Below are 144179 nucleotides of genomic sequence, written 5' to 3' on the forward strand. Positions count from 1 at the left end.
CTCGAGTGTGAGGTTGTGTTTGTTGTGCTCAAGAAACGATTAGCCGCACATTATAGGTACGAAGCGCGATCGTGAAAACTGAACGGTTTTGGTTTGCTTTAGGGAGGTTTAACGTCCCAAAACGACTCAGGCTATGAGAGACGCTGTAGTGAAGGGCTCCGGGAATTTCGACCACCTGGGTCTCTTTAATGTGCAGTGAAATCGCACAGTACACGGGCCTCTAGAATTTCGCCTCCATCGAAATTCGACCGCCGCGGCCGGAATCGAACCCGCGTCTTTCGGGCCAGCAACCGAGCGCCATAACCACTCAGCCACTGCGGCGGCTGAACGGTTCCGCAATGGGGGCTTCGCATGATTACTGGGCAGTTTATTTTTCTCCCCGATATGTACAGCTGTGAAGTTTGCAATGGAGTTTTTCGGCGAAGGTTTTATCGGCGCACAGTTGTCAACAACACTGTTCTAATTCTACGGTTCGAGTGTCAGTGTTCGCGCAGCGTCGCGTCCGCGCCGTTGACAGATGTCTAGGAACAAAATTCAATGACTCTACCACGCATTTCGATCGTTTGTCTAGTCGGATGGCGCGAATCAAGCATGACCGGCTCGAGAAAATCGCCGGGGAAACATCCTGGTTTCGTTGACCCGCCATGTGGACAGCCTGACTCGCCGCTGGCGACGCTCGAATTTTTTGTGTTTTCGGCAAGTTATCGATCTATTTAACCGTTAAAAGTGCAAGGGGCGGTGTTTTATAGCGATGCAGGCCGAATATGATGAACGGCAAGCATATTTCTCGACCGGCTTCTCCAAAGTCGTCTTCCCGATTTGTTAAAAGGCGCGAATATAGTCCGACGTAACGCAAGCGAGCAAGCAAGCACACGCACGCTGCGTTGCGTTTGTGAAACAGCTCCGTCTGTAGTTCGACGCACTGCAGCGGCCAACGTAACCAGCGGCTGCCAGCCTGCCCCGACGGGCCCGGCGCATATTTTGCTCCTGCTCCAATTGGGCGCCGGCGCCGTCGACCGCGTCGGCCCACAATGCATCACGCGGAGAAAAATGGCGGGTGCCAGTGCGAGCGGCGTGAGTAGGACGAGCTGCCCAAATATTGAAATTGTGCCGGATATTGTTGTGGAACGGTTTATCGAAACCATCAAACAGCACCCTTGTGTATACGACACCAAACGGCTGGATTTCAGAGACCACCAGGGCAAAGAGAACACTTGACAACGGAGGGCGAAGCACCGGTCTCTCCACGGGTGAGTTGTTCCCGTAGAGAGAGCGATCTTTCGCGCTTACATCGAGCGCCTGCGCTTTCGCCGCAAGCGCTCATGACAAACAAGACCTACTAGACCTACTGAACTAGAGACCTGTACACTTGGCGGGGTCCTATGGGATTGCGTGCGCCAACTTTCGTTAACTTTTGGTCGTTGAGGGCGCTTGGTTGACCTGTTTGTTTGTCATGATCATCATCATCGTCTGCTTTTCACAAATTATTTCTCTCCTCTCACTGCCTCTCTCTGCATTAGTCCTCTATTATTATTTGCAAACCTAGTAATAAACGGTGCGAATATGACATTTCTTCAAATCCTAGCGGTGAATATTCTGTTTGCGCGCATGGATGAGTGAGCAATGCCTCCTGAAGGACATGCCTGAATCGTCAGGGGTTTTTCTCAGTGATCTCTACTATGTGGCTGGATGCTACATTCACGCTTTCCGCAGTGGGCGCAAGTGAAGCCACCAAAAGTTCGGAGGAATGTCCCAGAAGTTGGGTGTCTGCTGTGTATTTCAATGCAAAAAGTCGCGTGTTTCGCCCTTCTGTTCTCAGTTTTTCGCTTTGGTTTCGTGTAACGTCTACTCTAATAATAAAGGAATAAGCAAGCTCAACGCGAGAAATGAATGCATTGCTTGGGGAACCCTGTAATTTCAGAGAAACCGAACAAACCAGGCATGCAGGTCTCACCATGTCGCGGCAAAGGGGTATGTGCATTAAACACTATTTTATGATCTGGTTCTTGTCTTACGAGCGTAATGAGGGTAAATAGCGGAATGACGATCAGTCTAGGCCAACTTAGAAACAAATTTTTGTGTAGCAAAGAAAAGGCAATGGCGCGGAAATCCTGACACTCGAACTGCCGCTGTCTCAGTTTCGGTTTGGTGGCGGACGATGTCTCTTGTCATCGACGGCAGCTGATGTTTATCGCTTTAGGGTGTCATTTACCTTCCAGACGTGCTGTTAATCTAACTCAATAGCACAGCCATGTTTCATCTACACAGCGCGAGAGAAACGACTGACAAGAAAGATGAATGCTGCAGCGCATGTGACAAGCGCTGTTAGAAGTCAACAGCACCAAGCATCACGAATAACAGCCCATTCCGGCATAATTTGCTACAGTACGAAACAGTACTTGATGCACTAGCTTCGTCGAAAGAGTAGCACCACATACCTTTTGTACGCACTAATGTGTACCAGCAGAACACCGACGGCACCCCACCAGATTGTGGCCTCGCACCCACTCCGCTTCGGTCTAAACATAATTCTGTAAAATGGTCACTGCAAATTCGGCTGCCTAATGAAGGCTTCCACCTATTCTTTCTTAAATTCATACACCATTGATGGTATAACTTGGGCTTAGAGCGCGACAACGTGCATCGAATCAAAGAGGAGAGTTGGTGACGCAAGCGCAACACAAAGCTGACCACACGAGGCTCCGTACGTACTGTGTGTAGCAACGTTCTGCCGTCTGCTAGTGTCGTCCCATAGCGATGCAATGGATCCTTATTTTTGATACGTCTTTCCCGAGGACTTTGCTGCCCTCCTCATGCAGTTGCCGGCGCAACAGGTAGGCATTGTCATGAAAAAAGACGAGAACGTCGAAAAGACAAGGTTCTAAGTGGAAAACGAAAACTAAAACAGAAAAACCGTGCCGAGGTTTGATTTCATGCACTGCCAAATGCTGACTTCCGGGACATGCTGCGCAACTTCTGGTGGCTTCACTTTCGGGCACCCGATGCGGCATCCAGCCCCCTAGTGGAGATCAGTGGTTTTCTGCCCGCCGTAGAGCGCGCGTTTGCCGTATGGCGGCGCTGCCAGATGACCCCCTAGCAGACGACACGCAGGCAGTGCAGAATTTTTTTTGACTGCCGTTTCAGCAAAAAGTATGCCTTCTGGTGCGCTGTTTCTTAAATTATTTGTGTGGTGTGTTTAGTGTTACCGTATGAGAAGTGACGCGTCGATGACAGCAGTTGCTGGAGGGAGTAGCGAGCGAAAATGCATTGCTGTTGCATTCCGTTTTTCATGTTCAGTCAGCGAAACAATTAAGAAGCCCTGCGTTTCGTTCCATGAAATTCCTGCTGACTTATAACACCGGGAAAGACGACTCAAGACAATTCGAAGAAAGAACTGGCAGCCAAGCACAACGTGAAATTATTCTGCGGTTTGTAGCTTGCATTTCCAGCCAAGGAAATGCTACTGTAGACGGTTTGACTGCCCACCAATACAGGGGTGGACTCTTTTACCCGACGTGAGATGCTCCGAAGAGTGCTACAGCGTTTCAAGAAGTTTGTCAATATCATGCTCAAAGACCGGACGCATCTTCAAAGGCCACTGGACACATGCTTGCTCTACAACTATTGTGAATAAAATCGCGTGTGTGCCTATCCGGACGTGTGAGAATAGGGATAGCGGCCACTGAGAAGCAGTACTGCATATTATGTGCAAGAAGTTAATTAAGCCGTTGCTAACAAACCATGTATGCATTTCACATATAGCAACGGTTTAATTAACTTCTTGCAGATAATATGCAGTAGTGCTTCCCTGTGGCCGCTATCCTTCAGACAAGAACGCAGTTGCGAAGAATTACAAGAAACCTCTTTTGCGAAAATTCTTGAAACTTCAGTAAGAAACGATTTCCGCCGCCTTCATCGCACCGACGCATGCCATTTTTTCTTGTAAGTGCGCACGTGTCTGTGCCTTCAAGCGCAGTTTTTTTTTTTTTAATATTCACAAGTCGCTCGCCATGTCGGATACTCCCCTTGTTCCAGTTGTCATTTCAGCAACGCACGTGCTTGTCGTTTGGAGAAATCCGGTCAGTAAGGCCAGCTGTGTTGCTCCCAAAGTCACTTTGCGCGTGTGCATCACACAGGAACCTAGTGAGCTGTGTTTCTTGCGGAAAGAATTGAGAAGAGGGGCATGGGTTTATTTGAAATTTGTCAACGTTATTCAAGGAGGTACCGTTCGGCGAAAGCTCGTCGGAAAAATGACCAGAAACAGCGCAGGCTGGGCCTTCCAAGATCTGCTTCACCCGGTAGAAATATCCCTCGCAATGCTCTGCAGCAAGATTGTAAGAAACGCGCGCTTCGCAAACATTTAAGGACATTAAATATGAGAGATGTGCCCCCTGCGGGCCAATGACTCCCCAGGCAGGTTACCGCGACGTCTCCGGCTTCCATCTTTTGAGCGCCATGCAGTCCTCCTTTCCCGCGGGTCACCTGGCTACAGTTGAGAGCTCAGATCATTCCGGACATCCTTTTGTCCTTATTCTATCTCATGAATTATTTTCCGTTTTTGTTTGTCCAAAGTAGGTATTTATTTCTTGCCATTGCAAGAGTACAATATAGAACCATACATCATGCAGTGTAAATACTTATTTTGCGGCATTTCTAGCCACTTCAAGCACGTGTTTCGATATGAATGTTTCGAACATGTTCTTTTTGTTGTAAATCGTCGCAAAGTTACTGATTATGCAGCAGACAAAAACCTTAACGGCATGATAGAACGGCGTGCAGAGCACGCTTTCAGATCTCGAAATCGAAACTGATGATCCTCTTTCAGTATTATGTGGAAGTCAGCTCATACTTTTTAAGCATTTGCTGCACACGGAGACCTTCAAAAACATGTTTTTGTCAGTAGAAAAAGCAAATTTGTTGCTCAAAACCCCAAAAAAGGATAAAAGAGCACATAATCGAGAGCCTCACATCACAGTCTCCCAGCCATTGAAACCGAAATTGAGGGTCATCTTTTAGCGACGCCTAGAGGCCAGTCTGCGCAACGTTGGGGTGATCTCGCACAAAGCATCATGGGTTAATGAGTTACTTGGTGCGGGACGGTAGGTTTTTATCAGGAACACAGAGTGGCGTTACTGAGATAACCCATTCTGTACCCACGGCGCGCTCCGCGCGCAGCCGACTTCAGCGTAAAAGTAGTGTGCAAAATCCATAGTAGCAAAAACGCAATAGCACACAACGTAATAAAAGATTTTCTTTTCCGCAATGTTGTGGAAAAACGTTTTAAAACGTTGAAGGGACAACATTTTTTTCAAGAACATATATCTTTTTTAAAATGCGCCTGTTAAGCACGAAATATTGGCTTTTGAGGTCTGCAATGCCTGGCCAATAGGAGAAAAAGCCATCGCTTAATTTGAGCAAAATTTACATTTACATGCTTTTCTGCTCGTTTACGGCGATTTATAGAGAGGATATTGAATGATAGGGCATTCTTGATTATCGAACAACGTTTGTATTTTCATTATTTTTGGCCAAAATTTGTAGTTATGCAGTCGGTAGCTCTCCGCCCCATGATGCTCAGAGCGCCCATGGTGGTACAGGTGGTCTCGAGGAAGCTCCATGCAAACTCCAATATGCGGGGCGCCAGCTTTCCGTCCAGTTAATAGTAACGGTTTCTTCGACTGGTCGCCCCCGTGATCCGGTTAGGATTTGGCAGAGTGGGAGCCGCTCTTGCTCTGAGAGCCTAGCGAGTTTGGTCGAGCCGAATGGTCAGCGAGTTTTTACTGCGGAAGCGCAGGAAGCACATGGAGGACGTAACTTCCGGAACCACGACGCGGCATCGCTGCTGGCGGCTGGGTGTCAACACGCACACAGTCTGCATCGCGGTCCCCGCGTAGCCTGTATCGATCGCTATCCCGGATCTCCGTCCCGCGGGACGCTCATTTTTCGGACATCGCCTAGTGGATAGCACTGTCGTACTCGTCTGAGCTGCTGCTGAAATCGCTGTTGTCATGTGACAGCAACACATACCGCGTTCCTAGCGTAGTTATCCGGCGTCTCTTGGATAGTTTGCCTCACACAGCGTGGCACCCGCAAAACACAACGCAGCAAGGACGCTACATTAACTGCGTGACCGCGTCCAAAGCCTACACTTGATTCTGCCTGCGCGTAGGGGGCGCCGAGGCCTCGCACCAGTTTAGCGAAATGGCGGAAGTGGCTCTGTCACGTGAACTCATCTCGGAGTCGCTCAGACGTTTTTCTCGGAGCGCGTCAGAGCGCTCTGAGCTGGAGGCGAGCGCTCAGAAAGAACCAACCGAATGTAGTCAGAGCGGCCGGTTTCGACCAGCCGAATGTGCGGTCGCCTCTCAGAGCGCTCTGGAGCGTTATGAAGCGACCAGTCGAAGACGCCATAAGAAACTCTATGGGCGTGAGACTTTCTGGCATCTTTGCTAAGGCAATGAATGAATGATGAATACTCAAAACGTAGGCAAATGACAAAACTATTACATCCTTGAAGTAAAATAAGCGACACCATATTGCTCAACAAGTTAAATCTAGCGCTACGCCGCCCGTAGCTGCGCTACCCTAGCGGCAAAAGATACGAACTAGAAGGTGCGCGCAGGATTAGTGCCAAGTGCGCAGGTCTCTAGTTCAGTAGATAGGCATGCTCTTCAGGAGGCATTGGATAGAGATTGCCGCGATGGTGTGCGCGGGGTCTCTCTACCTACCGGAAGATAAGCATGCAGTGAAGTAGGTTCACTACTGTTCTTATTTTAACAGCACGAATTCACTGAAGAGCAGAAACACCATATAATGATTATATCGAGAAGACGGCGTACTTATGGTGATGATGATATGCTAAAACACTGTATGCAATAGCACGGCAAGACAACAAGAGTAAAGTTTTAGACAAAAAGTTGGACTACATAAACTACCGATATGATTTTGTGAGCTGGTCGAGCGTCAGCAAATCATCTGAAAATTTAATCTAACCGAATCCAACCGAATCCAACCTCAATCGCCTCAATCCAACATGGCGACTTCCACGGCAGTGATTCGTGCATTGCAGTGTTGCGGTGGTTCCTGGAGGATGTTAATGGTTTGCGTGGATCTGTTTCTGCAGAGTACGCTGCCACATTTCGCGATGCAACACTTTCTTTACAGGTGACCGTAGATAAGCGTATTTTATTGTTTTGCATTCAGTGCATTGTTTGTGTAGTGCAGCGCCTGCCTTCGGAGCATTTTCACAGAGTGCATACAGCAGTAAACGCATATAGGTATCCGTTCCCTAATGGAACAGGATTTGTGGTAGTGTTATGTCAAAGTCCGAGCAATCTTACGTATCTCGTGAGCTGTAAGCGTCGATGCTTCCTCTCCTGAGCACTGCGAGCTGTCGGGAAGCAACTGCACACTTATTTAGGATTTCTAGCTTTTTGCTATATCCCTGGCTTGTGCGGTCCGTATTCAAGTCGTTTGCCATTGTGTATGGTTTTTTTTGTTACTGATTTCCAGTTTGTTGTTTATTATTGGTTGCGCGCCATCAGTTGTGCTGCCGGCGATTCTCCGAGCTCGGAACTCTTCCCAGGCACGGGATCCTACCCACAGACCTGGATACCTTCACAGCACTCACCAGTGTTCTTTGGTATTTTTTGTTTCCCTTGCCCTTACTTGCATTGCCAGTCGACAAATGTTTGCAGTTTTTAATTGTATGTAGATTTGTTAAATGCGCTACCAATTTTTTTATGATGCTACGCTGTGCTGTCAGGCTTCTTGCTAGTGAAGACATGCTTTTTCCATTCTTTCTCCTGATTTATCCAAGGCAGGCTGGTCGCAATGTTCATTTTAATACCTAAATATTGGTGCAAGGCACCATGATGGGAATTAATGAAAATCTGTGCCTCCTATATTCAAATTTGTGTGCGGTATTTCAGACAGCTAATCTTTTAGTGTGATTATGACATTTATCCTGACTCTTCTCAAAGAATGTATTTGGGTGCAGTACATAAAATCTGTTCATTTCTTTTGTCATGGGCTAGCTCATCGCTTTTTTGTTTACTTATATTTCGTCTAATTTTAGTTTCTAAAGCAGTTGACAATTTCCTCTCTTGCCATTCATGACATTGCTACAGCCACTGACAGTTGTTGCTCTGGATGTATTTATTTGCAGTTGCCAGCTGCCGGCATCTATTGGGCCATGCGTGCTTCCTGCCTTCGGCTGTGTCATCCCTCCTGAGCTGTTCATGGTAGTTATTCTTTTTCAGTGATGCATATCTTACCGGCATTTTTAGAAACTTATTTTCAACATCGGCTTGCAGCTAGGTGTAGGAATGCATGCAAACTCTACATGCACTTCACAGCAGTAGCTCAGCTTATAATTAGAGCAACTGTAGACTTGTACAAAATATAGTCGCTCATGTAGCTCTTGATGCAGCTGCTGTTAACATAAAGGAGTTGAGCCTGCTTCAGGTGCTTTCTTTTTTTATTCAAGAAGTGTGCGATGAGGCATAAGTTGAAAAAGGAAAGGGGGGGAAGGAATGCACGGGATTGAAAGTTAAAAGAAGGAGTGAAGAACCGTTGCGCTGAGGTAGTCGCAGAGGTTGTTAATGAAACGGTTGTCCATTGTCCACTTCACGAAGTCACTTTCGCGGTTCCACCGCAGGCCCACCTCTTTGATGAGACGTTTTCTGATAGCAGCCGTCGTTGGGCACGTCCACAACAAGTGCCGCACAACACATATGTCCGGTGCAGCGCTACAGTGAGGGCACCTGTCAGGTAGTGGCGGATCTTTGACACGCCACCGATGACGGACAGATGGTGTCAGAGCCGCCCCTGACCGAATCCGGCGCACGGATACCTCCTCCTGCCGAGTAAGACTACGGGGGAGAGTGTGCGAACACGGAGGAATTAGAGCGCGTGTTCGCTGGCGCAGAACTTCGGAATCTTGTAATGAATTATCTGCACAAAATATGGCATTCGTTGACTAGACAAACTCTAAAACCTCATCAATGCTCACTCTCTCTGTAGTGAACTTTGTAAACCCTGTTAGTGACCACTTTGTTGCATTTGACCCCTTCACTACAACGTCCATCATAGCCTGAGTCATTTTGGGGTGTTAAAGCCAAATAAACCAAACTAAGCATGTCACCTCAAATGGGAGCCGCGGCTATGGTTCGACTGCAGTGACGCTTTGTAACCGTACGGCAGTGAAACGAGTCTACTACTGGATTCTGGAGATAAGAATACACGAAGGAAGGAAGAAGTACAAGTCCTAACGCAAGTCCCGTAGAATGGCGAAAACGTCATCATGGCCCTAGACGTCAAAGGCGCCTTTGATAATGTAGGCCACGTCGCCATCATGGAGGGACTCAACGCCAACTGCAGAAAGAAGATCCACCATTACACCAGGGCCTTCCTAAGCGACAGGACAGCCACGGTGGGAATCGGGGAGCTCAGAGGAGAAAAAGTCAACACGCCAAACAAGGGCACGCCAAGGCCGGTCATATCACCGGTACTCTTCAACATAGCGACGATAGGGCTAGCAAGAAGACTTGAAAATATTGAGGACATCGGCTGCACAATCTATGCGGACGACATCACGATATGAGCCAACGAGGGAACGCTAGGACAAAAAGAAGCGGCGACGTGTGTGGAAGAGTGTGTGAAAGAAAGAGGACTGGCGTGCTCCACTGAAATGTCGGAGATCCTCAGAATTCAGAGAGGGAAGAAAAACCCGGAGAAGGCAGAAATCCTGCTCGAAGGAAGCCACATTCCGGAGAGGGAACAGGCCAGAATCCTAAGAATGTTGATCCAAACAAACAGGCGATGCGGATTCGCATTCAACCGGCTTAAGCTGGCTGCGACACAAGTGGCAAGAATGATAACCAGAGTATCGCAAAGACGTATCATAAAAGAAAGCGACACTGATACTCGTAAGAAGTTTGATCATAAGTAGGGTGACCTACTCCCTCCCATACTTCCAAACAATTCAAGGGGAAGGCGTATAAAACGTCCCTTCATCTGCAGATGCATACAGCAAACGAGAAGTTACTAGCACTGGGCATTCACAATACATTCGAAGAGCTTGAAGAGGCACAGCTAGAGACGCAAAAGGAAGGGCTAGTGCAAACAAGAAGCGGCACAAGAATCCAAGAAAAGTTCGGATACAACTTGGAAAAAATGCTAGAAAAGGAAGCAGACATCCCCGACAACATTTGAGCCACTATCAAAGTCTGCTCGCTCCTCAAAAACATGGACCCAAACCTACACCCGGCTACGAGAAAGGCGAGAAAAAAATACATAGAAGAGAAACTGGCGGTCAAAGAAAATACAGTATATGTGGACGCGTCCAGATATAGATAGTCAAGCCAACAGAACAACTGCAACGAAATTAGAATGTGTGGTTTAGATCGTTTTCATTCTTGGTTCAGTTGAGTAGATTGTTTTGTATTTTTAGGTGTGCACTTTGCCATGAGACTAAATGGTATAAATATGGGTATCTTCGCCTAATAAGCGTTCTTTCGTCTACCATTCGACCAGTCAGCTTTGTCTCCCTCCCTTATCGGGCTTAGGCCCCCACCACGCTTTTTTTCTTCGATAAAAGTTATTCGCTTTCTCCGTCTACAAAGAGGAGACAAAGAACTGAGCCGGAGCATGAGGTGAGCAAGCGAAAAGGTACTAGTGGAACACGGCAGCGTTTCGATGGAGGCCACCGCGACGGTCGTGTACTGACTATGTCTATCGCCCGCTACGTAGGCGACCTCCTGAGGCTTGTCACCGTAGGTGCGTTAGTGAACGGAGTGGTAGCCCCATCACGGTCGCAACTATCCTAGGGACAAACACCGAGACGGCGGAGGAGGTCGCAATAGCACTAGATTGCGTCGGTTCCAAAGCTAAATACGTCATAAGCGACAGCAAAGCTGCAGTCCAAAATTTTAGTAGAGAAAGAGTCTCTCCCCTCGCCGCCAAAATTTTAAGACAAACGACATTGAATAGATCAATATAATCTGGACCCCCGCGCACGAATCTGTCCGTGGCAACGAGGCGGCCCACGAGGTAGCTCGAGATCTCTACCACCGAGCTGCACAAGACGGGCCACCGTTCGCAGATCACGGGAGAGAAGGGAGACTAATCTCCTGTCAGGAAGTTACAGAATATTATAGACAACATCGCAGGTACTTTCCCCCACCTAGCAAAGCACTCAACAATCAACAGGCGGTGGCGTGGAGGCGTCTACAAACAGATGTCTACCCACACCCAATTCTAAGCAAACATATCATTCCAGAAATAAAGGACGATAAATGCAAGAAGTGCGGGGCGAGAGGGACCGTCGACCACATAATATGGGAGTGTAGCCAATCCCCAGGCAGGGCAAAGAACATTATTAGTAGAGACGCCTGGGAGACCTTGCTCCGGAGCACGGACCCTGAGCTCCAGCTCACCGCCGTCCTACTGGCTGAAGAGGCCGCCGGGATACAAGAGGTCCCGGCCAGCATCTGACGCGACGACCCCATGCGGCTGGATCTCTCCTGATCTTCCTCCCTCAACTGAGGGTATGGGACAGGGGGGGGGGGGTGGAAGGTCTGGATGAGGTGCTCTCATTCTGTTGGACAATAAAGGTTTTTTCACTCACTCACTCACTCGATGGAGGCCAAACACTAAGGCGCGCGTGTGCTGTGCATTGTCAGTGCATGTTGGGGATCCCCAGGGGGTCGAAATTACTCCGGAGCCCTCTACTACGCTATCTCTTTCTTCCTTTATTATTTCACTCCCTCTTTTATCCCTTCCCTTATGGCTTGGTTCAGGTGTCCACCTATATGTGAGAGACATACTGCGCCATTTCCTTTCCCCCCCCCCAAAAAAAAACAATTTTCAGAAACCAATTTCCCTTCCTTTCCTTGTTATGGCGCTCGACTATTGATTCTGAGTTCCCGGGTTCGAACCCGACCGCGGCGGCTGCATTTTTATGGAGGAAAAACGCTAAGGCGCCCGTGTGTTGTGCGATGTCAGCGCACGTTAAAGATCCCCAGGGTGTTGAAATTATTCCGGAGCCCTCCACTACGGCACCTCTCTCTTCCTTTCTACTTTCACTCCCTCCTTTATCCCTTACCTTACGGCGCGGCTCAGGTGTCCAACGATAAATGAGACATATACTGCGCCATTTACTTTCCCCCAAAACCAATTATTATTATTATTATTATTATTATTATTATTATTATTATTCATTGCGCTCCCGTCGGGCGCTATCTGTTGGGGCAGTGGCGTACATTGCGAGGCAGAGGACGAGTAATAATTGGTTTTTTGGGGAAAGGAAACGGCGCAGTATCTGTCTCGTATATCGTTGGACACCTGAACCGCGCCGTAAGTGAAGGAATAAAAAAGGGAGTGAAAGAAGAAAAGAAGAGAGAGGTGCCGTAGTGGAGGGCTCCGGAATAATTTCTACCACCTGAGGATCTTTAACCTGCACTGACATCGCACAGCACACGGGCGCCATAGAGGAGGAGGGCTTATCGTTCACGGGGAGGAGGAGGGATTTTAACGCGACAGCGTTAAGGAGCTCGTGTCGCAAAAAAGCTGGTGTCGGCGGCGTCGGCCGTAAGCGAAAAAATGGCAGTGGCTTAGCTAGGCTATGCCAGGATATATGTAGCGAAAGCAAGTGTGAAACTCCCCGGTTAGCATTGTTCACATGTTCCACAACGTATGAAGCACAGGCATAAACGTTCAGTATGACCAGTAGGTCCATGTTTGATTTCAGCACCGAGGCTATCCAAGGATTGAAGGGGCCGCGTCACTCTTATGCCTGTTCTCTAGGCTAACGGCACGTTGTTTCTTGAGCCCTCCGCTGAAGTCTCTTGGTCGCATTCCATCGTTCATCACGGGCCGTCTTCAGTGAAGCAGGACTCAGGTCTCTCCTCCGGCTGCTATCGCTGCTGCTAGCGGTCGAGACACCGGACGTTAAACGTGCCTGTCTCGCGGCGGCATATTCACGGTGGCGTTTAGCCAGTCGTTCGGCGCGCTGTTCTGCTTCCTGGGCGATTCGTTTCCTATTTATCTCGTTCCGCTGTCGATTCCAGGCCTCCTCCAGCTTATCAGAATTGTCGCTGTCCATACTGTCGCCTCAACTGTGGTTGCTGCGCACGCCAGCTCTCCTTTTTAATCCTGTGACATCTTATCACACATGCGAAGCAGCTGTCGAAGCGAGCGCAACGACGAGGAACGCGGTGTCACGTCGTGCCAGATGGCGCGGCGAGCGCGCGAAGCACATTAACCTTCCGCGGCGAGGCGCGCGTTGTGACGTCACGTGCCACCATGGAGTACCGCCACGGCGAAATCGCGAATTTGCGGCCAATAAAGCTTTCACGTTAAAATTCTAAGACTAATTAGTCTAATTAGCGATGGCATCATGTGAGTGTGACGTCATACCAGGTCACGTGACAGCGATGTAATGTGCCATCAAACCTAGTCACGTGACGACGCTGTAATATGACATCACACCTACTCACGTGACGATATAATTTCTCGTCATACCAGGCCCCCATCCACCCCCTTCCACCCCATTTCAAGACCAATATGGATCCCACATTAATACACATGCTCGCATGACGCATTACAGCGAGTGCCCAAAACCCGGTCGACATTAATGACATTCGGATTGTCCAGCAGGTAAACGCGCTAGTTCTCATGTACGACATACTGCAAAGATCATGCAACGACACATGCCTTTGACTCTCGAGATGATGGCGATGATAATGATGCTAGCAATGTATCCATATGGAGCCCGTGGAAGTCTGATATACCGCTACCAAATTAAAAGTTGCCAGAATATTGATTAAATATTGTATATTACCCAACAGTCGAAGACAATTATTGTGCGGTAAAATAGGAATACCTGCAGCTAATAATTAAGGATGATGATGTTGATGCTCCTGGGAGGTCAAGACCCCCCCCCCTTTCCGCCACTTCCCTCCAGGTGGCGAAGGTAATGGTTTCGCAATCCTGGGAATTCTCTGATGACTCGGTGAACCCGCGGCATTTTGAAAGAAAGGACTAGATTACGTCTTCGAACACTGTGCCAACTATTAAAATCACACGGGCCAAAACAACTGGTCTAGAGTGGGCAGCGTGAAGCGCTCTCTGTAAAGAGCGCCACGGCTCTCCGCTCAAATTTCCCCGCAGCGAAATATTTTTCCGACCCCCCCAAATGGCGCAATGTGAAACAGGTGTAATTTCCTTTGCTTAAAACCAAATTTCATTTCGCTTTCCTTCCCTTACGGCCCGGTTCGGGTGTCCACCGAGATATGTGAGACGCGTCATTTCTTTTCCTTAAAACCAGCTTTGTTTCACTTTCCTTCCCTTACGGGGCTCACACAAGACAGTATATAATATACATGGTTTGCATGTGACGTCACGTCCGGCGGCGCGTGCTGCGGCGGACATGTTGGTGCAGTCTGTGCGGAGTCGGTGGAGTGCGTATCGCACGCGTTTCCTCGCTAGTGGTAACACGTGCAATTTTGTTGCCTTTTGTGTGGCATGCCGCCGCTTCTCAGTAAGCAGCCTTTAGACGCTACCTACCGCTCAGATCTTACGGGGTCGGAGCGCGTTCGGTATGCGGAAAAAGTGCGTCTCTGCGATAATATCGACCCGTTCATGCTGCGGCCGGGAACGGACACAAGCGATGTCGACATATTTCCAGAGATTTGTTACGGTGACATCGTCAATTACCTTGTTTTTTCTGCAAGCTTTCTGACCCTTGAAGAAATGAAGGCGTTTAAGTCCACCGAGGCGCATAATTATTTCACTAGCGGCTGGGTGAAGGGACTGTCGGCAAAACAGCTGCAAGGGGACAAGGTGCTTCTACTTGGAGAGGTAAGCCGCAGTGCATTGATCTTTGTAAGGATGAGAGTAAAGAAATAACGGTTATTAAATCCACAAGTGACTGAGTGTAAGCAATCACTCAGTAAAGTTTTAGAAAGAACTGTTTACAAACTGTCAGACTAGTGATTCATTTCTTCGTATGTACTGAACCTGGACGACTTCAGATTAAATCACGAGTTATTCTATTTTTATGGGCATATGAAAGGAACCGTTGCTGGTTTATCTTAGTTTGGAAACCCAACAAGTTATTGCGCAAAAAAGAAACGGTCATGCGTGGAGAGATTGTTATCGCTCGCTACAGATTTGTCGACCAACAATTTAGGTCTCGCCTGTCGCGTCGCGCACTATGGCCCGCACTAAGTGATCAAGCTCATCGCTGTTGCCGTTTTCGACGGTCCGGTAGCGCGACAAGATCGACAGTGACGTGTGCCTTCGCAGAGATGTGCCCAATGTTAATTTGGATTCGTAGCCTCCACTGTTCCCGACTCCTCAGCCTGACACTCCGCTTGAGCCGCGCGTGTCTGGGTCCGTCGTCTTGCCGCGCGAGCGTGGCGACCGGGATCACCATGTTTTGCGCTGTAGCCGAGCAAAAGCGTAGGGGCCCAGTCCGGGTCCGTCTCCTCCCACAGTTTTGATGGTCTGCCTACAAAATGCAAGAAAAATTTGTTTAAAATGAGATTTTCCGCTATGCTTGTACGTCATGCACCTAAATAAACACTGTGCATATGCAACGGACTTACCTTTTACGAAGTGGGTGCCGCAAACACGTATGCCCGTCCTTTCGGTGTTGAGATCGGCACGTTTTATAGAGCCAGCCACACCTCCCGTCGCTTCGCGCATAAAGCTTTCGTACGGTCACCTTGATGCTCGATGACCTTTGGAAGACGAAAAAAGTTTGTGTTTGTTGATTTCGCCCAACAAGTGCGGTTGGAGCATCCAACAACAGCGCAGATAACCATCGCAACGCCGTCGAAGTACACCGTACGCGCGAATTGCATCAAGTGCACCACGGCCGCTGCGACTGCACCAACATGGCGGAAAAGTATCCCAGGGTTCCCAGCTACGACGTCAGTGCAAGCCATGTATAGCTTCGGTGATATTTACAACTGTATTATTGCTCGTTGTATGCGGAGATATGGAACCAAATCCCGTTCCAAACGACGCGCAAACCATGCAAACAATTTCAGAAAGCCAAATTTAAAATGAATTTGGTAAGCGCGAGTCGGGTCTCCACCGAGATATGTGAGACAGGCGATTTTCCTATCCTTCAAACACTTTATTCCACTTCCCTTCCCATACAGCGCGATTGGGGTGCCCACCGGGATATGTGAGGCTGGCGTAATTTCCTTTCCTTAAAACAAGTTTATTTCGCTTTCCATCTCTTACAGGCGCAGTTCGGGTGTCCACCGAGATATGCGAGACAGGCGTAATTTCCTTTCATTAAATTGTCCAACGGGCCAGGCGTCGCGCCGAACGTGCAGTGGGATTCTGTGGACCCCTTGGCAACGCGAGAGACTTGGACGCCTCCATTGCCGCCCTTGTGTAATTCACTACTCATTGCTGCAGTGTTATTTCTGATTTTTTTGCATTTGATCATGGTTAAGGGTGGCCGCGCGCACCAACGCACGCAGCCCCCACTACCAAAAATTATATGCTCCACCGAAGCGGTGGCAGGGGTCAGCGCGGACGCAGTGCAATGTCCGAGACGCGCCTCGACCTGGAGGTTCCCCCTTCCCGATCGGGGAATCCTCAGCATTGGGTATGCATGCCAGAAATCTGCAAGGCCTGGCGAAGCCCTTCTCTGCGACCGTATAGACGTGACTGCGAATATTGTGTTATGAGTGAATTGTAGATCCAACAACAATGATGTAAAGCGCTAATTTTAAGCATTTTAGCTTTCACTAGTTACTTCGTGCGAGACCTTTACTTAATGTGCTGCTTATTTGCTTTAATTGAGAACTAAGTTGTTTAGTCTTGCCTAAAACTCTTCAATACGTTTTCTTTCTCCCCTTACGGTGCGCAAGCCGTGCTGGAAGAAACTCGAGCTTCAGCACCACAAGTCCCTGCGCGTGTGGCCTACGCCTGCCCAAAAACTCGCAGTGCGCCGGAACGTTGGCCGAGGCAGGAGCGTGGCCACTTGAGCTCCAAGCAACGCGCAGGGCATTGAATCACATCGACCGGCTTCACCGCGCACCGGACGGCAGCTCGCTGCTGCAGCGTATGCGCTCGCACCCGCGCTCACGAATGGGCGCGGCGCTGCTCGAGTATGAGCAATTGACACAAGCCCCCAGCCCCCTACGGCTCCTGCTACGGCCTGCAGCCTCGGAGGTACAGCTAGAGATTGTCGGCATTGCGGGAAAGCGGAGCACACCCCTCTGTGCTGTGCAGCAGCTGGCCAAAGCCGTCATACACGAGGAGCTCCAGGGCCATCTCCTCGTGTACGCCGACGGCTCAGTGGGCCGCGACAGCTGCTCCCTTGCTGCGGCAGCTACCATCCGCGCCCTGCGACTGCACAGCCAGCAACACGCAACCTTCCTGGGCTCCACCACGGCGGAGTTGATGGGTATCCGGGTCGGGCTGGACCTGCTGCTCACCCTCGGACCTCCGCCGCCCAGGAGTGGTCTGCTGTGCGACTCCCACGCCGCCCTCAGCCGCCTGCAATCTAACGGCCGCGGTACCCCACTAGTGCGCGAAATTCGCTCGCACATCAAGCGCCTCGCGCAGAGAGGTTGTGCCGTGCGTCCACAGTGGGTGCCCGGTCACTGCGGCATCGCAGGCAATGAAGAAGCTGACGACCTCGCGACCGCTGCACACCAACTACCTGCCAGCGATCTGCCCCTTGCGCTGGAGGACGTGCGTGCGGCCATCCATGACCATCTCCGAAAGCAGCACCCCGACCCACGCATCGCGGAAGGTGAGCGCATCGACAGTGTCACCGGCTGTCGCGCACTTACACGGTCACAACGTGCAATGATCCTCCGCGCGCGCATTGGCTGCGTGTGGCCCGGGGAACGACGAGTGCGTCACGGAATCGCGACGAGTGATATGTGTGACGGATGCGGTGCAATGGAAACACTAGAACACCTGCTCCTTCACTGTGCCGCGTTCGCCGATGCTCGTCGCGATATGCTCGCGGCCTATAGGGCGCAGGGCATACTACCAGACTCCATCAAGACTCTATTGCGTCCGCAGGGCAGTGCGCGCACTCGTGAGCGAACTTTGGTGAGCCTCTGTGCATTCCCTCGAACACACGGGCTTGACGGCTCGTCTGTTATCCGTCAGGAAGTTACACGCAGTGACCGAACGCCCCACTCCAGTTGTAACCAACACAGTGCAACGAGCGTGTGTGATTTAATTCCTCTAAATGAACTAATCACGCGCACAACCTGGACACATTTCTTATTGTGTAAATAGTTTGTATATATTACTTCTCCCCCTATCCTCTCTTCCTGTCCCCTCACCTCTTTCATTTCATTTCTCCATTCTGCCTGCTATACTTTATTTCCACTGCCCCAGCTCAGGTGCTTCAGTATCGATAGCAGATGCCGGGGCTAACAAAAATCTTTTCCTTCCTTTTTTACTATTATTTTTAATAAAACCACTACCACCTTCTCCCCTTACGGCGCGGTTCGGGTGTCAGCCGAGATGTGAGACAGATGCAGCGCCATTTCCTTTCCCCAAAATAATAATATTAATAATTGGTTTTGGGGGAAAAGAAATGGCACAGTATCTGTCTCGTATATCGTTGGACACCTGAACCGCGCCATAAGGGAAGAGATAAACGAGGGAGTGAAAGAAGAAAGAAGAAAGAGGTGCCGTAGGGGAGGGCTCCAGAATAATTTCGACCACCTGGGGATCTTTGCCGTATTGCATGGCGCTGTCCCCTTGCACGCTGGTCCAGCTGTCGGCATGCAACGAGATGCTGAGCGCAGAACTAATTTTAACGCGATAGCGTTCAGGCGCTCGTGTCGCGGAAAAATGGTACCCATAGCTGCGATAAAAATACTCTTCGAAAATACTGCCATGTATACCAATGTTCCCATGTGTGAAACGGGACAGGGCAAAACAGTACAGCTGAGCGGTGCTCACGGTGTTAGGTTTTCGCTCGCGACGAGAGCAGTGCAAAAGGGGAAGTACAAGTAAAGCGTCTCAGTAATTTAGACTGTCTTATAAAACGGTGTCATATCATATTGCTACCAAAACTAATTACAATAAATGGAGAATGGCACGCTAGCTGTGAATATTTGTGATACTTTTGACGCAACCATTTAGTAGGGTTGTATTGTTCAGCACATGAATTTTCCTAAGATTTCAATTGATTGGCACCAGGCAGTGCCTGATTTTTTCCGGTTTTCCTACCTTGGGAAAAACAGAATAATAATAATAATAATAATAATAATAATAATAATAATAATAATAATAATAATAATAATAATAATAGGTTTTTGGGGAAAGGAAATCGCGCAGTATCTGTCTCACATATCGGCCTACACCTGAACCGTGCCGTAAGAGAAGGGATAAAGGAGGAAGTGTAAGAAGAAAGGAAGAAAGTGGTGCCGTTATGGAGGGCTCCGGCTTTAGCGTTTTTCCTCCATAAAAAACGCAGTCGCCGCGGTCGTATTCGAACCCTGATACTCCGGATCAGTAGATGAACGCTCTAACCACTGGCCACCGCTGCGGGTTCGCATTTGTACCGCTGTCATGGCATTCGCTGGACGGGCGGCTTTTGGAAGCTTACTACGTCCGGGTGATGGCACAAATGGAAGAAAAAAAACGGAGGACGTTTAAGCTTCGCCTTTAAGAGTGGAACGCGACAGCGTGTTGCAGCACTGCCAGGGAGTCCAAGGAACGCTATCGCCCGTTCGGCGCGACGCCTTGCACGTTAGACAAATCGCTCTGCTACCCACCCCGTGAAACGGACGCGCGGAGCGGCAAACCACGTAGAAGCGCTGCCAGGCGCCCTGCCGAAACGCGCCGGACTCAAGTCGTAGTCGTAGTTCGTCGGCACATCGTTCTCGACAAACCCGATGCCACGAACGCCAGCATAGCCTCCGCGCCGAATGAACGGGCAGCAAGCCGCAAGCTTCGTGGTTAACGCGCTTTGGATAATAATAATAATAATAATAATAATAATAATAATAATAATAATAATAATAATAATAATAATAATAATAATAATAATAAAAATAATAATAATAATAATAATAATAGGTTTTGGAGGAAAGGAAATGGCGCAGTATCTGTCTCATATATCTTTGGACACCTGAACCGCACCGTAAGGGAAGGGATAAAGGAGGGAGTGAAAGAAAGGAAGAATAGGTGCCGTAGTGGAGGGCTCCGGAATAATTTCAGTCACCTGGGGATCTTTAACGTGCACTGACATCGCACAGCAAACGGGCGCTTTAGCGTTTTTCCTCCATAAAAACGCAGCCGCCGCGGTCGGGTTCGAACCCGGGAACGCCGGATCAGTAGTCGAGCGCCCTAACCACTGAGCCACCGCGGCGAGGCGCTTTGGATGTGCGCTGCGTTGTTCGCCGCTCACCGCGTGGTTCCTGCGTGCCCGCACGGCCCCACTGCGCCCGAACAAGAGATACGTCACACGCGTGACTTCCTTTCCTTGTAATCAATTTTCATTGCATTTTTCTTTTCCTTACGGTGCGGTTCGGGTGTCCACAGAGATATGTGAGACAGGCCTCACTTCATTTCCTTAAAACCAATTGTCATTTCTTTTTCCGATCCGGAGTTCCCGGGTTTGAACCCGACCACGGCGGCTGGGTTTTTGTGGGGGCAAAACGCTAAGGCGCCCGTGTGCTGTGCGATTTCAGTGCACGTTAAAGATCCTCAGGTGGTCGAAATTATTCCGGAGCCCTCCATTACGGCACCTCTCTTCCTTTCTTCTTTCACTCCCTCCTTTATCCCTTCCCTTACGGTTCGGCTCGGTTCAGGTGTTCAACGATATATGAGACAGATACTGCGCTATTTCCTTTCCCTAAAAACCAATTATTATTATTAAGGCCCCGCGTTCACAATCTCACCGGCATTGGTTGCGAGCTATACAAGGTGTCCAGGCTAACTTTAGCCAAGGGTTAAATATATAAGGTATTTAGGTAGGCCAGGGAAATTACATACACCTACCAACCGGCTTGCGCATCATAGGCAATATTTTGTTTTGCAATTAATTAATCAGCAACTAAGATAATTTTTCTAAATGCGTAAAATATTGCCTTTAGACAGAAAATATGATTAGCAAAGTTGGAGAGCACTTTCAGAAACCCCCATTCCATTTATTTGCGATAAAGAAAGCCTCACGTGTATCTTTTTTTCCGAGCGCCAAAGAAAGCCAGCGAAATACAAAAAAGTCACATGACTAGCGCATTCGCGCGCCACGATTGTGCTGCTCTCAATCCTGGCTTAAGTGAATGAAATCAACTGCAGGCGTGGCGCGACGATCCCATTGCTCCCGGCAGGCCGATATGTCGACGGTGTTTGCATCGTCACGCTTGCAGCCTGGCTCGCGCGGGCGTCACAACTACCGTCGACATATGGAACGAAACGCCAGCTTTTGTTTCGCTGACTGGACATGCAAAACGTAACGCAACAGTACTGCATTTTCGCTCGCTACTCCCTCCAGCAACTTCTGTCATCGACGCGTCACTTGTCATACGGTAACACTAAACACACCACACAAATAATGTAAGAAACAGCGCACCAGAAGGCATACTTTTTGCTGCAACGGCAGTCACAAGAAAATTCTGTGTTGCACGTGTGTCGTCCTGCTAGAGGGTCATCTGACAGCGCCGCATACGGCGGACGCGCGCTCTACGGGCGGGCAGAATAACCTCTGACGCTTCAGGCATGTTCTTCAGGAGGGATTGCTTATTACAGGCGGGCGTCCGCAACACGCGATTCGTCACATTCAGCGCATGCGCGTTTCTTACCGGCAGTGTCATTGCGTGCGCAAGATCAGCGCGCATTTCCTGTTGAGTGTCTAATGGCGACTTATTCTTCGATGGATTTGTATTCTTCTTGTCCCACAGCAATGTTCGTCGGCACAGCACCTACAGAAAATGTGAGTCTTTCACGTCATTTTCGTCTGTTCGACTGCACTGAGAGTCGCCCTCCAGCAGGGATCATAATAGTTTGGTTTGGTTTATGGGGGTTAACGCCCAAAGCGACTCAGGCCATGAGAGACGCCGTAGTGCAGGGCTCCGGAAATTTCGACCACCTGGGGTTCATTAACTGGCACGGGATCAAAATGATTCATTACAGCGATGTTCCGTTTCATGTGGCTTGCTCATCTGCATTGTTCTTTTGATGGAGTTTTTATTTTTATTTTTTCAAGTTTTAAAGGTTGCCTTCGTAAGCACCGTTCGTTGTCGGTGGTAACCACGGTGCGAAGGCATCACTTCGAAATCCATGAACATCGGGAAGCAGATCCTGATTACAGCATAGATCGATTAATCTACTGAGTGTATAGAAAGCCTACACTGTCTAGCTGCAAGTATTTTCAATGGAAACCCCGAAATTAATGTTGAGTTCTTCGTCTCAATAGCTGGCGTCCGTGGGCACGTTTTCTTCACAGCGCACAATATGGCGTCTCATTAGAACGGGCATGCGAGACCCCAGTTCTACAATCCATTCGCATCGACAGAAAAAAACAGCCAAGCGGCCTTAATCCAAGGCGTAATAGAGGGACAAGTAGAAGGACAGGGCCAAGTACATAGTAGTTTTGTGGGGAACCAAAAAAAATCTTTTGTAACATGAATCGCAAGTGTACGACGGCGGCGTCCACTTCCCCGACACGTGGGAATAGCGCAAGGCGGCAGCGGTCAGACGCGAGGCCTAACGGAGCCGAGAGAGTTACACGCTGCGTAGTAGACATGGAAGGTCACCATTCATAAAAAAAAACAGTGACTTTCAATTTTCTTTTTTTCTTCGAGGAAGACTCCAGTTTTCTAGAAATGCCTCAGTACGCGGTTATAACGAAATTGAACATGCAGCCTCCACCGGCGTTCATACTGAAGCCGGGCCGGCCTTGGGTCCCGGTTCTCTTTAGATGGTACCAAAGGTCGCTGTAAGAAGGGTCGCGACTGCCAGCAGAGCACAAAGGTGCACTCCTGATTTATCCCCTCGATGATTAGGATTATGGTGTCAATTATTATGCACTAAAAGCTACTCAGCCACCTGTAACGACGACGAACGCAACTGGCTAGGACGCCCCAGACGAAGAGCTACATTCTGAAGCAGATATGTTCCCTATCGTCACATGTCATCATCGAGCGCCACCGTTTTCAACGCAGATGGCAAGATCAGGGGGGGGGGGGGCGGGGGGAGGGACAATTTCCGAGTATGTTACAGCGCTCTGCGGGACTTGGTGAACGCGTGCTACTATAGCGCGTCTGAAGAGAGGCCTTGCGACCAGTTCATAATGGGACGGGCGTCTGAGAGAGTCTGTGAAAGACTATTGGTACTGGGATGATCAGTGATATTATAGACGGGTGTCCGCATTGCAACGCTGTGTAAACAAATAGTGGCAGGACGATAGGTGGTTTGACGCAGTAGTGCAACTTGAGAGGACATATGCCGCACCGTCCGCATCAGAAGTGCGTCTGGCGACGAGGCAACGGACATAGTCAAGCCAAAAGAACAACTGCAACCAAATTAGTATGTGCGGTTTAGATGTTTTCATTCTTGATCAGTTGAGTGGATTGTTTTGTCTTTTTAGGTGTGCACTTTGTAATTCGCTTATATAGGTTTCATGCGACTAAATGGTATAAAATATGGGTGTCTTCGCCTAATAAGCGTTCTTTCGTCTACCCACTCGACCAGTCAGCTTTGTCTCCCTCCCTTGTAGGGCTTAGGCCCCCACAATTTTTTTCTTCGATAAAAGTTATTCGCTCTCTGCGTCTACAAAGAGGAGACAAACGAGGGAGCCGGAGCATGGGTGAGCAAGGGAAAAGATAGTATTGGAACACGGCAGCGTTTCGATGGAGGCCAAACGCTAAGGCGTGTTTGTGCTGTGCAATGTCAGTGCGTGTTGGGATCCCCAGCTGGTCGGAAATTACTTCCGGAGGCCACCCTCTTTCTTCTTTCACTCCCTGCTTTATTCCTTCTATTACGGCGCGGTTCATGTGCCCGCCGATATATGAGACAGATACTGCGCCATTTCCTTTCCACAAAAAAAACAATTTTTCAAAAATCGATTTTCCTTCCTTTCCCTGCGACCCCGCCGCGGTGGCTCAGTGGTTGGGGCGCTCGACTACTGATCCGGCGTTCCCGGGTTCGAACCCGACCGCGGCGGCCTGCGTTTTTATGGAGGAAAAACGCTAAAAGCGCCCGTTTGCTGTGCGATGTCAGTGCACGTTAAAGATCCCCAGGTGGCTGAAATTATTCCGGAGCCCTCCACTACGGCACCTATTCTTCCTTTCCTTTCACTCCCTCCTTTATCCCTTCCCTTACGGCGCGGTTCAGGTGTCCAAAGATATATGAGACAGATACTGCGCCATTTCCTTTCCTCCAAAACCTATATTAATATTATTATTATTATTATTATTATTATTATTATTATTATTATTATTATTATTATTATTATTATCCAAACGCGCGTTAACCACGAAGCTTGCGGCTTGCTGCCCGTTCATTCGGCGCGGAGGCTATGCTGGCGTTCGTGCATTGGTTTGTCGAGAACGATGTGCCGACCGACACTACGACTACGACTTGAGTCGGCGCGTTTCGGCAGGGCGCCTGGCAGCGCCTCTACGTGGTTGCCGCTCCGCGCGTCCGTTTCACGGGGTGGGTAGCAGAGCGATTTGTCTAACGTGCAAGGCGTCGCGCCGAACGGGCGATGGCGTTCCTTGGACTCCCTGGCAGTGCTGCAACACGCTGTCGCGTTCCACTCTTAAAGGCGAAGCTTAAACGTCCTCCGTTTTTTTCTTCCATTTGTGCCATCACCCGGACGTAGTAAGCTTCCAAAAGCGCCCGTCCAGCGAATGCCATGACAGCGGTACAAATGCGAACCCGCAGCGGTGGCCCAGTGGGTTAGAGCGTTCAGCTACTGATCCGGAGTATCAGGGTTCGAATACGACCGCGGCGACTGCGTTTTATGGAGGAAAAACGCTAAAGCCGGAGCCCTCCATAACGGCACCACTTTCTTCCTTCTTCTTTCACTTCCTCCTTTATCCCTTCTCTTACGGCACGGTTCAGGTGTAGGCCCGATATGTGAGACAGATACTGCGCGATTTCCTTTCCCCCAAAAACCAATTATTATTATTATTATTAATTATTATTATTATTATTATTATTATTATTATTATTATTATATTATTATTATTATTATTATTATCTGTTTTTCCCAAGGTAGGAAAACCGGAAAAAATCAGGCACTGTCTGGTGCCAATCAATTGAAATCCTAGGAAAATTCATGTGCTGAACAATACAACCCTACTAAATGGTTGCGTCAAAAGTATCCACAAATATTCACAGCTAGGAAAAACGCTAAGGCGCCCGTGTGCTGTGCGATGTCCAGTGCACGTTAAAGATCCCCAGGTGGTCGAAGTTATTCCGGAGCCCTCCACTTACGGCACCCTCGTTCCTTCACTCCCTCCTTTATCCCTTCCTCACGGCGCGGTTCAGGTGTCCAACGATATAGGAGACAGATACTGCGCCATTTCCTTTCCTCAAAACCAATTATTATTATTTATTTCCTTGCGCTGCCGTCGCGCGCTATCAGTTGGGGCAGTGGCGTACATTGCGAGGAGGAGTAGTAATAATAATTGTTTTTGGGGGGAAAAGAAAACGGCGCAGTATCTGTCAGTGCATGTTAAGATCCCCAGGTGGTCAAAATTATTCCGGAGCCGCCTCCACTACGGACTTATTTGTTCCTCTCTTCTTTCACTCCCTCCTTTATCCGTTCCCTTACGGCGTGGTTCAGGTGTCCAACGATATACGAGACAGATACTGCGCCATTTCCTTTCCATCAAAAACCTATTATTATTATTATTATTATTATTATTATTATTATTATTATTATTATCTGTCTCGTATATCGTTGGACACCTGAATCGCGCCGCTAGGGAAGAGATCGAGGGAGTGAAAGAAAAGAGAAAGAGGAGAGGTGGCGTAGTGGAGGGGCTCCGGAATAATTTTCGACCACCTGGGGATCTTTAACGTGCACTGACATCGCACAGCACACGGGCGCCTTAGAGGATTTTTCGTTCACGGGGAGGGAGGAGGGATTTTAACGCGATAGCGTTAAGGAGCGCGTGTCGCAGAAAAGCCGGTGTCGTTGGCCGTGAGCGAAAAGATTACTGTGATTAGCCTCAGCTAATTCAGGATATACAAAGCGAAAGATATCGGTGTTCACGATGTTCATTTATTATCGCGCGACCAACGACCGCGCGGCATGTCAGCGTCTTATATACGGGCGAGAAGCAGGGAAGTCTGCGAGATTTCGTGCAAGTGCACAAATTACTCTCATGGGAGCATCATGTGCTACGCTGTTTCTTTCGTGAGGATACATGCTGTGCCGCCTGCCTCTTAGTCGCAAAATAAAAAACAGGTTTTCAACGGGTTCCACATGAATTCAAATTGAATGCAATTGGTTCCTATTGGATAATCCAAATGGACTACAGTAGTCCATTAGTTCCACGTATATGCGTGTTCAGGAAAAAATCTAACCATTTGGAACCAGTCGCATCGGTCCCAACTGGGAACCTAATAAAGCAGCGTCAGAATGCAGTTCTTGCAGGTACTTGCGCTTCTTTCACGGCACATGCAGTATGCACCGGCGAAAGGTCATACTGAAGATAGAAGCGTCAGACGGAGAAAGGACCATCCAGAAGATGCACAAGTTCCTCAATAATGATTTTCACCTATTGTATATATGTACCCCCCCAAAAATTATATATATATATATATATATATATATATATATATATATATATATATATATATATATATATATATATATATATATATATATATATATATATATATATATTACAGCGACAGCTCTCACTATTCCCCGCGTCTGCGCGTTCGTGGTGCTCTGGTGCTCAAACAGCTTTCTTCAAAAGGGGATCGGTAGCAAAGAAAAAAATACAGGATTGCACTTAAAGGGCCGCAGAAAGGGGTGTTTGAGCTTGGCTTTAAAATGCTTGCACAGCGTAGAGTACAGGCCACCGAGCGTCCATGCCGCGTACGAGACCTCAAAAGCGAGCGGGAAATTTACAATACATTTTTAAAAATGACCGCTTTCGCACCTCGCGGCGACGCGCTGTGCCGGGCTTTCACGCGAAAATCTGGCAGACAACGTCACGTCGTGCAAATGACGTCAGCAGTCGGGGGTTATCATTGGTTCACAGCGCCAAATTCTTGCAGACGTCACGCGCTACCGCGGTCGCGGCCACTCCGCGCGCGCCGCAGCCGGCGGAGGTAGGGGAGGGGCCGCGTGCATGCTTTCACATTCACGGCACGCAAGTAGTCCTAAGTGCCCTCCGTATTTTTTCTTGCACTTTTAGCGCATCTTAAAACACAATTTTCCTATAGTATACTTAATCTCCAGCCGAGTCTGCAGCAAGGATATGGTCCACCTACCAGAATTGTAAGAAAAAAAAACAAGTGCTCTGTGCTGTCCCAACTTTACTGCTTTGCTTTTATGGTCGGTTTATTCGGGCAGAGCCGCATAGTTCTGTGTTAAAGAAAAACACATCGGGCAACATGAGATTGTTTCCTATTTCAAGCAGTAGTATTCTGCATGTTTAATTGCAAATATGCGAAGAAAATTTCCTGTCACCTTTGTATAGAACATGTACTTTTCGATGAAGCACAAAGTGTTTTCAAGCGGACATGGTGAATTCGAGCAGCACAGTAACGGTCATAACAATACGGAGCATGCTTCGGCAATAAAACTTTGAGGTTCGTAATACACATGCGACTAAATTCAAAGCACATCTAGGGTGTGCATAGGCACTCCGGGCCAGCAGCAGCAGCAGCACATGTTAAGAGCTGGTGCAGTTAAGAGAGCCATGCTCTTTCAGCAGTCCGAACCTTCGGAGATCGGATCTCAAATTAATTGCGTGCATAGCTGGATAACTACACCATATGACATCACAAAAAAGCGCACAAAAAATCAGTGAAAATGAAACTTAACCGCCAAAAAATCCAATCCATAGCACACACAATCTACCAGATGTCAATCTGAGGCAATCTTTCCGGCATGCCGCGGGCGGCCATGGTAGATGAAGTGCAGGGCAGCCAGCTTTCGTTCTAGTCGATAGTAAGAAACTATGGCTGGCAGCGAGGGGTAGGCAGTAACGTGCACTGTGTTACGCTTAATTAAACATGTCAATTCCATTCATGCCAAGATGTAGCAAAAATAAAGTGTACTAGAAGAGCACAGTTGGCTTACTCCCTGGTCAAGCTTCTGCTAAGCACTATACTAACTATACCCCTGCTAACAATGTGCTGGGCAAATCGCCGAACGTTTCGAGACGAGGTATGTTACAATCGAGTTTTTCAGTGTAGTGAAATTTGCACAACATAATGTTGCGACTGTTGCACCAGTAGCCATGAGTTGAAATGGCACAAAGAAAACGAGTTAATTCTTATGCATCGTAACTTGCGGCCTAAGAACACCACCGGTTATGCCCTAGGCATGGCTCGCAGCCAACCAAGTTATATCCAGTGGATATTCACCAATCCACAAGATATCAATGTCCACATGATGTTCACAAAAGCACATACTACGTCCATATATCTTCAGGCTGACGATAGTGGACGTCCATATAGCATTCATATCATGCCTATATATTGCATTCCTAGACATTCAGAGGATGTTCACCAGATATTCAGCCAGTCTATTTTCAGGTTGGGAGTGGGCTGCTGTCCCATTTATTTTATGCACTGTACAGCTCACAACAAACAAATATGATGCAAAATATGACAAAGAGAGACTGAGCAAAAACCAACAATTGCTCATTACCCAGGACAGGAAACTTCCATCTTTTGTACATAATCTGGGAATCACATTTCAAAGAATGCATGCATAGCAAGAAAAGTACACAATTGTCCCTGATAAATGCGATTTCATAAACATGTCACAAAGTATCATTTTCTTGGTACGCACGTTACCTGAAATGTCATTTCCAGCTCGTGCAAGACAGAATGAACATACATGTGTAATGAAGTTGTTAGTTGGCACCCTATATGAACTTGCATCATACTCATTCTGTTCTAGTAAGCCGTACAATGCTTAAAATAAACAAGTATAATCGAACAGCAGCAGTTCTCGTTTATTCAGAATATTCCACCACATGGGATTACATGGGCAAGGAATATGCATAGGCACAGGCTTCAAGTATGGAAGAACATCAAGGAATACAGTCACTTGTGTTTTGCCCTCAGCCATATTTATTGCCCAGTAGCCATAATGATCAGCATCTGTTGCCACCTATTCTTTTACTCCAGGTCCTAGGAGGCCTGTGAATATAACAGTACACCGTGTTGAACAGTAGTGATGAAGCAGCAGGAAATATGGACAAAAAAATGGGTGCACAAGAATATGCTAAAGTTAATGTTTTGCCCACATGACTTGGGTATCTTTACTGAAAAGTAACAAGAGCAAAAAGCATGCGATAAAAGCCAAGTACACAATTGTGCATCCACCACCTTACAGAGTTAAGACTGAAGTAGCTGTAATGCAAACAGTAGCACAAGTTTATTAGTTTACCCTCTAAGTCAGCTAGAAGCATCAAGGAAAAAAGTGGCACTAGTGAAAAAATAGGTATGGCACAAGAGGAAAGAAAACAGAGACCGTTAGTCAAAAACACAAATATTTCGTTAGGTTTGGAGCAGTTCAAATAAAAAGGAATCCTTAGATAAAAGCAGACCAAAATCCCAACAAAGGTGTTAGTGTACCAAGATCAAATGCGACAGTGTGAATGCTCAACATGAAAAAGAAGACCAAGCCACAGCAAACTGAAACACAAGGACAATAACCAAGAATTTCAAGTACATATATGCAACGGCACTTTTGCAGAGGTTAAAAGAAGTTAGCATGTGCAGTACAATAATGAATAATGTCGGTTGGCGACTACAGTCGGATAAAACTCAAGAATGAAGCGGCAAATGCCGCTCAAAGCAGGCCCTCCATACAGTGGCATCAACAGGTTCTCATCACATGCTGGTCAATCCACTTGCACCAGCTAGCGTGACATCGCAGATGAAAAGGGATTAACCACTGCGTCATGAAAATCGATCCACGCCATTGGCGCCAGATGTACAGTTCACCTCACCCCTATTTTTTGTTTTTTTTCCTTCTCTCCCTGTACATAACCCATTCCACATTGAGACTATGTTTGCTTTCGCGGGGGGAATAATGCCACGTGCCTAGCACGCCGCGCGGCCTCCACACTTAGTCGAAAACAGCGACAAAGCGGTGGTTGGCTCTCGAAGTGCTCTGGCTCTGTGACCTGGACCCTGGCTCTCTAGTTAAAAGCTCTCAGTCTTAGGTTCTCCCCGATGCCTACCTGCACGGCTCCTCAGGTCGTGACTCATATATCACCAAATTTGGTGAGGTATGTTGACTTCGTGAGGGTGGTTAACTGATGCACACAGATATGAAGTGGCAGGTGTGACAAAAGTGCAAAAAGAGCCAGTTGTGGTCTTATGAAAATGACAAGAGGACACCTTATGGCAAAGAGTAAGGGGGGGGATATTAGGGTTTTTTCATGTCCATGGTACTTGCAGTATGCTAAGCAAGCAGGATGACATGCACTGAGCAAGTGTGCACATTCTTGAGGGCATTTATTAGCAGACCAGCCAGAGCCCACATAGAATGAGGATATTGTAGATTAAGTCAGACATAGGTAGGGTACAAATGCTTTTTCGGTTCCATTACAAAAAATGTGTTCTATATGCATCAGCATGCAGCTAGATTTTGATGTTATGTAGTCAATATTAGTTGGACTTATATGAATTTTTTTAAGGTTGTAAAGAAAGAAGTCAAGGCAACTATTCTTAAAATATAATAGAGACAGGGTGAATGGTTATTAGATATGGTCAAAAATTTGTAACAAAAATTAAAGATTATAGAGATATCATTACAGAGTGTTACTGAATTCAGTACAAAGTGATGTAATGTCAGAACTATCAGTTATTTTGCAGTAGATGACACAATAAGCAGCAAAAATAGAACTAGAAACAAAACTGAATGAACTGCTAATACAGGTCAGAAAGAATAAACATGCTAAGGAAGATCCTTGAGGCATGGCCGAAAGTATGGGAACACCATGAGTTGGTTGCATTAGCAGTCACATGACGCGTTGTTAGAAAGGAAATCAGTGATTCTGCAGAAAACCAAGTAGTCAATGTTGAGGTGCCTTAGTATTATTGTATAAACCTGGAGCTAACCTGGATTGTACAAACATGGAGAAATGCCTTGGAGACATCTAAAAACAAAGCTTTTTCCAACCCAGAAGCTATAAATTAAAACATTAGAAATTGTGTCTCATGAAGGTAGCTAAACATAGAGCAGGAACAAAATGACGACGAGACAGGACAAGCGTTTGTCCTGTCTCGCCGTCGTCTTTGTACTCCTGCACTATGGTTCTTTAGTTACAATGTATCAGAACACACCCTAGCCTATTATCTTCTGACTCACTTCTTTCATGAAAGCACTTGTGGAATCAAAGCTGGGACGAGTGGGAAAACAGGTTTTTCATTGCATTTATTTTTCCCTTAATGGCCTGAAGACATTACATAAGAAGGGAGCAAAATGAACATTTTTTAACAAGAACACATCAAAATAGAGAAAGAATAATTGGATAAAGGAAAACAAAGAAACAATAACAATATGCAGCAGTTAAATGATCTTGTGAGCATTGGCGTAAATCCACGCAAATTTCAGGGAGGTACATGGCTGTCCAGCCTCCCCCCACTCTACCTAACAAGTCCTAGATGTGGTTATAGACGGAGCCGCCGCCGTCAGCAGAAGCCCATCTGACCGGAGCCCTATGCAGAGGTGTTGACGAGAGAAGGCTACAAAATTTCCCGTAGTGAAAGGCCATCACCGTCCAGCTACAAACCCTGCATAGTGCCCCATGCGCACGTAAATGCAGCACAGTGTGCCGTAATGTTTAAAGGTGGATGCTTTCCATTTGAGTACAATGGTATCCTCGCTTGTGTTCCTGACTTACGGAAAGCTGACCAATGGAAGACGCTTTGCATTTTTGGACAACCTTTGTGTAACCCATGTGGATGTGGTCCTTAGGGTTGCAGATCCCTCTCTTGGGATCTGGAGAGTGTTCGGACTTTGTAAAGCTGCTAGCCGTGCTCGAAGGGGAACTCTCTCCTTATCTGAAAATGGTATGATTCTATATTCTTCACTGCTACATGAAGTCTCCTCACTATGTAAGTAAAGCTAAGTCCATAACAATGCGCTCACAGTGCGTTAGGACGGAGTGCGCTTACGAGGGGAACAGGTAACACTTGCACTATATAGCCGTTGTGTTCAGAAATTTCACTCCTAAAGAGTTGCCTTATGAGCCACTGAAAAGGATGGCATGCAGTGCTCTTTTAGTAACACAATATTTTTTGGTTGTGCCCAGCTTGGGTAGGCACTCATCGGTGGTATGAACACGATGTAGCGCTTCTTGCTTTCTGCAACTTTTTCACCTGCTGCACAGATGTCTGTTTACTGCTCGTTAATGTATTTCTCTTTTTTTAAGAGTGAAGTTTCATCATGCAAAAGCAAACGGGCCTGCACGGGCAAGACTGAATGAGCGCAGGGCCGGACAGGTCATTGAGATTGATAGCGGTCCGCGGTCGGGTTCGGAATCTGGACCAAAGTAGTGACGAGTAGGTCCAGGCCTGGTCTAGATACTGGCCCATGCAGACCTCTAGCGCCGAGCATAAAGTTATATTCTGTAGCTTCCCTCGCATCTAAAGCCTGCGTTGTGCTATTTAAGCATTCGAGTTCAACAGGTGTGCTATTTCTACATCATTTAACCAGCATCGCTTTCTCGCGCTACAATCACAGCCTCCATGTTCCTCTATTTTTGGCGCATAGGACGCGTGGGCACGAGATAATGGAAGGAAAATTTGCAATTTTCTAATTGGAAGGGAAGTTTTAAAAAACTGCAAGTGACGGCGATAGACATTGCTTAATTTGTTTTACTTATTTTCTTTTTTAAATAAAGATTGCCAGCTGATATGAAGCAGTTTTATGCATGCCGCGAAGGCAAGAAACGTGTCTATCAGCGCTTGTCTCGCGCACTTTTAAAACACTTACCGAGTCCGAACAAAAGAAAGACCCCAAAGAAAGCTTCGAGGGGTTGCGCTGTGCTAACCCTCGAACGCACAGGACTACCCTTTAACATCTCTCAATCACAGACTGACCCCCCCCCCCCCCCTTCGAGCTTTATGCCACTGCTTGTGAGGGGTATACAATGCCAAGTGGAATGCACGGGATCGGAACAAAAACAAAATTTATACATGGAACACTCGAGCAATAAAAGAGCAACACAGTGCAAAATGCATGACATCAAAAAGAAAACTAGTAACAATAAGCTCTGTAAAGTGCCGAGATGAATATGGCGGAAAAGACTGTCCTCATGAAAAATGGTCGTTTAGTTTTTCATAGAATGATTTACGGTCAGTGCATGATGTGATGGTATTTGGCAGGCCATTCCATAGTGCTATCGCGTTCGGAAAAATGATGACTTCAGTGCTAAGGAGTGACAGTTGATGCGTGCAATGCTATGGTCATGGCTTAGGCGGCTAGACGTCCTGTGCGGGGCTTGTAACTTAAGCGAGTTAATGAGGCCAGTGAAACGAGATTGCTTGAATATTTTATGTGTTAAGTGAGGAAGAAAGATGTGGCAGTAGTTGGTGTTTAGCATGTTGTTAATGAAGAAGTTGAAAATATTTGGTGAAAACTATTTGCTTTCCTTAGTTCATGACTATAAGTACCTGAAAATGAAGTATGAAAAACAGGTTCATACTAGATGTTTGTCTTGATGCAGCAGAATGCAGCTGGTGAGTGACAAGATGCATGAGACTGTCGCTTCTCGGAACATGTTCTTCAAAGTACCTGTGAAGGAACAGGAGAGAAGAACGGTCACGCCCAGCTGCATTATACGAGGTTTACAACCAGCAACTCATTTTATACACCATGTAAACCCCTGCTGGGGAACAAAAACAGTAGCAAGAATTTTCACAGCACAACTTTAAGTGTACACACTGCAATAAAATAGAAAATTTCAGCAAAAGTTATAAAAACGATAAGCTGAAAGAAAAATATTCAAGGACCAAATATCTTGAAATGTGCAACAACTGAAATAATAGGAAATTACATGAAATGATAATGGACCAAGTTCACAAAGAGCTTTAAAAGCACAAAGATGGAAAAAACAATGCCGGCTCCCAAAAAGGCAAATTTAAACACAAGAGTATGACTAAGGCAGCCCACTTATTGTTTCAGAGAAGGGCAGCAACGAATGGGGAACTGTTAACAAATTTTACACCAACACAAGATCTGCCAAAACTGTCTTCTCGAGCCACCAGAGACTGGAAAATTCCCACCTTTGTAGTAAGGGTCATAGCATGCCAGGTGGCCGGAATGTGCTACGGAAGGTATTCCATCAAACTGCAGGCTATTACAACAGTTGTTAGAAAGCACAGCTAACTGCCACCGACACTTGGCCTTATAACTCGGCACTGAAGTCCCATGCGTGTAGGTCGCTATTTAGAGTCAGAGAAGTGGCCATTCCCGCGCCACTACTGTAACGTGTCTACGCTTCGGGGACAAATCGAGCTAACTGAACACCAAAGCCAGTCGTGCTAAACACCATGTAGTCCGTGAACCGATAAACCGGCTGGTGAAATCGCCAGCACCAAAATTGCACAATGCCACAAACGATTACCAACCCCTTGTTTGACAGAATAGTGTCGTAAAAACTCGCCACTACCGCTGTTCTCCACGTAGTCCCCCAGTACTTCGCGCAATGCGGGCTCGGGACTTTATGCAACATGCACAAGCTTGCCGCCACAACGAAGAAAATGCGAGCACGCGATACGAAGACGTATACGAAGCGCTAAAAGTAGTGAGCCACTGCACCCACGGCCGGTTTCGAGGGGAGAGCGCGCTTTTCTTCGGAAGAGCGCGCGCGCGCTGCAGTTGAAAGGAATCACGGAAACAGCGCTGCCGTGGTGGCGATAGCGGCGAGTTGACGATGCCCGGGGCTGTTAGGCTGCCCAATGTGAAGAGAGTTCTAATTATGGTTCTGGTTTTGAAATCGCGGCTTTTGTGGCGGCCGGTCTAACTTGAGGAGTTTCTTCAAAATTAGTACTGTACGTGCATTGCATGCATAAAATAAAATGAAACGTGTAATAGCAGACTGCTTAAAATAATTCGTTCCTGAAACCTTAAGACTGCGAAAGCAGGAATCATTAAAATATGTATGCCTTCAAAATAAAAATTCTGGTTCTAGTACGTCCACACATTTCTAAAACATCTAATCTGCAGAAAAACACATCCATGTATGAATATCCTTTACATATCATTTGCATATATTATATCCTTTGCACGAAATCAGCTGCTGGCAAGGCCCGACGACTCCATTGCTCCGGCAGGCCATATGTCGACGGTGGTTTCACAGTCACGATTGCAGACTGGACTGCGTGGGCGTCACAACCATCGTCGAGATATCGGCCTGCCGGAGCAATGGGGTCGTCGCGCCTTGCCAGCAGCTGATTTCGTTCACTCAAGCCAGGGTTGAGAGCAGCACAATCGTGGCGCGCGAATGCGCTAGTCACGTGATTTTTTTTTATTTCGCGGGCATTCTTTGGAGCTCGGAAAAAAGATGCGCGTGAGGCTTTCTTTATCGCAAATAAATGGAATGGGGGTTTCGGAAGGTGCTTTCCAACTTTGCTATTCACTTTTGCTGTCTAAAGTCAATATTCACGCATTTATAAAAATTATCTTAATTGGTAATTAACTAATTGCCTTGCAAAACAAAATATTGCCTACGATGCGCAAGCCGGTTGGTAGGTGTATGTAAGTGGTTTCTCTCGCCTACCTCAAATATCTTTTTTTTAACCCTTGGCTAAAGTTAGCCTGGACACCCTGCATATCAAACACCGCACTCTGCGAGACAGGCTATAAAATGCGATCTATGAATGCGGCAACAAGGTTCGCTCAGTGCTACATTGGCCACACTGAGTCGGATTATAACGCAGACCAAACAGAAAGTTCCAATGTCAGTACCTGAAGAAAACGTTGGAGGACTCCTACGCTGCGCATGAGTTGACGCGATAGCGTATACGTACGCCGTTTGGTGCGTCATCTGATGCGATTCTTTAGGTTTTTTTTGCATGATTCTTTCATTAGGACGACGACATACACCGATACTTAGAACAGCAAACATTGGCTTTCCATTCTGAACAGTTTGGCACCTTTTACCGCATGCATTTTTTCAATTGTTAAATTAACTAATTGATCAATTACACACTAATTTTTGTAATTAACATCATCAAGCATTGTCTTTTCATTATGAGCATTTGACACCTTTGAATCTCTCTTTTTCCATTTTTCATTCCTATAATTAACCAATTAGAATGATATCGTTAACTTGTCATCGCCTACCACACACCAATCAGTCACTGGAACCACAAATTACCGTGGTACGATTTTTTTTACGCAGCCCGCGATTATTTCTGACACGCAGTGCCGACTACTACTACGTACGGCTTTTCGACCGAACGAGCTGTACACGCTATCGCGTAAAAAGGGCACGAAAAAGTGGTGTGCGCCGTGCCGATTTCGAACGGCGGCGGCGTGGCGGCCGTTTCTAGTCGGCGGCGGCTTCGTTGGCGCGGCGCCTGGTAATCATCGGCGGCGTGGAAAGCTAAAATACAAATTTAAAAGGCTATTTTGCTACAGATTTCCTTGCTAAAATGGTTGAAAATTTACGGTTTTTGGTACTAAGGGCTCAGAACACAGAATACAGATGGGTTGAAGGGTGAGAGAAATGCAAAATGCTCTGTAAATCTTTTGTTTTTTAGGCGCCCTATAAAAATATTAGGCACATGTCACAAGCGCGTATGTTGATTGTGTTTATATATTTCTTGCTCCCGAATGTGCAGAACCTTATTGTTTTCTGCGTCGTAGTCGCAGTTAATTGTTTTCTTTTTTGCTATCCTTCGGTTATGCAGGTGTTTTTCCATTGAGAAGAGTCAGTGAATTCGTCTAGAAATGTTAAGCCGACACCGACGCACGGGACAGTAGATATGTTAGTCGTACTTCCACTTGTTCTAAATGAGATTGCGTTCTTATTCTTTACATTATTTTTTACGTAAAAAGAAACAAACCTCCTGTAAGACCAACTTTTGCTTGGTTCGGCCCTTTACCTGACAAGCAATCAGTAGATGTTATAACACATACATTTCCGACTGGACAGTTAGTGAAATAACTTGTTCTGAATATTAATCACCATTTTTTAAAGTAACTGTTCTTATAAGGGCCTTTTCCCGGAATCAAAAGAAATAAAATATTTCTTTTTTTGCAGCAGGTGACCATTTTTGTAGCTGAGATATGTTACGATGCGTTGATGCCGTTTTGGGATATATCACTGAGTCCACCCGCACCCAGAGTGCCCGCGACCCTCAAGTCGTGATTCCGACGTTCCGAAACAGTTGTTCCTTCTTGTTGGTCCATGTTGCGCTTTTGAACAAGTTTCGGAATGCCACGTTGCGTTGTCTGGTGACGATGCGCATGCGTAGACGAGCGGAGAGCAGGGTTGCTTTTGTTTGTTTTGTGTTGATTCATTGCAACACACTTGACATCGTATGATCACTCCTAGACATGATTGCTTAAATCGATGATGTTTACAAGCATGCAATTAACTTCACTGTTCATAACACCTCTGCTTCTTGTTTCTGAATGGCCAACTAGGTTGTACTCCTATACTTTTGTATATTAGTTGCAAGTTTCTGCTCAAAATTAATGTCCTATATTTGTGAAGTACGAGCTCAGGTGGTGCAAATATCAAGGTGTGCGATTGTGTTTGTGTAAATAGTTTGCTGAAGTGTTTTATATTTGAAGCATGCAAGTTGAGAGGTTTGTGTGCTAATGTGCCTAGTAACTGTTCAAAACATGAGCTCAGGTTCTAGTTCCTGAGTAGCCGAATAGGCTGTGTGCTGTTTTGTTGATTTGTTACGTTTCTTTATAAATTAGGGAAATAATATAAATCATGTAAGCCCATGTAGCGCATTTTTCAAGCTGTGCAAATGTGTTTGTGTAAATGTTGAGTATATGATAGGCTGTACTGCTATTTTGTATATTGTTGCAAGTTTCTGCACTGGATAGCTTACTAAAGTGTCTTATATTTGTAAAACATAACTTGAAGGGCATGTGCATTTTGAAGTTATGCTAATATGTTTAGTAACTGTCGACATTATCTGTGCTTCCAGTTCTTGAGCAGATAAATTGGCTGTGTGCTATTTTGTACAATTGTTGCAAGTTTCTGCATAAAATGATTGTCTTCATGTAAATGTGTTTTATTGAGAAAATAGCTGCATGCCAAGATAACGTGGAGTAATACTGTAGTCTGAAGCTTGCTGTAAGGCTAGTTGATTAAGTTATTGACGAAAATAGTGCTATAGAAACAAATGATGACTATTTGTAATGCGCATGCATGTATATAAATCTTTCTAATTGTCAAAGTAACCACGTGCAGTGGCATCTTCAGGTCATGGCAGCTTGCAGAATCTAAATGATAAGAGCAATGGTGCAGAGCTGATGCATATTACATTTAAGGACTTTGGAGTAAGCGGTCCGAAAAGTATGGAAAAACAATGTGTCGTGCAGTGCAGCCTTGTAAGTATTTCTATTGTACAGCAGAGGAGCAATGCTCGGTTGCTGTATATGTGCAGAGAGGTGCTCGGGGAGAGGCCCCTAGTGGGTCTCGCCCCTTACAATAGAAGGCGGAGTCCCTAATTCCGGGACCCCGTTGGTCCTGACCGCTGCGCAGGTCCGCCGAACCAGGGCCTGTTAGGCCGATGGTTCCTGGCAGCCGAACAGAGCCGCCTCTCAGTCCCCTCGGGTAAGGGAAGGGGTGATGAGGGGGAGAGAAGGATTTTGCCCGCATGCCCAAACCATGTGAAAGGTGTTGGCTACCTCCCCACAGAATGAGCAGCGGCCGTCAAAAGAAGAGTCAAAGTGCTTGAGAACCGCCGGGCACAGCAGGGTGTTTGCAAAGAGCCTAAGGAGAGTTTGTTCGCCAGCTTTACCCAGTCCCTTCATAGGAACTGGGTAGCGCCGGTGTTCGGCACGATAGTGCTCAGTAATCTCTTTAAAAGAAAGGATAGGGCTGTTATCTGGCTTAAGGTCCGCCCAAGAAACGCCTGGTGCCCGGTAAGTGAGTGCGCGGCTGCCTCATGGGCAGCTTCGTTACCTGGCATGCCTTGGTGGCCGGGGACCCATATGATTGAGAGATGAGTTGGATCGCAGACGCGAGTGCTCTGGTGAAGAATTTGGCGAGCAAGTGGAGTGACCCGACCGAACTCAAAGTTGCGACAGACTCCGCGAGAGTCTATGAGGATGAATTTAGAGTCAGGATGTGAGGCTGCGAGGGCGATCGCTACCTCCTCCGCATGAATTGAGTTGGGCGCTCGGAACGAGAGGCCGTCCGCCTGTTTTCCCTCGTGTATGACTGCAGCCGTGTACCATTCCCCCCTGGATTGGTAGGGGCCTCCAATGTCGACGTATAAGACGTGTTTCTTTGAGCCATAGTGGCGGTGCTGGGCATCCGCCCGCGCCTGGCACCGGCCATTATGGTCCTCCTTGTCGGAAGGGGTCGAACGTAGAGGGCGCGTCTCCACAGTTCGGGCACTCGAACCCGTTCCATCGTATGGTGGCCATGTCTGACATGTAACCAGTCCAAGAGGCGGCGACCGGACACGGCCTGAGCGAGAGGCGCCTCGCGAAGTTCCCTATAGGTGTTCACCATCGCCAACTGCTCGCGTTGGGGATGACAAGTTGCACGTTGGTGAATACTAAGGAGTCACATTCACTATACGTTCACAGGGGACGCAAACAAGGCCTATAGTAGACTGCGAACCACAGTGGTTGTGCTACAGTGGCTAGAATTCCTATTACAGCCACTGTAGTTGTGCTAGGGCGCGCCATCGCGCCGAGTGAAAACGTCGGCGGCGGAGGCGGCGGCGCGCTGATCAGTTTGCGTCGACGGCGGCGGCACAGCGAGAGCAGTCGGCGGCGCGCCGATGCCCCGGCGCACTCGGTGCACGCGCAGCTAATGTCGATACCCCCCCCTTCATCCCCCTCCCCCCTCCCCTGGTCCCCAAGAGTGACGCCCTAAGGGCCAACATACGTCGGGACCAGTATCCCCCCCCCCCCTTCATGGCAACAGCCACCACTATCACCATGTAGATGTTGAGAGCGCGTGCGTGAAAACCAAGAACGTTGGTGAATACTAAGGAGTCACATTCACTATACGCTCACAGGGGACGCAAACAAGGCCTATAGTAGACTACGAACCTCAGTGGTTGTGAGACGAGCACATGCGATCATTGCGATGATGCAATACGGAATTAAGATATGAAACGGGAAAACGCACGCGCGCGCGTGGCGCACACGATTCATATCCGCGGCAGTCGAGGCACCACGCAGACCGCGCGTGCGACTACGACACGAGAGCTCCCGCGCTGCAACCTGTTACAACTGGACGCTTACAACATGCCACAGCTATAGATGCTGTTGCCGCCGTTGGAATGATAGACCGCTGTGAGAATGAAGCGGCGAGATTAGAAAACAACAATAGTAAAACGGCGAGGGAGAAGGGTGGGCAAGGAAAAGGGAGAGTGAACTAGCGCCCGCAGCATGGATAAATGCGCAACTAGAGCAACTCTTGCATATTTTAAAGGCAATTATGACAAGTTTGCAGACGAAATCGAGCGCAAAAAATTCACTTAGAGGAACACCAAAACAACAGCGCTCTAAAAGCGCCGCTGCTTTAAATAACCTGGAGCGTCTGGGCATGCGCAGTAAAATACTCGCAGCCCTCTTCAGTAGGCCTAGTATTTTTTTAACATGGACTCAGAAGGAAGCTGTGAGAGATCCAGAAACATTTTAATTTATTGCAAAGTTTATTCGTTTAGTGTTGTTGCAAGGTACCTGCAGTCGCGTAGAAGGAAATTTGGGATCCATGGACAGTACGTCCATAATTACTCAAGTTAACAGAGAAGAGGAACAACTAACAAATTTTCCTCCAGATAGAGGTAGGTGCATTGCAATATGGCGCCATCGCGGGCTCGTAGAGAGGGAGGTAGTGTCGCCGCGAAACATCGAACGAGCACAGCGTTCGGACCGCTGCGCCCGGCTGCACACGGGGTCTATGGGCGCGAGCGCATGCGGCCTACGGTACGCGGCCGTGCTTGCGGCGGCGCGTTTCGTTGGGCGGGGTGACTGCCGCCGCCAGCAACTCGGGCCGCTGGGGGGAGCGCTCACGGGGTGGCTGGCGCGTGCCTGCGAAAGGTGGCGCGGTTGCGTGCTTCTTGAAGCCGCTCTTGTTAAGAAAAGCGAACAAGCGATGCGTGTCTGGCCGGCCGCTTTGGAGCACCGGGGCGGCCGGCTGCTGTGCTCGCGTAGAGCCATGTGGTCCTAGTGTCGTAATGCGCCCGCTGGCCCAAGGTAAGCGGCGTGCGCTCGTGTCGGCGTCACTCCGAGCAGTGTTGTGTGGGCGCTCAGGGCGGCGCTGAGCTGCACGGCGCGGCCCAGCAAAGGCAGCAAGGGGGGCGGGGTGCCCACCCCGTCGACGGGCGGCTCGACCTACCCCGGCGGCGGCGCCCGGGGCCAGCCGCCCCGCAAGAGCGCGGCCGCCGGCGGTGAGTCCGGGGCCCCAGGCCAGTGGCAGGGGTCCGCGGCTACTGCGCCCTCCTCCCCCCGGGCAGTGCCCTCCAGCAAGAAGCTCCGGCAGCGCGGCTTCCTCAACACGCTGCTGTGCTGCTTCGGGAGCAATAACCAAGGTGCTAGCAATCCCGTGATTGCCGAGGAGAATGGCCAGTACTAGCCCAAGGTGAGCCCCCCCTTGACTGTGCTCCGCTGGGTGAAGGGTTGCGGGTTAAGGCGCGCTCACATTAGCGGGAAAACGCGCAACGCAGGACGTTTTCCGCGTGCCGCGTCCCGCACAAGCCGGTTTTTCTCCGGCGGACAGCCTCGTTTGCCGTCCCGCAGAGCGATGGCTCCGGTACCTATTTTTCCCGTGCCGCTGACGAGCACAGCCAATGGGCGCCGACCGTGAACCGTGACGTCGGTCCCAGTTCAGTGACCCCGTCGGCAGAGGCGGAGGCTGCGCGCGTCCGGCCGGCCGGCCGGGCACTCGGCGGCTGCTTTGCCAGCACGGACATGCGACTTGAGACGGTGCAGAAGCGACGGTGCAGAAGCAGCGAACAAGCAAGTATAAGTACGATTACCGTAGCCTACAGCTCATCGTTCGAACCAGCCATCCTCGTGACAAAAAGGGCGACGGGAGGAGAGCTAGCAGACGATCAAGACGACGCCGCGAGAAAAGGGCGCGCTTTGTCACGTGACCATCCCCTTCTCTTTCTGCTCGTTCGGGTTTTCCCTCAGCGCCTCCTCTCTCCACATTCCAAGACAACCGCAGCGAGAAAACGCGCGCAGTGTGAGCGTCATTCCGAGGAGCTGCGAGGCAGCGTCGACGTTGACGCTGTGCCGCTGCGGGAAGCTTCCCGCTATTGTGAGCTCGCCTTTATGCAGGTGCTGCAGTAACGGTGTGCTGTTGCAGGCTGTGCCTATTTACAGCGCCCTTGCCGTTTTGCAGCTGCATGTCACAGTGGCATGAACTGAGGTCTCCCAAAACAATTGTTGGGGCCACGACAATGCTGCAGCTAGTGCTTTGCATCCCTGCCCGTTCTACGAAGACGTTTCTCCCTTCCACAGGCGACAGTGAGGCCTGCGGGGAAAGTGTTATATGGCTGACAGTTCATTCTTTCTGGGATTTGCTCCCCACGGTGGAACCACCTGACAGCTTGCTCACATAGGCATGAGAAGGGTTTGGCTGGCATCTGCGCGTCTGCCTAATATGCATTAAATGTATGCAGTGTTTCACGCAAAGAACTGTTGCTTTTCATTACTGACCAATGGAAAGTGGTCCTCTGTGTGAAACTGCTAATTTGTTTGCTGAGAACCTGGTTTCTGCTGATGCATTTTGCATGTTCACATAGTGTCATGAAAATTGAGCGTGAACACGGCAGCGCGTGCCCGCTAGCCTGGTCTCCTACTTGTGTTGATACGTGGCAGCTGTTTTTCGCAACGTGGTGGAAACGGTTATGCCACCTTGCCTGCTTCTGGCAAGCCGAAGGACACACCTCCCTTTCAACTTTGTTTACAAAAGCGGCCGTGTATTGCCACGAGTATTGTTCGAGACTATTGTGCACGCGCTGCCGTGCACTAATAAATTTCATGACTGTACAATTAATTTCCAGATAAAGTTGGAGGGTAAGATTTAGCTCATTCATTGTGTTGCCTGTTGTCACTCAGCAGCTTGAAATCCCTTTATTTGCTCAACTGTCAACCCTGAGGAGAGGCAGTTGTCTGTGGAGTATGATACCTACCCGAGTTTTTAGGTGACCAGCTTCAAATTGAGAGATGAACTGAGCTGGTTGTGTAGTTTTCTCCAAAAGTTTAGGATATTTGCGTGTAGGGTGATCTGCGTCACTGTTACGTTCCGACATGACTCCTGCTATGAAGTCATCCAAAAGTCAGCTCTGCACCATCTTTTTCCTGGGGTTCGTACAAGGTGGGTGGCGGTATTTGCCACAATGCGCCAAGAAGCTTGTTTGCCTCACAATGTGTGGCACATTCTAGTGCTGCACTGTTTACAGTATTTACACAAACTTTTTTTGGTTAACAGACAACGAGCCACCGCACACTGCAATTGTGACACTTCATGTGCATTGTATGTAACCTTGTGATGATGCAAAGACGTCGTGTGGGCACAATTAGCTAGCATCCTTACAGGCAGGAAAGGAAGGCTGCCAATACAGTTGCAATATCAGAGTTCTGGGGCACAAAGTGCACAGCAGTGCGGGCTAGCTTAGGTACAGGTGCACACAAAAGTTTTCGGAACACGAAAATTACATGAAGGCTTAATTTCTGGCCAGCCCAATCATGCAGCTGCGAACTGATAAACGTGTTCCTACACGACCGGAACAATGCATTTTTCAATGCCTGCCTGTGCCTCTACGTAGCAAGAAAATTCAGCTTTTTCGTGACTTCGGCGCTCCGAAAACTTTTGTAGGCACCTGTATGTGTGGTCAGTAAACTCTTGGAACAAACTGTATATGCACTTGCAGCATACGTCGTTCAATACCTTGCCTAGGTTGCAATGCCTATGCATGGCATTGGTATCCAAACTTAAGTCTTCCAAAGGCATACTTTAATGTTCACTTCATGACCCTGCTGAACAATGTTGTTTTTATTGAAGCTCGCCTGTTCATTTTGCCATGGTGAACCCAAGTATAGGCAAACTGGACGTGTTGTGCAAATGTGAGTTCGTTTGTTAGTTTGTGCTGCAATTGCATTTTTTAGTTGAATTCTTGATTCGCTTGTTAATGTATGGAAGGACTATCAGTGCTTCTTACTCAAAGCTATTTCTGTAGTGGTGAAGCTGCTTTGGAACATATCCTATTGATGCTGGTTCATGTCGGCATAGATTGTGCGGAGGCCATAAGACTTAGGGATTAGAGTGGGGTTAGAGTGGTCATCCAACTTGTGGCTGTGACTATACCTTTACACTTGTTCACTTTCTTTTCCTTGCAACATTTAGTGTTGTGCTGGCACAGGGGAATTTGTCTTGTGCTGTCAGTGAAGCCTTTATACAGTTTTCACTGACTACATAGTGGCTGCCATCTTTTGCTCTTGTGCCAGAAAATGCGTTGAAAGCCTGGTCGTTTTGTTGATCTGCTAATCACTAGCCGGTTCCCGCATACGCTGTGGAAGCTAGCCTCATTATCCAAAGATGGCATCCGTGACGTCATGTGAAAACTATCTATAGCACATTGAGGGTTGTGAAATATACTGTGACGAAATGCACCGTGAACTTGCATTTTTATGTGAAGAAGTATGGGCAACAATTTTTTCCTGTGTGCAATGGTGCGATGGGGCTTGGGAATGAAAAAACTCGCAAGATATGGCCTATTATCCTTTAAGTTAATTACTGCACTGTTTTTCACTAAGTGTTGGTTTTGGTTCCTGCTAACTAATATTTGGAGAGAATACACAAAACTATCATTAGTCACTAGTAGAACAGCATCTCATTTGCTGCTTCATTGTCTGCTGCAAGCACTTCAAGCACTTGGGATGCGTGGCTGTTCTGCAATTCATGGTGGATGATGGAGTAGCGAATCCATCTCTGTTCTGTGGGAAACATGACTTGTTGAGGTTCTTTTTATACCCTCTTCTGATGTTGCAGCTCGCGGGAACTGAAAACAAGACCCTGCAAAGGACAGCGCTCTAGTGAACATTTTAAAGCGCAGGGAACATCCTGTGTCCAGTTATGTCATTAAGTTTCATGCACAGTTATCAGCAAAAGCAGAGCCTGAAAACTTGGTATACCTACTCTTTTGAGAAGTGGGCATTCAGTAGAAATGTGTGTGCATCGTGGCTTCTAAATTCCATTGACAGAGTTTGGCGTATATAATCTTGACTGGCATTGGGGCTTGAGAGTACAAGCTGCATACCATGCAGCCAGTAGCTTTTGGTATTGTGGTGTTTTGAAAGGAAAAAATCGATATCTTGAAGTGTTCAGATGCTGTTGTTGCTTAAATGTTTGCTTGTATTGTTGGAAACATAGATGATGAATTTAGAAGGAGGTACAGATCGTATGTTTTCTAGTAGCACTCTTGTGCTTCTGTTCATATTGGTGTTTTTGTCAGTTTTATTTACATGGCTTTAGTGATGTGATGGTGGTTGGAAAAATTCTTGTCTGACAGGAAGTGGTATTCTGTGTTCTGTTCAGCATAGGTTCCCTGCACTGTTTATCTAACACATAGCAAAAATGTTGCTCCTAGATGCCCATTACAGCTTTTTCACTAGCAGAGTTAATGGAAAGCAGCGTATGGAGGTTGGTCAAATGGAGTGGATGTTGAAAGAACTAAATGTGGCAGTGCGAGGCATGAAGCACCTTCTTCCTTCCATTCAGCCTTTGTACAAGATTGGTTCTCAGGCGTTGCATTGGTTGCCCATTTAGCCACACTGAAGCTTCTTTGCTTTCGCATAGCTATCAATGGTGTTGCTGCATTTTGCCCTGGGTCACAAGTCTATGCAGAAAATTCTCCCTGTGGGCTGCAAAAATTTCGTCTTAACATGTTATTAACTAGAAACTATCTCTGTGGCCATTACCTAGGTGAACATTACCAGGCATGCATCCCCAAATGATTTGTAGTTCCACTCGTTCATTTGTAGATGCTCTGTTTATAACCCGACACTTTGGGACAATCACCTATATTTACCCATTGTTGTAGTGGCACATGACAGGCCAAGGGGCAGCAGGGTGCTCCGAGTGACATGGTAAATCTGGCTATTGACTCTCCTTACCATGACATGATTGTTTTATTATAGGTTTCAGTAGCATTTTTTTCTGTAAAAAGTATTGCATTTAAATATTAATGCAGTAAGGGAAAGAAAGCTAGATAAATGCGCTTTTTAGACATATAAGAAAGAGTAACGAATTGTGCTTTAGAACAGAAACTTTTATTTTTCAAAACCAAGTTTTTGGGTAAAGATTGAACAAAACTTGTAAAGACACACTTGTATCTAAAAAATAAAAAGTGGTGATTTTTTTAGATGTGAAAAATGTTTGGTATTCTATTGGCCACTAACTGTGAAGAAATCACACTTCTATCTTGAATACTATTCTCGCTACAAAACAGTTACTGGAAACCATGTAGTTTGGCACTGGAGAGCCTGTGTTCCAGGCTGATTTCCGTCCTTGCTGGCTGATGCCGGAACTGAATTCTGACGAAAAGTCTGGATCTTCAGACTCTCTGCTGCTCGGGGCGTTGATAAAATCAATTGCTAACAAAGCGGAGTCTGATATTTGTGATATTTTAGAGCGTGTGGAGCGCATGCGGAGGCTGCCAAGCGACTTTTACTCTGCCGTGTCTTCTGAGCGTATTAAAAAAATGCTGCCTTGCGGGAAGAAAAGAATGGCATTGAAAATAGTCTTATTTGTCTAATTACAAGCCAAATGACTCAGCATGCCCGTAAGCAATGCGGAAGGCTCCGAAGTCAAGTGGCAAAGTTGTCAGCGGGGAATGAGCGTGGTACTGCGTCTTCGCAGTTCGTTAAAACAACTGCTGACTCGCGGGAAAAAAAAAAAACATCACATAAACTTCGGTTCTTTTGACTACAGGCTAGATTCGCAGTGTGGCAATAAGGAACACGGAAGGTTCCAAAATCAGAGCGAGAAGTCATCATTAGGAGCTAAGGATGCTTAGTGGGCACGGTAGGGAAAGAGTTAAGCATTCTGCATGACTGGCAGTGCAGCATCCTCCAACCTCCCTCTCCATTACATTGGCATAGAAAGTATTGCATTGGAGCAACACGTGTGGCAGGCAGTACTCGTTGAAAGGGAGTATTTCCATAGCGTGACCATGAGCTTTTTCAGCATGACTATATGTATGTACACTTTTACTTGTTGGCATGTAATCTGGAAATGTATGCCTGTTATGTTACAGCTGTTGGGATGCCCAAGCAATGCCTGTGCTCTTTGTGATAATCATGACCTGTTCCTCACAAATTTAGAGATGTTTTCGTGCAGTCATGGATACAATTTTGTGGAATGTGGTAGTGCAGAAAAAAATTAAAGCAAGAATTCATTCTCGGCCTCTGCCTTGCATTTTTCGTGATTGTCTGAAATCTAAGCTTGCCCATTGGTTTGTTGATGCTATGGTGCCCTGATGCATATGCGCCTTATGCCAGCTAGGAAATGAAGAAAGCCAACAGTCACCGAAACTGAGGAAAGTGCAAGGGAGTGTTTTTATCCTTTTAATTTGTGTTCATCAATGGTAGAATAAGAGTGTAATTACTTTATCACTTAATTAAAGATAATTTATTAGAAAGCAGCAGAAAAAATAACCACATGCCTCCGGTGGGATCCGAACCCATCACTTCTGAATTTCAAGTCTGGTGCTCTACCAAATAAGGTATGGCGACAACTGTCCAATCTTCTGCTTTCGGGGGTATCTATGTTGCGCTTAAGCTAACTTTGTGTTCACCGGTGCCGCCCTCGTCCATAGCGGCGAGTGTAGTATGTCCTGTATTATCGCGAGTGTCATGTGTAATGGGACCGAACAGATGGCTGAAGCTGTGCAAGAACCCTCTGATGCTACCTATGACATCAAGACTGCCTGAACCAAGGCCCTCGTTAAGCTGTTAAGTAGACAAGGGTAGGGAATTGAAAGGGCTCATTATGACACACAAATGAAGGGTGCCCAGATTCACCGAAATCAAGGAAGGCATAGGGAAACGCTTGACAACTATAGTCGACGACCGGTTTTTCGGACTCTGTAGGAACCACGAAAACTTCTGAAAAATCGGGCAGTCCGAAAAATCAGATTTAACCAAAAAAAATCACTTTACTATTGCCATTACCCGGGGGGGGCAGTAGTTTTGTGCACATTTTGAAGACCCTCATGACTAAATCTTTTCGCGCATTGCGTACACAGGCGATAGACGGCGACCGCTTTTACAAGCTTGGAATTTGATGGCTGTACTGCCTTCGGCACGTCGCCAGTGAACACACAGCTTGGGACAAAGTCTGAACGTGAAAGTGAACCCGCTGCTGCTGTCATTGTGCTGTGTCCGCAGTACGAATGGCCCGGAACGAAAAGGCGATGGTGAAACGATAACAGCTGCAGCAAGCGCTCGGTTGGTGTTGGCCTTCGTAATTAGGCATGCCAGCTCAAGCCAAAATCGGTATTGCAACCGGTGGTATGCACTCAGCGGTGGCATGCGTATATTCAGAGGCATCATGTCTGCCATCAAAACACCAATTGTTGACTGTTATGATATAAAAGTCGAGGCTGCGGTATGCTTTGCTATGGGTACGCTCATTTTCTTCCACGCTCGTCTCTGTGAAGCCGTACGCCTCCCACGCGCATCTTTGCTACCTCTTCCCGCATTCGGGACGAAAAACTTGGCGTAGATGAGTTCTGTGAACTTTGACTACTAATCAAGGTTAGGCGGCAGACGACGTCCAAGAACAGTACGAATTCGAAACCACGCGGAAGCAATGTGCCGACTCACGGAGACCGTCAGCCCCGCCATTTTAGAGGCTCCCTTTTAGTTTAAACTTCGTTTTGTTGGGAACAAGGTTATACTGTACACATTATATGGCAGCTTGGGCTTTGGTGGTGAGTGCGAACGAAGTCCGAAAAATCGAGCATGTGCAGTGTGTCCGAAATTTTAGGTCCTCTTATACATTGGTGCTATGGGCCATGTCGCGGTGCCGCAAAAAAGTCCGAATTATCAAGCATGTCCGAAAAATTTGGTCCGAATTTTCGGCCATTGACCGTACGTCATTTCGCTCCCCAGACAGTTTCATCGGGCGGCGATATTGCTGTAGGTGGCGGCAGCTTTAGCTATTCGCACAAAGATACGGTACCATATTGCTGCCAGGTGTGGAAGTCTTAGTTAAGATAAAATTTCGGAACAGCAGGATCACGGAAGGACATTTCTTTCCGCTTTTCCTCTCTACACCACCAGCTGATATTAGTTCAAGCTAGTGGTGCATGCACGTACTCTCATGCTTCCACTCTATTAGCAATCTAGCTTGCCTGACTATACGTAAATAAATTGCTTGTAATGAATCCGCTCCCAACAAGTTTTTGTCCACCACTAAACAGGCGAAATACTTTTGGTTAAAAGGACATATCTATAAGGTTTAACTTTCAGCCGAATGTTGGCGTTGAGGGGGGGGATATAAGATGCAGAGATAAGTGCACACGTTTTTTCATGGCAGTTGCATATTGGTCTGTGCTAGTCTTTGTGACAAACCTTTGACGAGAATGTTAGCATTTCTTTTCGCATATAAGTCACTGGAGCCCTGTTGTGACATTCTTGTGGTGCCCCTTTGACAGTTACTTCAGTTGCCTCAAAGCACATCGGCTTTGAGCAGTGCATCTTTTGTTTTAAGCCAGCTTAGGTTTAGTTCTAGCTTTTTTTTCCATAGGTGAAGTTCTGACCACATGAGTAGCAAGTGACATTGTTTTGCTTGAAAAAATGCTTCCTGATGAACAGTGTGCAGGCATGTTCAGCAGTGTGGAAGGTACCAGAACAGAGCACTTCGCATGTGTTAAGTCCAACACATGCAGGATTTCTGGTGGGTGTGGAAGCTTGGTGTGTGCTCTTAGTGGCAGGTATTGCTCCCCAAATGTACATGCAGCTGTAATAAATTGGCGTGTGCTTCAGTGATCAAATTCGTCTTAAAGTTGTGTTAGGAAATGCCACTGGTGTGCTCGCACACAAATAAGAAACTGTTCTTCCTCCCCCTTTCCTCTCCCATGTAACGCGTGAGAAACACTGAAGTGCGCTCTGTATTATTCAGGTCACAACTGTACAGAGTTCATGCATTGTGGATGAGGAGTGGTGCCTTTGTTTTGCATTGGGTGGTGATGCGTGTTGGTGTGCTTTTGGTTTCGAAAAGTGAAGCATACGGGAAGGAAGGCTCATGGGGCACCATGTGCTCTGTATTTGTGTTGTGCACTTAACAGTGTTTCTGATCGTGTGTATCAGGGCTTGGATTGCTGTGCATGAGGCTAGAGGCCTTCAGATAGCGGTGACTTGTCTGGCTGCTGCAGCAGGCGTCCAAGTCTTCACGCCAGCCAGCTCCACCTTGTGGCACATCGACGTCGCCCATCGCCCAGCTGCAGCAAAACCAGGCACCAGCACCCGTGTTGGCTCGAGAGTACGCCGCCCAGGAGTACACCAAGATCAGTAGTAGCAACCTGGTAGCTACCATTGTGCTTGGAAGCCTTCGTTTGAGTCGATAGTCTGCCATTGGTACCGTGTTAAAAGAACCCAGTGTATGCGGCAACATTTTTAAAGGTGTGTCTGCTGCAACACATTTTAACTAATCTATTGTGTGACGAAGGGAGCATGCATTAGTGGGTTACCTGGCAAGGCTGGTTGTATGAACGCTTGCTTCTGCAGATTCAGTAAAAATATATCTTGAGGCAGGTTTATTGAAGCAAAATGTGGTATGCATTACCTGTCACGAGTATATACAGGCTATATCTGCAGAATGTGTGCACCTGCTGGGTTAGTCCTTTTGCTGCCGGCAGTCTTGTGTGGCAGCGCAGGTAGCTACTGAATGAAATATGCACATAGAAGGCCAGTGGTGCTGGCTCGATTGTTGCCGTTTTACCTTCTTGTGGGCAACTTCCTTCAAGGAAATGCTTTGTGTAGTGTTTCTTTAGCTTTGTTTATTCTGGTCATTTTTTGTGTGCCTTGTGTGTGAACTCAGTGGAATAAGTGGGCTTCATAAGTCATACACAGCTCACATTTGTTGTAATGTGCAGTCTGCATCATCCTTGTGCAGAGCACTCCAGCAGTGTGCATCACAAAGTAAAAACAAATTAGAAAGAAGCCATTTGTTTATAGGCTAACTGCTTACAGCCATCTTGCTTGCAGGTCTGTGTGGCTCTGCTTCCATGCAACCACAGGCTGTAAAATCCAAAAACCACAATGAGCTGTAGGAGTTTGTGCTGGGAAGTGCGGCGCACAGGCACTATACACAAGGGTGATGCAGGCTGTACTGGCTCCAAAACACACACATCGCTTTTATTCTATGTCTCGGATTACTTTCTCACTTGAAGCGCTTTGACTGTGAATGCATCAAGATTTTGCTTGTGTGGTGCTCTTGAAAAGTGCAGTGCCTAAACTTGCTGCTCGTAACCAGTGAAGCAAAATGTCTGGATAGCACTTTGATCAATCATGCACTGGTCTTACGGCAGGGATACTTTTGTTTCTTCACTGTACCATGAAGCCCGTGCCTTCTTTAACCTAAAAGATTTTTTTGTTTTGCTTTGCTCGCTGAACTTGACCCGTTGCACTTGCATACTGCAGCCTTTGAATATTTGTGGGTGTGCAGTGAAGTAAGCAGATTTAAATCCATTATTTTCGTCCAGTGTTTCCACATCTCGATTAAGCCTAATAATGTGTGAAGGTGGGGCCTGGGTTTGTTGGGCAATGAACACCTAGCCAAATGTTTGAAGAGCTGAGCTAGTATTGGATAGTGGTCACTACCAACAACTTGTACACAGCTTCAAAGTTAGTGTAATGATCGGTTGCACATCCTTTTCTATATTGCTCTTGCTCGTATGTGAAAGAGCTGTCGGGGGGCTGTTGAACCATATTTACTTTTGTTAGGCCAGTGTAGGGGCATTAGTGTTCCCCCCGGATGGAGCAGCCGCTGTCGGTTCAGATTGTCGCCTCCCACCCTCTGTCCACCTTGACACCTGCTGACCGAGGCTTCAGATGGATGGAGGGGCAGAACTTTCCAAAGTGGAGGTTCTTATGCTAACTCATTTAAAGAAATTGCAGTATTCATCTCAGTGCAGCCATATAGCTGAAAGCTGTACAGCTTTCTCAAGTTATATTGAACTTTGTGTGCTAGAGTGAATATAAGCCAGTTGATTTTTTGTGCGTTGTGGACCGTTACTCCCCTTTGCAATGCCTGATTTCTGGTAGTGTCATTGATTATTAATTGTGAAATGCCACATAAATCTAAACGTCAATGTTATTTAAAGGTCTATTGTTATGAGAGTAAGGAAACAACTGTTATGCCATTTTTATTCAGATGTAGTTGTGTTGTTTTTACAGTGTGGACATTTTTGTTCGTTAATTTGAGAGGCTTCTCTTTTTTGACAGTGTGTTGGAAATTTGAAGCACTGAATATAATGTAAAGGTTGTCAGTTTGTAATTTAGCTTGGCATGCCCAGATTGATCCGAGTGAATGGAATTCATTGTGGCTGTTCATTTAGATAGTGCACACTCTCCAGCTGGAGTCTGTCTGTCTGTAATTTATCCTGGCAATCCCAGATAGATGCTGAGTATATGGATTTCAGTGTGGCTGTTCATTTAGATAGTGTGCACTTGCGAGCTGGATAGTGGCTGGCAGCTCAATCTGACCTTGTGCGAAAGCTGTGTATGGGAAGCCGCCCCGATGGTGCCCTTTCTACCTGGGCCATGCACTGCCATTTTATCTCACTGTGTGTGACGGCTGCACTGTTGAGGCATACTTTTGGCTTCCCTGATTGGGTTTTTGTTTGTACATCATGGTTGACTACAACTTGCTTTATTGTTGCATGCTGTGCGTGTACCACACACCAGTGTTTTGACAAGTAAAGACCAGTAACCAGTCAAATCTACTGAACTGTGCCATGATGGTGTCCCAAATAGTAAAGCTTTGCCTCCATTGTGCACATAGATACACCAGTGCAGCAAGAGGTGCAGCAAAAAAAAGAAGATACTGTACCAAAGTACAGTAAAACCTCGTTGTTCAGACTTAAGGGAATGGAAAAAATGTCCGAAATGTCCCAATGTTGAATTACTGAATGCCCCCCAAAACTGCCAAATGCCATTCGCATGAAAGCGAAATTTATTTGGTGAGAACCAAGGTGATTATTATCACCTTTTAAGATGAAAACTATTTGACAGTGATTTCTCGCAGTTCCGTCAAATGTTTTAGTTCATGCACTCTATCGAGAGTGACGGAAACAGATCAGCTCCACAATGGTAAAGATCGCTGCGCCTTCTCTCAGTGTACAAAACGGTAGCATTGGAACTTCTTCGCATGTGGCGTTGCATGTGAGGGGGCTTTAGCGCACTAACAAACAGCATGTTACGAGTGCAGAGTATTGGTGTGCTGGAAGACGGAAATGCCACGCAGATGAAACTGAGGGAAGCGCGCATTGGTGCTGTCACGGCAAAAAACAAAAAGATCAACAAGGCATCCGTCATACCAGACTGTGTGCGACTATGCGCTCTCGCAGCCTATAGTCGCCCTTTGCCACGAGCTGGCGGTGAATCTCCAAAAATGAAACTATACTGCCGGACTCTCAGCCTGTTGACGGGAACCTGCTGACCGTCAGCACACCTGCCTTTGCGCGCACGCCAGAAGGGGTGGGTGACAATGTAATATGTAGTTTAGGCCCGTGAATGAATATTTGGACGATCGTCTGTCAAGCACGTCATATCTTGACATGACGCCGCTTCGGCAGCAGTCCGAATTAACGTGGTTTTACTGTAGGAAACAGCTTCAGATTGAACAAGGCTGCCTCAGTCACTGTACAGTATATATATATATATATATATATATATATATATATATATATATATATATATATATATATATATATATATATATATATATATATGTGTGTGTGTGTGTGTGTGTGTGTGTGTGTGTGTGTGTGTGTGTGTGTGTGTGTGTGTGTGTGTGTGACTGCTGCTTTTCCACAACACCTGGGCGGGGAGTGACAAGCGGGGAGAGTGCATGTGACGTACCTGTAGGCATGGTTGTGTGCTCTACTAAGCTGCTCGGTTTTGGTTTGGCATGTGTGCATGGCCAGGACCCATTGCATTGAAGTGCCGACGAGAGTTGCATTTTAAAATATTTACATAAAGCTACAAATCTCAAGTTACAATGAGGTGCCAAACTGTAGGTATTAAAAGTTAATATTTAGATTTTAGTTAACCAACTTGGTAGTTAATATGTTTGAGCTTTTTCTGGTGTCTGCCGTTGGTGGCCGCACTGTGCCAAAGAAAATGTTCTTTTAACTCTGAAAACCTGTTAAATACTATTGTTAATTCTTTGGTGGAACACTCTGTAATATAAAAGCATTGGAAGAACCTTGATGCAATTATTAGTGTCTAGCTCATATAATATATATGTTGTCACATGGATACTCTGATAGCACCAACGTGCATTTCTGACTGTTGCTTCTTTTTTTGTTTATGGAATGCTGCACAGACCTTTCAAGTACTTCCGCATGTAGTCACCATGGCTTGCAGTCCCTGCGAAAGTTCTAGTATAGAGAAATACCTGTGCAAAACTATTCGTATTAGGGGAGGACTGCAATTATGCAATCTTCTGCAAACATGCATTTTTGTGTGCTCATTCTGATTGTCATTTAATTTCATGTAAAACAGGTTCTTGTGCTTATGCACTATTTTATGCAAGCCTTTTGGAGAGAGCGTTTCAAAAATTTTGCTGCACGGAACTTGCTGAAATGCATACCACTGGTTTCTCGACATCAAGAAATGCAGTAAGGGTAACGTTATCTCATTGTGCTTATGTAGTCTTACAGGCCTCAAGAGAAGAATTGTGTAAGGGTTTTAAATAGGAAGTTTGTGTAAAGAAAAGTTGAAAATCATAAGCATGATTTCATTTCTGTATGGGATCCGTAGAATTTTGATGAAAGACTGTGTTGCTGCCGCTGCAGGGCAAGTTCTTGTTGCCCCCTGTGCGGTATCAGGACATGCACAAGATCTGCCTCATCATCGACTTAGACGAGACATTGGTCCATAGCTCAATCAAGGTGAGGTCCTCGTGCTTTGTGCTGGCTGTGCCCTGAGTGTGCCCCTTCGCAGCCCATCAGCAATGCCGACTTCGTGGTGCCAGTGGAGACTGGTGGCACAGTACACCAGGTGTATGTCCTGAAGAGGCCTTACGTGGACGAATTTTTGCAGCGAGTCGGCGATGCCTACGAATGTGTCTTATTCACAGCCGGCCTTGCAAAGGTACGGCCTTACACCTATATTCTAGTTGCTAAATGGAGAAGATATTGCCGAGTCCGTGCAGGCAGTATTGTCTGCATTGACACTTGAAGGTCTTGGTGAATGGGGTAAAGGCTGTGTGCTTTGTTACTTAACTACAAAAGTCTTAGGCATGCAAATTAACTGCACAATTTTAGTGATTTAAACATTGTTGCAGGCGTGTGAATGTGAGGTGCCAATATTGCATGAGGAAGAAGTTATTGCAGTTTGACTGCGTCTGGGATAAGGCATTGATTCTGGCAAAATGTGCTATCACAGTGATTAGCCCCCTTAGGGCTTAGGGTCCCTTATGACATGGCTTATGGTAAGCTGCCCGCAGTATGTAATGTCCACCGTGATCCAAATGCCTTTACTTAGGTTTTATCTTTGGCAGAAGCAGTGACGCGATGGCTGCGGAAGTCATGGGATCTTTTTGGCTGCATGTGGTTGTCTTTTCCCCTGCTTTGTTAAATTATCTTTCACTTCAAAAAATTATTAGACTAATAACATCCCAATAATTACCAGTACAGTGACAAAACAAGCTTTCTTCAGAGTGTGTGTGTGTGCGTGTGTGTGTGTGTGTGTGCACACACGCACATAGTATTTTCTGGCCTCTAAGTCGCGCATAAGTGACACCATTGTGTAAGCTCTGAGTATTTGTTCGTTGGAGAAGGTGTTGAAATACACGCGTGTTGGCAGCTGCCATATACAGACTGTCCTCGAGCTCTGAAAAGTGTGCCTTCTTCCTGCAGCCTGTCTTTTTTTGTTGTCTTCATCAACTCGAGCGTTCTTACCGCGCACGAGTCCCAGACAAATTTTTTTCTCACATTGAGCTGTCTCCTTGCTATTCTGTTCCCGTTCTCTAGTGCATATTCACCGGCACGCATTTTGAATTTTGCGTTGTAGCTTCTTCCCCTTGCAGGCGGCGTCATGTTGAGCAAAAACAATGCACGATGTGTGTGAAGTGATACAAATGCAATGCTGAAATCAAAACTTTCAAGAATATGAGTGGACTAGATGCAGTGGTGGTGTGCGCTTTTTGCCTTTGCCACATTCAGTCTGGTTGTTTGCAAGATTGTTTTTCTACCTGTAGGATTAAATTTCGAATGCACAGTTTTAGCATAGCACAATCTGTGCAGGTGCGACCGGGCTGTGCAGAAACGGATCACGGTGCGCTAAAACTCTCTGATAACTTATTATTTTTCTCTTTTACACATCGTTTTTCTTCACTAACATAGTTACTGGGAATGACAAAAGGTGGTCCACGGTGGTGCGTCATTTTTTGTCATATATATCTTGCACCGCCAAAAAATCCAGAAAAAGAAAAGTGGCTTATACACCCAGACAGTGGCATGTATTTATGCGACTCCAAAGTGACCTTGGTCAATCGCAGCACGTCTTGTGACATCGCAGTGAGAGTGTGAGCCATTAGCTCGAACTACTAAGTCTCGTAGTGTCATGATGAATAAACAGCGCAAAAGGAACACGAGGAACGGAAAGGAAACGACGCAGACAAGCGCTTATTGCCATGTTTTATAAAAAGCCGCATTTTGCTTCTAAAAGTGCACGAAAGCAGGCTATTGTTCAAAAATGCCAGGTGCTGTAGGTAGCGAGCTGTTTTTAATCTTTGTCTAATGCTGGTGCAGACCAGTGGCAGCACCAACCAATGCTTTCTAGATTTCAGTGGCATCCAAAAAAGCCTGCTTCAGCATGTTGTGTACTGTCTTCCTATCCTTTCTTCCAGCCTTCGTGGCTGCTCTGCACATGCTCTCTCTCTGCACATGCTCTGCACATGCGCTGAGGAGGAGAGTGCCCCTTAAGTAGCAATGAACAACGGAAAATTAGTGATTAGAGGTTCGTTCTCTTGTCCTTTGCTAGTCAATGCTTCATAGAGGAGCATTTGCCAGCCATGCCAGAAGCGCATGGTGTGATATAAGGCACTGCTTCCCATTAGTGGTGCCATATTGTGAGGAGTAAACGAACAAAGACGTTCAAAGGGTTCCCATTGTGAAGCGAATGATGTGGCTGGCATTGGAATAGAGGTCTTATGCCAACATTCAGATTACATGGGCTTTGCAGGGGTCTTGAGCGGTGTCAGTTTTGCTTTTATGTGTAGTGAAAGATTAATCCAACCTAAATAGAGACTTGCTCAGGTTGGAAAATCGTGCACAGCCAGGTGACCTATCATAATGGCCTTCCCTAGGTGGCGTATCATAGCTATAGCATTCTGCTGCTCAGCATAAGCTTGCAGGTTTGCAGTCTGAGCTTGTCAACTCTGTTTTGTTGCCATTGCCAGTACTATGGTTTGAACTGGGTTGTTGCCAATAGATAGTGTGAATTTCAGCAAACAGGAATGCAATGCAAACAGGAGCCTGCTTGCATTCATTCTGCTTTCCCTTGTGATGCGGTGGCTCAGTGGCTCGGTGACTCGGCTGCTGAGCCGGAAGGCCTGGGTTCAATCCTGGCTGCAGCAGGCACTATTCAATGGAGACGAAAAGCAAAAAGGCGCCTGTGTGCTGTGCAATGTCAGCATGCTTTGAAGAATTCCAGGTGGTCTTAATTAGTCTGGCGTCCTCTACTGCGGTGTCCCTCATAGCTCATGTGTCGCTTCGGGGTGTTAACTCTTTCGCCACCGCGGAAATATGGACGATTTGGAGTGTACTGAAAGTTTTTTTTCACAAGAAGTGACAAACCCAGCGCATATTGGAACACATGAAATTGTTGCTTATTAGTTATTCTGAATAAAACAAAACAGCAGAGTCGTGCGTGCAAAAGTATGTGAATATTGTCGCCGACAAACGTAGGGCGGCACGAAAAAAAAGGGCTTTTGTTAATCCGAAGGCCAGGAACCCAGCAGCGCGCGTTCGAACGGGAACGTCCTCTTCTTCGCTCCCACACGAGCCCAGTCATGGCGGCGCTCGCAGTGTGGCATTGCCCCCCTCCTTTCAAGAGGCATCGCCTCGATGCCTCCGGCAAGGGGAATAAAGAGTATAGAGACACCGAAAGTGCGATGGCGTGTGGCGGCAGCACTGAATGGGAACTCCGGGAGGGGCTAACGGGCGTAATACGGTTTCATGCGGGACACGTGGACGACTTCAGACTTGGGCGGGCGAGAAGACCGGACAACTCCTTGCGGGTACACTTCATAGTTCACATCGCTGAGTTGACGTAGCACCTCGTAGGGACCGAAGTAGCGCCGCAGAAGCTTTTCAGAGCGACCGCGCACACGTATAGGGCTCCATACCCAGACGTGCTCGCCGGGTTGGTAAATCACCTCCCTGTGGCGGAGGTTGTAACGCCGGGCGTCAGTTGTCTGCTGGTGGCGAATGCGTTGTCGAGCAAGGTGGCGAGCGGCTTCTGCATCGCGAACGAATTGGTCAGCGCCTGGGGCAGACGAGGGGGTACAATCCGGGAGCAGCATGGCGTCAAGCATGGTCAGGGCATCTCGGCCATACACCAAACGGAAGGGGGTGAAGCGCGTCGTTTCTTGGAGGGCGGTGTTGTACGCAAACGTGATGTAGGGAAGTATTTCGTCCCAGTTGCGATGGTCAGCGTTGACATACATAGACATCATATCTGTGATGGTCTTGTTCAGCCTCTCAGTAAGTCCATTCGTTTGAGGATGGTAAGCAGTAGTTTTTCTATGACTGGTGCCACTAAGACGGAGGACCTCGTGTGTAAGAGCCGACGTAAACGCGGTTCCCCGGTCAGTTAATACAACCACGGGGGCGCCGTGGCGAAGCACGATGTGGTGAACAAAGAACTGTGCAATTTCAGCCGCGGTGCCACGGGGAAGAGCCTTGGTTTCACAATAGCGGCTTAGGTAGTCCGTGGCAACAACAATATACCGGTTTCCCATGGAGGACACCGGGAATGGGCCCAGTAAGTCCATGCCGACTTGTTGGAATGGGATTTGCGGTGGATCAATTGGCTTCAGAAGGCCGGCCGGTTTTGTCGGTGGTACCTTCCGTCGTTGACAATCACGGCAGGTTCGAACGTAGCGTTGGACGACCGCAGCAAGCCGTGGCCAGTAGTACTTGTGGCGGAGGCGTCCCAATGTTTTGGAAAAACCGAGGTGGCCAGAAGAAATGTCGTCGTGGCATGCAGCGAGAACTTCCTGACGAAGTGCGGTTGGGACAACCAGGAGATACGCAGTTTCGGTCGGGCCGTAGTTTTTCTTGTAGAGGACTCCATCTATTAAGCAATACGACGAAAGTCCGCGAGAGAAGAGTCTGGGCGGAGACGGAGCGGTTCCTTCGAGGTACTCGATTAGAGGCAGCAGTTCGCAGTCGGCCCTCTGGTGGTGGGCAAGGTCGGATGTGGTGACAGCGCCGAGGAAAGCAGAATCGTCGTCGGACTCATCTGGTGGGCACGGAAGAGGAGCTCGGGAGAGACAGTCTGCATCGCTATGTTGCCGACCCGACTTATACACGATGGTGACGTCGAACTCTTGCAACCGAAGGCTCCACCGTGCAAGTCGCCCCGATGGATCTTTGAGGTTCGCAAGCCAGCACAAGGAGTGATGATCGCTGACGACTCGAAACGGGCGGCCGTACAGGTATGGGCGAAATTTTGTGATTGCCCACACAACAGCGAGACACTCCTTTTCCGTTGTGGAATAATTCACTTCGGAACGGGACAAAGTGCGACTTGCGTATGCGATCACGCGTTCCACACCGTATTGCCACTGCACAATCAGTGCACCGAGGCCCACATTGCTGGCATCTGTGTGCAGTTCCGTGTCGGCCTGCTCGTCGAAGTGGGCAAGGATAGGCGTAGATTGGAGGCGGGCCTTAAGCTCTATGAAAGCTTTTTCCTGATCTTGGCCCCAGAAAAAGGGTTCAGAGTCTTTTGTCAGGCGAGTCAGCGGCTCTGCGAGCTTGGAGAAGTTTTGAACGAATCTCCGATAATAGGCGCAAAGCCCCAGGAAACGCCGCAAGCTTCGTTTATCTGTTGGCTGGGGAAATGCAGCAACGGCGGCGGTCTTTTCTGGGTCGGGGCTAACGCCCTGAGCGCTCACAATGTGGCCAAGAAACTTGAGCTCCCGAAATGCGAAGTGGCACTTCTCAGGCTTGAGAGACAGACCCGCAGAACGAATTGCTTCGAAGACGGCACGCAAACGTTTCAGGTGCTCCTCGAACGTGTCGGAGAAAATCACGACGTCGTTGAGATAGACAAGGCAGGACTGCCACTTCAGGTCAGTTAGTACGGTGTCCATCATACGTTGGAACGTCGCAGGGGCTGAACACAAGCCGAAAGGAAGCACCTTAAATTCGTACAGTCCGTCAGGAGTAACGAAGGCGGTCTTTTCTCGGTCACGTTCGTCGACCTCGATTTGCCAATAACCGCTACGAAGGTCGAGTGACGAAAAGTAGGTAGCATGGCGGAGGCGGTCTAATGAGTCATCAATGCGCGGCAGTGGATAGACATCTTTTTTGGTAACGTTATTGAGGCGTCTATAATCTACACAGAACCGTAGGCTGCCGTCCTTCTTTGCGACGAGAACAACAGGTGACGCCCAGGGGCTCGTCGATGGTTGTATGACGTCGTCGTGGAGCATTTCGGCAACTTGGCGGCGGATAGCATCGCGCTCCTTCGACGAAACACGATAAGGACGCTGACATAGCGGTCTCTGGTCACTGTCGACGATAATACGGTGCTTAGTTATTGGCGTCTGGCGAACCTTGGATGTTGATGCAAAACAGTTGCGGAAAGAGTCAATAAGGCTTTCCACGCGGCGTTTCTGATTGGTCAGAAGGTCAGGGTTCACGTCGGTCCTAATGGCTGTTGCAGTGTCCTGTTCGGCTATTTCGGGAGCCGTTGTTGATAAGGCACATTGGCCGGCATGTTCGCCAAGTTCTTCAAAATGGGCAATCACCGTGTTTTTCGTCAAATGTTGGGGTTCACAACTAAGGTTTGTCACTAAGAGCGTGGTACGCGCGTGAACAAGGTCGACAAGGGCGCGAGCAACGCAAACTTGCCGAGACAGTAGCAGCGACATATTCGCTTCGGCAGTGCCCCGAGTACCGGAGCTGGTATCACACTGGACTGTGACAAACTTGCTTGCTCTCGGCGGTATCGTTGTGTGGTCATCAGAGATGCGTAATGGTGCTCTGTGCGGCTCGGGGTCGGTATCAACGGCTCGCTGTGTCGAAAACGATACCAATTGCTCATGCAGGTTGATGACCGCCCCATACTCTTTAAGGAAGTCCATGCCGAGAATCAGTTCTTTAGAGCACTCTCGTAGCACGGCGAAGGAGCCTGTGAAAGTTGCACCGCGGATCTTTATACGGCTGGTGCAGACGCCAACCGGCGTTACCACATGGCAACCAGCTGTGCGTATCTGCGGCCCATGCCAAGGTGTTAGAGCCTTTCTGAGGGTTGCGGCTAGGTTACTACTCATGACAGAAAAGTCGGCTCCGGTATCGACGAGTGCAGATACGTCATAGCCATCGGCGGCAACAAGAATTTCGGCGGCGGAAACAATTGTTTGACAATTTGCCGGCGAGGTTTTTGGTGCCGTCGTCGATGGGGTCGTCGCTGAGGTTGTCGGTGAGGTCGGCGGTGGGATCGTCTTTAAGGTCGGCGGGTGGGGTCGTCGCATAAAATCGTCGGATGGAGGCTGTTCACTGTCTGCGGCAGCGGCGGTCCTACCCCCAGAGGACGCCGTCTTCAGTTTTCCCGGCGTGGGGACGTACCTCTGAACTGGCCAGAGGATGACGGGCGGCCGGGCGAAGAGAACCGCCTTGGGGATGGCGATCGGGACTGGCGTCGCTGCGAGGTCGAAGATTGCACGTTTTCAGCCAAGTACTGTTCGATATCCCGTGGTCTTTCACCGTAGCGTGGTCGAGGTGAGTCAGGTGAAAACCCCCTTAAACCCATCCTGCGGTAGGGGCAGTGGCGGAGGATATGGCCAGGCTCTCCGCAGTGGTAACAGAGCGGCCGATTGTTTGGCGTACGCCAAACGTGCGCTTTGCTCACGGGGGGCCTGAACTCCTGCCGCACGGAGGGTGCTGTTGCGATTGGCTCCTGCAGGTATTGCACAGAAGCGATGGGGGAAAAGGCTCGCATCGCTGGCCCGGGACTTCGTAGCGCCTCGCTGTACGTCATAACGGAGGGCGCCGGGTGTGGAGCTGGGGGTGACTGCCCAACTCGTCGGATTTCTTCGCGGACCACGTCCGTAATGGCAGCGACGCTGACCTGTGGAGCTTCAAAGCGAAGTTTCGCCAGTTCCTCGCGCACCAGGCTTCTTACAAGTTCCCGAAGGTCCTCGGCGGGCAGCGACGTAGGCGTGTACTGGGACTGGGAAGAGGCTGCTACAGTAGCCTGACGTCCGAAGTGGGCGCCCCGTTCCTGTAAAGAGCGCTCGATACCCATTGCCTCCTTGGTGAAGTCGGACACTGTTCGTGGCGGGTCACGGACCAGTCCGGCAAACAGCTGCTCTTTTACGCCACGCATTAAGTGTCGTACCTTCTGGGCTTCGGGCATAGCAGGGTCGGCCCGGTTGAACAGTTGCGTCATGTCCTCGATGAACATCGCGACGCCCTCGTTCGGCTGCTGTGATCTCGAGCGCAGGGCGATTTCCGCTTTCTCTTTTCTTTCGCTGCTGGTAAATGTCGTTAGCAGCTCTCGACGAAAAGCCTCCCAGGTGGTAAAGGAAGCTTCGTGGTTCTCAAACCACGTTTTGGCCGAGTCCTGCAGCGCAAAGTAGACGTTGCGCAGCTTGCGCTCGCCGTCCCACTCATTGAAACTCGCCACTCGGTCAAAGCTGGCCAACCAGTCTTCGACGTCCTCGAACCTGTCCCCGTGGAACGGTGGCGGCGATCGAGGTGCGTGAAGGACAAATGGCGGGGCACTCCCGGAGTGCTGACTTGTCTGGCTAGCCGCGGTGGATGTCATGGCCCTTACCGGCGCTGTCAGTTGGCCGAACTCGGGTTGTAGGCCTCGCAGGCGGCGGCTCGCTTTGTGGACGGGTGTTGTGTCCAAGTGTCGCTGATCAGCGTCAGAGTTGCCCTCGGGGTGAGCGTTCATGGAACGATACCCAGCGGCTCCACCAAAATGTCGCCGACAAACGTAGGGCGGCACGAAAAAAAAAGGGTTTTTGTTAATCCGAAGGCCAGGAACCCAGCAGCGCGCGTTCGAACGGGAACGTCCTCTTCTTCGCTCCCACACGAGCCCAGTCATGCCGCTCGGCCGCATGGCGGCGCTCGCAGTGTGGCAATATTTATTAGTCAAATGTGGCAAAAAAGTATACAGAAAAAACAAAAAATTACCGGCTGCACTAAGCACGAACTTCATTAGAGGAAAACTGGAATATACAAACTGGTTCACATGTTTATAGCTGTCTTTCCTCCAAGTTTCAGCTCTGAGGAAAAATTATTGCACTTTCCACAGCTGGTCAAGTCAGCGGTCGTGACTGTGGTGCCACTGTGAAAAGCAATCACGTGAATATGTGAATCAGAGGTAGACTTGAGAGGTGCTGCACATAACGTTTCATCTTTGTTCATATTTTGTTCCTAATAGTAGAGCTTGCAGTTCCTTTATTTTTCCACTTTTTTTTGGTTGGTGACGAATGGATTCTATGGGAGGATTGGGGGCGTGGACTATTTCTACTTCATCCATACTCTAAGATTTGTTGAATGAGCTGCTTCCTGAAAGCCAGCTGACCAAATTTGGCGTTTTAGGCAAGCTCTGGAACATCAGGATGGATGAACTTTCATTGGTGTCGTTCAAAAGCCAGGACACTTTCCAGGTCTTGCCAATAGATGCAGCCGCCACTGAATCCTCAGTGTCTGTTACGTGCAGAAAAATAACCAAAGCGAAAAACTGATTTTGGAGGAAAAACGCTAAGGCGCCCGTGTGCTGTGCGATGTCAGTGCACGTTAAAGATCCCCAGGTGGTCGAAATTATTCCGGAGCCCTCCGCTACGGCACCTCTCCTTCCTTTCTTCTTTCACTCCCTCCTTTATCCCTTCCCTTACGGCGCGGTCCAGGTGTCCAACGATATATGAGACAGATACTGCGCCATTTCCTTTCCCCGAAAAACCAATTATTATTATTATTATTAAATGTTATTTGATGGCTGAAGACCAGAATAGATGATTTCTGCATTCCAATAGAGATATAGTCGCGGCAGGTCAACAATTCCCATGTGTGTGATGATTCCAATGAACTTTGCCAACGGATTCACCTCTTCCCATGAGCCGTCACGCCTAGCGTATGTTCGCCTGTCCAAAAACTTCATCCAAGCATACTTATTAGTGTTTTCGTACAGTCTTCACCTCCTCCGTGAAGAACATCAAGAAGAAGCCGAGAGGTCGAGCGAATCTCCGAACGCCGCTCCACAGCGATGCGCCGACATAAACAGCTGGCCGTCATCTTGCTTGAAAAATGGGACGCGACCTTGAGCATTTGGCAAACTGTCTTGGCCGTATGTTGTGAAGGCCCGGAAACACCAAAAAATAAACCACTCTCATCAGTTACAAACTGCATGCACTGCAGAAAACAGAGCGAACGAAAACAAAACTTGCATGCGAATACACGCTGAAGTTCCAGGCCCCTGAGACGAAGTCTCGCTGTCGGAATCGGAATCGAACATTTGTACATCGTTGTCTGACTTATCACCGCTGCTTTCATCATAAAAACCGGAACCAACAGCAGCCGAAGCGCTCGGTGTCTGATTTCGTTTTCGAGGAGCTGGCGGCGACGCGGACGCCATGTTCGCCGGCTGACGCTGCTGCGGCCGTTCAAAGTTTCTTTTTTCATGGTGCCCCCTCATGTTCCAAACGAAAAACAAAAGCTGCAATTATGAACTTGGTTCCATAGAAACAACCTAGATGGCACAACGTGCCTGCAAGCGGCGAAATGAATTTTTGGAGGCTTTTTTAAATTGTCGATCAAATTTGCTGGTCGCCTATGGCGCGGTAGAGAAAGAATTAAACTCCACAATTCTGCCCACGAAGACAAACCAAAGGCTATGTGAAATCCCGCACATAGCAAGTCAGAATGCATTCGTGATGGCTGTAGTGTGATTTTTCCTTCTCTCTCTGTTGTACTGCACTGTAAGTCCTGAGCCCAGAGCAGCATTCTGAGCTGTCAAGTAGTGTAGCTGCATAGTTTGTCGTGGTGTGGTTATGCTGAATTTGAAGGAGACCGCAGAATAGTTTCATATATCAATAATCCTATATACAAAAATATGTTGATGTAGCATAAAGAAACCTTAGCAGATTTAATTTCATGCGATCATTACAGGCGATATTGTGAAGTGTAGCAGCCTGACAGACAAAAACTGCACAGACATGTTGAGCACCATGACTGACATCCATGTGAACTGAATGCATGTCTATGTAAAAAAAAGCATGCTGCATCTAAATCAGTTTTGCGTGTCCCATTGTTTCTTCTATTTATTTAGTGCTTGTTTCTTCTTTTTATTTAGGGCTTATTCTGGAAGTGGCCACTAAGTGGACATATCCACTTTGGTCTACGCGTGTTGATTGGAACATGAAACACAGAGGTGATGGCGAGTGAGTCACAGAGATGGGCATCCTCACGAGGGCGAACCCTCATGAGGATTTCACTCGGTGGGGTGAGAGTGAGGGAGGAAGGACGGATGAAAATTCTTGTGGACAAGGGTGAGGAAGGAAAGACATGGTGAGGCGAGGGAGGGCAAAATTCACTATTTGAGGGCGAGGGTGGTGGCCCGAACCGTACTCCGGGCTAACGCTTTTGTCTGTGCTGCCCATTATGAATCCTCATTTAAAAGCGCGACTTCTTAGGGTGAAGATTCCTGGGGAGGGCGTAATTTCTGCACTCTGGAGGTACACCTGGCGAGCATTAATTGCAGGTGCAGCACACCTTCTCCGTCGGCACGATGTACTACACCGCCGAAAAAAGTGCTCTTCTAACTCAAACACCCTATATTTAAAAACTGTGTAAAGTATTCGAAGAAACACCTTGTATAGTGTGCCAGCAAGGGGCCACTGGCCGGGCTGTGCGATTGGCCGCCAGTCCAGCGGGAACCATAGTACCGCAGTCAACATTTTCATTATCAGCCCAGTGTCTGTCGGATGATCAGAGTGTAGAGTAAAACACGTAGAAATTATACCTAGTAAGGCTGTTGAATTTCCGAGTTCTTGGCCTTCTTTGCCGGAATGAAGTCTTTAAAGATTTCACAGAGTTGGCTGCAGCGCAATAAATGCTTTTACGAAATTCCACTGTAAAATCAATCCCTGTTGGCAGCTTTGGTGTGCCGTTTTTCATTCACGCTTTGAGTAGTTCAGTAGAGTCATGTCATTTTTCTTTTTTCTATTTTCTCTGGAATTGCGGTGTAGGAAAGCGGTGCTGCAGTGTGGTAGGTAAAGGTGACCACTGTAGTCTTACCATGAAAACAAAGCAGGAGCTTAATCACCTTGGTCTGAATCATCGCTCACTCGGTCTTGCATTGTACGGCGTGCTAAAAAAGAAAAGTCGTACTGGTTTTTAAATAACAGGATCATCTCTTGGTTTATTTTCTGTTTTTGGTGAGACGTGTGACCACAAAATCGTGCGCCTGATTATATGAACCAAATTTCTAGCAAGCATGGTAGGGAATTCACACCAACCGTTTGGGTAACACGTAGACGTGCAAGCAAAAAAATAACGGGTGGTTTAGCTTGTGGGTTAACCATGAATTATTGTGTGCTAGCACCATTAGTCCTGCTGTGCATGGTTTATCTTCACTTTCTATGTTGTTGCTTGGCCTGAAGATGCTTACTGTAGTTGATATATCATAAGATGTAAATTTGCGTGTTATTACATCATTTTAGACTTGCACTGCGGTGGAACTGGTCATTCTCTATATTCATTGATACCTGGAAGTTCCGATTCCGCTCCTGGAGCAGAGGTGCAGTGGTTAAGCTACGTGACACTGCCCTGTGAAGGCAGGTGCTGCCATCAGTGGGGCTTGTGAGACCTGTGTTGTTCCTGAGTAACCTCTCTCGACTAATCATTTAATTGAACTGCCAGGGTAGGCAGTTTAGTTCCAACCCGTGGGCAGCTTGTGATGACGTCACAATGTCACGTGACCAAAGTGGCCCACGTGCTAGAAGCAGGCTTCAGACAGACAGACAATCACTTTTCGGCGTATTGCAAGTCCTAGAGCACTAAAATGGCAACCACAGGAGTCATTCACTCCAGACTCGGGGAGTTAGTGATTGCTATTATTCAGCCCAAATGCTGCATTTTAGCGAGCCGTTTGATTTTCAAATAGCATCAATAATGTTTTATTTTAAGCGACCGCATTAGAGCCTCACTGCAGCGCAAAGCCGGCACCGCTCCGGGGGAAGAGACTAAAAAAATAAAAAAAATTAAAGCTGCGGGATCGGGATTCGAAGCAGCGACGGCGCTAAAAAATCAGTTCTGCTGGCCGCTGCTTCAGACCTGCTTCAGGTAAAAAGGAAATAAGGCACGACCAGTCATATTGAAACTGCTCAACTTCCGTGAAAAAATGTCAATATCACTATCGAGCCATTAATACAAAAACACCAAAATCAGCTCAAAATCTAAGCACCAAAAAGGCTCAAAACCATTAGCTGAGGATTTTTATAAACGAGTTAAGGAAATGCGGAAATAACTGTGGAAAAGCTCTGAACAAGAGAGGGAAGAGGGCTCCAAGCTTTAAAGCTAATCTCTGATAAGTTAAGCGTTGATAGAAAGAAATCAAACTGGCTCCGTACTAAGAGATCTCAGACCCTGACAATACTAAATGTTAATTGCAGAAGTGTCCTAAACAAGTCAACTGAGTTAGAGGCTCTTTTGCTTTTGTATGACACTGAAATAGCGGTTTTGACAAACTTAGCTTAACAATACAGTGTTTGACAGTGAGTTCGTTACCACTGGCTGCAGTTTGTACCGGAAGGATTGTGATGGTAGAAGTGGTGTTAGCATTCGGTTTAAACCATCCCTGCGACTTTTACCGATGCCTGATGTACCCAATGTAGAGTGCATTTTTTGCACAACGTACTATGGAAACGTTAGATATAATATTGGAGCAATGTACAGACCCCTCAGCTCTACCGTTTCCGTATTAGACGAACTGAAACAATATTTGTGCACAAATGTTAAAACCCGATAATCGTATTATGCTGTCAGGATATTTTAATTTGCCTGAAGTAGACAAATTTTCCAATTAAAAACCATGACCCCCAAGGTGAAGCTATGTTGGATAGTGGTTTTTTCCTTCTACTTATTGCAAATTGTAAAAAAAATACGATATTTCAGGGCAATTCTCAATCAATGCTCGACCTCCTTTTTTTCTGGCGGATCATTGCTGTCAAAACAAGTTGCCAGATAGCAGATGGAATATCGAACCACAAAGCTGTACTGCTCACTACTGGAGATGCTGCTTTAGATAAGAAACCTAAATATTCACCCTATCGAGTCTTTTCTTGAGCTTATCTCGAGATACATTATAAGTATCTTGGACTCTTGATCACTAATGACCTGTCCGACTGCTCGCACAAGAAACCGTAATTCTGCCGATACTTGACTATGCATGCTTTATTTGGGATCCTTTCACTAGAACTTACTCTAACAAGATAGAAATGGATTTGAACGTACGTCAGTGACAGAACCCGTTACTAAAGCGGGCTTGCCAACATTAACGCAAATAAACCGGGTGCCATGACTAAAATTCCTCTTTCAACCTATTAGCGGCCACTATAAGACAGGTCTCACGAAAGTAATTTCTTTTTCATCTGGTTATGCCACTAAGCAACGGCATAGCTGCACAGTAACGCCATTTACTACGCGTAATAACCGTTTAAAGTATTCTTTCCACGAACAGTAATTGAATGGAATGTCCTAACCGATGACCAAGTTTCAAACTCATGTATGCTGACATTTCTTTCCAGTATTTTTTAAAATGTGTTGTCTATGCTTATTTTCCAAATCTTTCAAGCTAGTTATTCCACTTTGTTCTTGTGTTCATTGCCTGCATTATTACGTTGTTTACTTATCTGTATCCCACCCTGCTAAACTCCCCAGTGGGGATTGCAGTAGAAGGAATATATATATATATATATATATATATATATATATATATATATATATATATATATATATATATATATATATATTAAGGAAGCTAACAGTCACCGAAAGCAAGCTGCATAGGGGAATTTTTCTTTTTTTAATTTAATATCTAGTGCCAATGAATTAATTTTTTTTAAAGAAAATTACCTATAAAGCAGCAGAAAAAACAACCATGCCGCCGGTGGGATCCGAACCCACGACCTCCGAATATCGCGTCCGGTGCTCTTACCACTGAGCTACGGCGACGGCTGTCCAATCTGCTGCTTTCGTGGGTGCTTATGTTTTCCGTGTAAGCGAACCTTGAGAGTGTTCACCAGCGCCACCCTCGTCCATAGCGGTGGACGTAGCACGTCCTGTAATACCGCAAGTGTGACGTAGAACGTCATCTAACGGCGAGGGCAGAAACTGGGCGAGAGCCCTCTTATGCTACCTATGGCATCAAGACTGCCAGAACCGAGACCCCCGTTAAGCTATTAGCAGACAAGGTAAATGAAGTGAGGGGCTCGTTTTCACAAACATATTAAGGAAGCTAACAGTCACCGAAAGCAAGCTGCATAGGAGAATTTTTCTTTTTTTTAATTTATTATCTAGTGCCAATGAATTAATTTTTTTAAAGAAAATTACTTATAAAGCAGCAGAAAAAACAACCATGCCGCCGGTGGGATCCGAAGCCGTCGCCGTAGCTCAGTGGTAAGAGCACCGGACGCGATATTCGGAGGTCGTGGGTTCGGATCCCACCGGCGGCATGGTTGTTTTTTCTGCTGCTTTATAAGTAATTTTCTTTAAAAAAAATTAATTCATTGGCACTAGATATTAAATTAAAAAAAAGAAAAATTCCCCTATGCAGCTTGCTTTCGGTGACTGTTAGCTTCCTTAATATGTTTGTGAAAACGAGCCCCTCACTTCATTTACCTTGTCTGCTAATAGCTTAACGGGGGTCTCGGTTCTGGCAGTCTTGATGCCATAGGTAGCATAAGAGGGCTCTCGCACAGTTTCCGCCCTCGCCGTTAGATGACGTTCTACGTCACACTTGCGGTATTACAGGACGTGCTACGTCCACCGCTATGGACGAGGGTGGCGCTGGTGAACACTCTCAAGGTTCGCTTACACGGAAAACATAAGCACCCACGAAAGCAGCAGATTGGACAGCCGTCGCCGTAGCTCAGTGGTAAGAGCACCGGACGCGATATTCGGAGGTCGTGGGTTCGGATCCCACCAGCGGCATGGTTGTTTTTTCTGCTGCTTTATAAGTAATTTTCTTTAAAAGAAATTAATTCATTGGCACTAGATATTAAATTAAAAAAAAGAAAAATTCCCCTATGCAGCTTGCTTTGGGTGACTGTTAGCTTCCTTAATATGTTTGTGAAAACGAGCCCCTCACTTCATTTACCTTGTCTGCTAATAGCTTAACGGGGGTCTCGGTTCTGGCAGTCTTGATGCCATAGGTAGCATAAGAGGGCTCTCGCACAGTTTCCGCCCTCGCCGTTAGATGACGTTCTACGTCACACTTGCGGTATTACAGGACGTGCTACGTCCACCGCTATGGACGAGGGTGGCGCTGGTGAACACTCTCAAGGTTCGCTTACACGGAAAACATAAGCACCCACGAAAGCAGCACATTGGACAGCCGTCGCCGTAGCTCAGTGGTAAGAGCACCGGACGCGATATTCGGAGGTCGTGGGTTCGGATCCCACCGGCGGCATGGTTGTTTTTTCTGCTGCTTTATAAGTAAATTTCTTTAAAAAAAATTAATTCATTGGCACTAGATATTATATTAAAAAAAAGAAAAATTCCCCTATGCAGCTTGCTTTCGGCGACTGTTAGCTTCCTTAATATGTTTGTGAAAACGAGCCCCTCACTTCATTTACCTTGTCTGCTAATATATATATATATATATATATATATATATATATATATATATATATATATATATATATATAGATAACAATGAAATGTTAGAAGTGCAGTGCACATGTATGCATGCAGTACGTGCCAGAAGTAAAGGCAGAGTGATATTTTAGGCTCAACTGTTTCGGTTTTGTCTCGCGTATTAGCTCAAACAGCTCAGACACACGTACATGCACACACGCAACAGTATAAGCATCTAGCCTCTCGTCCAATAGTGCCTTCAGGGCTTGTCTTGTATGTATATTACTCAGTAATATCTCTAAGTTGCAGACTAGAAAATATAACTTGAATTTTAAAATGACTGTTAGTGAGGGTGAGGGAGGGCCGACGATGTGAGGGTGACGGAGGGCTGGATAACTTTTCAAAATGAGGGCGAGGGTGAGGGACAGCTATGAATTCAAAAGTGAGGGTGAGGGAGGAAAAGTAGATATGAAGGCATTTGCCCACCTCTACATGTGACACATTATGACCAGTCTTTCCTGTTGCATCATCTCAGCTGAAGCTGCACTTGCCATTAGATCAATGATTGTAGTTAAAAGTGAATATTAAAAAAAAGTTGCTATAGGTGCAGCAACTGCTTATGATTTATATTAAAGCATTTAAAAGCAGGAACAGGCGGCTATGCTTGATTTAAATTTGGTGGGAGCCTCTACGCGATTGATACGTTCTGATGTTTCCTTTTAAAGCCACACCTATTCTTTAGATATGTATGCTTAGTGGACACTTCCAGAATGCAGCTCCTGATGTCAGGCATGCTTTATTAGTGGTTTCTTTCCAAAATAGTGGCAAAATTATATTTTTATAGCTTACGATTGTAGGCTGTGTCTCTTGGGAAATCTTTTCTTTCCAAAGTTTATTTTCAATTTCCTGTCTCTTGCATCACACATGAACACAGCGCAATCTGCAGAGCAGCTGCTCTTCCTTCAACTACTACAGTCGAGTCCACTTATAACAATATTTAAGTGCCACGAAATTTCCATTGTTATAACCAATAATTGTTTTAAACAGGTTGCACGAAAAAAAGCATAACTGCAAACAGGGATCACGGATGGCAATTGACATGCGAGCTCCGCCGAGGCATCGTTTTGATGGCCTCGAAAGGGGCCTTGTAAAAAATACGAAAAGGTTGGCGCGGCCGCCTCTCAGCTTGAGAAATCTCGAAGACACGCTGGGGTGAAATCGCCACGAGCATCTTGCCATGTACTTATCACTGGCTTGCACTAGAAAACCACATGTACGTAAGCCTTGCTTACCTCACGCGAAGCTTGCAGACCTCCTTCTCCATGGCGCTCTCTTTGAAGCGTTGTATCCAGCCGCCACCTGGCTGGAGGACCACATTGTTAATCAGCAGGGCAAACTGCTTTGCCTTTGTGGCCAGAATCGGCCCGGTGATAGGCAAGTTCTGGGCACAGGCACCAAGAGATCACTCGTAGAGGGCATCCTCCACCGTCTTATAGGCACCTTGTTGAACACGTTTGCGCCCATCGTCAGCCAGCACTTTAACTTCTCAGCGGAGCGGATGACCGTGGGCTGTGATAGTACGTAGTTCTTAACCAAGTCCCACACTTTCTTAGTCTTTGTAGCCATTCACGGTACTGCACTTAGTCTCCAAATCGATAGTTGTGCGCTTTCTTTTCACCATAGCATCGTCCAATAATCAGCGTGTGGATCAGCCATCTTCCGTTTCTGTGGCGATTCAAACGAGAGGGAGAAACCACGTGGCCAGGAACGACGAATCAACTAACACTAACTACCAAATCCGTTGGCAAAACTGCGCAGAATGAGGGGTGAGTGAGCAGATCAGCGCTGTTGGCACTTTGGCGAGGTCCATTTGTGTTTCGGAGGCTGGCTCGGCGTAGAGCTGTGGGCGCAGCCTATTTGTGTCCGGAGGGGCAGAAGGGCAACGGGAGTGAGGTGCGCGAGGCTGGTGATGCGGAGAAAGCAGGAAAACAGGTTCTACTGTGTGAGTGCACGGGGAGGGTGCAGTGGCTGGAATTTTTTTTCTTTTCAAGGATTTCGCATTTCATTACCTTTTGGCACGAGCACTCAGGAGCCAAAGTTCATCGTTATAACCGATAATGCGGCATGGGGGCATTGTAGTAAGCGGGTTATTTTACCATAGAAAACATAAAAATTGGACGAGGCAGCAGCTTTTCATTGTTGTAACCGATATATTGTTAAAACTGGGGTCGTTATAAGTGGGTTCGACTGTACATGAGCATAAATTTCAACTTCCGATACGTGTTTGTGAGTGAAGCTTGTATGTTGCATCTTACTGAGAATCACCGGAATCGCTTTCTGAAATGTCTTTCTTTATCTGTGATGTATTTTCTTTGTCTCATGGGTTCATTTAGAAGTGAGTAATGCACAGTGCTTACAAGTAACATAGAAGACTAAAAATTTGTAGCTTTGCGTTGGAGTCCGATGCAATAAATCGTAGGCAGCATACCTTCCTAGTAGTTGAGCAGCTATAAGTGCCCAATGCTGCTCCTGAGGAACGCCCCGCCCCTTCTTGCTCTTTGGTAACACATTTACAGTGCATTGCTAGGCTATTTATATGCCATTCGCAGGTTCTCTTTTCTGATGTGATTGAAATAAGATGTTTGGAGCCGTGCAGTGACCGGCTGTCTTGCTAGCTTGATATCGCTCACTATGTGCGATGGTTGCTCAACTGACCTCATTCAGCGCATCTTTTGAAGATTGAGGCTGAATTCAGTCTGTGTCTTAGTTGTAGAGTTTAAGTGGCCTTGCCTTACAGTAGATGGCAACAGGTTGGTCAACACAGTTGTAGTATGCGAGAAAAAAGTGCCTATTTCAGCTGTTGCTTCTGAGCAGCACTGGGCATTATTGGGTTAAGGACTGCATTGAGCAGTTGAAATTGAAACCATGTAAAACTGAAGAACAGAAGGTGAGCAGCGCAAGTTGCAGAACGACCTCAAATCTTGGGTGGTACATGTAATGTGGAAAACAGAGAGGTGATGCCCTGGAAAGTAACTTTGCTAGGAGCTAAGAGGTGGCGGCACTGAAGCTCCCCTTGTGACTAATTCGGGCACCCATCATTGGTCTCCCCACTCCGCGGCACGCGGCAAGCCGCTGAAAATGGCTCCTCGCCCCATCCTTTGCGCGCCGGGTTTTGCGGCAAGCAGCTTGCCGCCGCCGGCGTGCTGCGCGTGTTTTGCTTGTCAATGTGTCCGTACCTTAAAGGGAACCACAATGGTGCAGCAGAGAGACTTGGGGAGGTACAATTAGGAAAGTTTTGAGGGAGGGTGGTCATGCAGAAAATTGGAGGTTATTGGGATAAGCCTTTGTCCTGTAGGGAGCGTAACCCGACTGGTGCTGCTTCTTATGTGTGCTTACAGTATGCCGATCCTGTGGCGGACCAACTGGACAAGTGGGGTGTCTTCCGGGCGCGGTTATTCCGGGAGTCATGCGTCTTCCACCAGGGAAAATACGTCAAGGTACAAACCTGTTGGAAATTTTGTGCTTTCTCTACCGTGACTCTCATCGGACAGTGGCTATCCTCTAATGTGGTTTAGTTGGGCATGGGAAGGCGAAATTGGTGGTGGATACTTAGCTTTCTGTATAACCAAGCAATGAATATGGATGTACTATTAGCAAGAAATGAAATTCGAACAATACAGTTCAGCTAAAGACAGCAAAATAAGAAGCTCTTAGCTAGGGGAAGTTTACTACTAGCGGAGGGTAATTTCACTTCGAAGGTTCGAAGACTCTAGCGGAGGGTAATCTCACTTCGAAGGTGCAAAGACTCTTTAACAGAAGTGTTAATCAACCTCGCTTGTATTTGCTCTCCAGGAGCTAATATTTCGGTGTTTTTGTGTTGACGCTTGTTTTATTTTTGTGTTTCATTCATTGCTGATAGTACAAAGAGGGTGGCTTCACCTCCACCACTTAAAGATGTGGTAGCACATGGCTCATGGGTGTCGCTTGTTAACGTGCCAATCTCTCATTCACTTGCTACCATTTCAGAGATGGGTCACTGAAGCAGTCCTCGGGAGGAGAATTTTGTGTTTGTTGCCATGAATGTCAGCGCTAGCAGCAGCTGTGTAAGGATTCAGAGTAGCTCAGTCTTGTTATGGAATGAAATCTTCGTGGTGAGCGGATTCTGACGAGCGAGCTTGTGGTGTCAGCAAGATGAGACAGCAGTGCCAGATTCGACAAGTGCATGCCTGGGGATCTGAAGCTGCTGGATGCAAGAGACTGGCGGACCATGATGATGCCACTTAGGCATCTGAGCATAAAGTCAGCGTCAGCCGAATTGGCCTTGCATGTTCAGTCTGTGATGAACACTCTAGATGCCCCAAATTTTATTGGTAGCTACAGTGCAATTCACTTATAATGAAATTGAAAAAAAAGAAAAAACAAAAAAAACAATCACATCTGGATTCGATTATATCTGGACCGGTGTAAAAAAAAGTAAAAAGAACACACCCATATATTCCCCCATGAATGCAAGTGTTACCCCATGCATGTAGCCACCACAAGTGGCGCTTCTGTCAAGGATGCACAGTGTCTTTGCACCCTGCCAAGCGATCCACCCCTGCCTGAGCACCCTTCAATAGATAAACTCCCCGATATAATTGGCCCACAGTATCTTGGCGCGCTGCCAAACCTGTGCTGCGGACAGCGCAAAAAGGAGGAACTGCAGGTGGAACTTCAAGTCAAGGAAAGCGCAGTCTTGCTTATACTAAAGATTTTTGGTCTGGGGCACTGTTGGGAAAAAAAAGTGCAGTCTCCGAGAGGCTCTGAGCAACAGGTTGTTTTCATCTGAAACAGTGGTTGGTCTTTGGTTTTCCTATCCTCCCCTCAGTCTCACTTTCTTATCCCTTCTCTTAACTTTCCTGTCTCGTGCCCACTTCTTGGCTTTCCTTTCTTTTCCTGGCGGCTAGGGTTAACCCTGTGTGGCTAACTATCCTGTTTTACGCCTTATTTGGTTATGCACTCAAACCTGCATACATTGAAGGGGAGCAGAAAGTTGGGCTAGTTGGTTGAAATGCATACTGAAGAAGTTGGCGCGGAAAAACGAGGACAAGCGAGACAAACAAAGACGAGCGCTGCATACATTGAACTTGCAAAAATATGCATGCGAGTTCGATATAACATATAATTTGATATGAAAGTGGCAGTAAGTTTAACATCGTACAAGCATAGTGAGATGAAAAAAATGAATTTCTTTGATAGCCACTTGTTATGCGCAGATTGTTGAGCAAAATAGCCATGAATTTCTTTTTTCTTCATGTTAATTGCCTCGGAGAGAACACATTTTTAAATGTTTATCAGTGGACTCCGAACAGCTGAGACCGCAGTTTTCTATCGACGCACATTAACGACGAACCATGCTGAGCGCACGGAGCACGTCGAAGCACGGGGGCATACGTTCTTTTAAGTCGTCATCACAATTCGCTTCAGTGGTGTTTTTGTTATCCGCGACGTCTGCAATGATGTCGTTGTCCGGAAGCTGTCCCGCGGTCTCTGTGTCGTCGTCCGTAGAGACGATGTCGCCTGCGGCTGCCCGTCGCAAATAACACCAGCAACAGCTGGTTCCACAAATCGAGACTTGCGACACCTTCATCAAGTTCACCCGACAAAGAATTTGCTTCGTCTTCTCCGGGAGAGCAGAGACCAAAATGCTGGAAGCAGATCTGTATAGTTTCCTTTACATCATTCCACGGCCCACTTAGAACAGATAGGGTGCCTAAGACTTCGATTTTTGGGTCTCTTCTTGTCCTCTGGTTCTGAAGGGGCCGTTCAGTCAGATGTTTCCTAAAACCAACCTTCATCACGTGGATTATCTCCTGGTCCAAGGGTTGAAGCACCAATGTTGCGTTCGGTGGCAGGAAGCGAAGTGCAATGTTGCTTAGCGCTGCAGCGGTGGAAACAGATTCATAGCGACCTTGGCCTGACAAGTCGTCGTTCCAAGGTCTTAGCCATTTGGCGAAAACGTTCGCGGGTTATCCACGCTCTTTGATTGGACCTGTGGGTTGCCAGCACCGGAAGCACATTCTTCAAGCATCGTAGAGACTAGAGACGTGTTTTTTCCGATCACAAGTGGTCAAAACTTCGTTGACCCATCCATGTTGGTGGCGAACAACTTTGGATTTCTTCTCAGCTTGTTCAACTCGCTTGATTATTTCTAGTTTCATGGAAAACGGGAAGTTCTGCTGTTTCGTGGCTGCCATCGCGCATGCACACAGACAACAAAAAACGTGTGAAATTCCCACTGGCACACAATGCACCGAACGTGTGAACTGCATCACAACGCGGGTACAACTGACTCAACGTGCTGAAGACACTTATTCTAGGGCTGTATTCAGAGTTTGTGTCAGAATAAAAAGCGCCACAATCTGTCACAGTGGCCGCACCTGATTGGTCAAAACGCCAGAAGCGGATGTCTGTTCAGATGTCTGTTCATTTGAGATTGTGAGCAGCGGCAGGATGTCACTGCAGTGTGATTGCAGCAGGGAAACGTCCAACGGCTCTTTTGCTCTTTGCCAACAAATGGAACGAGACCAATGCGAGAGAAGAAACATGCAGCCACAAGTTGAGTTGCCCATCGGATTCCACTGTAAAGGGGTAATATAGAAAGTTCTTTATTTGCCCAGTGGACTTCAACAAATAGAAACAATAGCTCAGATACCTTTTTCTGCACGGTAAAGGCCGGAGGTGTACTTAAAGAAGAAAATATTGTACACAACTAAGCATGGCTTTTCAGGGAAAGAAGGCGGCCGCTACAGCCGTCGATCGGCAATGGTGAATACAAGGTAGCTAGCATGTTCGTACAACACTGTGTTTTAGATTTATCTTGAGGGTAAAAGGGAACACAGAGGAAAATTTGTGGCATGCACTCACTCTCTGCAGAATGCGTGCTCCGTGCCGTGTTGAACCAAGATGCCGTGACGAATTGCCACCTGCAACATCGCTGAACATGAGTTGCTGCAGACGGTAATTTACGCTTTTCATTCCTTTATGCAGGCACTCCAAGAACCGCGAGATGCCGCTGATAGGTTTTAAATTTTTCTGCTGCCTATATATAAAAGGGATGAGCTAAAAAAATCTTGCTGTGTTTCTCTTCATAGATGCGTTGGGAGACTTCGCAGACGAAGTTTTCATATGTTCGCCACGGTACGAAGTGCAGGCATGCCCAGACTGACTCCTGATAACTAACTTGCAAGCTAACTCGTGAGCTCAATGCAGAGCCACACCACCGCGGCTGCCGAAAAACCACCTCTGGCATGTAAAATGCGTCGGTGTAGCAGCACGTCGCTGGCGACTGATCATCCGCGCACATGAGTGGTTTCACGCTGCAGACATTACACATGGGCATGATGCAGGTTGCTTAAACAGCTAATAGAGAGTTCTAGAATAGGAAATGCACATTTGCGTGCAGTAAACGCAAGTATTTTGCCGGTCAATATGATTTATGTTACATCATTCAATATACGCAGGCGAGATAACTCCAGTGATAGTGGTGCCATACGGTTTTAATGAAGAGAACAATTTCTACAACAAACCGGTGCTCGTTAGGCCAAGAAGGTACCGAATCGTCCAGCAAAATAAAAAAACAGGCCAAATTTATTGGGCATCCAATTTGTTTAGGCAAGGTAAGATGAAGCGAAAATTCCGTACCCAGTTTATAGCCAGTTCACGGGCCGAAAAACGCAGTAACTCCGAAGATTTCACTCCGAAGCGAGAGGCTGCACTTCAGAGCGCACCGCCATGTTGTCTGTCTTCGAGCATCTGCTGCTGGAAGAGCATACGCTATGTGTCTGACGTCACCGTCAGACCTCTTCGACCCTTTTCGCTGCATCCGAACCACCACATCCGCTTCCGGCATTTCAACCAATCGTGTAGCCGCTACGGCAGATTATGACTCTTTTTATTATGACACAAACTCTGAATATGGACCCTGGTTGGCTGGGTACGCGCCCAGTGCCTACATCACGGAAAATCCACGTCATCATTGGTCTGCGCGTGCTACGTAGCACCAATAGCACCCACAAGTCCATGCAGAAAAGCTAACCTTCGGAGATGTGCTGAGGGAGAGCCAGCTTCTTGAGTCGCCCGGTATTGCCCGAAGTTCGATCTATCGGATGTGACTGCTAATTTTTGGACGATATAGCCATACATTTTGCTATTTGCCTCAGAACACGACAAATCTACACTTTCAGTGTAAACGGGCAAAAATAGTTCACATGATAAACAAATGAGAAAGATTTCTCATTGGATAAATGCTGCCTTTCCATTCGTCTTTCTCTCTCTCTCTCCTAGTGGCTGCTGTTGGAACCGTAGGTGGGCCACTCGCTGCGGCTTCCCGCTTCCACTGCAAGTTTGACAGAGATGCGCAAGCGTCATTTGCTGCCCGTGGGCATACTGTACAGTTAATTTTGCAGCGAAAGCATGCGCAAGGGAATCGCGCTGCATGAGAGTGGACATGTTGCTGATGTTACATCGCAGAGGGATGGTAATGTTTGCCACGGGCGAGCATCGCTGGCCCTTGATAGATGAGCAGCTGATCATAGTATGTCGTCTCTGCTGACAGGCATTTATCCAATGAGAAATCTTTCTCGTTTGTCACGTGAACTATTTTCACCTGTTTACACTGAAAGTGTAGATTTCTCGTGTTTTGAGGCTGTGTCAATGGACTTCTGACTGACACAGGTGCGAGGTTGTGTAAAGGCAGTGATAGTAAAGCTGGGAAGAACTAATGCACTTAATAATTCGCAAGTAAAATTGATCGCCGTTTTTTAGGTGGTAACTACGTATTTGTTGCTGAACTGAGATGAAACAAGCCTCGCTTTCACGTGCGTCACGGTGTTCATCACTTGAAGGAATGCTGACATATTACATTTTATAGCTATGTAGCTTGTTATACTGCAATTAACGTGCAAAAGCTAAATATTCAAATTCTTTACAAGAGAGTAATTTTATTGCGGCTGGTGAATTGTGCGGTCAGCCTGATAAGGCACAGAAATCGACCCTCTGACGAAAGAATTCTTTTCATTTGGTTTGCCGTATGCATATTTGAAGTTTTGCTCGTTACAAGTGCGGAGTGAATGCATGCTCTTTTCGGGGCAAGCCATTGAGATTGTACCAGAAAGGCATATTGCTGAAACGGTGTCCCTACTGACCAGAGCAAACCGTTTTTTCTTAAGTTTGCATTTGAAGGGAGGGTACATTCGCTTCGCATGGCAAGGGGGCTTTCTAGGTGCAGTATCTGTTGTACAGACAAGGTGGTCCAGTCCAGTCCGGTCTATTCCATCTCATGCACAAACATAACAAATAGAGGCCAGCAACATTCCAAGCAGTAACAATGCAAACGAAGGTCTGTAAAGTTAGTGAAATTGAGCATGACACGTAAAACACTTGCAGGGCAGCATGACTAGTATGTGTGTTAGCTACAGGCACCGTAGCTCTGAAGTTCAAGCTTGGACTGCCATGAAGTCGTATTACAAAGTGCTCGCAAGCAATGGAATTTCTCGAGAAAGAGTACAGCGCTCACAAATGCAAGTGCAATAATACAGCCGCTTGAGATCGAGTGGCCGTGGTAATAAACAGTGCAGTCGGCCTGACAGATTATCATCATTTATATAGTGGAGAGCGTCCATCGATAATTTTAAAGCGACAGGCTGCATTTAAGGGTTAAGTATGGAGCGACAGTCAGTGTCACGATAAACGTGGGTACACGGTCTTGTGTGGTGCTTTCTTTTAAGCAGTCACCTGCTTCTCAATGTAGCCAAATCATTGTTAGAAGCATACAGAAAACAGTGAGCCACTCACAACTTGGCTCGGCGTCCCCCATCTCAGCTTCTCACTTCAACTTTTTTTTTCTTTAAAAGCACACATTGAAAGGAGGCCGATGTGTCGCATTTGCAAACAGTGCGCCTGTTTTGCATTTTGCGAGCCTTAATAAGGACACTTCGTGTGAAAACGATCACTGAATGGTGGTTGGGGGACAGAAGTACAAAAACAAAAGTTTGTGCCGGGTTCAGTTTGCACGCTAGAGTGTTTATTTCTGTTTTTCTTGTTAAACAGCCGCGATCTGCTGCTGTTGAGGGAAGGTGTGGAGAAGTAACAAGAGCGTGTTCGTGGGCAGTTTATCAGCTTTTGAGCAACCAGCTGTGCAGAAGTACATTCCTTTATGTCACCGAAAAACAGTGCGCTTACACGGGACAGCGAAAGACACACACACACATCGGTGAGATCATGCACCAACTGGCCCGGCAACTATTCTTGATGCATTCCTTTATGTCACTGAAGGTGTATATGAAAATAGATTTGCGGCTAATCAATACTGAAGATGATGTAAGCTATGAAAACTCAAGCACATCGTAAACGGATGGGGAAAGCTGCACATGCGGCCTGGCCCACCCATGCTCTGCAGGCTTCCTGACAGGTAGCACAGCCATCGTAATGTGCACGGCGTATACATTCATGTTGTAGCTTTACGGTGCTTAGAAATTGATATTAACAATATTTCAGCTGTGGCGGACAAATTTTGATGGAGGAGAAATTTAGAGGCCCATGTACTGTGATATCAGTGAACATTTCTCAGTTGTCATTAGTGCTCAGGTCCAGTAAGCTTTCGGCACTTGTTCATTGCTACCGTATTTACTCAAATGTAACGCGAGTTTTTTTCCACGATTTTTTCCTCTTAAAGTCCACCCTCACGTTATGATCAAATACCGCACTTTGATTGGCCTAACGCAGAGCTGCGGTGCAGCTATTTCAAAGCAATCAGCTTGGTTTCAGTTTCCGCAGTTTTGCGATCTTATGCTGGCAACATGGGTACCATGGAAGCCAAATCCTCATTCATGCAAAGTCAAAGCATTGTTGTTCCGTCATTTTTTGTGTTTGTTGCGGCCTCGCACTGAATGCGTCATCGCGTCGTGTTGTGGCAATGTTCGTTTTAACAGAAAAGTGATCCTGTTAGCTGAAGAGGTTGGGAATGCTGCGGCAGCTCGAAGACTTGTCCTCAACGAGTCAACCATCCGCGGATGGCGGCTGCAGTGGGAGGGGCTTTTTAAATGTGAGCCCGACCACAAAAGATTTAGTGTGCCTCGCCACAGCCATCACATCGAGCTGGAGAAAAAGTGGTGGACTTTATTATCGAGTAGCGCAACCATCTCATGGGGTCAGTGTCGAGCTGATCCATTGGAAAGTTAGAGACGCTGATCGGGAGATGAGAAGTGCGGAGCATCTCATGGGTGGGCCCAAACGTTCATGAAGAGGAATGGGTTCTTTCTGCGGCGAACAACATCGATACGACAGAAGTTACCGGGAGACTTCGATAGCGAAAAGGAGGACTCCGAAAGTGGGGACATGTTTGCCACGATGTCTATTAAAGGTACTTTGTTTTGCATCCTTAAGCTTCGCGTTACATTCGTGGTTTTATTTTTTCCCGCTGGGTAGCTTGTAAAGGCACCCCTCGCATTACATTCGTAGTCGCGTTACATTCGAGTAAATACGGTATATTCAAGATGGCTGCCATTGTTTGCGCCGAAGAAATGAACTACGCGCTGGGTCTTAAGTTCAGTGTTTTGAGACTGGTGATGCAGGTGTGGCGGCTGCAGCAACGTAAAATTTTCAGCTGTTCCACGCGATTTCGTGGTGCAGTTGTTTGCGATGCACGGGATTTCGCGAGACGACAACGGGCTGTGGTTGTTAGTGAAGTACTTGTTTTGGCTGGACGCCGGCGTTAGGATGACGTGCTGTGGAACCGCAGCAGTGACGACGACGGCTGTACTAGTGGGGAAAATGGTGCAAATGTAGATGAGTAGTCCAGTGACTAATACATTTTCGTTGTGGAATGTGCCCACAGGCACGCCGTGCTTTTTTCTTTTCTGACATGCGAAAGGAAGCGGGGGTCGATTTGCGTCTTTGCCGCTAAGGGCCTTGGAGGTGAAGGCGCCCGTCCGGGACCTTTGGAGCCCAAAGATGCAGCCTTCAAGAACCTGCGATCAGCATGCCAAAAAGTAAAAGCGATGAAAAAAAAATAGATGCAGCCAACAATGTTTGAAAACATCTTTAAAAATACGAATGTTGTTTCTGGCTTTGCTTTTTCTATGGGTGTTTATATTTTATGCACAGATTTCAAGACAGTAAAAGTGTTGCATCAACATCGACTGCCCTGGGGGACAAGGCAATACACAAAACCTGCTGTTGCTGATGGGCGTAGCTGTTGCAGTTCTTTTAAGGAAACAATTAGAATAAACAATTGCCTGAGCTCAACGAGTGAATATAATTCCCCATTTTAATTTTAAAACTCGTGTTAGCCGCCTCAAGCAGTGCAGCGGGTGCTAAGCCTCAATGGCTGTTCCACCTTCGGGCTGCACCATGTTGCTGTGTCCCTGCTCCTTTGAGCTTTCGCTCCTTTGGTTTAAAGAGGTGCCTTTGCTGGAAAGGCCTTTAAGAAACGCCATGTGACAGGGGTATTACAATTGTGTAAATACGGCAACTCCTTCCCACCAAGCGAACATATTAAACTTCGCGCTTGGCGCATGGTGGCCTTGGTTGCCTATGTGCCATAAAACCCCAAAAAACACACACATAGTGGTTGTCTGCCGCTGTGTTCTTCAGTGCCAATGGCAAAAAATATAGTAGTAAACCTCCATGATCATTTTTTTCTTGGGGAACCTTAGTATGAGCCTCTCCCAACTTGTAACACTGCAAAACAGTTGGTTGCGGAAAGCATTGTGAAGCAGGAGTTGCATGTGCGGAGATGGCCCTAATTGTGACAGAGGTGGAAGTGAAATTTGCTACATGTGTGAGAAAGCTGCAGAGGCCAAAATTGGCGATGCCGAAAAAGCTGCAGTTGGTAACACTGGGCCATGGTCCTTGGCGTCCTGTATTACTCCGCTGGCCAAACGCAATAGTAAACGAAATCAGCTTTTTAACGTTTGACTATATTAAACAAACCAGGCATCAAAATTCTAGAGCTTATAATTTTTGCCTTGTAATTAGGTTCTTGTTTAGGTAACAGGAAAAGTTTTAACAAGACTACTTTTTGTCATGGAGGAATCTGTGCGGCGGTCCTGAATGTGGGCACATCTTCACTGCAGACATAAAGGGGCTCTCAAAGGGGCGGTATGCCAGGGATGTTAAATTACGCTGCTTCACGAATATTGTCCGGCAAGTATTTGTTTAATGCGCTTTGTAGAAACTGAGTTATCTTTAGTCAAAATTTGAATTTCAGCATGTTCGCGCCTTTCTCTCTCCTCTCGTCACTTTTTTCACACTGGAAGGTCGGCGCTCCTCCACCGGGCCCACTTCTGGCAGCGGAGCTTCCCGACCAGCCGGAGCTACGCGGCTTATTGGCCGCGTCCTTGGTAGCTGCCTGACGTCTCAAAGAATCTAACCAATAGGCATCTCTCACCTTGTCTACGTAGATGCGAGTGACGGAGGAGGGTGCGAGCATGTAAAAGTCGCCGGGAAGGGCTCGCCAAGTTTCGCACGTGATTGTGGGTCTTCTGCTGCGAGTAGAAATGTACTGCTTGGCTCAGGTGTTCATGACAACACAATGCAGTGATTGAGTGAGTTCATGTGTTCTCCTCAGAAGGTGTTTCAGAGCCCCTTTAAAGCGGCTCAGAAACACCTTTCAAGGAGATCACATCAACTCGCTCAATCACTGCATTATGGTGTCACCAACACCTCAGCCAAATAGTACATTTTTACATGCAGCAGAGAACGCATGATCACACGCCTAAGTTGGCGAGCCCTTTTCAGCGACTTTTTCATGCTCGCACCCTCCCCCATTCTCCCCCATTGCACGCTCCTGTGTATACAAGTTCAGAGATGGCTGTTGGTTAGGCTCTTTCAGACGATAGGCAGCTACCATGGCCACGGCCAGTAAGCCGCGTAGCTCCTGCGGGGCAGGAAGGTCTGCTCCAGCGTTGAAGCCGGGTTACGAGTGCTGACATTTCAGCTTGCAAAAACTGACTAGAGGAGAGGGAAAGGGTGTGAAGACGCTGAAATTCATATTCTGACTTCAGATAAGTCAGCTTCTACAAAGCACATTAAAAAAATTCTTGCTTGAGGATATTCATTAAGTGGCATCCTTTACCAGGAACACCGCGCCTTTATTGAGAGCCCCTTTCAGAGGCCCTTAACCCTTTGATGCCGTACATGTATGGGGGCGGTTTTCCGTCCCGCAAGGTCTTAGCCGTACGGGAACAGTTTCAACCCTCCGTTTGAAACTTTGCACCATAATTACGTATGCTCACCGGGAGGTGCTGCCACCTCCTAGGACTTAAAAGAAGAGTGAAATTTGATTGTGCTACCTTCTTGCGGAGATAAACAGAACCGATTTCTAGCTGCAGCATGTCGCGCGGGCTGCGGCAACCCCCTTTCGTTGTTTGGGTTTCACTGCTTGATCGCAGTGGAGGCACGCAATACTTCATCACGCAGGTGATTTTTCGCCATCTGTTTTCACCTTCGACGGCTCACAATCACGGCAGGTTGTGGCCTCTTTGCTCCTGCCAGAAGCATCCGAATTGGATTATTTAAAATTTTTTTATGAAGAATTTGTGTTGCTCATCGTCATAACAAGTACGGTAGTTAAAAAAACAGGCGCATGTCACTCCGGCGCATTGTGGCTAAAAGCCTGGGCAGCCGTGGACCTCCCGGAGCTTTACTGCTTCTAGGTAATAGTGCTGCTTATGGGCCTGGTGTGGACGGACACCCTGTGAGACTATTGGTTGATGGACCCGATGCTGCTGACCCAGTTTTTTTCTGTAAACCGCTTTGTTCTGCTGTACGTCCAGCACTTCAGTTCGATAACAGAGCAATCCGATCGCCTAAGGGCCATCAGAGTTGTCATGGAGGCCATTCAGGAAAAATTTTTGACTTTTCCTTCCATCCCAAAATTTATGCATAGATGAGTGGCTGATGCCTCGGAGAATCCGCCTTTCATTCCGGCAGTACATACCATCCAAAAGACACCGGTTCGGAGTGAAGATGTTCATGATGGTGTGACCTGAAAACTGCATATGTACTAAGGTTTCTAGTTTATACAGGAACAACAGTTAGCCTGGCCAAAAGAAAGCTTGGTTATGCGAGCTCTGTTGTTGCTGACCTTCTACCAGACTTCCTTGAAAAAGGACACTCTCTGTTTGTGGACAATTGGTACACGAGCCCAGTGCTGTTTGAATTTCTGCAGAGCAACAGAACAAATGCATGCGGAACTGTGCGAATCAACAGGAAGGGCCTGCCCTCTTTCAAAAAAACGAAGGAGGGTGAAACAGAAAGCTTCCACACAAACACTCTGTCTGCTTGTCTTGAAATGGTTTAACAAGCACGAGGTCACTCTTTTGACATCAGTGCATGGACTCTAGATGCAAGAATCCGATAAGGTGGACAGAGCGACCAGAGAAAAAGAAAAAAAAGGCCTGCATGTGTACTTGAATATACGAAGAAAATGGCACTCTTCGACAAAGTAGACATGCATCTTAGTTTCAGTGAAAGCACCAGGAAAACTGAAGTGGAACAAGTTGTTTTTTCACCTGCTCAACATGACGTTTATTCTCTGTCGCGTGAGAACTAGCACCCCGATGAAGCTTGATGCGTTTAGAAAGAGTGGACTCAAATATTGGAACAGTACCAGACCCAGATCCAACGAACAAGGCGCAGGAAACGTACTGCAGACAACCCGCTACGACTGTCGGCGCGCCACTTCCCAGAGAGGGTGCCTCAGACCTCTGCCTAAGGCAGCCACACGCAGCGAAGATGCCATGTGTGCCAACACAACTCGTCGCCCCAAGAGGAAAACAGACATGCGTATTATGTGTGCAGACTGCGATAATGCACTATGCGTAGGCCAGTGTTTCAAGGAATACCACACTATGAAATACTATTGAACAGTTTGAAGTTCTGAGTGATGCTGACACTAAAATACTATTCCTGATTTTTTCTTACAATTTCTTCATGGCTTTACGCATTTTGTGCATTCAAAATCTGCAATAAAGTAATTTATTTGACCATCTGGGAAAGCTTTTTAAAATTTGACCCTCAAAGGGATAAAGTTGTATACGACTGTGGACACGACATCAAGGGAGAGGTGCAAAGCGAAAGATGTCTATTGCATACATTCAACAAAACTTCGCTTCTTGCAATCATCTTGAGGTTCATTACACGTGAGGTTTTTTTATTTTTCTGGTGATAATTTACCGTTTTTCAATATTTCTCTGGAGTGATAGTAGTAGTAGACCTTTATTCGGCCATAATTTACAGGCCGAGCATGTCGACTGTCTGGGCGACCGGACGTCACAGTTCTTCCCCTTCAGTGCCAAGCCAGTCGAGCCAGGTGGTGATGGATAGAGAGAGGAGCGGATAGGAACCCGACTGCTGAGCAGCCGGGGCAGTTAGGACAGGAAGCGTCAGATTGGTAGCGATAGAGAAAGAGGCGAGAGGAGGTGATGACAGCATTCATTTGGATTCGCCGAAGAAGGCGAGCCTCCGGCACAGTGCGTGATGGATGAGAGGGAGGGTAGAAGAGCTTGTAGAGGCAGAGCTTGAGATAGACCTCCTTTATGGTGCGGCACAGGGTGAGTCTTCCAAGGGCTTGGGCTAGGGGATCAACGGCGCCCGGTAAAGAGTGTCGTGGGCGAGCTGATGGGCCAGCTTATTGCCGTCAATCCCCGAGTTCCCAGGGACCCAGCGGAGGAAAACGATGGAAGGCTGTGTGTGTGTGAAGGGGGCAGGGTTCGGTTCTGTATGTGGCGGATAGCTGTATAACAGCCTGAATACAGTGTGTACTCAGGGAGAGAGGGAAGGAGGGCAAATGACTGGAGAGCATGCGCAATGGCAAGGACCTCTAGGGACAATGCGTCCAGAGGGCGCAGGTACGGTCGCTGGTGTGGGTTTCAGGTGCAGGGAGGTGGGGATGGTATAGGGCGTAGCCACAGGAACCTCGAGGATCCACGAAAGAGGCATCCCTGTAGGCCACACCCTGAGTATCGAAGACGGGGGAATGGTGCTGCGCGGTCGCGTGACGACAGCCGGCATGCAGGGCGGGGGACATGTTGGTCCGGAGGGGAAGGATATGAAGATTGGGAGCCGGGGTGGGAATAGGAGAGGTTAAGGTGGAGATGGGAATGGGACAGATATCCCCCTGAGCCAATAAGTACTGACCCTGGCGGGTAAGGGAAAGCCGGGCAAGCTGCGAGTCATGGTGGAGAGTGAGAAGAGAACGAAGAGGATGGAAGAGGCCTGTGGCAAAGAGCTTAGCGGTTGAGGTATTGATAGGGAGGTTGAGAGCTGCCTTGTAAAGGTCCACAAGGGCAGTCTCGAACGCTAAGTTGAGTCTGAGTGTAGGAAATATAGGGTACAAAGTACAAGACTTCGTTGAGGGTGAGGACATGGGCAACGCGGCATGCATGGCTCTCGTGGAGACCTGAGCGCCGACTGACCACGCGCCGCAGGAGGTGAGTAAGAGTGGCAGGTGGTGACAGCGTGGTGGAGGGCTTGCATGCTCCTTGCTTCATTCAAAGGGAAGCCACGAACTTTGCACTGGGTGGTGACAGGAATGGGACAGCCAGAAAGTTGGAGAGAGACGAAATGGTTGTGCGAGCGCTGGTATGAGGAGTGGTTGAGAAGAAGCTCAGATTTCTCCTCAGCAGGACAGAGACCGGCGGTGGTGAGAAAAGAGTTGGTTAGATCAAGGCCACGTTGCAGGGTGTCCTGTACGTGACCGGGAGAGCCAGACAAACACCAGAGAGTGATGTCGTCGGCGTAAAAGATGGCTGGCTGGATGGATGGATGGCAAAAGATGGGCTGGCTGGGAGGTGAGAGGGGCCATAGCTAGACTGAAAAGGGAAGGAGAGAGAACAGCACCTTGAGGAGTGCCGCGGGTGAGGCGGTGAGGATCGGACAGATGGGTGTCTACGCGAAAGCGAGCCACTGTGTTAGAGAGAAATGAGCGGATGTAAGAGTACATGCGGGAGGCACAGGCCAGGGAGACGAGTTGAGAAAGGATGTGGTCATGGCACATACCGCCGAAGGCCTTGCGGACATCGACGGTCGCAAGTGCATGAATTTGGGTTGAGGGAGCTGAGAGAAAGGTGTGCTGGATAATCAGGAACATGTTCTGTGCACAGACGCGGCGTTGGAAGCCAATAAGAAAATTGGGGAAGAACTCCCTCTCTTCGAGAAAATTAGAGTGACGAGTCAGGGCCATTCGCTCAAGGGTCTTACCAACGCACGATGTCAGGGAGATTGGGCGGAGGTTAGAGAGAGAGGGAATTTTGCCCAGCTTTGCAATCCTAGAAATGAGAGAGGAGGTCCAGGAGCTCTGCAGGCAGCTGCTGTACCAGCCATCATTGTACGTCTCAAGGAGGAATTCTTTGGTGCGGTCAGGAAGGTCACAAAGTGTGGTGTATGTGATGGCGTCCTCACCGGGAGCCGAGTGAGTAGCATTGGCAGCCAGAGCCGCTTTGAGCTCCCGGAAAGTGAAGGGTGGCCCAGATAGGGGTTAGGTCTGCCCAAGTATGCCTGGCAGGAAGGAGCAAGAGGGGGCGGGAGGTACAAAGAGGCGAGCAGATCAAAAACATCGGAGGGGGTTCCTTAGTGCCAAGGAGGGATTTAAAGAGAGACCATGTGGATCGCGAGCGCCGTGCAGATTCAAGACCCTCACAAAGCACACTCCAACGAGAGTGTTCAAGGGAGGCGCAGTGGGCGGCGATCTCGGCTCGCAGAGCTGTGATCCGAGAGGAAAGTTGGGTATTTTGGGGTTGGGAACGGAAGGAGCGTTGAAGACGTTTATGGCGACGCCATAAACTTAGAAGGTGATGGTCCGGGTTTGGGATTGGGTGACGTTAGTGAACGCGATAGCTACTGGACGTCAGCGCTGCGGAGATGTGCGACGTCCAGTCATCGTAAGATTGAAAGGAGTCGGAAGCGAGATTAGTGCTAAAGGCGTTCCAGTCAATGTGAGTGACCGGATGACATCGAGGGTTGTGGGAAAAAGAGGTGGTAATATGGATGAGAAAGTGGTCACTGAGAAGAGTTACGGCTGTGACCTGCCAGTGAAAGGAAAGTGAGCCCCGAGAGAAGGTGAGGTCGGGTGTCGTGGGGCGCTGCGAGACAGTGCCCGCTCGTGTAGGGAAGTGAGGAGTATTAAGAAGGGTGAGGTGGCGTTCCCGGGCCAGACAGTGGAGGAGGCGGCCGGGTTTGAGGGTTTGGGGGTAGCCCCAGAATGTGTGAGTGCCATTAAAGTCACCACCAAGGAGAAGTTGGGAGGTAGAAGGGAGAGAGTGAAGGAACTCTAATTTCATTGATGATAAGGAGTATAACATTGTATGGGGCGATAATTTTAACATTGATATGTTGTGTAATAATACTATTCAGAACAATTTTGAAATTCTTCTTTCTTCAAATGGCTGCTCAAACATAATAAAAGAACCCACTCACTTTACTTCCAACACGGCAACGTTGCTTGATCTTTTTATTACTAATTTTGATATAGCCCTTATTAAGAGTGGTGTACTCTGGTGTGGCATTAGTGACCACATGGGAATTTATATGTGTAAAGAAAAACATCGTACAAAGAGGCTGTCTGATCAGCCTTATTACCGCCAAATAATCTCTGAGCATAGACTGAACACCTTCAGCAGAGAAGTAGAAAATGAGACATGGCATGAAATTTGTTCAATAATGTGTCCTAATAACGCATACCACATTTTTTTACGCAAGTTTATCGCTCTGTATCAAAATTATTTCCCCCTTACGAAGGTAACAAAACGAAGAAGAATTAGGAAGCCATGGATTTCATCGTCTTTGTTGCATCGCATCAAGGTAAAAAACAAAATTTACTGGAAATTTATCAAAACGAGAGACCCTGATGACTGGACACAGTACAAAGCTTATCGCAACCAATTAAACCGTGATATTAGAACCGCTAAGGACTGTTACTACAGTGACATCTTTGAGAGTATAGGTGGTCGTACGGATCTATTGTGGAAACAGCTTTCCAACATCATTAACCCTTCAAGTATTACCAAAGCTCCTGATATTTTAACAGTTAATGGTGTTGAGATGAGTAGGTTTGACTTGGCTAATGCGTTTAATGATTCCTTGTTTGATAACTTGCGGTCCCAACATAACCCGGAAGCGATCGAATTTCTAGAGACTGACAACTCGCAGAGTGTTTTTCTTACTGCAGTTGACAACGAAGAAGTTCAGCCAATCTTCAGGGAACTACACAATAGCCCACCGCATGATGCGGACGGACTTCAATTTTCTCCTGTTAAGTATGTTATAGACGTTATTTCACCCTCACTGATTCATATCTTTAATCTATGTCTTAACACTGGTGCGTTTCCCACGGAGACGCAAGTTGCTAGAGTACTGCCTGTATTTAAAAAAGGTGGTCGTAATAATATCGCCAACTATAGACCAATATCCCTTCTTCCAGTGTTTTCGAAAAGTCTTGAAAAAGTGGTCGCTAATCGCCTGCACCAATTTTTGGATCGCCACACTATTATTACCCGATCTGAACACGGTTTTCAGAAAGGATTTTATACTGAAACTGCATTGGTGGCCCAAAAAGAATTTATCTTAGAAAACTTTGAAGAAAAAAAGATTACACTTGCGGTTTTCATAGACTTTAAAACAGCCTTCGACAGCATTAGTCATGACACTCTTCTTGCGAAAATTCAGAGATATGGTATCAGGGGCCATGTGCTAGAGCTAATTCGTTCTTATCTTTCGCACAGAAATCAATATGTCGACATCAGTGGATGCTCCTCGCGCATGACTCAAATCAAAACTGGCGTCCAGCAAGGGAGTATCTTAGGTCCACTTCTGTTTAATTTATACATCAATGACATTACCACTATTAATACGAATGCATACTTTATAATATACGCGGACGACACAGGCATATTCTTCAGTGATTACAACCCCGATGATCTCATATCCTTGCAAATAGGACGCTTTCAGCGCTTGTCCACTGGGTAAACTGTAATGCTCTACAGATAAATGTTTCGAAAACGAAAGCAATGTTCTTTCGTACGAAATGAAAAATATTAAGTTTCTCCAGACAACTCTGCTGTGTCTCGAGTAGTATAGAAATTGTTCACACCTTTAAAACATTAGGAATCTGGTTTACGGAAAAACTGCTTTGGGATACACATATTGATCATATATGCCTTAAGGTTGCTCGTGTAGTTGGCGTACTGTCACGTTATCGCCATTTTTTCTCCACCTCAATTAAACTGCTTCTGTTTAAAACCATCTTCATGTTACATTTGCATTACTGCAACCTAGTTTGGGGAGCTGCTACAAAGACCACTCTTCAAAATATTTACCTCCTTCAAAAGAAGGCCTTAAGAATTATTTTTAACCAACCTTACGATTATCCTTCCTCCGCCCTTTTTCACAATAGTAACGTGCCGAGAATATTTAGTCTCTATGATATACGTCTGTCCTTGCGCTACAAACAGGAAACACGGGACAAAATTTCAACAATATCTCAAATTGCTAACCTTGAGCTCCTTGTGCCTACATACCCGCTACGCCGTCTGGGGCACTACACCCTTAACACACCACGAACTAACTATGGGATATAGATGCTTAGATATTATCTTCCCGCACTGCTAAATCGTCTCTTTGATGCAGGCATTCACAATAATAAATGCAGCAATGCTGACCACCTGGCGTTCTTTCACAAATAATTCTCTTTTGTTATGGTTTGTGGTTCTTACGTATACGGTAGAAATATTCAGGCTCGTTGAATGCTTATCGTAACCCGTCAGCACGCCAATATCATGCTGTCTTCATTCATGTATGTTGAAAATTGTTCTTTTATGCGTTGTCAATGTGTTCACGGCTGTGAAATTAAGTGCTATAATCTCTGCGCATATAGAATGTTTAAATAATTCTTTCAGTGCATGCTTTGAATTTTATATATTGCTTGTTCTTTATGTTATATTGCGCGCTTAGTTTGTGTTCCCGCTGTTCGTTCACAGATTGTGAATCATGCCTTAGGTTGATGTATGCCTTTCTTGTTTGCACGTGACCAATGGCGCCACTGTTGCTGGATGTTGTGGACCTCGGGAGCTTGTCAAGCTACGTCTTTTTTTCCCGGGGCCCACTGCTCTCTGTAGCAAGAAATAAATAAACTGAACTGAACTGAACTGAACTTGCCCAGGGCGGAGAATAAAAGAGGTAGTGACAGGGGGGTTGTAGAAAGACAAAAGGACGAGTGAGGTGCGGGAAGAAGGGTGGTAGCTGGATTATATTTTCTTTTCTGATGTGACAACTGCCGTGTGGTGCAAAAGTACTTGAGCTTTACCCATAGTTGAGCTAATACAGGGATTGGCAGAGGGCATTTTGAGCACTGCCCATAGGCGAAGAGGCTTCTATCAATGAACAGTAGTATAAAAGAAAACAAATTATCCAATAACTGACATAAAAAAAATCTAAGTAAATATGTAAGTGTCGGTATATACCCCGTGTTTCAGGAAAGCTTGCCACTAATTTTTAAAAATAGGCTTTTTGAGGTAAAAGGATGGCTTTTTGGGTAAAGTAATACCAGTTTTGACGGGAATCAGAGAGCACATGAATCATGGTCAAATCGCGAATAGTGGCCAAAATTTTTTTTGATAACTTTTTTTAATCTGGTGATGGCTCAGTAGTTATGGCACTCGGCTGCTGACCCGAAAGACTCGGTTTTAGACAGTTCAGACATTTGTGTGCGAACTGCATTATAAAAAATGAAAACCAAAAAAAGTTGCGGTGTAAAATAAAAATTGAAGATTGTATTCTCGCGTAGCATGTATTCAAAATTGGAGTGAATGTTGAACCAGTCTTCTTATACATCTTGTCAAGCCTGCAGGCTTTCTACAAGGTGTAAAAGAGAAAGTCTGTAAGAAAAAAATGTTCTTCAGATATAATGTTGAAATTTTGTTCGTTTAAGTTTGAAAGTTATGCTAACATGCAAAAAAATTTTAACTAAAATTATTCAAAAAATAAAAAGTTGGTGTTGAAAGTTATATCCCCTTTTAAGTAGTAAGCTTGTAAAGTAAAATGTAGTCGTTAACAGTACAACTATACAGATAGGCACTTAGTTGCAATCAGATTTGTTGCCGACCATTAGTGATACTAGCCATGCCTGTTTTTAGACTTCCAAAAAAGCCTAGTCTCTGTGGCTCAGAAAAAATTTTGGCGGTTCCTTACACAATTCGAAAACCAAATTGCATCACTCCGTTGTGCACTTTCCCTGTGAACTTCTCTGCCTCGCGTATGCTGCGGTGCTCCTCGCTGTTCAAGCCACCATTGTTGCTGCTGCTGTCATATGTTGCCAGGACACGCTGAGGAATACTTGTGTTGTTTGCGGATGAAATGTGTGTGGTGAAGAAGTGTTTGCCGTGTTGATTTTGGTCCATTCTCTCCGAATGTATGTTGTAACAGAATCTACTGGAAATGAAGTGTAGTCAGTGACAGAGCTAGGAGGAGCTGCCATCTTCACAGATCAGTATGTTATGGCCGATTATCCGTTAAAACCTGATCCTCTGTAGCGAGGTTGCACAAAAATTATTGGAGGTGGGAATTGCGCGGCATTTAATTTGATATTCGCTTACATGGCTTTGCTTATGTGGTTGAACTGCTGCTTGTATTCCACATTCAATCACTGTTAATCGGCCACAGTGCTGTGTAGATGCATGGTAAACATTGCTGCAAGGTTTACCAGGAACCTACAGCGGAAGAGTTGTGTAGCCTTGCTTTGTGAAGTTGTGAGGAAGCTAGCCACTGTAATGCCATGGCTTTTAGCTCTGTTGCAGTCTTGTTGTGTTAAGTGCACTCCTATTGTATTGCTGCAGGAAAAGAATGTGTAAGTAGCCTTAATGCTTGTAAAATTGTTATTTAGGCATTTACAGATGTTATGTAGAGCAGCTTCAGTTCTTTTTGTTTGCTGGTGTCCCCCTGTGAATGAACTGATTCCTCATGTGCAGGACCTGGGCCGGCTGGGCCGGGACCTGCACCGGGTGGTGATCATCGACAACTCTCCTGCCTCTTACGTCTTCCACCCGGGCAATGCAGTGAGTGGCTTCTCTTGTACAAATGCCATCTTTGGCAAGAATTAGGTATTGGTGATGGCTATGCCTCACATTGTTTGCAAGCATTGCACAGAGGTTGGAAAGATGAGAACATGCTAGCATCGCTGGGTCATAGCACTGTGTGCATTTGTTTAGGTTCATGCTTTGGTTTCAGATATGTGCAGGCGACTTTGTGCCAACACAAATTGCTTAGTGGCTTTGGCATATAGCGCAACGGGTGCACTGAAATAGGTGCACATACAAGTGGCTAATTTTGTTTTCTGGATGCATTTACTTCTCTTCATATCTTCTGAACATGTTTGTAACCACCTTGCATACCTGTTCATACACAGGGATGCAAGGCAGAGAGCTAGGGGAGTTGGTACTGATTCGCACTTGAACGAACAGCACAAAAAGGCATAGAACCAAAAGGCCCACGACGAGTGACGAGTGCTGACTTGCAGCTAGTGTACTGTATTAACTTGGTTCTAACATGCCCTTGATTGTTATGAGCGCCTATTTTTGACGATTGCAATGTGCGTCAGATTTTCATGCTTAAAGAAATGAATCTTCTTACTTTGATTCTCACTTTGAACAACCTTTACTCAATAGCAACCAACCACTGTAATGTCACGAAGAAGTAAACCGGGCTGCCACCTCGCTCGCTTTTCCCCATCTGGCTGGCAAAAACGTCATCACTTATCGTCGCTGTCAATGCCTCCTTGTTGCTCTCAATGGCCCTAAGCATTTCATCCTTGGTGCTTTCCATGACATTTGAACTTTCGCACATCTTGAAGGCCTTTTTGACCATGCCAGATGTGATAGTGCATTTACCAATCCCGTCAAGTCTCATGCAACGCGGCATTCTTCATCTTGTTGGTTGGTGTGAAATGTGTGGCAGCCATCTACAAACCACTCTGTGTAGAGTGTCCAAAACCTCTCCACCGGCTTGTTGAGGCTGATATGCAGCTGCTGCAGCTGTAGTGTCATGTCAGAGTATGGCATCAAGGTCAGTGTTGCATACGTTGAGCGCCCGTCCAGTTCAGGATGAGGTACGTGTCTATCCACCCTTTCTGATTGGTGGGCACAATATCATCGCTTGGGTACACTGTGCCTTTAGGGAGCATCTTGCGTTTGGAAACTAGGAATGGAGGCATGCAGCAAAGCATTACGGTGACACTCATCTTCTCTTCACCAACAGATGAAACGTGCACTTGTTTTGTCCACTTGGTCTCCACAGTTGGGGTGGCTGGCATGTCGAAGTAGAGTGGTGCTTGGTTAGCATTTTCAATTTGCACGAGCTGGTAGCTGTGCTTATGATGCAGACTCGGGACATAACACTGAAAAGCTTTCATATTCTGTTGGCAATTTGTAGCATATTCCCGTTTGCCTTTTGAGTGGAAATCCACACCTTTTCATAAAGTTTAAAATCCAGCACCTTCTGACTTGGAACTCCATCCGCATTAGTCATTTCTGCTGCACCAGCTGCATAGCCCTAACGTTTAATATTTCTGTAGTCACAGACCTGTGGTCTGCTCGCTGTTTCATGAAGTCGGCAAACTCTTCTATTTCTGAGAAGAGGCCCTTCTTTGGCCCGCTGAAACCCTTCATAGTCGACTTGTTGGCGAAAATCCTGTCTCTGTTTCTGCCAGCCACGAACACAAGTTCCAGGAACACCAAGTGCACGTGAGGTGGCCAAATCTGCCTTTTTTGAAAGATGTGGTGCTCTCTGGGGAGTGGCAAAAATACATCTGCTACTGGTTGAAAACAGACACATGTGGGAGACGCAAGTGCGATCAGATTCCACAAAGGGGCATTGTAGTCGGATGTTCTCGGTGCAGAGGCATGCGCCGGTGGTGATCAGTCACGCCAAGTTGGCTGTGTCTGTAGAAACCCATGCGCAGGACGTCCGACACGCCATCTGTCGTTGCTGACCTGAAAGATGCGTGGATTCCGGCCATGGCAGTCTCATTTCGATGGAGGCAAAATTCTAGAGGACCGTGTGCTGTGCGATGTCAGTGCACATTAAAGAACCCCAGGTGGTCGAAACTTCCGGAGTACCCCACTGCGGCATCCCTCATAATACGAGTCGCTTTGGGACGTTAAACCCCATAAACCATAAACCAAGTGAAGCAAAAAATAGGGGTGTGCTAATTTTGACATCCTCAAATATGAATCAGACACAAGTATGAAGAAAAAAATGCCTTCGAATATTGAATATCTGTTCTGTATGAATAAAATTTCAGGAAAAAGTAAATGGGCAAATGTTGTCCTTCACTTTTTACATAGTGTATTGTCTTTGCAATCGAAATGAACACAACTAAACTGGCTCAGCACCATATTTAAAAAAAAAAACAATTGACCACAGAAAACATGACCTCATTTGTACGGACTTCAAAGGACTGCAACAAATACCCGAATTATCCAAAGGTCAAGTTATTAATGCCCCTCCGGCCCCCTGAAGAAAATGAAAATGCCGAAAATGCAGTGATGCCTTGTTTGAGAGGGCTGGATTGCACAAAACGGCAAAACCTCTGTGACGAGCGTGCAGGTTTGGTGTGCTGGAAGAAAAACTCTGACCTAATTAGGGGAATGCACATTGGCATCAGAATGGCGGGACTCCTTCAAAAAAATTAGCCGTCGATTACGCTTCTTGGTAATGCGATTTTTAAGTGTGGCTGCTGCGACACTCGAACCATAGGCGACTGCACATGGAACACATAGTGCCGAATGGAGGCTGCACTGGGTTTCAATTTGAACACCGTGCATAGCGTTCTGCTGCCGATGAACCTCTTCTGGGCGAATGGCCAGCACGTGCACAGCATGTGCTATCCTTGTGCCATCTCTAGCTAGCGACACATACCTTACCTACGATGCGATCGGTGAGGCTACTCGGGTGTTGCGGGTTGCCGTTGTCCAACCTGCCTTCATGCTATCGCTGCACCCTCCTCCTTCGCTTTCCTTTTAGCGCTGTTTTTGCTGTCTGGCCCATGATAGCCTTGGTTGCTTATGTTCCATTAAACCCAACACAACGCAATTGTTTTTGCTGTCGCCATCTCTCATCTTCCACTGCACTCGCTCGGTTATGCGGCTCAACCCAGGATCGGGTGCATAAGAGCTGCGCTCTAGAAGAAAATAAATGCCCACTGATACGCCAGTTGGCATTTTAAAGCAGCACACAGCTAGATTGGACGGCTAGCGAATGCACGACCGATAGCCAATGTTTCTTTAGGCGAAACTATGTGGCCAGTTGATTTTTTGGCGTAGCGACATGTGCTCTCCTATTGTTGTCATGCCTGCCGTTGTGTGCACGTCACAGGTGCACACATTTTTCAGTGCACCTTGCAGGAGGCGGTCTTTCGTGACATCTCTACTCTGGTTCCCGTAGAGAGCCCAGTGCGAAATTCTCCTAGTGGGCTATTCTGCATATCTTAGTTGCCTAAAACGAGGTGGTGGAACTCACGCTACAAGAGTTATGTAGGCAAGAGGATGAGTACGATGGGTGTGAGCATTCAGCATGTAGCACATTATGGAAGGGCCCAAGAAAACCCCGCACTGCTTTCACATTGTGATTGTTGGATGCCGGTGGTCGGCCATCCTCCTCGTCGTGTGTGATATGTGGAAAAGCCCACTTGCAGAATTTCACACAAGTTCCAAGCTTAGAAGCATCCCAATGTGATCAGTCCACACAATAAACAACAACAAAGAAATTGGAGCAGATGCCTCTGTACTGTTTTCCTGAACTCGAATTTGGGATAATTTGCCCCAATATTGTGGTTATGCAACAGACAGATTTATCAAAGTTGACGCGGTAATCGATTGCTACTGAATATTCAGAAATTCTCAAGTGTCAATTTCTCTAACCGAATACTAACCAAATGAGAAACATACGATATTTACACAATTTTGAGTTGACCTTTTATTTTTTTTATTTTGAAAATTTGAATTGGAGGCGTCAACATACAATCGAAGCCAAAGCATAGTACCATAAATAAAGGTGAGACAGACGATGTCAGGGATGCTACAGCGTGGTTCACTTTTATGTTTGCTCTACGGCTCTGTCCAGTAGCATTCAGCTGTTCTGCGTGCTTGTTCAGAAGGATTTTTTTAATTTTAAGTGCGCACTCTGCGTTTATGGGAGTGTCAACAACAGTTGATGGAAGGGCCACCGTTACAATCACGGCGGCGCCGCCACTCGGTACAGCAGTGCTTCCGGGGAGTGTCTGTAGCTGATGGAAGAGCCTTTGCGTTTACGCATGGTTTCTCTTTGGCTCTGTTTGATGCATTTGACTTGATTGCTGGCCCAGTTTTTCCAGTTTTTAATGTAGTGCTTCGTCAGTCGTCATTTGTGCTCTGAGGCTGGTAAGTGCTCAGTGCTCGTTCACGGCTACATTCAAGATGGCTGTTATTTATGCCAAAGAAACGAACAGTTGTGCGCCGGGCCGCAATTCCAAGTTTCAGAAGGGATGATGCAGGTGTGGTGGCTGTGGTTGTTTGTATGCTGTGGTAGTTACTCTAGATATATTGTCATGACTGATATAAGTACAAAATACTGTAAATTTATTTTCTGCAGCTTATCATAGCTTGAATATGGATAAAATAGCATTTTATGAATATTTCACGGGCACCTAATTTCACTAATCAAATGTGGCAGGTCCCTTATTGCTCGTTAAGTTTCCCACTGTCTTGCGCTACGCGCGTGGAACAGCTATTGCAAAGGTGAACTTGCAAAGGTGAACTTGAGGAAGCGTGATGAAGGCCATTCACGCATCATGGAAGAGCACCAGGACGCTGCATAGAAGGGGTACTGCGTGGTAGATACCTGGAAATAAATATTTTTCAGTCAGCTTGAATTCTGCCTACAGTCGAATCCGGATATATCAAACCAACATATTTCGAATTATTGTCTGTATCGAACACAAAGATTATCCTCTTGAAAATACTATGCAAAAGTGTAGGACAGTTGCGTAGTATATCGAACTCCAGTTTCGCCGGCCGTTCGATATTTCGAACGCCGCGCCGGGCCCCTGCAAAGTGCGCTCTCCCCAAAGACACTCGCATCTCCGGTTGCTCAACGCGCGGCACGGAGGGCGAGCGGAGACGTTTGCAAGCCATTATTCCTCGGGAAAGAGAGAAAACTGGTCATAAGTGATGGCAGTGCCTCCTCACTGGTGAGGGAAACGAGAACTGGAAAGAGCCAGGTGGTGGTTGCGCCCGCGGTGCCCTATGACGGGCACAACTAGCACCAACGGCTTATTTCCGCTGAGTTTTCTTCCTCTCTGTCCTTCATTTCCCTTTGTGCCTTTGTCATTCCTTCGTTGACTCTGCTGACTCCCCGACTCGACCGACGTCAGTGGACTCCATCGGCCAGTGCGAGGCTGTCGCATTTTTCTTGTGCATGTCTGTTTCAACGCTCCGATTGTAGCGTGCGTGACTGCTGTCATCTAATGAGCTGTGGCACCCACGGACGTAAAAAAGAGAAAGAATCTGGAGTTCGCAACAAAGCTTGAGGTGATCTGGCACGTCAAGAATGGTGAAAAGAAGTCCTCCGCGGCACACGCAATCGGCATTCCGCGGAGCACTCTAAGTAGGCTGTTAAAAAACAAGCAGGACATCACGCTCAAAGCAGGTGAGCAAAGTCGCTCGGGAGCACGTCGTGTGCACCCTGCTGCTTTTGACAATGTTCAGAAGGCGCTGTATGCGTGGTTTTTCGGAAGTCCAAGCGAAAAATATCCCTGTGGATGGCCCCATGTGAATGGAGAATGCCACATGGTTTGCCACGGCTCTTGGTGAAGAAAACTTTTACAGTAGCACTGGGTGGCTGCAATGGTTTAAAAACCGCCACAGCATTGGGCGAAAAGCAATTTCAGGCGAAAGTTGGGCTGTCAGTAGCCAGGAGATTCAGCAGTGGGTTTCAGAGGAGTAGCCGAAAATCGCTGCAAAGTTTTTGCCTGCTGCAGTCTTCAGTGCAGACTAGACTGGTCTCTTTTGGCAAATGCTGCCGATTAAGATGCTCTATCTCCGTGGGAGCTCATGAGTAACAAAAGTAAAAACAGCGCTAAATTTTACACAAACCACACAGAAAGACCAGACAGGACGGGTGCTGACTCAAACTATGTTTGTTGAAAGCCACATGTTGCATATATATAGCCCGAAGAATGTGAACGCATGCACACTTCTTACATGGTAAAAAAGGAAAAGAAAATAAATAACAAAAAAGCACTCAAACCAAACCTACTCATTATTGCATATTGTTTAGCAATCTATGCTCACTTTCTCGTAGGGAGATAGAAGTGGTGCTGACGCACATGCCACCTCTCTCTATAATAAAAAAGGCTTCTGCCAGTTCCCGAGCTAATCTATCTTTGCTTCTAGCTAGAATTTTAATCTCGCCAAGTAATGCTGCAACGGCGGATTCCTCCAACGGCGGAGTTGGAGGAATCTCCGCTGGGATCACCTATTAGCAATAAGCTTCTATTGGTCAATCCACACTGTTTCTTCAGCTAAATGCTAGGATAAAAAGCAGGCATTTAATGGGACATTTATTTAGAGGCAGTAGCCATTAACGAGCTTTGCAAAGGTTGTATATAGGTACCAATGTCAGCAGCTTTGTCGCATTGCGCGTTCTTGTGTTTCTCATTAAATGTTTCTTTATACATTACTTAAATAAATTTACCTATGTTCTAAATCTTTACCTTCCTTAGTTCTGTATGTACAGTTTTATGGAGCGCACCTTTAATCCGAAATGAAACACACTCGATTTGCTTCAGAGCTTCGTATGTACAGTTATATTGGGGACACATGTATTTATTATAGTTCAGTAAACTGATGGGTTAGTTGGTTCATTATGCACAGATGGTGGAACCAGTGAAACTGACGCAGGACAAAGGAGGCACACGGCGGTGTTGTGTGCCTCCTTGTTCTTGTCCTGCATCAGTTTCACTCGTTCCACCATCTGTGTATTTATTATAGTTTTGCTCTCAAGACAAATATATACATTTCCGCTGTCCACGTAATTACAACATAGCTAGCAGATGTCTTCATTTGTAGATTTAGAACTTCGACTGAGGTCGGCGCAGCTCTTCTCAATGGTCACAAGTAGCTCTGCCACCAATTTCTTGCTGTTTTCCTATAGATGGAGTGGAGGAATTGATTTTCATTTTCGTTATCGGCGCCTTTACAAAGTAAACTGCCATAATAAAGTCAGCTTTTACTGCAACTGGATATTTGATGCATGAAGCTTGGTCTTCAATGTGTGCAGTAAATGACGCGTTCAATTGCTTACATAATATGCTAGAATGTGGACTTCTTGCTGGCTACATATTCCGGTAAGTCTTAGGTTTAAAAATTTATCCGCTTCCTGCTTTTTACGGAATACTTCGGCAGACTCTTCAAGTGCTTTCTTCAAATCAGCAGACTCGAGAGGCGTTCACTTTGAGTCGGGGACATCCCTTGAGGCGCATGGCTGAGAAAGACCAGACGGGCATCCTGGAAACTTTGATGGGATTGCGCCTGTGCGAAAGTGGTGCAGTGGTGGTGCTCTCTGTAAGCTCGGCGATGTAGGAGGCCGCTCGCACGATGTCGATCTCAATAAAGTGAAGTTAAACCTAGAGGGAAGTTCAATTTCGTTTAAACAGCAGCTGTAACTTGGCAAGGGAGCTATCTCTTGAAATGTTACATTCACCGCTTAAAATTGTAACAAGGTTCCTGGTTTAAAGACACTCTTTTAAAATGCAGCGCTAAGTCTACCCTATCTTTCAGAAGTGACTTTATTTGAAGACACTCCAGGGCGGTGGCACAACCAAATTCGCTCGTGGTATTGCCCTAATCCAGGCCTTCTATTCTTCATCCCGGGGAAACTTGAAAACATGATTTTTGAGCTGCGATTTTTAATTAGTCCGACAAATGGTCACGCAGCACTTGTTATGCATATAGGCCTAGACTCTGCATTGTATTCCTTGCCTCATTTACAATGCAGGGAACTTCTGTGCAGGCCTCTTTTTGACTGACAGCTCGGGGGAGGGGGGGGACAGCCAGAAGCCCTTAACTCCTCTAGAGGGTGTTGGTCCAGCCACCCCCATTTTGAGGGTAGTCTGTTTTCTTATCCAGCTTATACGGTATTGTATAGCCACTGCTGGGAGGAGGAGAGGTGCCTCCAGACCTGTTTCCATTCACTGCAAAAGTTGACTTTCTCCCCCCCCCCCCAATCTTGAGGGCAGTCGGAAAGGAATGCATTACTAACCTCTGTTGCGTACAAAAAAAAGGTAATGCGTTATCGTTATCGAAAAAAAGTAGCGCACCTTACTGTGCAGTTACCTCATAGCCATTCATTTTAATTAGTCCTCGAATTAAGAACATGAGATAACAATTTTATAAAGCTCACATTTCACATGAAACTTGTGCCCCAAACAAGATTTTACGCGAAATCCTGATTTAACGAGAATACTTTGCACAAATGTGCCGGAGCTAAGCAATGTTATAGTGGCCTAAAGTTGCCGATAGAGTTAGATGCGATGGCTTCTGACTCTGTGGCACATGGTGAAGCCATTTTCTGAATTTGATATTAAACACAAAATGACATTTCATCATCAATTCTAACTTCATGAAGAAAACATCGCTGAACTCAATAAATTTAAGGTAATTATGAAAAATGTGATGTTCCAAAGTGCTGTACATTCTTCCACTCTTTAGAGAGTTGTGTGTTTCAGTGGTTTGGGAAGGGGAGGTAGGTGAAGGCGAGTGTGTGAATGCGTGTTTGTGCGCGTATTCCGTGTTTTATGGCTTTTTTGTCTTTTTCTTTTAGTTGGGTGCGTTGTCAAGGGCAGGTGTTTTCTTCCATGCCTGCGAGCCGCAACAAGGGTCGTCGAGAGCACCTGTTCATTTTGTTTACTTACATCATCACTTTAGTTGCTCTGCGCTTATTTTTTCTAAATAAGGGGGCGGAGTAGGTCACAACTGGAACGAAAAGTAACTAGTAAAAATGTTAATGTAAGGACGTTGCCTGTTACAGTTCCGAAAATGGTAACGAGTACGTTACTAAGTTACCAAAAAAGTAACCCATTACCGGTAGTGCCATTACTTGCAATGCGTTACTGCCAACACTGTGTATAGCACAGCAAAAAGGAGGAGGAGCCTTCCAAACCTGTTCCCATTCACCAGAAAGTCCACTGGATTTCTCCATCTACCCCTCTCTTGTGGTGTCTATTGCTCCAGGGCAGGTGAAATCCTTGGCAGGCCATGCTTCTGCCCCCCCCCCCCCCATCTGGAGGGCACTCTGTATTGTATAGCACTCCAAGGAGGAGGAGGAGGGGCGAAGTCAACTTCCTTTCTGGATTTCTGCATCTACTCCTTCCTTGTGGCCTGTTGCTCCAGGAGGGGGTTTTCCTGCAAGGAGCCAACTAATGCTCTCCCATTAAAAAAAAGACAGCATAAGAACCCACAAGGGTGCTCAGTGTAAAGCTTTGTAGGGGGCTAGTTGGTCGTGCATAGAGAGACTGGGGAGCGCTACAATCAAGACAAGGGGACAACACCACTTAAGAACACCACGAGACACGAGCGCAAAAACGCTCGTGTCTCGTGGTGTTCTTATGTGGTGTTGTTCTCTTCTCTTGAATCTAGCGCTCCCCAGTCTCAGTGTGCTCAATGTAGCCTTTGGTCTTGCAGGAATGCGCCACGAAACCATTACACCGCACCTTGATACCGCAGACTAAAGGCAGATTCACTGGACCGTGCACACCAGGACCGATTTCGTGCAGTTAGTTATGGTTTCCGTAGTAAAGCGGGGAGGGAGCGCAGCAAATTGATTTAAACCTGTCGCACGACCTCTGCGACTCCAGTGTGAACCCACCTTAAATCTGGTTTCTTTTTTTAACCTCGTCTCCTCCCCTTAGGAAAGGAAAAAAATCTGAAATAAAAGATGGTGTTATAGAAGCAAACTAGATGGTGCAGCTTGTCAAGGAGCGCAGTCTTGAATTTTGGGGGGCAGGTTCAAACTGTGGGCTATATATGGCCTATTGCCTATGGTGCGGTAAAGAAAGAGTTAAACTCAGTAGGACGCACGAAAACACTTGCAGCCACTATCGGTTGCGATGCGCGGGGGTTGGGGGGGAGGGGGGATGCCAATTCCCCGCATTGACGTAGCAGCTGCGCAAGGCCTCTGGCGCTTGGGCTCCGTCAAAGGTTGAAGTTTTGCACATATTTCGGGTTTTCCAGCTTTGCTAGTGATCACTAAGTAGCGCTTTCGCACTAAAAACATGCCGAGGCGCTCGCCGCGCCTTGCCCGCTGCCCGGGTCAGCCAGTTCTCGGGAATTGACCACGTGCGCCATCTGATGAGTTTGTGCACACACCTCGTGAGGGGCCGCCACTTTTTCCACTACCCAACACTTCTTGTTAACTGTACCGTCTGTATGTCATCGTGGGCCGCGAGCGCGCCAGTGTTTCTCGACTGCCACACGGTTCAGGAGAACCTTTAAAAATTCAATTAGGAATTACTCGCTGCAACAAATGAGATCATATTTTGCTCCAGTTGTTCCGAGATGCATAGCGAACAAAATGAATAAACAGCTTCTACGGTCTAAAAATGATGCCATGACCTCTTCAAGGTTCAGTTGCTTTTTGCTGGATTCTGTTTATATTGCATGCATATAAAGTCGATCCCAGGTATATCGAACTCAAAGGGGACGGCAATATGTATGCTTATATATAACCTAGAATCAAGAATACTGTGCACCCACGCTAGTGACACCTTTCTTACAGTGATGTGCCGCCCACCGGTGTGCCGACAGTGCACTGCTCGCTAGGAGTCTCTAGGCCTAGCCTGCTCTGCATCAAAGCCACAGGGGACAGTGCTTTCAAACTAGCCACTGCCAATCATAAGACGTCGAATCATGATACCAGCGTGCTATAAATAGAACAATCTTCAATTAATATTAAGGTGCAGTTTATGTCCTTTGGCAGCCTAGTGAACGAAGAAATCCATGTGAGGGGCGCTGCTAGGCTCCGGCCAATTAGGTTGGCTTCATCGCACGACAAGCTATGCACCGAAGGCTGCCTTTCCCGCATGGAAGAAGGCTACCCTCACGCATAACTAGCCGCTGCCAATCATATGAGGTCGAATAGTGATACCAGCGTGCTATAAATAGAACAATCTTCAATTAAAATTAAGGTGCAGTTTAAGTCCTTTGGCAGCCTAGTGAACAAAGAAATCCAGGTGAGGGGCGCTGCTAGGCTTCGGCCATTTAGTTTGGCTTCATCGCACGACAAGCTATGCACCGAAGGCTGCCTTTCCCGCATGGAAGAAGGCTACCCTCACGCATAACTAGCCGCTGCCAATCATATGAGGTCGAATAGTGATACCAGCGTGCTATAAATAGAACAATCTTCAATTAAAATTAAGGTGCAGTTTAAGTCCTTTGGCAGCCTAGTGAACAAAGAAATCCAGGTGAGGGGCGCTGCTAGGCTTCGGCCATTTAGTTTGGCTTCATCGCACGACAAGCTAAGCACCGATTGCTGCCTTTCCCGCATGGAATGAAGGCTACCCTCATGCATACCCCATGTTCACCTCGTCATGCGGTTTCACAGTGCCAGCGCTTCCTGTAAGTCTCCAAGCCAACACATCCGACCGTCTCCACGGTCAAGTGATCACCTTTTATGTGAAGCGCCACTTGTAGGGCCGTGGCACACCTTCAGCATGTAGAATATTCTTGTGAACGAACAAATGCGAACTTTAGTGCTATATATTTGCACAAAATTTCCAATGGGACCGGCTGTAATACCCCGCTCAGCATCAACCGACACCATTAGTTAGCATCCTAGAATATGCAAAAGAATTGTGGATGTGCAGTGATTAAAGTGTGGCTGCATGGGTGCCATGCTGCGATTGTCTGCTGCTTGCATAAACACTACAAACAAAATGCTTATTTGCGCCCATTTTCCATTTTTCCTTTAAAATAAGGCTTCAGAAAGGGTGTGCGAAAATTTCGCCGAGATTTCGCCAGCATGTCCTAAAAAAACCCTACAAAGAACATAATTGCATATTGCTGCCTATACATCGACCCCCCCCCCCCCCCCCCTCTACCTCGCGGACCAAAAAAATTTGACTCCAAATGTAAGTCTACATAACCCCCTCTCTGCCACCTTCCCCTACATTTTGTAGTTTCCCACGGGATGGCATGACTGTGCGTGAGCAGCTCAAAGCAACAAACGCACAACTTTAAAATTGCAAAGCCAGCAGGCAGAGGCAAATGGCGATAAAAGGCGATAAAATGGCACCCTCGCGTGCGGCCCGGGCCGCCTGACGAGCGGTAAACTGAAGAGTAAACGATTCAATAGTTTAAGGTTCCCTAGCGTGCTGGAGGCTACCGGAAGTTTTCTCTCACAGCTGTTCATTGGGAAAGCGACTGCCAGGGCTAGTGAGTGGAGTAAACGGCGCACAATTTGATTTTTTTTGCCGGAACCAGTTTACAAACTAATTAACAATCAAAACAAAGCACTTTTATTCCGAAGGTATGACTTCGCTTTGGCCTGGCTTTGGCAGTGGCATCTTCCCTCGAGTGGAGTGGTGGCGTCCCCTCGCCTCTCATTTTTGTAGCCGCACACGAAAACACGGCCGCGCCGGTCTTCCCAAGACTACCAAGCGTGCAACCGCGTGCATGCTGGTGGTCTGGCATAGCAGCGAGTGTAAAATATGCGATTAAATGTTTTTCATAGACCCGGGTAATAAATTGGGGATGTGCAAATTATGCGTGTAAATATGATAGGCATTCCTTATTTCACGTTTCACAAAGTCTGTTGGTGCATGCAACGGTGTAAGCAGTTGGGTGAGCTGAAGCTAACCAGGAAATTGTTGATGGAGTTGTCAAAGACTACAGGCAAGTGGCTTTGAACAGAGGAAAATTATTGAAGCTTAAGTTATTAGGTAAGTGGTCTTGTTTCGTGCTTGGTTTTGGTACAGGCTGGAATCGTTTGCCCCAGTCGACGTCACACTTCCCTCTGGCCATCAAACTCACACAATCAGCTGAAAAAGCAACTTTTTGGGCAACCCATCGCTCACATAATACCGCTCCAATGGGCCTTTGAAGTATTAAGGCCATCTTGACTGAAATTTTACTTAGGCTGCAGTGGCTGTTATTAACTGCACAACATGTAAACGAAGCATTCATGGCAAAGTGATATGGCTATAAACTGTTTAAAATGCACTATGGCAAGCACTGCACTTGGCCTCATTGTGAACCGCAACGGAGATGCAACATCACGTCTTGAATCACCTTTGCTAGCTGCAATCCCTCTTGCAAGTGGACAGAGTCTGCAAGCAATGAATCTGGAGTATGCAGGTTCGAACCCGACTGTGGCGGCTGTGTTTCCATCGAGGCGAAACTCAAAAGGCACCCGTGTGCCGTGCAATGTCAGTGCACATTAAATATCCTCAGGTGGTAAAAATTATTCCGGAGCCCTCCACCACGGCACCTCTTTTCACTCCCACGTTTTTCCATTTTCTTAGGAAGTGGTTAAGGTGTCCACCGAGAAGTGAGAATTGCTGCGCCATTTCCATTCCTAACAAAAAAAAAACACCAAAGCAGACCAGGGAAGGCTGTTGGTGCACACTAGCATTTCGTGTTTTTTGCTGGTTTTGTGGCGTTTTTGATGACTTCTTGCTGCTCTTGGCAGGTGCCTGTGGGGTCCTGGTTCGACGACATGTCGGACACAGAGCTGCGGGACCTGATGCCGTTCTTCGACAAACTGAGCCGTGTCGAAGATGTGTACACGGTGCTGCGAAACTCCAACAATGCTGCAGGCGGTGGCGGCGGCGGCGGCGGCTCACCAGCCTTCCCGGCACCGCTGCTCATGAACGGTGCAGCGCTTCATGCTGTGGTGGCTCCTAGCATTTCGCCAGACAAAGGACCCCATGGCGGGGCAGTGGCCCGCCATTAAACACGCACGCGTGATGCTCCCTGTCTTGTGCAGCAGTGCAATAGCCCCCCCTCCTCCGCCGGCAGTACAAAGCGCTTACGGGTCCCGTGCTAGTCGAAAGACTCTTGCCGCCCGGGAGCTTTCGGGCAGCCTACTTAAAGTGGGAGGGGGGGAGGCCGGCTGCTCCTTTGTGCCTTGTTTCTTCCCCGGTGCGGCACCGGGGAGTTTGTATAATAACAGTGTTACATAATCTCATCTGTATCATAGATTAAAGAGGACAATTTCAGCTTGCACACCTGCCCTTGTCTGCTTCACTGCCACATGACTCTGCATTGTCTGCCTGCTCGTGGCCGATTTTCAGCACACAGCAAAAGCATCTAGCGTTTCGGTCAGACAATGCACGCGCCGCGTTGTGCCTCGATGGTTGGCCACGAACGCATCAGCCAGGAATGCTCCTACCATTTTAAATCTCTTTCGTGGCTGAGTATTTGTGGTGGCCCGGCACAATTTTGTCTACTGTGGTCATATCGGTTAAAGTATACCGAAACAAACCTTGGAGTCGGCCCGCGTAGGTGCATTCTTGCCCGTGCGCGCTCTCGGCCCTTTTTTTTTGCACATTCGGTTGTGCGCTCGTGCTTCTGTGGAGATGGAACATGAACAGCAATAAAATTCAGGCCGTGTGTAGACATGCAGAGCAGCGTTCGAGAAATTTCCTGAATGTTTCTGAAACATCAAGCTGTCGGGCACTCTTGTGAAAACGGAATGCCTTCGGATATAATCACCTCTGCTGTGACTGATTTAAAACATGTCAAATTTTCATGCAGAATTTTTACTGCCAAAGCTAAAGGCACAAATAAGTTGTTGTTGAGGTGATAAGAAAACTTTGCTGTTGTAATTACTGCGCTGATTATCATACGACTGTTATGAGCCTATCACAGGGCTGTGTTGCTCTGTGAACTCTTGCACAAGCACTAAGCAGGCTGTGTCACATTTGGGCAAAATTACTTTGCCTGCTTTGCTGTCCAGGGCTACTGCATACCATTCGTTTTGCAAGCTGTCGTGTTGTGCTTGCCAGGAATTCAGTTGTGGCCCTTCGATAGCCCTCTCTGATGTCATTTGGTATAGGGAGCTTGTAAGAACGCCGGCAATGATGTGCCTCCTGGGTAGTCCGCCTGCCTGCCGTCCTAGACGGCAGTCGATGCAGCTACCTCACGTGTGACACAGCAAAGTTTACATGTTCGCGTAGTGTGTACAAACGGAGCTGGCGTGATGCTGTACTGTTGTGTAGTGGGCTGTAACAGCCGAACCCAAAGCAAAGCGCAGAAACTAAAAGACATGCAGGACAGGCTGGCTGTGAGCTCATCAGGATACTTCGAATGTATTTGACCGGTCTTGCTTATGCTTGTACATTTTCCAGGTCAACTATCAAAAATTATTGATGATAGCAAACCGACTGGGCCCCCTGGGTTATGCCTTCAAGTTCCAAATCAGCCGCGCTATCAAAGCCGCAAAGCACGAGTCCATCACCCATTCAGTTCTACTCTCAAAAAAGCTTTACTGAATGTCAGCGCCGTTGACGTGCTGGCACAAACTTCTAAATCCATATTGCAGTCTGCGTATAGTGTGAGTGGGCTCTCGCCGTACCTGTTTGCACTTTGCTCACAGCGTGCCTTATTTTTCGGTCACAGTGTCGATGCGTAGGTACCTGAGGACACTGCCGACGTCTTTCGCATATGTAGGGGTGGCGCACAAGCAACTGTCGGAAACTACACGGCACTTGGAAGCCTGGCTGCGCTGCGTTGACTGCTGTCTGACTATCTGTGGGAATAATCGTGCCAACATTGGCTGGGAGGGAAGAGGGGAGGGGGCTTTTTTCAAGAGGCATTCGCAGCCATGTTCTTCTTGGGTTAACTGGAATCATTAAAAGACAATACTGCCCGGAGGCAGTAGTTTCAAGAGTGTCATTTTTTCTATATAAATCATTTTTCACCCTGAACAAAAATTATTCCATTAGCTTATATTAGGTTTTCTTTTATTTAGGCGGCATAATGAAGGCATTTGTGTTTAGGGTTTTTGACTGTTATACCTGGTGGTGAAACTTCCTATGCCTCCCAGTGGCTATGATTTACACACTCTAGCACCAATTCCTCCTTCAGTTACGTTCATAGCGGTTGGCGGCCGGATAACTACGGGGGGTGTTCGCACCTGCTGCAAGCGCGTACTGGTTCGAAATCTGGCCTGCTAGGGGAGGTGGGCGGATGTATCGCTGTCCGCCTGCTCTGCACGCAGCCGCGCGCCACGGTTTACTTCGTTTTTCATACACCAATTCTTTACTGTTGCATAATAAAATTGATTGCGCTGCTAGTCGACAGTGGTAACCACACGCTGGGCCAAGGTGCAGAGAACAGAGAACATATTTTACGTGGTTTTAGTAATGTTCCACTGACGATCAGTAGTCTTCTTTGTTGGTCCGATCGCGGATGAGAGCGGCTTCCAATAGGAGTTTGACAAGACGATGCAGGTGTTCAACAACAGTGGTATATTTTCTTGTTACATTTCCGAGTGACAAAAAAAATACATGAGGTGCGGTTCGCCGCAGCGTCACGGCACACTTATGGCTCGCAAGCCGTTATGAATGGGCCAGCCGCACACGACTGCCCGGAAATGCGAGGAACCCTCGGGTGACCGCTCGAGCTCAACCATCTGAACTTGCGACCGCGCACAGTCTCTGCTCCGTTCATACTCGCACTCGCCGCTGAACATTATTCCCGTGTGCAGCCTGCCCACGCTTTCTTTTTAATGCGAAAGCATTAGATGGCTATGTCCCGAGTTTCGCGTCAGCTAAACTTTCTCCACACGATTACGCAGTTCTGAGAAGATAAATGTGCAAAAGTTTGGTAGTGTTGTTGTGTGTGATGAGTCATATTGCTGTGGAAAAATTTGGTAGATGTGGTGTAATTAGTTCAATTAAACGCGAAAATTACACTTCGACGTCACAATAGCCATGGACGTCGACATAGCTTATCTGAACGTTTGTGTCCTATAAACGTGTATGTGGAGAAGTTGGATTGGGTTAGATAGTGTGTGATGAGCTCTTGCTGTGGGAAAAATTTGGTTGATGAATATTAATTAATGCGAAGATTACACTTGGACATCACAATAGCCCCGCGTATGTGTCCCGTGTTTCCTGTCAGCAAAACTTTCTCCGCACGATTACTTCGTTCTGTGACATAAATGTGCAAAAATTTGATTGTTAGATAGTCGGGATGAGATCTTGCTGCGTGAAACATTTAGTTGATGAATTGTAATTAGTTGATTGCACTTCGACGGCACAACAGTCACGGACATCGACATAGCACCTAGATGTCAAGAGCCATGGACATAGCACCTGGACATGGAAAGTAAAAGTAAAAATAAATAGTAAAAATGTAAAAAGTACTGGGGTCGTGGAAAGAACCCGCGTGCGGGTTTACCCTCGTCGCTGTGGATCGACAAAGCTTGACTTTTTTGACTAGTTACGTGCACTGCAGGAGTTGCTTTGCCTACATGCTTTCGAAAGCGCTTGTATTTTCCCACGGTGAAGACAAATTTTGTCGAGCCACAGCGGCGAGGGTAATCGCGTTTTCAAAATTCTAAAAACTGATATGGCTATTACTAATGACCGACTACAAGTATCTGTGTGTAACCTGCAGCCTAACTGTATAGTGTATTATCAGGAATTAGTTAAGCGGCTAGCTAGTTAAGATTGACATTTTTGCTGATGTCCGGCAACGCAGGTATTATTGTGCCGCAGAAGCTGCCTTCACACCTGAAGAAGCCTATTTTAAAGAAATTTTGTTCACCTTCGCTGAAACACCTGGCAGCAACGTGAAGGTGGAAGTGGGTGATGCAGGAGCGAGAGAAATCACTTGGCTACAAATCCCTCAGTGTTCATCTCCTGCGTGTGTTATTTCCCGCTTTATTTCGGTGTTTCTGTTTACTTCTATCTTCCCCAGCCTTCGTTTTATTTTTGTCCATGAAAAAATTCATCGGAAAAACTCTGTGCGCCCCAATGGACAACTTGCAAAATTGCAGGAAATTGATTGTCAGAAATAATTTCTCTTACCAACAACCCTCATTCACAGACCGAGTTTTCACTTCCTGCTCTCTTAACAGAAAGAGCGCAAAGGCAGATGAGTAAGTCGCCCCCCCCCCCCCATTGTACTCTTTTTCGAAAAGGTGAGGGGGGCTTGAACGGAAATATCTTCAACGGAAGTCCGTCTGGTTGGGTTTGTGAGATAGTTGAGAGAAAACTGACGCCAACCATGTTTTTAACTTTACCCAAAGTTTCAGGATCAACTCGGTCCCTTCTTCAGGGGTGACTAAAGTGTCAGCAGCTGAACGGGTTGCTGCCTTCGCTGTCCCTTTGTTAGCACGTGGTGCAGTCCACTAACGTACGCGGAGGGGAGCGTTCCTGGAGTCCTATTCATCGCTGCCTTTTTTTTTGTGCCGGATGTGCCATGACTCCACATGTCGCCTCATGAACAGGTTTGGCTCCACGGCCAAAACGCTCACCTCCTCGAAGGCTATCCGGTGGTCGACGCATTCGCAGTGTTTGGCGAGGGTGTTGGATTCTGAATTCATTAGCCGGATGTCATTTTTGTGTTGCCTTATTCTTTGGTGAAGGTTTTTTGTTTTGCCGATGTATGAAGAGGGGCACTCTGAGCATGAGATTTTGTAGACGGCACACGGCTGTTTTTCTCTGGGTTCGCGGTCTTTCGGTCGTGGTAAGAAGCGGCTTATTGTCGAAACAGGTTTGTGAGCAACGCAGATTCTACGTTTTCCGAGAATGCGTGCGAGTGCCTCGCTTGTTCCCCTCACGTATGGAAGCACAACGCGCGCGTTTCGTTGTTTCATTGTTGGCTGGTCCCCCTATCCTCCGAGCTTGACGGAGACCAACGTGTTGAATAAAGCCACGTGTGTAGCCATTCTTCTGTAGGTCGATGAGAACGGTGGCTTCTGCTTTTTTCTCCGCTTACCTTCGGTAGAGCAGATTGACTTTGCTGTTCTCAGGAGACAGGAGACGACGGATCCCTTGTGACTTGTAGGGTGGTTGGAATTAAAATTTAGGTAACGGCCATATGGGTTGGCTTCCTATAGACACCGAACTTTAGATCTGCCCCTTTTCTTCTTATCAAGGCGTCCAGGAATGGCAATGTGTTGTTCACTTCTCGTTCCTTGCGAACTGAATAGAAAGCTCGACTGAGTTGAGGTGTGCGAGGAAATTTTCGACCTGTAATGTCTTTAGAATGCAGAAACAGTCGTCGATGTAACAAATGAAAACTTTCGGTTTCTCTTTGAACGACATCAGTGCTTCCTCTTCGATGGCCTCCATCGTTAGGTTGGCAGCAGTCACTGAGGTCGCGGCGCCATGGCAGTGCCGCTGGTCTGCTTATAAAATTCTCCTTTGAATGAAAAAGCTGTGTTGCTTAGGCAAAAGTCTAAAAGCCGGCAGAGTTCTGGGTTCAGGCTCGTCCTGGTACCCAGGTCAGCGTCCGATTCGAGGGCTTGCTTCGCTGCGGAAACGGCAAAGGGCACAGGAACGCTGGTAAAGAGCGAGACCACGTCGAATGAAACCATGCACTCGTCCGCTTCCAGTTGTACGTGGGAAAGACGTTCGATGAAGTGGCTGGAGTTGCGCATGTGCGTTGATGAGTTGCCTGTCAGGGGCGATAGGACTTTGTGGAGGTAGGCCGAGAGTGCCTTAAGCAGTGAGGTGGCGAAGTCGACGATGGCGCGCAGCGGAACGCCAGGTTTATGAATTTTTGGCAGTCCGTAAAAAGCCGGGCTGAGCCGTTCCAGCAGATCAAGCGTAAGTAGAGGTGTTATGACTCCTAGTGGATGCTAAAAGTTTGTTCATTGTGGTCTGAATTAAGTTGCGAGGTTGGATCATTAATTTCTCGTAAGCTGCGCCGTCAATGAGTGTTTTGACTTTTTCTTCGTAATCCTGTTGGTTGAGCACCACCGTAGCACTCCCTTTGTCTGCCAGGAGGATGACGATGTTTTGGTCGTTGCGAAGACTGAGAACTGACATTTCTCCTCTCGAGAGGTTCTGCGGCTGGCGGCCGGGAAACTTGAACAGAACCCCGTTAGCTGTTAGCCGAACTTTTTTGCGGGCGGAAGATTCAACATGCTTGATACCGTCCTCCACAGCTGCCACTAGTTGTGCGAGGGGTGGCTTCGCTGACGTGGTGTTGAACCCGTGGCCTTTCGCCAAGGCAGAAGTTTCGTTTGCAGACAGCGATCTCGATGATAGGTTGGTGACAAAGTTGGAGTTGTCTCAGGTGGTCTACTTGCCTTGTCTTTCTCCTTTTGCAGCTTGCAGAGTTTTGCTGCATGAGATGAGTTCTGTTTTTCTGCTGTGTGGAGGAAACACTTTCGGCGAATGCCTTCAGTGGGTCGAAGACATCCGCGAGTCGATGTTCAAGTTGTCGGCGCAAGAAGAACAGGTCCAGCTCCCTCCGCCTCGGGATGTCATAGCACTCGTGCATCCTTGCTTGCACCAGGCGTCGTTCAGCCTGGGATACAATCTTCTTGCCTTCCGGAGTGTGGAATAGGCACTTGAGTCGAAGGCTTTGTAGAACTAGTTGCATATCTCGGCAGGTCTTGGTAAAATCCAGGTGGGTCTTGTACGTGGCCACAGCGCGGGAGCAGGTGACAAAGCGTTTGGCCAATTAACTGTGCATGGTGTCTGTTGGCCGAAGTCAAGGCGCGCATAATGATTTGAATGAAAACATCTTCGACTGAAGTCCGTCTGGTTGGGTTTTTGAGGTAGTTGAGAGAAAGGGGGCTGTTCCCAAATCTGCGAGAACCTGAAGCTCCGATATGGTCACCGCCAGCTTCAGAGACAGTGCAAAGGGAAGTCGTTGAAAGGTTGCAATGATACATTCCCTTGACTTAGTACCTGTCTCGGCCTGCTCCTCGGGTTCGCTCCTCTGCTTTATTGTGTCCTTTCAGCAGCTTCCCTCATGCAGATAAAGGGTCCTCTCCCCCTTCCTTTTCGAAGAAGAATGCGGGATTGCCGTCTGCGAACGAGGGTTTTTGGTTGGAAATTTGTAGAGGGCGCTTGACGTTCTGCAAGTTGTCAATTCTAGGCCCATCCCCCTGTGTGGGATCGGCCACACACACACTATTGTGCGTTTTTATCATGAAGACTAAAACATTTCCAGCCTCAACCGCTGGCTCATTTACGGTGAAACTGCACACAGAGCTTGCGTATTATGGTAACTTTTGTATCGTAGCAAGTTTGCCAACGGTACTTGCTTAGTTGAGCCGCGCATGATGCGAAAGCGCAATCGTCTACGCAGAGATAGGCGAACCAAAACCCGCAAACGGCGTTTTTTTCGCTGAAGGGCGGCAGTGGCGCCGTTTGTTTTAGGCAGTGGAAAGCACTGATCCCTACTAGGGGGCTGGATGCCGCATAGGGCGCCCGAAAGTGAAGCCACCAGAAGTTGGGTGGCATGTCCCGGAAGTCAGCCTTTGTCAATGCACGAAATCGGACCTCAGCATGGTTTTTCAGTTTTGGTTTTCGTTTTCCACTTAGCATTTTCTCTTTTCGACGTTCTCATCTTTTTTCATGACGATGCCTACGTGTTACGCCGTCAACTGCATGAGGAGAGCAGAAAAGTCCTCGGGAAAGACGTTTTAAAAATAAGGGTCCATTGCATCGCTATGGGACAACACTGGCAGACGACAGAACGTCACTGCACACAGTACATACGGAGCCTCGTCTGCTCAGCTCTGTGTCGTCCCGTTCGCTAGCGTCGCCAACGCTGCCCTTTGTTGTGATGCGCGTTGTCGCGCTCTAAACCCAAGTTATACCATCAATGGGGGATAAATTTAAGAAAGAATAGGTGGAAACCTTCATTAGGCAGCCGAGTTTGCAGCGACCATTTTGCCGGATTGTGTTTAGACCGGAGCGAGGGCAAGGCCACAATCTGGTGAGGTGCCGTCGGTGTTCTGCTGGTTAACATTAGCGCGTCCAAAAGGTATATGGTAGTGCTTTTTCGACGGAGTGTATCAAGTACTGTTTCGTACTGTAGCAAAATATGCCTGAATGGGCTCTTATTATTTATGCTTGGCGCAGTTGACTTCTAACAGCGCTTGTCACATGCGCTGCTGCATTAGTCTTTCTCGTCAGTCGTTTCTCTCGTGCTGTGTAGATGGAACACGGCTGTGCTATAGAGTTAGATTAAAAGCACGTCTGGAAGGTAAGTCACACACTAAAGCGATAAACATAACCTGCCACCGATGAGAAGATACATTGTCTGCCACCAACCCAAAACTTCGAGTGTCAGGATTTCCACGCCATTGCCTTTTCTTTGCTACACGAAAATTTGGTTTTAAGATGACCTAGACTCATCGTCATTCGACTACTTCTCCTAATTACTCTTGGAAGACAAGACCCAGATCAGAAAATAGTGTTTAACGCACGTACTCCTTTACCGCGGCATGGTGGGACATGAATGCCTGTTCACTTCGGTTCCTCTGAAAACAGTGTTCCCCGAACAATGCTCTCATTTATTACGTTGAGCTTGCTTTTTCCTTTGATATTACAGTAGACGTTACACGAAAACAACGCGAAAAACTTAGAACTGGAGGGCGAAAAACTCGACTTTTTGCATTGGAATACACAGCAGACACCGAACTTCCGGGACATGTCATCCAACTTCTGGTGGCTTCACTTGCGCCCACTTCGGAAAGCGGGAATGCGGCATCCAGCCACCTAGTAGAGATCAGTGGTGGAAAGCGTCACAAGGCGCCGAGCTGAGCGTTGCAAACAACATTCTTTGAAAGGTAAAGCCGCGTTAAATCAGTTGTTCTGATATTTTTTCGCGCTCAATTAGCCGAAAATGTTGTAAGCGCATGAGAGAGGGCGCTGCGATCGCCACGCGGAGCGGACGTGCGGTGCATGGGCTCCGTGAAAAGGCAATTCCTCAACCGGACAGTTCACCTGGCCACCAAATAATTTTGGCGGAATCGAAACCACAAGACAAGAGGGTCACCAGGAAACCTTTTTTAACCCGGTAAGCCAATTTTTGACTTTTCTACCGGTCTGCGAAATCGGGCCGAGTGACCGGGGGAGCTAGGCCTACAGACAAGGCCTAGCAGCCCCGCGTCCGCAGGGGCGACCGGCCATGCGGACACCCGAGATGGCTGGGGTGAAGATGCGAACGCAAAATCAAACCACGGCAGGAAACCCGATATCCGATCCAGCCCAAGATCGAGAGGAAGAATCAGAAATGGAGGTCACCAACGATGCGGAATTAGAGGATGCGCAACGCACGGAGGCGGAATGCACAGGCCCCCACAAAACCATGGAGGTACAGCAAGGAACCGATATCAGCGGATCCTACGACAGCATGAAAGACAAGCACTGGAAGGTAGTCCAATCCAAACGATTCATGAAGCAGGCTAGGCGAGAAGCCAAGGAAGCTGCCGTTTCAAAAACAATGGAGCCTCTACAAGGGAAGAACAATGGCAAGATGGCGCCAGCAAACGCAGCTGCCGGTGACGTCAGACGCGACGCAGCAACGCGGGCGCAACAAGAACATCTGGCGAAAGAGCAACGACGACCTACGCAAGCGCTGCCACCACTCCCGCGGGAGCAAGTCAAAATCATAATGAGACCACGTGGTGGACTCAAGGTGGGAGATAAATACCCATATCAAGTCGCACAGGCCATTTACGAGGCAAGCGGCGGGAAGATCAGTAGAGGAAGCTTTCTAACCAGGCTGAGACCGGGATCCAATATCATTATAGCCAGCGCAGCGGAAGAAGAAACAGCAGACAACATTAGGAAAATCAATCAGCTGACCTTCGAGGACAGAAGCTACGACGTCCATACATACGTTGCAATGCCGGAGGAAGTCAAAAGAGCAGTAACTCACGGCATACCATTAGGCCTTACGCCGAAAGAACTGTAAGAAAACCTCCTAGTCCAGACCAAGGGGGTGAAAATCTTGGCCGCAAGAGCTCTGGGAAGAAGCCGAACAGCTCTCATCACCTTCGACGGACCCTTTATACCAAAATTGGTGATACTCGACACAGTGGAGCATAATACATATCCGTATAGACCAACCAGGCAGTGTTGTTTCGTCTGCGGCCAGCAGGGGCATCGCTCCGACGTCTGCCCCACGCCGGAAGAAAGAACCTGCAGGCAATGTGGAACCAAGAACCCGGCAACGAAACACGAATGCCAGATCAAGTGCATGATGTGCGGGGAAGCCCACATCACAGGCAGCAGCGACTGCAAGAAACGACTGAAAACTAAAGAGGAGCTGAGAGGACGGCAACACATCAGCAACGGAAGAACCATGGGACAGTCGAGAAGGAGCAGGAGCCGCAACCGAAGACCAAAATGGTTCAGCTCGGAAAGAGAAGACCACAACAGCAGCAACTTCGATGAAAAATCCAGAAGCAGAAGCAGAAGCAAGGGCCCCCAGGAAGGAACCAAAGGCAAACCCAGAGGAGAGAAGAGGGACGACTCGTATCCACCTCTAGGGAAACAACAGGAAAAACAAGACGCGGCACCGCAGCAAAAGAAAACCAACGAAACCAAGGTGAGCTGGGAAGCGGGTCCTCCCAAATCACTGTCTCCGCAGGAAAGAAAAGACAGGGAACTGGAAATGATTAACAAACAGCTACTAGGAGAAATAGAAGAGCTCAGAAGGGAGGTGAGGAGGTTAAAAAAAAGCAGCCCCCAAAAATCACCCCCAGCCCCAGAATATAGGCTCCAGCAACCTAGAGAACCGAATTTAACAGAACAGCTAAAACCACTAATTCAGGCTATGCAGCAATTTAAGCAGATACAAGAACAGCAGAGTAAACAGATAGAACAACAGAGTAAACAAATAGAGCAACTAATGCTAAAACAGGCAGCCCACGATCAGGACATACAGTACATCCGAAGCTACATAAAAACTCAGAAACACAAAAGATAACGAGTGAAGCCCAAGACAGGCTATACAACGAAAGAAGATTCAACACCGAAAACTCAAGCAGCACCTTTAACGAACTATCATGGCTGGACAAAACCAATTAAACGTTTGGCAGTGGAACTGCAGAGGATTTAAGAGGAAACCAGGACTCCTACAGCAATTCATTTACACACAAGGAACGCCACCGGGCTTCCTCCTACTGCAGGAATCAAAAGGAGCCACACCACTATCACTAAAGGATTTCACATGCCAAGAAAATGGCAGGATAGCAACCCTCATCAACAAAAGGCTAAATACGATAGATCATGGAGAGATTCCGGACACCAAAATCGAACACACAATAACAGAAGTCATACCGAAACGTAAGCTGAAAGCAAAAAGCATCTTCATTGTCAACCTATACAGCCCCCAAGACAGAAGGACGGAGATTTCAACAAACTCTTTAAACAAACAATCAAGAAAGCTAAGGACAACATCCTCGTTATAGCCGGAGATTTCAATGCGAGAGACCCAAAATGGGGGTACCATAATGGGGAAAAGAAGGGCGCAAGAGTAAACGAAGCGGCGGAACTCACAGGATGAACCCTCCTCACAGATGAAAATCAACCCACCCGCATTGGCAATAGCGTCAGCGTAGATACATGCCCAGACCTAACCTTCGTAGAAGGAGCACAGGCAGAGTGAACAAATCTATTAGAGAACCTAGGAAGCGACCACTACATAATCAGAACCACGATAGAGACCAAATGCGTCAAAAGAAAAATAGGTGCGGCCAAAATTACGGATTGGGATAACTTCCGCAGGAAATGTAAACAGATAAAAGGGGAGATCTCCTCAATCGAGGAGTGGACCCAGCAGCTAAGTCAAGCACAAGAGCTGTATGCAAAGGAAATAGATAGAACTGAGACTACACCAGAGATAGACTCGAGACTAATCAGGATGTGGGAGGCAAGACGAGGCCTCGTGAAAAGATGGAAAAAGCAAAAGTGGAACAGAAAGTTAAAGAAAAGAATCGCCGAAATTACGGCAACGGCGGAGGACTACGCGATGCAGTTAGCAATGCAAAACTGGGAACAGTTCAGCAACTCACTTAACGGCACGCTGAGCACGACTAAAACATGAAGGATTTTAAAGAGTCTAATGGATCCTACCAAAACAAAGACGGAATGCAACAAGGCCATCCACCGCCTTGTCCACCAGCATGAAGGAACCGATGAGGAGCTACTTAAAGCAGTCAGCATCAAATGCTACGGCCAGGACAAACCCACGGCCGATCAAGAAAACTACAAAGGCAGAGAAAAGCCGGAGCTAGACAAACCGATCTCCAGAGATGAGGTCTACGCTGCAATTAGGTCCACCAAAAGAAACACAGCAGCTGGAGAAGACAAAATTAGGAAGTCCCTAATTCGCAACCTGGGTGACGAGGCAGTGGAACAGCTCACTACCTACCTAAACAATGGGAGGCAGCACTGGTGCCCAAGGAATGGAAGCACTCTATGGTTGTAATGATCCCCAAACCCGGAAAGAAACTACACATAAAAAACCTGAGGCCCATTTCACTCACATCTTGCCTCGGCAAGCTCTATGAAATAATTGTAACCAAAAGAATTCAAAACTACCTAGAGGACAATGAGTTGTATCCCCATAGCATGTTTGGGTTCAGGGCAAACCTGTCAACGCAAGACATCCTGCTACAACTCAAACGTGAGGTAATTGCCAATTCCCCGCAGCAAGGAGAAAACAGAATTATGGCAATTGACATTAAAGGGGCCTTCAACAACGTTAGCCACGCGGCTATAATGGAAGGCAGCAACAATACCAACTGCGGAAGGAGAATCCACGACTATGTAAGATCATTCCTGACAGAAAGAACGGCCACAGTAGGATTATGAGATATAAGAAGCGGGTACCATAGACACACCAAATAAAGGCACACCGCAGGGATCGGTTATATCGCCAATCCTTTTTAACCTAAGCATGATCGGTCTGGCAAGGAAACTTGCAAACATCCCGGGCATAGGACACGCCATATATGCGGACGATATAACTATATGTTCGAACCAGGGATCACTGGGGCAGAAGGAACAGCAACTGCAAGAGGCAGCAACCTGCATCGAGCAATACACCAAAACGAGGGGTTTAACCTGCTCAACCGAAAAATCGGAAATCCTTAGGATAGGAAAGAAACCAACGGATGCAAGACTAGAAATAAAGCTCGAGGACAACACCATCCCGGAAAAGGAGACTATTTGAATTTTAGGCATGTGGCTACAGAGCAACGGCAAATGCAACCACACGATAAACCTCCTTAAAAAATCAACGGAACAAGTTTGCCGCATGATAACCAGTGTATCATCCAGAAGATACGCCATGAAGGAGTGCGACACGCTGAAACTAGTGAACAGCCTAGTCATCAGCAGAATAATCTACTCACTACCATACCTCAACATGCTCAAAAACGAGGAAAATCAGACGGAGGTTCTAATCAAAGCAGCCTACAAAACAGCTCTGAACTTACTGATATGCTTGGGGTATCGGCACCGAGGTCTTCACCGCATGACGATGAACTCTGCAGACGACGGAGGGAAGCCTTAAGGAGGGTTGGTAAATTTGAAGGTTTATTTACATATTTACAAGAGAAGCCGGGAGACCAAAAGTCCGAGATAAAGTGCTACATATTTACAACAGAAGCAGAGAGACCCAAAAGTCAGAGATGGAGTACTCTGAAACCAGCCAAATCGCGGCTTAAATACAGTGGATATTCCCTAGGCACCTAGCTAGGGAAACCGGTGGCTGATCAAGCGTCCAATGGGCAGACACACTCTTCATAGTCTCTTCCCTAACCGCGTGACCGCTCCGCCCCCACAAACACGTGCACAGGCGATAAGGAATCCTGGCGCCTTGAGGTCCTGGAATTGTTTCCGACCGGTTGAGCAGGTTCATAAGGTCGTTGGCTTAGCAGGCGGTGACCCCCTCCGTGGGAAAGAGGCGTCCCGGAATGTGTTTTCCGACGGATTGATCATGTGCACAAGGTCGTTGGCTTAGCAGGCGGTGATGCCCTCTGTGGGAAAGAGGCGTCCTGACGGCCCCGGGCATTCCAGAGGGTAAGATGAATCAGCCGTGTCCGCCCCCGCTTTGTCTGGCCGCACGTGCAAGCGAACGAGGCGGGTTCGGCGCCTTTGTTCGCGACTTTCTACCGGTCCACGTGAGGGCGCAGTTTGGGAGCAGTGCCGCATTCCATACTCCGGACGAAGGGATGAGAGGCCTTTCGTCACAGCTCACCGTCGCCAGGAGCCGTTCCTAATCCTCTTCTCAGGACGACAGCACCTTTGGGTCAAGCATAGTTCGATGGCGCCTGCCGGGCTCGTCTGTTCCCGCTGTCGGGGCCTCCGATCACAACATTACCAAGGAACACGTCAAACGACAAGCTGGCAGAACTGGGGCTGCACAACACTTTTGATGAGCTTAGTAAGGCACAATTGATGTCGCAAATACAAAGTCTAAAGAACTCGACATCAGGAAGGGCCCTCTTAAGAAGGCTGAACTATAAAGAAGCCTTGGACATCGAGGACAGGTCGGAAAACAACCCAGATGAAATACGTCGAACCTTCCATGTTAGTCCCATACCCAGGAATATGGATCCAAACCTCCACGCAGCAAGAAGACAGGCAAGGGCTAAATATGTAGAAACGAAGATAGCCACACAAGATCGAGTAGTGTACACTGACGCCACACTGTATCCTTGGAATCGCAGCCAAAGCATCAAGAAAACAGTTTCGGTTGTAACAACGAAGGAAGGTGACCTCATCAGCGGTGCATCCACGAGAGATGGAACGATAGCTGAGGCAGAGGAGCTAGCCGTAGCCCTAGCGGCAGCCGAGGGCTATCGCACCAACAAATCTCTCACAACCTTAACTGACTCCCAGGAAGCGTGCAGACGCTACATGGCAGGAAGAATCAATAAGAAAGCACAAAAGATACTCTTGAAAACGAAGCGAACCAATGAAAATATCCAACATAGGATCTACTGGGTACCAGGACACGCCGGAATCAAAGGCAATCTGAAGGCAGACAAGCTAGCTCGCGTGCTCACTACCCGAGCTGGTGCGTCAAATGCCTCGAACGGCCCGTGGATGACGGTGGAGCTCACGTACGAGCTATCCTCAACCTCATTAAAGACAGAAGGCGCAAATACCCCCAGCCACACCCTCAGCTAACACAATACGAGGCGACATGCTGGAGAAGACTCCAAACAGGGACCTTCTACAAACTTCATGTCCTACATAAGATGTATCCAGAGCAGTATAGGGATACATGTCCGTGGTGCGGAGCAACCCCCACGTTATATCATATCACATGGGAATGTACACACAATGTAGCGTTCCGAAATAATAAAGACCCAAATGCGGAGCTGTGGGAGGACCGGCTAACCAGCAGCCAGCTTAATGCCCAAAGAGACCTAGTGAGCCACGCATGCCGGATGGCCAGGGACAGTGGTGCCTTGGACTAGGGGCGCCAACCACGCTCAGCCTGGAAGACATCGGCAGTCTCCGGGCACGCAACCAAACCTCTCAATTGGAACAATAAAGTTTACTCTCTCTCTCAACCATGTCCCGCTCTCCTTCTTTCTTAAGAGGCATTAACAGACTTCGGGCAATGGGAATTCACACAAAAATGCCAAAACGACTAATCCGGTAATGTCAAAAGTTTAATTTGACGGGCCCAGAGCCCATATATTCCCTATCCCATTCACGGGGCATAGTGATAGTGTGACAGTACAGTCGTGACTGCACTGTTTTCTTTACACAAACATTAAGTTATGACAGTGGTGACTCTAGAAGCTCCTTACTATTACAGCCATTAGTGTAGATGATGGGCGCTTAACTTAGGTCAGTCATCATCATCATCAGCAGCAGTAGTATAACTGTGTCAGCACAGGACAAAGGCTTTTTGCGCATCTCCCCAATTAACCCTGTCTTTTGCAGCTGCGATCACCTTATCTCTGCAAACTCCCTAATTTCATCCGCCCACATTAGTCTCTGCCTCCCACTGCTACACTTGCCTTCTCTTAGAATTCACTCTGTTACCTTAAGTGACCATCGGTTATCGTGCATTCGCATTACGTGCCGTGCCAATGGACTGCAATGCTATAGCTATTCTTGATTTCGATGAAAAAATCATTAACCTGAGCTTGTTCCTTGACCCATGAAATAATAATAATTGATTCCAGTCAGCCTCAAAATAAGCCGCACAACAGCTTGCTCACACACCACCTTGCCTGTCACAGTTCGACCTGTCCGACACCACCCCGTGGGACCGGGCAGTCGAGTTCGGTGAAGGACCCTTCGAGTGCGGTGCCGACGTTCTGGGCAGGAGCCGCGTGATGCGCCTGACGCTCAGTGGACTCCGCCACTGGGCGCCTCTCTGCAACCTGATCCTGAGCACGCGCAAAAATGCGCAGGTTTTTTACGTGCCGGTGCGCGAGTTGCAGGTGCGCGAGTTGAAGGCAGTGGCCAGGCCCGGCGTGCAGGACTTCGGCGTCGTGTACGCCTTGCTCAGCGTCTGGTCCGAGACCTTCCAGGTAGGGATTTAACTCGCTGCATAAATTTCTTGTAAGCTCTACCCCAAGAACAAACGTCAAAAGTGTGCGGATTAGAAATGTTCCAGGACGTCGGCGTGAAACCTTCGATTTTCTTGAACATTTTTTGTTCTTGTCACTTTCAAACTTCTCGCTTTCTGAAGAATAAGTTAAAAGACATACATGACAGACAGTAGAAGACAACTTTTGCATGTCTATATCCGTCGGACTTGGATCAAGTACATCACATTATTTCCATGTACAGGACCTCCAGGAGATTCATGTCAAGTGCGTTCTAAATGTAGCTGCCGCATTGGCTGAGTGGTCATGGTGCTCGGCTACTGACCCGGAGGACCCGGGTTCCAATTCCGGTCGCGGCTTCCACGCTTTAGTGGGGGCGAAACGCAAAAGCGCCCGTGCGGTGTGCACTGTCGTTGGTCGTTAAAGATCCCCAGGTGGTCGGAATTAATCAAAAATTCCGACCATAAATTCTGGAGTCACCTACTCCAACGTACCTGATAGGATAAGTCACTTCGGGACGTTCCCCTCATACCACACTATACAATTTGAAATGCAGAATCAATAAGGATTATGACGAGCGAATGCATATTGCTTCCAAAGTAAGGGTTACACCGATGTATTGGATCTACGCTGTTAATGAATAAAGATGATCTTCGTTCGGAGATTTGCTGCGTTGGCGGTTCTGGCATATCGCGCTGTGCCATGACCTGGCGTAAATATAAAACTGCGTCACTATTCTTTGCACACATTTTTGCGGACCTTCGGTGTCATTTTGGTTTTCAATAGAGAGCTTCCCGAAGAGAAGTAGTATTAAGCGGGCGTACGACTCGAACGGCGCTTGAAAGCTGCACTGTCGAACGCGGACGAGCAACATGAGGATTACTGCCTTTGCAGGTCACCGATGAGCTCGCGATGGATGCTCAGAGCTGCCGGGAAACGCTCCTTGAGTTGGTTGCGTGCGCCGAGGAGTGTCCCCGTGCCCTGGAAGAAGCCCTCTTCGAGATCTATTTCTCGCTTAGCCAGGGAAAGGTGAGAGTCCGGTTGGCAGGCTGGCTTTAACAACAAAAGCTTAAGGGCCCTCTTAACGGCCGTAGCCCGCTCGCCTCGCACCTGGCCAATACTGTGCCACCTATACAGGGATGGAAGGAAAAGCACGATTGCCCAGTGGCCTTAGTAGAGGGCGCTGTTGTAATACGCTCGGTATTTAGTTTTCCACATGTCAGGCTCCGCCGAACGCCAACTAACGGGCATTCAGTAAGATTTGTTTTATGAACTATGGTAAGTAAGGTTATATTGCAGAATTCTGTACTCAAGGCAGCAGCAGAACAGCAGTTTTCTTAGAGCGAAAGCCCGACTCTTCCCACTGCAACTCCCAAGGGCAAGTTAGTGCGCGTTTCACATTGAGCCGGCGCAACGAAGGCGTAGCAAGGAACGTCATAATACCTAGCTCGCCGTGGAGAGTCGCCGCAGCTGGGCTCGCTCCGGGCCTCGTTGCTGCTCTGCCACGTGTCTAGCAAAAGGTTGCAAAAGCAGTTGCTTCGCTGGCGCTTGGTCTCTGTCTCGCCATGGTTAAGACGCGCACCAGGATGACTCCGGGGCCAAACCATATGTACCTATGCTTAACAGAGCTTTGGCTCGTATTACTAGGTTCAACAAGCGCTAAACCTCTGCTAGTTATTTTTTAGCTGAACAGTGTAACTACAGATGTGTTTTATGTAGCAGAGCATGTTCAGTTCGTGCCCATCACAACACTATGCGGATGTGTGCAGTAGTAGAACCTAGTTTTTTCTTAGATAGTGACGGTAAAATGAGGCTAGTGGAAACGTGAGGAACGCAGTGTAACGAATTAAGAAAACAGAGTGAAAGAAGTTACATTCAAGTTTGCAGTATTCTCTTTCTTGGGAACACGCAACCGACCAGAAGCGATGGACCATGTTGTTTACTAGGAAGCGCAAAAAAATGGACGTGGGACGGAGTAGGCGACACAGAAACACGTTCACGAGCGCTTGTTTTCCTACTCCGTCCCTCGTCCGTATTTTGCACTTCCTAGTAAACAGAATTCATAACCAACTATCCCGGCAGGTAGTTCCCCTGAACTACACCACCAGTTTCCCCAAGATGAACACCTGAGAGGCACCTGCTTCTTTCGCGACGAAGTTGTCACAAGTATAGCGCGCTGTTGTCGTAAGCATTCCGCCTCATTCCTTCACGACGGCTTCCAGACTGTATAGGGCAGTGGTAGCGGAAGTGGGAACTACCAGAGACTGCATCGAAAAGTGACATGCTGCTTTCTTAGCGAAGTTTCACTTTAATCTTCCAAAGGTGTTGTATCTGCATTATTGTCGGCACATTGCTTGCCGTCACCAAGCTTGCTCACGACATTTTCCGTTACAAAATTCAAATCCGGTTTCCTGTGTCTTCCCAGCGTATCGCAAAAAAAATGTGGATAACTTTTTCTTTCATGCAATGTGAGCCACCGATGTCGGAAATTTTTTATTTTGTGCCTGATCGTCGGATAAATAGCTGAGAAATGTGTACATGCTGATATTAAAATAGCTGCTCTTTGAACGGTTGCGAACAAATGAGGGGATAGGTCGTGCTATCTCTTTCACCCTGCTAGCATACGGTGCATACCAACGTTCAGTAAGCGTTTATTCAAAAGATCTAAGCGTAACACCACGTGGGCGCATGGGAGATCTCGGACGTTGGTGCAGAGCTGCATGACATGGTGTAGACTGCGCTGCTGTAAGGTGGCTGACAAGTGCGCAATATTACAGAACTGAACGAGGACTCAGTTTGATACACAAAGAACTCAGTATTAAGACATGTGGTCGGTTAAAGACTGCATGCAGAAATGCAGTATGCGAATTGTGTGATAATACGGGCACACAGGTAAGTGAACGGGGTGTAGATTAGCGATTTTGAGTAGCCAGATCTCAAGGTGTCATTTTAAGCAAAAAGTGAGGGGAAAAAATTCATTTTACACGTAAGAAGTGCCGGTGAGCCCTGAACATAATCGTGTTTAAAAGAAATTTCATTTCTTCTCGGACTACAGTTCCTTTCAATGCTTACTGTACATCAACGCTATTGCCTCTTTTTCCTACCAATCATTGTGCAACGCTTCTATATATCCAGCATATCAAGAACAGTGTCACTGTGGCGCGGCACCGCGCAGGTGTTCTGGTTCCGCAGTGCCCTGGAGCACCTGTACTTCCGGTATCGGGCGCACCGGCAGCGCATCGACGTTTTCACAGGCTCGGTGATCGCCCAGGAGCTGCCGTCCCACATGGTCAAGGTGCGCAAGGTGATCCTGACGCCCACTCGGCACGTCTACATGCCCCCTCAACTTGTGTGCAAGAGCCGCCTGCTTCAGCACTGCGACCCAGATTACGCCCTGCGCATCGTCGTGCGGGACGACGACAGCAAGCGCATCTCCTTTTCGCTGGGTGCCTGCAAGGATAACTTTCTCAGCGCGGTATGCTGTTCGGAGGTTCATGATCGCCAAGGAAACAAGTAGCCGTAGCGTGCTTAATTTTTGGAAAAATGCAGTAGCTGAAGTCTCAAGGGGAAAAAAATGGCTGGCGGTTTAGCATTGCGAAGCACAAAAGATTGGGCGAAAGGACGGTTTTTTTTCACATGGACACCACCGCCACGTACCTCAGAGCGCTTTTGAGGTGTCCCCTTACTCGGGGATCCAGTTATGTTCCTTCCTTTCTTCAAAGTCGACAGTCTAAACATTCCACAGGTTTTGAGAGAAGGAAAGGCATGTAACTGCCTCAAATTGTAAGTGCACAGCGCCACCTATTCACAGTGCCACTGACGTGTCTACTCACCTATTGAGCCGGTAATACACTTGCTACTGAAAGGCTTCACACGCACAGACACTGCTGATACCCGAGGAGTGCGGCTAATTGCCTTCGCACTGAAGGGCACAGGGAATCAGAATTTCATGCAACAAATCTACGTTAGCAGTAGTGCTACATTTCAGTCGCACATTGATGTGCTTTTATTTGCCTATTTTATTTGATTTCGCCGTCGCTTTTGTCGCCGCCGCAGCTGTATGGATTCATGTAGCTGAAGTGCAGAGGAGGGCACATAACTGCATGAAGATATTTGACAGGAACACTGAGGAAAGTGATGCATGGGGTGTGCTGTTTGCAATGACAATGTAAAGCGTCCATTTAGGTCCTCTCTTCAACGTTGGGCTTGTTTTCTACAGGTGATCAAGCCTCCGCTGTCGTCCGGTCTGAAGATTGGTGGCCGCCGGTTCATGTTCCTGGGTAGGTCGACGAGCCAGTTACGCAACCACGGCGTCTGGTTGTACACGCACGACAATCAGGGCCACACCGCGGAGCAGATACGCGATGGAATCGGCGACCTCTCTAGCATCCTCAGTGTGCCCAAGTTCGTGGCACGGCTCGGACAGGTCAGAGGCCAGTCACGTTCTTGTTGAGAGAGGTGACGAGAAAAGCAACTAAATCGCATAAAAGTGTGTGAGGGAATCTTTTCTTCGCTTTTAGTAAGGGAAGTTTTGTTTGCAAGAAGGCTGAGCCAAGAGGCTCTGCCATTCACCATCATTCAGCACACTTTCAAGGCCAGGTGCATTGCGTTAATCCATATATGTTTGGATGGCACTGCAGCAATGTGAGCCCTTCATTGATCAGTGGTTCGCAAGGATCAGGCGCCATGGGCAGTGACTCATAGCTGCCTGTGAAATTATCCACATCATCATAAGTTATGCCTTGCGCGTTTTTGAATCGATTGCGGGGGTGTCAAAATACTCCAGAGGGGAATGGAAAGTAAGACTAGCATTCAAAAATATTTACGACACTGCGCAGACTATGCCCTGAGATCTAGCAATGCAAATCAGCCTACTTTTTGAGTAAATCAGCCTCTTTTTGGAGTACCAGTTCCTATTATGAAGGTATTAATTGTTTCCATTACACACTTTCTACTTCTGAGAATCCACTCTTTAATGTTCTCTATACTTGCGCAATGGTTTCACAAGTTTCGCAACTCCCAGCTGCACAAACATGAATTCTGTATCACCAATTTTATAGCCAGCCAGCTAGGACGAAGTGGCCCACTCGGGAGACCTCTTTTCCTGTGTGCAGGCCTTTTCGCAGTCGTTGGGTCTTTTAAGGGTCCCGAGCCAAAACACGTGTGTGGAACCGGACATCCGGCACGTAGCCCCTGGCCGCAGCAGCGATAGTTCCCATCGCGAGTACATCTTCAGCGACGGCATAGGGCGAATATCGCACGGCGTGCTACGCAAGGTATGTATATTATCGTCCTTATCGACAACCAGTCTAAATTTATTCTAAATTTTGCTAATGTGTCGCTGATGTCACCAAGGCAAGCGTGGCTGTGCCGGCGGTGATTTTGCCTGCGCCCCAAGTTACTCCCGCGCGTGTAGCAAAGAAATTCGTCGGTGCCAAGACGCTCCCGCGTTATTACTATGCCTCGATATGAATCGACTAGAGAAATTGGTATCGTGCCAAGGCGATGTGAATTTGAATCGGCTAGAGAAATTGGAAGCGTGCCAAGTAGCGGCAGGCCGTTCTGAAACATTCATTGTTTTCACACCCCTCCCAACGCTCATACATTCACGTTAGACACCCAGTAACAGTCCTGTGTGAGAGACAGAGATAGGGAGAGAGCAAAAACATTTATTCCCACTAATCAAAACCGCACTTCAAAGTAGTCATCCTCCGCAGCGTGTCTGTCCGTCGGCCGGGATCCCGAAGGTCACGGAAGCAGACAGAGCTTGACCGATGGTTTCACTTTGCACTTAACTGGGGGGGGGGGACAGTCTTGCAAGTTTTTTTTGTTAACAGCAGAAGCCTTTTTTTTTTCATGCCTTGCACCTCCCACAGCCATCTTATCCGATCTAACTTCCTGACAGGAATACTCTACCCAGAACTCTGCCGACCATGATAATGCTTCGCTTCTTTTGAACAGGAGAGGCGATCGTACGTCTATTGTGAGCAGTGGATGTGTTATCAATGTCCAAGAGCTTCCCAATTCCAATGTCTACTCATGCATCATGCATGGGACAGGTTTCTTCTCCTTGAACTGCAGAAACCTGTGATGCATAGGACGGTATATTTGCAGCGATAGCTGCATACAAGACTTCCTCTGCGGCAGGCATTGTCGCCGTCGGTGGTGACTACTATGTCCTAACTAAAACTCGCCTTCTTGCCGTTTAGAAAGTCTAGAGATGGTGCTCTCGGCAGTGCGTCTTTTGTGGTTATGATGATCCAGCGGATCTGACCATTGAGACCCTAATAAAGTGAAACACGAGCACCAGGCCAGGAGAAATCGTGTAAAGGTACGGAACTGGGAATCGTGTAGTCCCGCAGATCACGCATATGACAAGGTCCTGGCGGTTTATCCTAGTTTTGTTTTCGTATAACGTATGGAGTGACCTAAGTACATAGTCGTTCATAGAAGCCTTAATTGTCTGCCGTTCCGCAAGTCCACCACGCCTTGGAGCTGGAGGAGGGCGAGGAGCCGTGCGCCGTAGAAATCCGCTACGGCGGCTGCAAGGGAATGCTGTTGCTGGACCCGACGCTGAGCGGCTGCCGCATCGTCTTCCGCGAGAGCATGCGCAAGTTCCACTCGGACCACTCCGACCTATACGTGCTGAAGACGAGCAAGCCGCGTGCGTTGTCTTCATGCGCTATGACCGCGACCATCGACAGAAAGCGTTTAGAGAAGCAGTTGGACCCGGAGACACATAATTCTCCCGTACTCTCTCCCGCAGTCCACTATAGTCGGATGCAACTGAAGAGCGAATAAACTTTTCCCTGTCAGTCAAAAGACTCCCTTCCAGCCAATGGCGACGGCCGGCTCTCACGACCCTGCTAGCTAGACAACGCAAGGAGCGGCGCGACAATGCAGGGAGGGGACTGTCCCCGACCAAAGAGGGAGTGGACAATCGCTTTTCATCTGGCACTTCCCGCATGTCACGCTAGCAGGGTCATGAAAATCTGCTGACGCCATTGGCTGGAAGGGGGTCCTTTTACGGGTGAGTGCCGCTTCGTTCTTCAGTTGTGTCCGACTGCAGTTACGCTGTGTCCTAGTGGGCTTGCGCTGGGCTCTTTACGAGCATCGTAGCGAATTTTCAGCCATCGATAGTTCGGGTTGCTGTTCCACGCTTACAATGAATTGTCGTGCAGAGCATCCCGCAATTTCTGTTGAAGTGTAGTGCCGTTTTTTTCACGCGGCCACGAACAGTCATTGCGAAAAGTTTACGGGAAGCAGGATTGTAGACAAAATTTTCCTCTGGGTCAGATAAACTGATAACTGAAAGGCCAGAATACGGGAGGGGTATTCGTTCTCTACCCACTGGAATGAGTACCAAATTAATGGATAGCGACGAAAGACTGTGCTTACTTGCGCGAAAATTTCAATGTACTTTTCCCTCTCAGTGCTGCACTTACACATCTGACTTAAAGCTTGCAATTTTGCAGTCGTGCACTGTTCTGTACTTCGCTGCTCGCTACCACAAGCAGACAGAAGGCATAGTCATCGAGCCACAGTATGTTACAAAGCGTGAAGGGGCACGCCTTCCTTCTGCGGTGGACGTCGCTGATTCTGTAGTGAGGATAATCCGTGGCATGCATTGCAAATTGTAGGAATAGATTACTGCAACAGAGTTGCATTTTGAGCGTGCTGCCGCGACAGTATATTTACGCCCGTGATGATTTACCGTGCTCCTCGCAGGCGTTTTTACCTGAACCGACCCATGATCACCATCTTAGAGCAGAGTGGCATAAAGGCCGAGGTGTTCCTGATGATGCAGAACAAAATCCTCGATTCCTTCATCGACAGCATTGTGAGAAATTTTTTCATGTTCGCAGCTTTTGTGCCATGTGTGGTGTCAGTGTTTGCACTGTTCTACTTATAACTGAAGCTCATGTACGACAGCCGATCCCATATTAGACGACTAACTGAACCCTATGTACGACAGCTGATTCTATTTTAGTCGAATTACTGAAACCCATGTTCGACATCCGATCCCATTTTAGTCGCATTTAAGGATGGATTCAGGGTTTCGGCGACGGGGTCGACGACCTCTGAAGTGGGACGGAGCTTGTAAACTGACAACGAAACTGGGCACCTTACTAATTGTGCAGGTTCTCTGTGCCTACTGCGCCTTGCGTCTCCCGTACAAGGAGCTGGTCGGTGTGGGCATTGACCTGACAGTCGAGCCCTTCTTTCGGTCTCTGGTTCGCGCCGTCAACAAGAAGGTCCTGAGTGAATGAAACGCACGAGCTTAACCACTTTTGTTCATTTCGTAGCCTGAGAAGAAGTGTAGAGAGGCAGCACCCTGGCCCCGACTTCGTCCTTTTGTTGATTAGTTGCGCTAATTTCCGGGATCTTTCAAAGTTATCTCAAATTTCCAATTTCTTCACCAGATGCTCCTTGTCAGTTTTGTGCGACGTTTAGCGCGATCATAAGATTCTTACCATGTGTTTAATGTTACAGACAATAGATTGAAAGCTATAGGTGACACCATCGAGAACCTGTCGCTTGCATTAGCCAGGCCTATTGTGGTAATAGTTACAGTCATTGCCCTTAGCGTCTACAATAACCACACATTTCTAGAATATGGTATCTTGTCTGAAATGCCTTCAGTGTCACAGTGAACAACGGATAATTTTGACCCGTGTACAAGCCTTGTAATAGCCGACGAATGCATATATGGCACCTAAAGGACCGGCTTAACTTTCAGCGAATTGACGACAAAGATTATGGCCAAGTAAAAGATGGCCCATAAAGATAAATGTTTCCTGAGGCAAAAAACTTCAGCTAATAAGGCATCGAATGGCCCTCAGGGAGTTGTCGAAACTTCTCTACAACAGCATGTGTGAACGACGAACCCTTGTCTCTTCACGCCGGATAAAATATGCGCCTTTCCAGAGGAACTGAGGACCAAGGCTCGTATTCTGGTTCCTCCGAACTATGCGCGCACCATGTTCGGCGTGCTGGACGAGACCGGAACGCTCGAGTATGGACAGGTGTTTGTCCAGTACTCGAACGACATGCTACGGTACAAGGTCAACGACCCTGCGACCATCCTCGAAGGTATCACAGCAACCTATTTTCATGCTATAGCAAACATAGCACAGCATGGTCTTGGTGCGTTTAGGCAGCAGCTTTCGTATTTTATTCGAAAGGATTCATTAATGTGAACGTAGTTAGAAATGATAGGGGAATAAAGTGCCCAAGTACATGCTTTGAAGGCGTATGGAAATGTGCTGCGTATTCGAGGGCTGTTGTCGCAGAAATATAGATTCTTGTAGTCGGATCTAAAAGTAGAATTCTCCGGCGGTATAACAAGTTATTGCAGTCTGTATAGATGAACGCACACCTAGATTTCTCGTGTGCTGATTCTGACCGAAATTATCTCGTTTCGGCCTCGCCTGCGAGCTCCTTCTCTGGTCACAGCATTCTCATGTCTGAAGCCGAAGCTAGGACTTACTAATGCTCAGTTGTCCAAGAAATGTCCCGGGTATATCTTGGGAGATATCCGCGGTTTGCACGGATTGATGCTTTTATGTTGACAGCACCGGATAGACAATAAAGAATATACAGTGGTGAGGTACCCGGGCGTTGTGCGCTGCTAATCGCGGTAATCTTGAGAAACCGGCATCTGGAGCCGAAACAGTATATCACTCTCGCCGCCAGCTTAATCGCCTCTCTCTTTCCCTCATGAGAGCGCGGTAAGACCGCGCATGTGAAAGCCTGGTGCCTCGCCTTCGTACGTAGCCTCACTGCATAGCCACAAAAAGCTGTCCGCGAGTATATCCATTTTATTCATGGGCTTGGAATGAAAGGACTATTATTATTTTCGTTACATCGCATAGAGGAGCCGAAAGGTTGACGCTTGAGATACGTTTTTTTCACCTGAATTTGCAGCCGCACTTTGCGTTAAAGTCACTGAGTATTCCATGCATGGTGGGATGCACAGGCGACGTGATCGTGACCAAGATCCCGTGCATGCACCCGGGGGACATCCGCAAGCTGGAGGCAGTGAATTTCCCGCAGCTGCATCACGTGCGCGACTGCACTGTCTTCCCTCAAAAGGGGGAGCGGCCACACCCCGACGAGATGGCCGGTACGCACCCTTCCTGGCGCGCTCCCTGTTGACACTGAGCTATGCGGAGACGGATGTAACCGTCGCTCTCTGTGCTTGTGACGGATAGCGTGCCTTAGTTCACATTCACGTTAGGTCAGGGCTCTACCAAGGCCAGGACCCTGCGGGCTTTGACTGATATATGCTGTGAGCACAGTCACAGCGTGAGAAAAAACGTACTGTGAGGTTCCATAACCTGGGGCATAAAATCTTTCGCAGTTTCTCATTTCGGAGTCACAGCGATTCCTCTACTGACTGATCTCTATTTAATTGGGTCATTTAGCAAGGCCCTTCTCCATCACTGCTTTGAGAGACGGCCGGACGCAGCTTGTTGCCAATGGTACCCAGTAATGTAGTCTCCACCTGTGCTTAGGTTCTGACCTGGATGGCGACGAGTACTCAGTGCTGTAGTACGAGGACCTCATCTTCAATAACAACTGCAATCCCATGCACTACAGCGGCCCGCCCAAGGAACGAAAGGCGTCCATTGGAGTGAGCAATATCGCTTATTTTGTGGTCTCTTAGCCTGCTTAGTCTTAGTCGGGGGGTTGGGTGGGGGAAGGGCTTCATAATTCTGGATAAACTATTTTAGGTGCCAGTAGTCCAGTTGTACCGACTGCAGAATTGTCTATAATGAAATATATTCTAAATTTTACAGCTATATCAACGGTCAGCGGTAGAATACGACAAAATCTGGATTGTCGCTGTATTTTAAACATTGATCACAAATGGGTTGCAATGGAGTCTTAATCAGCAACAGGGGGCCTTTTGGTTAGAAAAGAGGCAGTAGTCGAGTTATGGTTCCGTTGTCCAATGGGCTGTAACAGCGGTAAACCTATTGTCTATGTTCGGAATTTTGATTTCCGTGTAGAAAGCAGAAATAAAATTACATTATGAAAAAACCTGGCGCTATCAAACGACGACACAGAGGGGACACAGCGCTGTGTCCCCTCTGTGTCGTCGTTTGATAGCGCCAGGTTTTTTCATAATGAATGTGTACCAACTAGCTCAACTTTCTGCCCTGTTGCAAATAAAAGGACGCCTGGCAGCTCAGTTTTCACTCGCGAGGGGCAACACTCTTTGCTCAATGGGGATATTACCTTGCAAACCTTGCGTCTTTTTGACCATTTTAGGTTGAGAGCGGTGGCTTGACCATCGGACTGTGTCCGTACTTGAATAAGACGAGCTGTCGGGCTAATTGTATCTTGTTGGTTTACCAATATGAGTGCCTTGTTGAGTATTGAGGTTTACTAATATATGTGTCCTGGATGTTGACCAATGTGACCGTGCGTAGCTAAGTCAACACAACCAAACCGATCCAAGCAGATGATTATTTGCTAAGGAAACCATGCGAAACTTTCTCATAAACAAACTTGTCTAGTTTTTTATGAGATGTCAGTTATGACATCAAGAGAGTGTGCAGCATGGCTTACTTTAAATAATGGTGCCATTGTGTGAGAAAGCGAGCACATGTAACGCATTTCCGTGCCTGTACTACTATATACGTAGTTGACTGGGAAGGGACGGCTGCTAAAGGTCTAAATTTCTTGCCGGCTCAAGAGTAAATTCAGCAGCACAGGCCTAAAAGTGACCCGGTCGCGCTCGTTCCCTTAAAAGTGCCACCAGATATTTTGCACACGTGTAAAGACTCTGACCTTCAGTTTTTAGACGAATGTAAATGGACGGGGCATGAAATCTGTTATCGTCCGTCTCATGAGAGAACTTGCCATTCGTGTACGGTGGCCACAGGTCCAGGACATGGTGGACTTCTTTTGCCAGTACATCAACGGTTTAGGAGAGCGAGTTTACGGGCTAGTTGGTATTGCATGGTGTAGGAACAGCGCTAAGAACAGGACAGAAGTCAAACATGGAAGCACAGGGACGGGCGCTGACTATCACCTGAATCTTTATTTCGGAGCACAAACATATATAAGGTGGCAGCAAGGGGGTACAATCAGGTATGCGAGGTCACATGGAAACAGTGAATAGTCACGTCAAATAATGAATTTAGACATCTGAGGCTGAGTAGGACGGAAGGGAAGAGGCGATATAACAGAAAAAACGATAAAAACTGCACGGTGTAGAGGGCCGTCACGCGAACTAAGAAAAACCAGATGAAGGATTAAACAGGATGCGAAAGAATGGCGAAAAAATGGGTTTATAAAAGTTTAAGACTCGTGGAAACGATAGTGAAAGATTAAAACCATTAAAAACAATAAAAAATTGCTGTGTGCGGCTAAAACATGTAAAGAGGGCGTTCAAAATTTCTCAAGTTTAACAGGGGCCAAAAATAAAAAGACTAAAAAGTTTTTTGAAGGCGTTTTTCGTTGACTGCCTCCATACTCCAAGAGCATCCAAATATCCCTTCAGAATCTGGTAATGGGAATGGATATCCCTGGACGAGGCGAAAAAAGCTATGTGATCTGCATACACAAAAACTGTTATATCAGGACGAATGGGGATGCCACTGAGCAAAATATTAAAAAGCAGTGGGGATAGCATCGATCCTTGAGGCACACTTGTTCATTGATAATATGTATTAGAACATAGGGGTAGTGCAATAAAAGTATCTGTCCTTGAGAAATTCACATATCCACACATAAATGTGGGTTGCAGAATGTTACTGAGCAAGTCTGTTAAGCAAAAGAGTATGTTCTGCACTATCATAGACCTTTGCTACATCAAGAGTGACCAAGAGAACGAAGCAGCGCAAAAACATGCAATCACACAAGAAGGACAATACACAACCCGAGCACTGTGTCCTTCTTGTGTGATTGCATGTTTTTGCGCTACTCTGTTCCCTTGGTTAAAAATGCACCAACTAGCCCAAAAAGTTTTACTCAAGAGTGACCAAAGCTGAAACTTCCCTTCTGCGTAGCGAAAGCCGAATTCTGCTTTCTAGATCCACATGCGCGGACCATGTAGAGCATCCGCGGCGAAAGCCAATCTGGGCTGAGCTGAGACCGTTGACGTCATGAACTTATGTGACTGTGCACTGTTCTATTAATATGACTATATTTTAAGTCAGCTCAAGTGGCCAAATATTACCTAAGATGTATCCTTTTCCTGCATGTTTCATCAATAAAATAATTTTAGCTGTCTTCCAAGTGCTTGGAATCCATGCATTTTCCAACGAAGCATTGACCATATCTAAGAGGTCGCTTGTAAAATCTTCGGCTAAAATTTTAATCGTACAAACATTGACATCATGTGGTCCTGGAGCAGCAGGATGCAACATTGCCAGGGCTGAGAGGAGCTCTGATTCAGCAACCTCGGTATAATCCGAAGAGGGTGAGATTTTGCACAAAGGGACGTTTCTCTGCATCTGGAAGCGTAACGCCAATCCCTGAAAAATACACTCCAGGGTTTCCTAAGCTCTTTGTGGAGATAACACTGTTGAACTAGTTAGGAGAGAGACTGCAGAACTCTTGTTATGTGCCATGAATCTATACAGGGCCTTCCGATTGCGAGGATTTCAAAGATATATGCTTAAATGTTAGTTGTACTCCTCCTTGGCTTTTGTAGTTGTTCTTTTGAAAGATGCAGAGAAGAATTTGTAATTTAACCAGTTAGCTGGACTCTGGTTGCAGTGTAGCCTCTTACACGTCGCTTTTCTACGACGATAGGCCTTCTCACACTCTTCTGTCTACCAAGGAGATGGCTGTTTTTAGAGACTGCTGCAGGTACAGCGAATATTGAAGGGTGTACTGCATTTTGCAAAAATGAAACCATCTGCTGAGCTGTTGTTTCCTCGGCTTGTACTAACTATAGATGCAAATGAGGCGGACATCTAATTTTTATAAATATGTTGGTTGTCAAATTTATGGGTTACACAACAAGCTTTGAGCGGAGATCACTGGATAGTGATTGTTACAGGAAGGTGATCACTAGATGTACCCGAATCCTCTGTCGACCAGTCAGTCACCTCTAGCCTACCTGCTGATAATGTTAAGTCAATGGCTGAGGGAGCAACCCCTCGCATAAAGGTTATTTCTCTAGAATTGCAGCAGCGTACAGCATTTCCAGACAGCCACGGCCAGAGAAGCTTGCCACAGTAATCAGTACAACTTCCCCAGTCACTATGGTGAGAATTAAAATCTCCTGCGATGACTGCACTGCTTGTGCCAGTAACCAAGCTGTCTAAAGACTCTGTCCTGTGTGCACTAAAGGAAAATAGATGTTAGCAATTGTAATTTCGGCACAATGTGGTATTGAAATTTTGATCTCTAGAAGCTCACAGTCAGAGAGAAGAATTTTCTTATAGATGCCTGATGACATAAATGTTTAGCTAGCATGGTTACCAATCCGTCTCCCCTGCCAACTTTTCGATCTGACCTCAAAACTCGAAAGTTTCTCATTTCAAATGATTCACAAGGTGATAACCAAGTTTCTTGTAAAAGCACAATATCAGGTTTATGTTTGTGAATAAGTATTTCTAGATCTGGAAGAGAAGACAATACAGATCGGCAATTCCTTTGTAACACTTTGGTACCTGCCATGATTACTGACCAATTGAAGAGGCAGAAACCGCCTCTTTAAGGATATCAACATGGGGAAGAAGTTTTAGGTTTCATCTGTGGAGATCTAGAATTAGATGGTGACGAGTATGCACGGCGCTTGTGCGTAGGACACGACATTTCGACATCTGTGTGCAGATGTCAGTCCGACATGCAATGCTAGGAACAGAGATGTTAGGTGGGATCTGAGTAGCATCAGGAGGTGATGTTGAGCGGCCAGCACTAGCTGCACAAGCTGAAACAGATGCAGACGCTGCTGGCAGGACTGATGTTTATGGTTACACAGATTGAACTGCAACAAACTGAGCCAACGCCTCAGAAAAAGTGTTTAGCATTCGCTCAACCGCATTATTAGGGCTTTTTCCACTGCGGTCACAGTTGAGGCAGTCAAGTTGGACTCAATGTCCCCAACAGAAGCGCGCACCACTAGCGTATGAGTCTTTTGTCCTGTTAAGACCAGCGTAAGCATCGGCTCTTGAGCACCGCTTCTCTTTGATAATGTCCAAAAATCTATGCTCTTCTTTGCGTTTTGCGCAGTCTGGAATTATCAGCTAAATGAATGTTGCTGCAGAGGCAGCAATGAGGCTGCTCTGAGGTGCAGTTATCAGCAGAATGACCTCCACATAAACGGCAGGGGGTCTCCGACTTGCATGCTTTTCCGCTGTGCCCGAACCGACAGCAGTTGGTGCATTGAAGAAACGGGGTTCTAGAGGGTCCACAAGGTAAACAATCGGCCAGAGTTTTAGTTCAGTAGGGCATCTAGAGCCAGCAAGAGTTATTATTGCAGACTCAGCAGCAATACGCAAGCCATTTACCTCTCTACTACAGCGGTAGACTGAAAGGACCTCAAGTTCTGCATACTGAAATTCTTCTAGAATTTCTTGCGGGGATGGTGCTGGGTCAACACCACGTACGATAGCCTTGACACATGCAAGCTGTTCGGGAATGAATGCTTTCGCCGGCAATGAGCTGAAAAGTTTGCGCTGAAGTCAGCAACACAAGCGATGCCTGAGGACTTGCAAACAATGCCTCAACACCTAAATGGACGCATTTCAGAGATCTTCAGATAATGGGCTGTCAATGATCTTAGCTCCTGTTGACTTAGTTTGGGGGTTTTCATTTTGTTTGCACCCTCATCGATTAGGACGCGAGCCACGGGAATTGCGTCAATGCCATTTTTTCGAAGGACTCAAGCGGCACGCTTTGGGCTGGCAAGCTGGCAAACCAAGCTGCCAACCCTTCTGGGGAGGTCAACGACATCTCTCAGCAAAATGCACCGTCAGGTTCACATGAACTGCACTTTAACCAACGCCTTGGCCGAACCCCCCAACGTAGTACGGCCTCTGCAATGATGAACAAGCCGGAACCACCAGGAGAGCCAGAGAACAGCAGCTGCCAGCAAAACACATCAGCCTAGCAAACTTCTTCTTCCTCCCCGTTTCCAGTCACATATCACAGTTCAGTGACAGTGCTTCATCCTTTTTCGTTGCTCCAGGTATGCTAAGAAGATTCGGGCACTGCTGAAGTCGTACCGCATCGAAAGTGAAAGCGAGGCTTTCTCCGGGGCTGTGTCCAATCTCAGCAAATATATGAAGGAGAACGACCCTACAGACATGGCCATGGTGCTCGAGAGCCAGGTCGAGCATGTGGTGCGCTGAACGCGCGAGGAGTTTTTCTCTGAGCAGCTCGACGAGGCTCACCAGAATTTGAAGGCCTCCGCCTGGTACCAGGTGAGGCGTACAGCGCTTTCAATCTGGTATTGAGCTGTGCTATCGTCAGTGCACATTGAGGGGATCTGGGCGTTCGAACGAACGAGCCGAAAACAGATATCGCTCATGAACGCAACGATAAAGGCTGCCACTTTATTATCTTGATAACAGTGTCGTAGTCGTGTCGCTTTCTTTGTCCTTCACTTTGTTATTTAGCCATATGTAGAACTTAATGGCCGAAATAGCATCTCGGGGAGGAATACCAGCATCCGCATATTTAACGCGGATGGTGAAGCACGTGGCTTGGAGGACTGACCCCAGTGCCACGGAGCGTTGGCTTTTATGTCTGAGACCATGTTGCAGGGTGTGTTTGCGGTGGCTGACGATAACGGGTCGCCATAGGATGGCCTGCTGTCGCTATCGTCATTAACAGTGCTGTTGTCCCTCGAAGCGACATGCTCGGTAAATCGTATTAATCTGGCGGGCAGCGTCACAATGCAAGATAGGAGGCGATAGATCTGTATTACAAATTAACTTTCATTTGCGGTTGAGTGTGCGTGTCTGCGTGTGCAAATGGAGCCGCTGTCACATCACGCCTTTAAAGGTGAAGGTTCAGTGTCTCCGCAAAAATTTCAGCATCTTCTGAAGACATTTCACTGCGATGTATGTTTTGCCAAAGGTCCATTGTCTCGCTTCGGCGTGGTTCGTGCGACGCGACTGCACACTCAACACCTTACGGCGACTAGTTTAAGGCTAACACCTTGTGGAAGACAAATTGTAAAAAGTATTATGCGGGGTCGGGGAGCAGGTGACGTACGAGCTTCAGTCCTCAGAAGGTGGCATCCAGAGCTTCCCCTGGGTGGTATCCGATGTGGTCATGGGCATCGTGGTGAACACGTCCTCTTGCCTCCCCGTGCCGGCATCGCGCAACAGCTTCAGCCAACGACTCGGGGCGCTGCTGCTTGGCGTGCCACACCCTGGTGGCGGCGACCAGGACGGCGCACAGCACGGCGACACGCAGGTGCTGACCAACCTGCTCAGGCTCATGTACGACTGGATCGACTCCAGTCGCGAGTTGCTCTTCGTCAGGGACGCAGAGGAGTTGGGCCTCTACAAGAATATAATGCGCGAGGCCTGTGTCAAAGTGCGTGGCGCCAGCAAAAGAGCTGCTTTGGGTGGATTTGCTGGGCTACGAGTCCACAGAGTAGACCTACAAGCTAGAGGGCTGGGCTCCTTTATGTGCTTCGTGCATAAGGCTCTTCTCTGCATTGCCGTTTGCTGGCTAGGGTTCGCCATCCAATGGCCATGAGAAGCGGTATAGAGGCAGCAATGTGGTTCGCCTGCTCGAACAAAACTCAGTCTGTTTTTTAAACAGACACGTAGCATACAGCTACATGTGGCAGCTTTGAAAGGAGGCGCCATGCGTTGTTTTATGGGAAGCTTGTGAAGTGTTGGCGTTTTGTCTCGTGTTCTGACATCAAAGCTGCGTCGACGGTCTACCAGCATGATGATCACATTGTACATCGGCATAAGCACCAATTTGTGTTGATTGTGTGGTATGAATATAGTTTT

The 144179-nt window shown here is 47.3% G+C and overlaps 1 protein-coding gene and 1 non-coding gene across 3 annotated transcripts; one reads left to right on the forward strand and one right to left on the reverse strand.

The window, feature by feature from the left end:
- Nucleotides 1–16468: 16468 nt before the first annotated feature.
- LOC144116599 (U1 spliceosomal RNA) lies at nucleotides 16469–16635 on the reverse strand. Its single transcript, XR_013311925.1, has one exon. It is a non-coding gene; the product is annotated as a U1 spliceosomal RNA (small nuclear RNA).
- A 5162-nt stretch (nucleotides 16636–21797) lies between these two features.
- On the forward strand, nucleotides 21798–109927 carry LOC144132799 (carboxy-terminal domain RNA polymerase II polypeptide A small phosphatase 1-like). 2 transcript variants are annotated; one of them, XM_077665463.1, is made up of 6 exons: nucleotides 21798–21937; nucleotides 55414–55509; nucleotides 55562–55711; nucleotides 75063–75161; nucleotides 95667–95753; nucleotides 109417–109927. In XM_077665463.1, exons 1-6 carry the CDS (start codon nucleotides 21860–21862, stop codon nucleotides 109678–109680), a joined length of 774 nt encoding a protein of 257 aa, XP_077521589.1. In that variant the 5' UTR covers nucleotides 21798–21859; the 3' UTR covers nucleotides 109681–109927. The 2 variants fall into 2 exon arrangements, with proteins under 2 accessions (XP_077521589.1, XP_077521597.1); XM_077665471.1 differs by having other exon boundaries at nucleotides 55570–55711.
- Nucleotides 109928–144179: the final 34252 nt, after the last annotated feature.

The sequence above is a fragment of the Amblyomma americanum genome, chromosome 1 (genome assembly GCF_052857255.1).
Source record: "Amblyomma americanum isolate KBUSLIRL-KWMA chromosome 1, ASM5285725v1, whole genome shotgun sequence".
NCBI lineage: Eukaryota > Metazoa > Arthropoda > Arachnida > Ixodida > Ixodidae > Amblyomma > Amblyomma americanum.

Coding starts and splice junctions, on each gene's coding strand:
- LOC144132799 (XM_077665463.1), top strand. CDS start 21,860: ATGGCGACTTATTCTTCGATGGATTTGTATTCTTCTTGTCCCACAGCA. Junction 55,510..55,561: donor TGGTCCATAGCTCAATCAAG/GTGAGGTCCTCG, acceptor GCCCCTTCGCAG/CCCATCAGCAATGCCGACTT. Junction 75,162..95,666: donor ACCAGGGAAAATACGTCAAG/GTACAAACCTGT, acceptor CCTCATGTGCAG/GACCTGGGCCGGCTGGGCCG.